Raw genomic sequence first — 138,753 nt, 5'->3', positions numbered from 1 at the left:
TACAGGCGTGAGCCACCATGCCCGGCTTGTCCTGCCTTTTACAGATGAGGTGGGCACAGAATTCCAGACTGCACTTCTCTCAGTAATTTGAAGTCATGCTCCATCTTCGGATTTTTGTTGTCCCAGTTGTGAAGCCAGTTCTCTGTCCAATTGCTTTTTGGAGAGACTTTTTTTTTTTTTTTTTTTTTTTTTTGAGACCAAGTCTCGCTCTGTCGCCCAGGCTGGAGTGCAGTGGCGCGATCTCGGCTCACTGCAAGCTCCACCTCCCAGGTTCACGCCATTCTCCTGCCTCAGCCTCCCGAGTAGCTGGGACTACAGGTGCCCGCCACCTCGCCCGGCTAGTGTTTTGCATTTTTTCTTTTTTTTAGTAGAGACGGGGTTTCACCGTGTTAGCCAGGATGGTCTCGATCCCCTGACCTCGTGATCTGCCCGCCTCGGCCTCCCAAAGTGCTGGGATTACAGGCTTGAGCCACTGCGTCCAGCCTTGGAGAGATGTTTTAATCTCTTTGTGTTGCTGTTAGGATCTTCCCTGAGTCTGATATGTTCTGTGGTTTGACTATGATTACTTTAGTTACGAATTTAGGTTTGTGTATCATGCTTTGGACTCAATGGTTTCCTGAATCTTAGAATTTCAAGATTTTCAGGTCAGGTGCAGTGGCTCGTGCCTGTAATCCCAGCTACTTGGGAAGCTGAGACATGAGAATCGCTTGAACCAGGAGGCGGAGGTTGTAGTGAGCAGAGATCTCGCCATTGCACTCCAGCCTGGGCAACAAAAGGGAAACTCCATCAAAATGGAAAACAAAAAACACTTAGATTCTCATTAATTTTGGAAAATTCTGGCCACGATCTCTTTGCATGTGGCTGCCCCCCAGTTCTCACTTTCTGGTTTGTGTTAGATACTTGCTGGCATGTTGAGCCCTCTTACTGTCTTGTGTCAACCACACACACACACACACACACACACACAGAGCACAGAGTCAGCCCTCCATATCCTCAAGGGATTGCTTCCAGGATTCCCCTCAGATACCAAAATCTGAGGATGCTCAGGTCTTTTATATAAAATGGTGCAATATTTGCATATATCCTATGCACATCATCTTTAAATCATCTGTAGATTACCTAATACGATGTAGATGCTACGTAGTCATTATACTGTATTATTTAAGGAATAATGACAAGAAAAAAGAAAACCTGTACATGTCCGGCACAGACACAATTGTTTTTCCAATATTTTCAATCCACTGTTGGTTGAATCCATGGATACAGAACCCATGGATATGGAGGGTCGACTGTAAATACATATATGTCTCATTAGCTGTGCTATGTCCTGGGTAACTGCCTCAGACAGCTCTCTTCTAGTGCATTAATTCTCTTCAGCTATGTCTCATTTGTATTTTAACACCCTCCGACCAAGTTGTTCTTTTGAGACAGTGTTTCGCTGTGTCGCTCAGGCAAGAGTACAATGGTGCCATTTTGACTCACTGTGAGCTCCATCTCCCAGGTTCAAGCGAATCCCCTGCTCCAGCTTCCTGAGTAGCTGGGATTACAGGTGTGTGCCACTATGCCTAGCGAATTTTTTTGTAGTTTTAGTAGAGACCAGGTTTCACCATGTTGGCCAGGCTGGTCTCAAACTCCTGACCTCAAATGATCTGCCCGCCTTGGCCTCCCAAAGTGCTGGGATTATAGGCATGAGTCATCGTGCCCGGCCCCAAGTTGCTAACTTCTATGACTAGATTTTTAATCGATAATATTTTTTTCTTCCACATTTGCATTGTCATTTTTGGGGGGTGTTTTTTGGTTTATTTTAGAGACAAGGTCTCACTGTTGCCCAGGCTGGCCTTAAACTCCTGTGCTCAAGTAATCCTCTAGCCTCAGCCTCCCGAGTAGTTGGGACTATAGGTGCACGCTACCATGCCCAGCTTTGCATTGTCTTAAAAACAAAACAAAACAAAACAAAACAAAACTACGAAGAAAAAAAGCCGGGGTCGGTGGCTCAGGCCTGTAATCCCAGCACTTTGGGAGGCCGAGGCGGATCATTTGAGGTCGGGAGTTTGAGACCAGCTTGACCTACATAGTAAAACCCCGTCTCTACTAAAATACAAAAATTAGCTGGGCATGGTGGTGGGCACCTGTAATCCCAGCTACTCTTGAGGCTGAGACAGGGGAATCGCTTGAATCCAGGAGGCGGAGGTTGCGGTAAGCCGAGATCCTGCCACTGCACTCCAGCCTGGGCGACAGAGCAAGACTCCATCTCAAAAAAAAAAAAGAACTACAAAAAGTAGATTAAGAACTACAAAAAGGGCTGGGCACTCTGGCTTATGCACTTTGGGAGGCCAAGGTGGGAGGATCACTTGAGCCCTGGAGTTTCAAGCTGCAGTGAGCCATGACCATGCCACTGCCCTTTGGCCTGGGCAACAGAGTGAGACCCTGTTAAAAACAAAACAAAACAAAAAAAAAACACCTACAGAAAGCATAAAGAAAGAATAAAGAACAAGCCACTAAGCAATACCAAGCTTAAGGAAATTGCCAACACAGCAGAGGCCCCAGTCGTACCCTCTTCCTGTTTTTGCCTTCAGAGATAAACAGGGATGTCAATTTTTTCAAATTCTCAAGCATCTCGCTAGACTTTTGCTGGATATACATAGATCCTTAAGCATGCCAAATATTATTTCCATATTTTATACTAGATTACTGCACACTTTCTTTTGTAAACATTTTTCCCGCTCAATGTTGTTTCAGGTGTGTTCTGAACCGTATCACTGCTCTAGCTGAATCCATTTTCACTGCTGTAATCTCTTGTGTGGATGGACTACGATGGTCCCTTTTCCTATTGAAGGACTTCTGGTTGCTTTCCAATTTCTTGCTATCATGAACTATGCTGCTCTAAGTGTAACTGTACACCTGATATTTCTCTACATATTTGGCATGGACTTCTCAAGGCTTTTCTCAACTAGAGTTCTGCAAGAGAATTCTGGCATAAAGATGATTTTGGGGAGGATGTTCTCAACTTTCCCACAGTCAGTACATAGCTAGCACATTCTAGATGTTTAGGAGGCGGGGCGAGGTGGCTCAAGCCTGTAATCCCAGCACTTTGGGAGGCTGAGACAGGATGATGGCTCGAGTCCAGGAGTTGGAGACCAGTGTGGACAAAATCATGAGACCCCATCTCTATCAAAAATATGAAAAATTGGCCCAGCGTGGTGGCATGCGCTTATAGTCCTAGCTCCTCAAGAGGCTGAGGCAGGAGGATTGGATGAGCCTGGCAGCTCAAAGCTGCAGTGAGCCGCGATCATGCCACTGTACTCTAGCCTGGGTAACATAGGAAGACCCTGTCTCAAAAAGATAAAAAAAATTTTTGGGGGGGCCAACCTGATGCAAATAGCATCTAACTGTGGTCTCGGTTTACATGTATGTATTTCCTGAATACCTACATGATGGAATGTTTGCCTTTTTTTTTTTTTTTTTTTTTGGAGACGGAGTCTCGCTCTGTCGCCCAGGCTGGAGTGCAGTGGCTGGATCTCAGCTCACTGCAAGCTCCGCCTCCCGGGTCTACGCCATTCTCCTGCCTCAGCCTCCCGAGTAGTTGGGACTACAGGCGCCCGCCACCTCGCCCGGCTAGTTTTTTGTATTTTTTAGTAGAGACGGGGTTTCACTGTATTAGCCAGGATGGTCTCGATCTCCTGACCTCGTGATCCGCCCGTCTCGGCCTCCCAAAGTGCTGGGATTACAGGCTTGAGCCACCGCGCCCGGCCCTTTTTTTTTTTGAGATGCAGTCTTGCTCCGTTGCCCAGGCTGGAGTGCAGTGGTACAATCTCGGCTCACTGCAACCTCTGCCTCCTGGGGTTCAAATGATTCTCGTGCCTCAGTCTCCCAAGTAGCTGGGATTACAGGCGCCCGCCACCATGCCAGGCTAATTTTGGTAATTTTAGTAGAGATGGGGTCTCGCCATGTTGGCAAGGTTGGTCTTGAACTCCTAACCTCAGGTGACCCACCCATCTCGGCCTCCCAAAGTGCTGGGATTACAGGCATGAGCCACTGCGCTAGGCCTGTATTTTTGTTGTTTTTTGAGACAGAGTCTCGCTCTGTTGCTCAGGCTGGAGTGCAGTAACGCAATCTCAGCTCATTGCAACCACCACCTCCTGGGTTCAAGCCATTCTCCTGCCTCAGCATCCTGAGTAGCTGGGATTACAGGCGTGCACCACCACGCCTGGCTCATTCTTGTATTTTTAGTAGAGACGGGACTTCACCACGCTGGCCTCAAACTCCTGACCTCCAGTGATTGGCCCGCCTCGGCTTCCCAAACTATTGGGCTTACAGGCGTGAGCCACCACACCTGGCCGAACGTTTGCCATTTGTATTTCATCTTCTTCATACTGTTTGTTCACACACTGCCCATCTTGTTAGGTTCTCTTTTTCTGATTTGTAGACATTATAACCCGCATGCAAATTATTTGCCTTGTTGGATGTTGTAACAGCTCTGTCTTAACAGCATTTTGTTCTTTTCTATTCAAAGTCTCTGTGCCTTTAAGCACCTGGAGCAGACTGAATGCTGAGTGTATTTGTTTACATGCCTGAGAATCTTCGAAGTTCGTGAGGATCTGATCCCGCTGTTTAGTTTGCTTTCACGCCCGTGTTTTGTAATTTTCAGGATGTGCCCTCATGTTTAGGGTGGATTGTGTGCGAGGATCTTCCGTAACAAGGGATGAAGTTAGGTCCCTCCAGGGAGGTTTTGTGTCACAGACATCTTGGCTTGGTTGTCTCCAAACCATATTGGTATTACAAGTGTTGGGTCTAAATGAGTGGTGACGTTTTCTCCTGCGGATCTCAGGCAGAGAGAGGACACAGTGCTTACTCTCGGGTTGGAGGGCAAATGTTTTTTCTAGTCCATCTTTTTACTGTGAGTATCAGGACCCTTGAGGATCCCAGCTTCACGTAGGAGTCACCTCCGTTGCATTTCACCATCTTCCCGAGGCCCAAAGTCCTATCTGCCACCTGGCCCCCAAACCTAACCTAAACCCTGCAGTTTCCAAGAGCAACTCCGGTGTGAGCCCATGGTGACTTCCACGTCTACTTCCTTCGTGTTGGGCTCCTGCGGATCTCCTCGCTTTTTTATGGGCACGGCTAGGCGCGTCTGCTTTATTTCCTGCATTTCTACTGTCTGTAGTGGAGGGTTTGCAGGTCTTATCTGGTAAGTTGCTGGAAACTGAAGTCTCTCTTCTGTCCTGTGGACCAGCCCTCTCCTGTCCCTGCAGTGTCCCAGCATGGGGGCTCTGCAGGGTGGGGGACGGTGACAGCCCACACTGGAGCTCGGCCCCGGGGGTGGCAGCACGGATGGCAATGGGGTCAGCCCCAGGGTTTCCTGGAGGGGCCATCAGGGCTGGCTGCCGACATGGGTGTGGAGAGCGAGGGGAGGGGCCCCAGGGAGGCCCCAGGGCTTTGGTCTGAGGCCTGGGCTGGGGCAGCATCACTGACTGAGATGGGGAAGACCTACGTGGGCAGAAGGCTCTACTCAGGCCATTAGGTCGGATGCCCACTAGACACCTGAGGATGAGCTCAGCAAGACAGGAGAGGGACGGGGAGAAGGCAGGCAAGAGGCTGCTGGCCAGGCAGGACCATCAGCACCAGTCCGGGAGGGAGCCAAGGACAGGTGGCACTTCCTATGTGCTGTTTCCCCCATGGACCAGGTAGCAGTTCACAGAAGCACCTGGGGCCTTGTTAATGTTTTCTGGGACCCTGGCCCCAGAGCCTCCACTTTGGTGGGTCAGGGCTGGCCCATGAACCTGCATTTCTAGCTGGGACACAGGGGCTGCTGCTGTGGACACAAGGACCACGCTCTGAGTCGGCCATTAGTCTGGGGAGAGGTGGGGACAAGCTGTTGGCCATCTGAGGGTGGAGCAGATTGGATGAGAGGAGAAGACGCTATCTCCGTGGCCTCATCTGTGTGGCCCGGAAGTGGTGGCCCACGGTCCAGCGCCGCAGCTGCCTCTTCCCGCAGCTGCTTTTCCTGTGTTTCAGCTGGGGAAGCGGAGGGAGCTGGTGACACCTCGTGGGGCCACAGGGAAGGCCGGCGATGAAACCAGGCAAGCCCTGCAGCTGCCTGTGGTCACGCAGGAGGGGTCGGGACCACGCCGCATCAGAGGAAGGCTGTGGAGTATTCAATGAATGGAATTTAATGTAACTATGACGTGAACACACACAGGGTAGGGAGGGCGGGTGACCAAGCGCAGACGTGGGTGACACGTGGCCCCGCTCTCTGGACCCTCAGTGGGAAAAAGTCTGAGGCCGGCGTCTCTCACCGATCCCTACCTCCCCTGGTGGGTCAATACTGATCCGGCTGAGTGACAGCGTCTTGTGACCTAGCGAGGCCTGCGAGTCCAGGCAGCAGGCAGACGCTGCAGTGGCTCCCGAGAGCGCCAGGTGCCGGCCCCAATGTGTAAACGGCCCGCTGCGGGCGCTGCCGGGGAGGAAGACAAGAGGGGTGAGGGCTCGTCCTCACTAAGTGCTGCCTGAGTGCCGGAGGACGTGGGTGGGACATAGGGACAGTGAGGGTAACACAAACAGCAACGAACGCACAAAGACAAGTTCCAGGAACACCCATAAACCCATAACATTCAACAAAATGGCAACAAAATGACGCCCCTGCTGGCCCGGCGAGGCTGGTGCTTCCTTCGTGGCAGATGCCAACTGCAGCTGGCTGGCTGGCAAGCATTGGCCAAGCTTTTTGGTACCTGGGAGCTCAACAGCATAAAAGGCTGTAACCTCAAAAGGGAAAATTTTCACATCCTTCCCCTGAAACTGACTTCAGGGGCAAAGAGACGAGCCTTCTCAAGACCAGCCTCTTCTGGGAAAGGGGCTTCTAAGACGACTGTCAGCGGCAGAGCAGGTGGCCTGGGGAAGGCAGGGGTCCCTGGGCGGAGGCTGGGAGGGTGGCCAGAGACCAGGGAGGGCCCCTCCATCTGGCAGGCTTGGCAGGTGTGTCCCAGGAGCCCCAAGGCCGGGGCATTGGCCGCGACAGCCCCTCACTGGGTCCGGAGCTGGTAATCTAGGAGACAGGAGGGAGGCGTCATGCTGGGCTCTGCACCCTCCCGGCTTTCAAGACCCGACCCAATGGCTCCACCCTGGGGGTAGCCACAGAGGACCCCTCAGCACAACCCCACCCCACAGGTGGGGCCTCACTCACCTCCGTTCTGCGTGATATAACGCACCCACGGCAGGGCCTGGTACCCACTCTTCTCAATGATCTTCAGGTAGCGCACCTGGGGCACAGGTAGCAGGGCCCTGAGCACCGCAGGCTCCTGCCCTGTTGGTCCCCCCTTAATCATTCCTGCTGGGGCAGCCTGGGGTTGGCAGGGGAGGCCATGACAAGCGGATGAGTACAGGCCTCAGGGGGGTGAAAGGGATCTGTCTGGACCATGCAAAGGTGTGGGAGGGCAGAGCCGCCTCTGGAAGCGCTGAGGAGCCAGGGTGTGGCTTGCAGACACGGCCTTGGTGGCCTGCTGGGGGCGCCTGGCCAGAAGGCCCCTGGCTCTCTGGGAGCCTCTCCTCCCTCTGTGGGCTCCTGAGGGGGTGCCAGGGAAAAGTGTGGGAGCCTCTCCTCCCTCTGTGGGCTTCTGAGGGGGTGCCAGGGAAAAGAGGTCCCACGGGGCATGAGTATGGATGGCAGAGCCTCAAACGCTAGTTTTGGGGCAGAATGATCTCTAAGCTTTGAGCTCAGGGGTCAGGGCTGAGCAGAGGCAGCCTGGCCTTTCCCCGTCTGTGGTGAGGCAGAGGCAGAGGCCCGTAGCACTGCAGGGTCCTGATTCCAGCTGACCGACACCCCTTCCCAAGCTGGCTGCGTTGATGTGTCCCCTGCGGCCTGTGTCCCTGCTCTGGGCCCAGCCGCCTGGGCCTTGCGTACCTGGATGCCGGAGGTAGTGAAGTACGGGATCTCGAACTTGACGCTGATCGGGGGCTTGCCCTCCTTGTCCTCAGCCTCCACGCTGGGCAGGCCGAAGTGGGCCCGCATCAGGTACTCCTTGCCGCCCTGGGGAGCAGACGGGGGAGGCGCTCAGGCCCAGGCCCTGCCCCAGCTTAGCCAACAGCTCTGGCCCTAGTGGCGATGGGCAAAGACTGACCACTCACCCCAGTCCAGGGAGCAGAGCATGAGCCCCTGTGCTGGGGAACCAAAGCTTGGCCCTGTGCTGCCCCAGGCTGGTAAGGACAGCCTCTGCTCTGGGGTGTCCAGCTGCCCCATGAGGACACCTAGGCACCCAGAGCTGAGCTCAACAAGCCGCCAGCCCCAGTCACCAAGCCCCTGCCAGTGTGGCCTGCAGTGGCCCAGCACCCCCCACTCCAGCTCCCTGAATGCACTTTCCTCCAAGGCTGGCGAACCACACAGACCGGCCATGGGAAGGAAGAGCGTGTAATGACCGTGGCAGGTGAGGGCTGCCGGGGACAGAGGCCACACGCCCAGTCTCAGGACAGCATGTGAAAGAAAATAGAGTGTCCAGGTGAGAACCATGACCAGGGAGAGGCGACAAAAGGAAGAAACCAAGGAGCGTGCACTGAGTGACGGGTCAGCCCTGGGTCCTGCTCCTGAGGGTGAGCAGGGGCGGCTCTGGCTCCGACTGGAACCGGAGTCCTGGGTGGCCTTTACCCTCTCCCTGCCTTGAGGAACAACAGGTCGCAGCCTGGTCGCCCCCAGTGCCTGGTCTCACCCTGAGCAGTCGGGGGCACGATCTCAGCTCTGGCCACGCCTGGAACCCCACAGTCTGTGCTCCCCAGGGCTCAGGCCGAGGTTCAGGGGGAGCTGCTGCCAACTAGAGCTGTTTCCACCTCAGAGCAGGGGCCGCCCCATGCACCTGGGGCAGGGCCAAGTGGTCCATCTCTGCCTACTGCCACAAGGGCAGTGTGACAGTGAGAACTCTGCCTGACTTGGTGACATGTGCTGAGTACAGACTCCGGGAGGATGACGGGGGGATGATGCAACATCAGCAACTGGTGAAGCAGGCAGTGAGGGAACAAACCTGCTCGGTGACTAGCCTGTGTCCCAAACACTCAGCCTGACCCCAAATCTGAACCTTAGCAAAGACCAAAGTGAAAACACAAGCCAAAGAAAAGGCAGGGAAGCAGACCCTCCCCAGGGGCCATGGAGGCCTGCATGCCCAGCCTGTGTTGTCGTGTTGAGCCGAATGGGTTTAATTCTGCTCTCGATGAGCTGTAGGCTGGCGCCAGCTCACACACCAAAACCGACTCGACGCCACAAAGGCACAGTGAGAAGGGCTCCCTGGGTAGGAAGAACAGGCATTGACAGGCGTGCTGCCAAAGGCAGACAAAAGAGGACAGGGCTGCCATCATCACAAGGGAGAATGACAGGCGAACAGGACAGGCCACAATCCTAGAGGCTGCCGTCCCAATAGTCACAGGTACCCACGCACCAAGTAACGTGGCAGCAACTTCTATGAAGCGGGTGCTATGGGAGATGCAGAGAGAGCCAGGAGAAGGCCCGGACGCAAGGCCCGGCCCAGCTCTCCATCCAGGTGGACAGTGTCATGGTGCCATGGCCACCCATGGGCACACATCAAATTCTCTACCCTGGTAACAAACGGCAGTAGGGACAGGACAGAGAAACACTGCGTTTAAAAGCAAACAGCCTACACTCTGGCACTTCCACAAAAAATTGAAAATAGAATTACCTCATGATCCAGCAATTCCACTTCTGGGGATACACCCAAAACAAATGAAAATGGGTCTTGAAGAGATGTGTGTGCACCCACGTTCACAGCGGCATTATTCACAATAGGCCGGGCGTGGTGGCTCACGCCTGTCATCCCTGCACTTTGGGAGGCCAAAGCAGGCAGATCACCTGAGGTCAGGAGTTTGAGACCAGCCTGAGCAACGCAGTGAAACCCTGCTTCTACTAAAAATACACACATTAGCCGGGTGTGGTGGCGTGTGCCTGTATACTTGGGAGGCTGAGGCAGGAGAATCGCTTGAACCTGGGAGGTGGAGGTTGCAGTAAGCCGAGATCGTGCCTCTGCACTCCAGCTTGGGCAACAGAGCGAGACTTCTTCTCAGAAAAAGAAAAAACAAACAAAAAAAACCTTTTAGTATGCAGCAATCTAAGAAAGAGGGAAGGGTATCTATTTATCTAATCTATCAATCATCTACCTCTCTGTATTTCTTAAAATTTATTTCCTGCACTTTTGTCTTTAGGGTGTGTTACTTGAAGTAATGTGTATCTGTAGCTGTCATCAACTTGATATGCTGATGAATTAATTTTGCTTTTCATTTTTAGGAATTACCTTTTTTTCCATTTTGATTTAATTTTGTTTTATATGCTTGGAAAGCACTGACAGGTATACCTTGAGATATTGCAGTTTGGACACTGCCATAAAGCACATAGCACAGTTAGGCAAGTCACACACATTTTTTGGTTTCCCAGTGCATATAAAAGTTATGTTTACTGGCCGGGCTCGGGGGCTCACGCCTGCAATCCCAGCACTTTGGGAGGTTGAGGCAGGTGGATCACAAGGTCAGGAGTTCGTGATCAGCCTGGCCAATATGGTGAAACCCCATGTCTACTAAAAATACAAAAATTAGCCAGGCGGCCGGGCGCAGTGGCTCACGCCTGTAATCCCAGCACTTTGGGAGGCTGAGACAGGCGGATCACGAGGTCAGGAGATCAAGACCATCCTGGTTAACATGGTAAAACCCCGCCTCTACTAAAAATACAAAAATTAGCCGGGCGTGGTGGCAGACGCCTGTAGTCCCAGCTACACGGGAGGCTGAGGCAGGAGAATGGCGTGAACCCGGGAGGCAGAGCTTGCAGTGAGTGGAGATCACGCCACTGCACTCCAGCCTGGACAACAGAGAGACTCCGTCTCAAAAAAAAAAAAAAAAAAAAAAATTAGCCAGGCATGGTGGTGCATGCCTGTAATCCCAGCTGCTCGGGAGGCTGAGGCAGGAGAATCGCTTGAACCTGGGAAGTGGAGGCTGCAGTGAGCCGAGATTGTGCCACTGCACTCCAGCCTGGGTGACAGAGCAAGACTGTCTTCAAAAAACAAAAAAGCTTACTGTATAATGTAGTCTGAATAATGTGCAACAGTATTATGTCTAAGAGAATGTACATACCTTAGTTAAAACATACTTTATTGCTAAAGAGTGACAACACAGAGACGCGAAGTGAGCACGTGCTGTTGGGATAATGGCGCCAACAGACTTGCTCAACATAGGGTTGCCACATACCTTCCATTTGTTTAAAAACTGAAACAAAAATAAAACTGCAGTATCTGGGAAACACAATAAAATGAGGTGTGCCCGTGCATGGCTTCGAAGTCAAATCTACACAAGCACGGTCCACGCTGGCCTGTGCCTCGGCCTTTAGCCCTGTCCCTTCCTCCTCCGTCTACAGCTCACCATGCTGTTTATTTGATGAGGTATTCTCCCATTGTGTTTTAAATGACAAACACTATTTTCAACAGTGGAATTGCAGGAAAAGAAGAGATAATCCAGCAATCAGGGATGGTCACCACCCCTCCATGGAATATTCCACAGCTCCCAAAGCCGACCGCCAAGAAGACAGTGAACACCAGAAGGAAAACGCTCGGCCGCAGCGCCGCGTGGAAGGGCAGGCGCCGAGTTGGCTCTACTTACGTATAATGAGGAAGACCAAAATACGCAGAAAGAAAGGTGAGAAGGAGACGCGCAGAAAGGCTGCCGGGAGTATTAGGTGGTGGGGTAATGGGCTTTTCTCTCTCCTTCCTCTACTGTCTGCATTTTATGTCATGTGATTAGATTGAGGCCGGGAGGGAAAGTGCCATCATGAAATTCAAGGCGCTTGAATTGCAGCATTTCCAGCTTAACTCAGCTGGGGCTGCAGCCGGAGAGACGGGAGAACATGGAAAGTAGCGCCTGCCCTGAGCCCGCCTGGCGGAGCAGGTCAGTGCCAACCAGCTTGGCTCCAGAGCCACGCCCGGGCCTAGCCTCTCTGTGCACTGCGTACACCCAGCAAGCCCAGACTCAAGCCCTCAGAATCCTTAACACGGTGCCGGGGAAGTCATGCCGGTGCAGAGCTGGCCCAGGACATGGGCGGCTGGTGCAGGGCTCGGGAGGCTGTGCTGCTCTGGCCTACAGGCAGCCATGCCCCTTGATGGCAGGCAAGGCTGAGCCTGCACGGAAAGGGCCTGCACCTGCCGGAGTGGACGGGGCTCCTCCAGGGCCTGCATGGACAGGAGCCCCATCTCACATCAGTACTCGGGGGCAGCACAGAGAGGGAGAGGGCACTGCCCTGAGGTTGAAGACAGAGGCTGGTTCACAAACAAGAGGAAAGCAGAAAGGGGCCCAGGGGCCAAGTCAGCCTTTGACTCCTCCCGCTTTCCCTCCAGTCCTTGGCTCTCCGTCCACCCTTTCAGAAGTCCCAGGTGTGGGGGACACGGTGGCCACGGTCACCCCATCTCGAGGTGCAGGGGTCCTGCGGCACCCAGGCTGCCTTGCAGGGGGCATGTGGATGTCTGGATGGAGTGCTCACCGGGAAGGACTTGATGGACCACACGATCTCGCTGTTCTCGGGGACCCACTTGACGCTCCCCACCGTCGTCTTGAACTTGGGTGAGTCGGCATCATTGGGCACGGGAATGTGGATCTCCACGTTGTTGGCTGTTGACCGCCGCTTGAACTGGCTTTTGGCCTGCAGGCCAGGCCGATGTGGCCCAGGGTTATGGAGGCCAAAGTGAGCTAGCCCAGCCCCTCCAGGCCACATGTCCCTCAGCCTGGCCTGGGGAATCCTCCCTAGCCCCACTTCTCCAGGCACTACTCCTACCCTTGAGACTCTCCCAAGGCCTAATTTCAGGCGTTTCATCTTTGTCCTCCTGTCTGCTCAGCTTCCAAGGCTCCCCATCCCTCCCTCTGCCCTGCCCTCCTAGGACAATGTCTGTGTCCCAGGGTCAGGCTGCGCTGGACAGGGTCACTGAGGGGCAGAGGTGCTCCACTGGGGGCAATACCTCTGGGAGTGTCCTGGATGCCTAGTTACAGGCCCCTCCCCACAAGTGGCACCATCTAGGAGCAGGCCCCAGGCGTTGTCTCCTCAGTGTCAGGCCACGCCTGCATCTGAGGCCACAGCGAGGGTGCATGGATGGCAGCCCTACGGCACCCCCAGCCCTCGGTCAGGCCCCCAGGACGGGCCAGAGACACCAGAAGGCCCTCAGTGGGTGGCCTCGGGCCCCCGCACCTTGATCATGTACTCGATGCGGCTGTGGGAGTGCTTCTCAATCACCGACTCGATCCATATCAAAGGCTTGACCTGCCGAGGAGGGCAGAGAGGGTGCTCACACCTGGCCGTGTTTGACAAAGGCCCATTTCAGAGAGGAAACCAAGGCCCAGGGCAAGGGGCCATCTGCCCAGCTGTTGGCCCAGGGCCCTGTGGGGAGTGCATGGCCAGCGTCAGGGAGGGTCAGGGCAGACAGGCCGAGGCAGCAGGGAGCTACTAGGGAGGCCTCGGTGCAAATGCAGAAAACATGCGCAGGGCCTGCTCTAGGGGGCTGCCTAGGAAAGAGGTGTGGTGGCCAAAGGGGTCTGTGCCCCTCAGAAAGCTCGGAGTCCCAGGTCCTCAGACTCCATCTCTGCGGAGCCAGGCAGCTCATGGAGCATGGGGTGGGGCCAGCCCTGGCGCCTGCCTGGGCTTCACCTCCTGGAGGTGAAGGGGAGGAGGCGGCCACCAACAGCCCAGCCCCGGGGCGGCGCACTCACGTGGGTGTTGAGGCGGTAGGACATGAGCTCGAACTCGCCGTCGGGCGGGATGAAGGAGATGGTGCGGTCGTTCTCGAAGCGTGATAGCCGCACACACTGGTGGAACTTCACATCCTCCAGCTCCACGGATTTGCTTTTGCCGCCTGGGGTCAGGGGTGAGGGTAGAACAGACCTGGGCCCTCCGGGTCACTCTCTCAGCAGTACTCCTACCCCCTGGGACCCACCCCAGCAGAGCAGGGCCCCCAGTCCACGCAGTAACAGCAGCCTGGGCCACAAACACCAAGGGGGCTGGGTCCCAAGACAACTGCCCCGTCACTCCTCATACTCCTGGGGTCCCGGGGGGCAGGGCTGGTGGGTCTGGTTCATGCTGAGTCTCCAGCGGCCACCCCAGGGCCCAGCCAGAGGACCTGCTCAGGACACGTTCACTGAATGATTGATCGATGGACTCGGCTGGGGGATAGCTCGGGGCTCCCCAAGGGCTCAGGCCCCGGCATCCACGGGGTCCTGGGTCTTCCTCGGTTTCCCACCTCACTGAGGGCTATGTGGGTGGGGCCTTGCCCAGCCCCAGGCGGGGAGCTGCCCTCATGGGCTGATGCCCAAGAAGCCCTCACTGGGCCAGGAACGGGGGCATGCCTAGCCACTGCACCCTCTTCCAGTGGCCTGTGACAGCTGAGAGGCGGGAGGCACAGTTTGCAAACCCAGGCCCTGAGCCCCTCTGAGCCCCTCTGACCCCTGCCGTGGGAAGTGTTACAGACCAGCGGCAGGAGCGAGAATCACCGTGTGTGGCCTTCACACAGCCCACACCTAGGGCCCAAGGTGAAGGGAGAACCTGGCCTGGGAGGGAGCGAGCAAGGCCTCAGCCTGAGCTCCAGCGGCCTGGGCAGTGCAGGGCAGGGTGCAAGACCTGGCATGTGAGGCCAGGTGATGGGGGCCTCCCAGCTGGACTGGAGGATTTCACTCCCCTGCGCCTTCTATGTCCCGGGATGGATGAATACTCTACACAGCTGTCTCAAGCAGCGTGAAATGCTGCTAAACCAAGTGCTTGAAACTAGCTTGTTCCTCCGCCTGGCCCAACCCTGCCCTGGGCTGTAATGTGCGTGCCCGGTGAAGCCGTCCTCATGGGCAGGGCCCTTGGCACAGGTACTCACGGCCCGTGTTGTCGAAGAGGACCTTGTCATTGAGGCCCAAGCGCAGCTCGGGCATGCCCGAGAGGAAGACCCGCATCTTGATGGAGCCCACGATCTCGCTGCGCAGGACGTTGCCATTGGCGCTGACCTGGGGGGGGTGGTGTGGGCGTGAGGGGAGGTCTGCAACTCACCAGCCACTGCCTCCTACCACGTCATGTGACCCTCTGGCCACCCCACTCTCAACGCCCTTCTCACCTCCAAGCCCATCTCTCTCCTGGGTATCCCCTGAGCTGGGGGAGTCCCAACTGTGGCTCAGGCCTACCCCCAACCCAAACCAACCCATGCCTGGCTGAGGGTCCCCAGGCTCACCCACCCCCTATTCCAGCCTTAACGCTGGGGCCCTGTGGACATGAGGTGGACACTGTGGGTCCTGCCCTCTAGGCCTCAGGCCACAATGGGGCTTGGTGATGCGTGCCTGGAGCCCCCTCTGAGAGTTCTCTCTCAGGCACCAGTCCCTCCCTCCTGAGAGCCCCCTGAATGCCCCGGGCCGACCTGGCAGCTGGTCCCTGTGCTGAATCAGCCTCGAGAGGCCATGAGCTCGGCTGGCCCCAAGCCAGGACCTTATGGTCCCTGCTCACCCAGTGGGCTGGGCTGGGGTCTCTTGGACCAGGCCAGACTTGCTTTTCTTGAATGCTGTTTCTCCTCTTGGCCTCCTGGGGAGGCCACCGGCCCCTCCACCCCAGGGCTTATGAGAGATGGCACTTCCTGGGTCCTGACCCCTTCCTGCTTCCCAGGGCCACCCTGAAGTGTGATAACACTTGATCCAAAATAATCAACTTAAATCCAGTCACAGTGGCTGACACTGACAGCATTTCCACCACGCCAGGCATCGCTCCACACACGCCTCGACAACCTCTGGGGAAGGGACCGTGCGGAGATGACCTGAGGGGCTGTAACCCACTGCGCATGCCGAGATGCATCTGAAAGTGCAATTAAAAATCCACACCAGGGCGATGGTCCTGCATCTCCTAGCCTGTCCTGAGGGAGCCAAGATGCTGGAGCATCTCTTCTTGCATCCATTTTAGAAGTCAGGAAACAGGCACAGATCGGAGGCCCCGTGCTGAGGGCACAGAGTGACAGGCAGAAAAATCGCAGGGGCTGCAGCCCTGGCCACCACTGCATACTGCCATGCTGCATGAGGCCATGCCCAGCATCTTGGGCACACCAGCAAGTGGGCCAAAGGCCACCGACTTGGACACCTGGGGCCAGACGCTGGCTCCAGCCAGGCTAACATGGTGCAGGGCCTGTGTTTCCTGTCTGCAGAGTGGCAGGAGAGTCTGTGCAGTTTTCTGCATGATGTCCAAAAAGCACTGGGTAGACAAACAGACCCTCACCAGCTTGCCCCCTCTGAGAGAATCGGGAAAACTGAGGGGCCAAGCAAATGACAGCCTGGGGAGGGGCAGGGAACTGGACATGGCCCCAAGGGCTCTGGTTCTGTCACCTCCCCAGCCTCACCTCCTGGTGCTGTCCTGTCCTCATCTCACAAGCAGCTCCCTGATCCCATGGTGCACAACAGCTTCCCTGCGACTGCCTGCTTATCTGTCTCTGTCTCCCTGCTGCGGGAAGCCACGTGCGGCTGTGCGCTGCCATGTCCAGCACTGGAAACAGCGTGTGTGGCAGCAGGTGCTCAGTGGACACGCGGAGGCTCAGGAGCTCGGGACCCTCACCGGCCGGGGTTCCAGGAGCCCAAGCATTGGGATTTCGCCTGCCTCCTTCTCGGAGTGCCCTCTTCTCAACTGTGACAGCCCCTAATTCCCTTTGGGTGCTGCCTCCTCCTGAGGGAGTCGGGATTGTCCCGGCAGCCAGCTGTAACTAAACACATGAGGTCACGAATGCCGTGAAGGCAGGCCCAGGGAGTGGAGCTGAAAAGCCGCTCAGTCCATGAGGCTGATCTCAGCCCTGTGGGCAGCAATCGGGACCTTCTCAGCTGAGGTGTGACAAGCCACCCAGAACCGGTGCACTTCCCAGAGTGGGTGCTGAAGGGATGCTTGCTGAGGGCCCGGCTGTGTAAGTACGAGGCTCCACTCACATGATCGCAACTGGAGGCAAATGTTGACCCAGCTGCCAGCTCTGCAAGCCACTTAGGAAGGCGGCATTCTGACAGCTGCCTTTGTGCTGCCCCGTGTGGGGTGGAGCCACATGCAGCAGCGCACTGTGGCAGGGACCCCTGCAGCCCCAGCGCTTCCCTGCTCGGCTCTCTCTAAGCTGTCCCCTGGGACTTGCCTTTGCACCCCAGGGCACCCAGATTTGGGCTCAATAAACCATCAGTCAAGGGTCCCCAGGGGAGAGGGGAACGTGGTTAGCAAGGCCACTGTCCCGTCCCATGGCTTAGAAAGTAAGAAAGCGAAGAGGTCTGCATGGAGCGCGCTGGAAGTCTTTCCGGGCAGCACTCTCCTTGGCAATTCCGTGTCTGGAGCCTCCGCCCTCCAGAAATCCCGGCCCAGGTCGCGGAGACACCCAAGTGCACACGTCTGGAGCTGAGCAAGTGTGCCCAATGCTGCACTGCCTGTGGCCGTCAGAAACGGGCACCCGAGTGACCTGCATGACTGGATCGGCTGAGCCCATCACAGTCCACCCACACTGCAGGGATGAGGCCAGAGTGAACATAAAAGCGAGCGGCTGGCGAGGTGGGTCGGCTGGTGCCCCTTCCCCTGCCACTGACTACAGCTCTGAAACCTGGGCAGGCGGCTTGGCAGTTGCTGGAACACGGAGGACAGCGGCAGGTGGACCAGGGAAGAGCCCCGAACGCAGTGTCCCCACCACCCCCATGAGAAAGTGCAGCAGCAGTCTGGAAGCAGAAGTGTGCACCACAGAGCACATGAGAGCCCAGTGGAGCCTCCAGGCCTGGCTCTGGGGCCAGAAGAGGAACTCCTGACTCTCCTGGAAAACACGGAAGTCCCCCGTCTCCCTGGTTCCTCGTGTCCCAGGCCCCGTGGTGCCAGCTACTGTTCCGAGGGGGTGGGGCAACCGCTGTCCTTTTCTCACTCTGTCCTCTCTCCATGTGGGCTGGGAAGTGGGCCCAATGGCAGATGTGTGCAACAGAGTAAACCGCAAGGTATCAGAAAAGTACTGGGTAGACGGCACAGAGCCAGAAGCTCAGGAAAGTCACCCCATGAAGTGCTTTATGTCTCCAGAACTCTCTAGAATCGAGCATGTGTGAATCCTGTGCGTATACCACACTCTGACTTACCAAAGACTTTGAGAACTGAACTAACTACCCCAGTTCCAGACTGGCCACTGGGCAGTGCACACCCACGAGATTTGACCTGGAAATTTGACTGGGGCTTTAAGAACTGACGTGATGTTCATGGTCTACAGGTTGGGGGTTGGAACGTGTGGCCTAAAAGTAAGATTGGCTGTTGGCTAAAACAAAAATATCAATATTTCCCATATAGCTTAAGTAAGGCCTAGAATATCACCACATAATTCTCAAAAAGTCCAGGATGCAATCCAAAATTACTCAGCATACAAACAACCACAAAAATGTCAACTTGTCTAGAAACCCAATCAACCACTGTCAACACTTCGCAGATGTTGGGATTATCTGATGACTTTAAATGGCTATTTTTAAAACTGCAAATGCTTGCAACAAATGTTAAAATAGAAAGTCTCAGCAAAGAAACAGCTCATAAAGAAGAATCAACCAGGAGTTTGAGACCAGCCTGGGCAACATGGCAAGTCCTGGTCTCTACAAAATACAAAATAAAAAGAATTAGTCAGGCATGGTGGTGCATGCCTGTGGTCTCAGCTACTCAGCACACTCAGATGGGAAGATCACTTGAGCACAGGAGGTTGAGGCTGTAGTGAGCTATAACTGCACCACTATACTCCAGCCTGGGCAACAGAGTAAGACCCTATCTCAAAAAAAAAAAAAAAAAAAAAAAAAGAGAGAGAGAGAGAGAAGAATCAAATGGAGAAATTTTAGAACTAAAAAATATAATAACTGAAATAAACAACTTGCTCGATGGACTTAATAGCAGAATGGAGGCCAGGTACAGTGGCTCATGCCTGTAACCTCAGCACTTTGGGAGACGAGGTGGGAAGATAATTTGCCCCAGGAGTTTGAGATCAGCCAGGGCAACACAGCAAGACCCTCATCTCTACAAATTTTTTTTTTTAATTAGCCAGGCTTGGTGGCACACACCTGTAGTCCCAGCTACTCAGGAGGCTGAAGCAGAAGGATCACTTGAGCCTGGAGGTTGGGGCTACAGTGAACCATGCTTGCTCCATGGCTCTCCAGCCTGAATGACAGAGTGAGACCCTATCTCGGAAAAAAAAAAAAAAGCAGAATGGAGACAAATAAGAAAGGGACAATGGACCTATGAACTTAAAGACAGATCAATGTAAATTGTCCAATCTAACAGAGAGAAGAAAAGATAGAATAAAATAAGCAGCCTCGGGGACACATGAGACAATAACCAAAGGTCTTTCATGTCACTGGCGTCCTGAAGGAAGAGTCAAATGACAAAAACATATCTGGGGGCCAGGTGCGGTGGCTCATGCCTGTAATCCCAGCACTTTGGGAGGCCAAAGCATGTGGATCTCCTGAGGTTGGGAGCTCGAGACCAGCCTGATCAACATAGAGAAACCCCATCTCTACTAAAAATACAAAATTAGCCAGGTGTGGTGGCACATGCCTGTAATCCCAGCTACTCAGGAGGCTGAGGCAGGAGAATTACTTTGTAGAAAGCAAAAAAGTTCCTTTTCAAAGTTGCCCTTCTTATTAAAGAATAAATCGTAAGTGTTAGAAATAATGTACATTCTATGTCCTTGTACTTTAACCAAAATATTTGTTTTAGACATAAGAGGTGTTAGATATAAGGGAATGAGTACATTCTATGTCCCTGTACTTTAACCAAGATATTTGTTTTTGATGTGAGAGATGTTAGATACAAGAGAATGAGTACATTCTATATCCTTGTACTGTAAGCAAGATATTTGTTTTTGACGTAAGAGATGTTAGATACAAGGGAATGAGCACATTCTATGTCCTTGTACTTTAACCAAGATAATTGTTTTTGACGTAAGAGATGTTAGATACAAGGGAATAAGCACATTCTATGTCCTTGTACTTTAACCAAAATATTTGTTTCAGACATAAGGATGTTAGATGTAAGGGAATGAGTACATTCTATGTCCTTGCACTTTAACCAAGATATTTATTTTAGATGTACAGGATGTTAGATATAAGGGAATGAGTCAACTTCCTCTTTTTCCTTTGTTCTCCCTTGCCTTTACCTATTTAGGAAAGTTTTAAGTTATTAGGCAGTCAGGTTTAGCTTAGATTGTGAGGTCTGGCTCCAGCCAATGGAGATAGGACACAGCAGCAGGGACAAGCTGCATAAGGGATAAAAATGGCTTCCCTCCTTTGTTCAGGTGTGCTCTCGCCATTGTTCCATCTGCAAGGAGCACCCTTTCTGCAGAAGGTAAATTTGCCTTGCTGAGAAAACTTTTTGTCTGAATGCTGATCTTTCCTTGCAGTACTGAGGAACAAGCATTCTGTTTCTGAATAAACATTTTACTTCTAACAGCTTAAACCTAGGAGGCAGAGGTTGCAGTGAGATGAGATTGTGCCACTGCACTCCAGGCTGGGCAACAAGAATGAAACTCTGTCTCAAAAAAACAACACAAAACAAAAAAACAAAAAACCATATTTGAGGAAACAATGATGGAAAAATTCCCAATTTGATGAAAGACATAAACTTACAGATCCAAGAAGCTGAACAAATCCCAGACAGTAGAAACACAAAGATATGCACACCTCATCTAACTGCTGAAACTAAAGGCAAAGAAAAATCTGGAAAGCAGCCAGAGGACAATAACACATCACTTATATGGGAATAAAGATTTGGGGGACTGTGGATTTCTCACCAGAAATGATGGATGCCAGAAGGAAGTGACATCACATATTGAAGTGCTAAACAAAAACCGTCAATTCATAAGTCCATATCCAGTGAAAACAGCCTTCAGGGATAAAGGTAAAATATAAAGACATTCTTAAAGGAAAACCAAGGGAATCTGTAGCCAGTAGACCTCTTCTACAAGAATGGCTTTTTAAAAAAACCTTTTTAGGGCTGGGTACAGTGGCTCACGCCTGTAATCCCAGCACTTTGGGAGGCTGGGGTGAGCAGATCACTTGAGGTCAGGAGTTTGTGACCAGCCCAGCCAACAAGGTGAAATCCTGTCTCTACTAAAAATACAAAAACTACCTGGGCATGGTGGTGCATGCCTGTAATCTTATCTACATGGGAGGCTGAGGCTGGAGAATCGCTTGAACCTGGGAGGCAGAGGTTGTGGTGAGCTGAAATTGCGCCACTGCGCTCCAGCCTGGGTGACAGAGAGAGACTGTATCAAAAACAAAAACAAAAACTAGCTGGGCATGGAGGCACATGGCTATAGTTCCAGTTACTCGGGAGGCTGAGGCGGGATGATCACTTGAGCAGGATGATCACTTGAGTCAAAGTGTAGTGAGCTGTGATCACGCTACTGCCCTCCAGTCTGGGCAACAGAGCAAAACCCCGTCTCAAAAAAAAAAAACTTTTTTTTTGAAATTCATGGTTAAAAGCATTTTGTAAAATAAATCTCCAGGCTTGGATAGTTTCAGTGGTGAATTCTAACAAATGTTTAAATAATTAACATGGATTCTATAAAATGTCTTCCAGAAAAAAGAAGAGGAAAAAACACTTCCTCCATTACCTTGATACCAAAACCAGATAAAAACATTACAAAAAAGAGAAAATTACAAACCAGTATCTCTTATGAGTGTAGAATCACCTGAGGTAAGGAGTTCGACACCAGCCTGGCCAACATGGTGTAACCCCATATCTACTAAAAATATAAAAATTAGCTGGGCATGGTGGTGGGTACCTGTAATCCCAGCTACTCAAGAGGCTAAGGCAGGAGAATAGTTTGAGCTGGGAAGGCAGAGGTTGCAGTGAACAGAGATCATGCCATTGCACTCCAGCCTGGGTGACAGGGCAAGACTCCATCTCAAAAACAAAACAAAACAAAACAAAACAAAATAAAAAAGGCCGGGTGCACTGGCTCACGCCTGTAATCCCAGCACTTTAGGAGCCCAAGGCAGGTGGATCACGAGGTCAAGAGATGGAGACCATCCTGGCTAACACAGTGAAACCCTGGCTCTACTAAAAATACAAAAACAAAATTAGCCAGGCATGGTGGCACATGCCTGTAGTCCCAGCTACTAGGGAGACTGAGGCAGGAGAATCACTTGAACCTGGGAGGCAGAGGTTGCAGTGAGCTGAGATCATGCCATTGCGCTCCAGCCTGGGCTATGCAGCAAGACTCTATCTCAAAAAAAAAAAAAAAGAAAGAAAGAAAGAAAAGGCCATTACCAGCCACTACAAAAACACACTTAAGTATACAGACAAGTGACACTATAGAGCAACCACACAAACAAGTCAGCATAATGAACAGCTAACAACACAATGACAGGATCAAATACACACATATCAATACCAACCTTGAATGTAAATGGGCTAAACGCCCCAATTGAAAGGCACAGAGTGGCAAGAGCTGGATAAAGAAGTAAGACCAAATGATATGCTGCCTTTAAGACACCCATCTTGGCTGGGTGCAGTGGCTCATGCCTGTAATATCCCAGCACTTTGGGAGGCCGAGGCAGGTGGATCACTTGAGGTCAGGAGTTCGAGACCAGCATGGCCAACATGGTGAAACCCCATCTCTACTAAAAATACAAAACTTAGCCAGGTGTGGTGGCGCATGCCTGTAATCCCAACTACTCAGGAGGCTGAGGCAGGAGAATTGCTTGAATCTGGGGGGCAGAGGTTGCAGTGAGCCGAGATTGCACCACTGCACTCCAGCCTGGGCAACACAGCAAGACTCTGCCTCGAGAGAAAAAAAAAAAAAAAAAAGGCCCATCTCAGGTGCAATAACCCTCATAGACTCAAAATGGAGAAAAGTCTACCAAGCAAATAGAAAACAGACAAAAGCAGAGTAGCAATCTTAATTTCAGACAAAACAGACTTTAAGCCAACAAAGATAGAAAAAAGACAGAGAAGGGCATTGCATAATAAGGGATTCAATTCAACAAGATCTAACTATCCTAAATAAATATGCAGCCAACAGGAGCACCCAGATTCATAAAGCAAGTTCTTAGAGACCTACAAGGAGACTCAGACTCCCACACAATAACAATGGGAGACTTCAACACCCCACTGACAGTATTAGACAGATCAGTGAGGCAGAAAATTAACAAAGATATCCAGGACCTTAACTCAGCACTGGATCAACTGAACCTGACAGATGTCTACAGAACTCTCCACCCAAAAACAAGAGAATATATCTGATCTGTACATGGCATATACTCTAAAAACAACCACACAATTGGACATAAAACAATCCTCAGCAAATGCAAAAGAACCAAAAGCATACCAGCCACTCTCTCAGACCACAAATCAATAAAAATAGAATTCAAAACTAAGAAAATCGCTCAAAGCCATACAATTACATGGAAATTAAACAACCTGCTCCCGAATGACTTTTGGGTAAATAATGAAATTAAGGCAGATGTCAAGAAATTATTTGAAACGAATGAGAACAAAGATACAACAGACCAGAATCTCTGGGACACAGCTAAGGCAGTGTTAAGAGAAATTTACAGCACTACATGCCCACATCAAAAAGTTGGAAAGATCTCAAATTAACAACCTAACATCACAACTAAAAGAACTCATGAAGCAAAAGCCTCCACCTCTAAAGCTAGCAGAAGACAAGAAATAACCAAAATCACAGCTGAACTGAAGAAGACTGAGACACAAAAACACCATTCAAAACATCAACTAAGCCAGGAGCTGGTGTTTTAAAAGAATGAATAAGATACACAGGCTGTTAGTTAGACTAATAACAAAAAAAAATCAAATAAATACAATTAGAAACGAAAAAGGGGATATTACCATTGATCCTGCAGAAATACAAATAACCCTCAGAGACTATTATTAACACTTCTATGCACACTAACTAGAAAATCTAGAAGAAATGGATAATTTCCTGGACACATATACCCTTTCAAGATGGAACCAGGGAGAAACTGAATCTCTGAACAGACCAATAATGAGCTCCCAAATTGAATCAGTAATAAATAGCCTACCCACCAAAACAAGCCCTGGACCAGATGGATTCACAGCTGAATTCTATCAGATGTACAAAGAAGAGCTGGTACCATTCCTACTGAAATGATTCCGAAAAAATTGAGGAGGAGGGACTCCTTCCCAACTCATTCTGTGAGGCCAGCATCATCCTGATATCAAAATCTGGCAGAGATACAACAACAAAAAAACTTCAGGCCAATATCCTTTATGAACATTGATGCAAAAATCCTCAACAAAATACTAGCAAACTGAATCTAGCAGTACATCAAAAAGCTAATCCACCACAAACAAGAAGGCTTTTATCCCTGGGATTCAAGGTTGGTTCAATATATGCAAATCAATAAACATGATTCATCACATAAACTGAACTACAGGCAGAAACTACATGATCATCTCAATAGATGCAGAAGAGGCTTTTGATAAAATTCAACATCTCTTCATGTTAAAAACTCTCAACAAACTACGGTTTTTTGGGTTTTTGTTTTTTTTTTTGGAGACAGGGTCTTGCTCTGTCGCCCAGGCTGGAGTGCAGTGGCACAATCTGGACTCACTGCAACCTCCGCCTCTGGGGCTCAAGTGATCCTCTCCCACCTCAGCCACCCGAGTAGCTGGGATCACAGGCACACATCACCACAGCTGGCTAATTTTCCTATTTTTAGTATAGCGTGAGCTACCATGCCCAGCCAACGAACTAGGTTTTGAAGGAACATACCTAAAATAATAAGAGCCATCTACGACAAATCCACAGCCAACATCATACTGAATGGGCAAAAGCTGGAAGCATTCCCCCTGAAAAGCAGCATAAGACAAAGATGCCCTCTCTCACCACTCGTATTCAATATAGTATTGGGGGCCGAGCATGGTGGCTGACTCCTGTAATCCCAACACTTTGGGAGGATGAGGCAGGCAGATCACCTGAGGTCAGGAGTTCGATACCACCCTGGCCAACATGGTAAAACCCTGTTTCTACTAAAAATACAAAAATTAGCCGGGCACAGTGGCATGCGCCTGTAATCCCAGCTACCTGGGAGGCTGAGGCTGGAGAATCACTTGAACCCGGGAGGCGGAGGTTGCACTGAGCCAAGATCATGCAACTTGTACTACAGCCTGGGCTACAAAGTGAGACTCTGGCTAAAACAAACAAACAAACAAACAAACAAACAAACAAAAAACACTACTAAGAGAATAAAAAGAGAAGCTACAGACTGGGAGAAAATACTTGCAAATCACCTATCTGACAGAGGACTTCTATCTGGACATACATAGAATTGTCAAGGCTCAACTATACAAAAATAACCCAATTTTAAAATGCTAAAAAGATGCACAGAGACACTTCTCCAAAGAGGATATACAGATGACAAAGAAACATGTAAAGCAATGCTCAACATTATTAGCCATTAAGAAAATGCAACAGGCCAGGCGCAGTAGCTCACACCTGTAATCCCAGCACTTTGGGAGGCAGAGGCAGGTGGATCATCTGAGGTCAGGAGTTCGAGACCAGCCTGGCCAACATGGTGAAACCCTGTCTCTAGTAAAAATACAAAAATTAGCCGGGCCTGGTGGTGGGCGCCTGTAATCCCAGCTACTCGGGAGGCTGAGGCAGGAGAATCGCTTGAGCCTGGGAGGCAGAGGTTGCAGTGAGTGGAGATAGCGGCATTGCACTGCAGCCTGGGCGACAACAGCGAGACTGCATCTCAAAAAAAAAAAACAAAAAAAAACCACCCAACTATGCTGAGATACTACTATATACCTATTAGGATGACAAAAATAAAACTACTGACCAAGGATGTGGGGTCATCACAACCCTCATCTGCTGCTGGTGAGAATGCAAAACGGCAATGGTTTGGCAGTTTCTTATAAAGGTAAACATACACTTACCGTGTGACCCAGCCATCCCACTCCTGGGTATTTACCCTAGAGAGATGAAAACTTATGTCCACACATAAACCTGGACACGACATGTTTCTAGCAACTCTATTGACAATTGCCAAAGATTGGAAAACCACCCAAATGTCCTTCTGTGGTTCAGAACAGAAAATAAATATAAATAAATATAAAAGGGAACAGACTTTTGATACACAAAACAATTGGATTTGGATGAATTGCCAAGAATTAGAAGGAGTTAAAGAAGCCAGACTCGAGAGCTCATGACTGTATGACGCCATTCATATGACAATCTCAGAAAGACAGCTACAGTGACATATGATGCTGTTCATGTGACAATCACAACACGATGAAGACTCCAGTGACGGAAAATAGATCGATGGTGGCCAGGAAATGGGCAAGAGGGGAGGGTGGAGCTACGAAGCGGCAACATGAGGACGTTTTGAGGTTCTGTGTCTTGGGTGTGGTGATGGGTACACAAATCTGCACAAGCGCCAAAATTCATTTTCAAAATGTCAACTTTCCTCATAATTAAAAAAACTAAAAAAAAAACAACAACAAATATATACAAAACAGTAACACTGAACGCAAAATCAAAACCCAAACGACAACAAAAAAATAAGTTACAGGAGAACCACATCTTATGATCTCAGGTTTATAGAAAAACCAACATACTTGTTTCTGTCTATCTACAGAATGAGGCCCGAGAGGCTGGCGGTGAATAAATCCTAATCTTTCTGATTATAGGAGCCCTTTGGTTTCTTTTTTTTTTTTCTTTTTTCTGTACATGGTGACTGATAAGAGTCCTTCACTTTCTAACCTCATATCCTGCTTCTAATTTTTAAAAATAATGTGCATGTATGGATTCTCAGTCAGCATAAATGCTAATAAAGATAAAACAAGCTTTAGCCGAGCATGGTGGTGGGCGCCTGTAATCCCGGCTACTCAGGAGGCTGAGGCAGGAGAATCGCCTGAACCTGGGAGGCGGAGGTTGCAGTGAGCCGAGACTGCACCACTGCACTCCAGCCTGGGCAACAGAATGAGACTCGGTCTCAAAAAAAAGACAAGACAAACTCACATTTCAATGAGTGGCCCAAACGGAATCCTGCTATCTGTTACCACACAGAATGGCTCTTGGGGCTTTGCCAGTTTAAAAATGCTGTGTTTATTTCTATCGTGGAGGAGATAAAATCCTACAGAAGAAGGAAAGAAAGGAGGCCTACCAAGAGGTTGACAGACTCGATGACATCCAGGAACACCTCATTCTTCCGATACTTGATGCCTTCGGACCGCCAGGACACCGCGTTGGTGACGGTGGCTGGGGGCCGTGGGGCCCCTGTTTCCAGCTTGTGGCCTTCCTGAGTGATGTACCTGTGGGGCCACATGCTCAGAGTGAAGCAGGTGGCACCTGCACCAACGCCACAGCTTCTGGCCCTGATATTTCGGCAGGGTCAGGGCGGGTGCAGGGCAGGTTCTGGCCACCTTGAAAACAGCCCCTGGATTTCAGCAGCTCCAGAAAAGGCAGCCTGTGGTTTCACGTGGGGCTGCTTCATTCAGGAAGATCTTCACAATTTCCAAAACCCAATACACTCAAGTTATAGAGTCTAAAGTGCTCATTTGCGGGGGCCAAGAAGACCATGTTGGGGAGGAAAATAAGAACTGGGTGGAGCTGCTTCCCGTCCCCGCTGAGCATGCGGATGGAATTGCCGCCTCGGAGCGTAACCTGGTGACCCCATCCCGCTGAGGGAGCAGCAGGTGCAGTGGTTAGGAACACAGGCTTCTCGGGGAGTCTGTTTGCTTGACCCCCTGTAAAACGGGGAGACGGTAAATGGGGAGGCTATGAATCGAGTGAATGTGAAGTGCTGGGGCCTGGCCCCCAGGAAGCACTTAATTCACGTTGCTTACTATCTGAAGGGCAGGATTCCAAAGAGGGGAGATTTCGATCAAGTCTCATTTTATGACAGTAAAAACAAAGGAGCTACCTTAGTAGCAAGGGACTGAGGGCATCTGTGCGGATGGAGAGTAAAGATGAGGAGCAGGAAAAGCACTGTTATGTGGGGGTGTAGAGGAGGAAACGAATTAAAACCACTAAGCAACTTAGTAAAAACCCGAATACGGCTGGAGGTGGAAGGCGGGTGGGGGACAATACAAACACAAATTTGCCCCTTCTGTTTCCACACCTGATGACATCAATATCATGACACTGCCCAGGCCTTGCCCCAGGCCCCACCCTTGCCCACTCACTCCTGCAGGATCTTGCTGTCGGTGGTCTGGGGGTAGCCGAAGTCCATGAGCTCATCCAGCAGCTCGTAGATGATGACAAAGTTGTCCCGGATGCTCTCCTCCTCCAGCTCCTTGAAGTACTCGGAAAACACCTGTGGCGGTGAGGGAGGGAGGGAGGGAGGGAGGGAGGGAGGGAGGGACGAGAGGCAGATCGTTGAGCAGACAGATGAGGAATGAATGAACGCTTGCACACATTCATTTGCCCACTAAGTCCTACCAACAGCCCACTTCCCAGGCTCAGTGGCGTGCTACAGGCCCTGGACCCAGGTAATGGGGCAGGAGGACAGCAGTGGTTGGCTGTGGGGTGGGACCAGTCTGGAGCTGCTACAGATGTCCCCGTTCTCTTCCCTGCCCAGACACCCCCAGGCAGGGAGCCCCTCCTGAGCAACTGTAACTGTCATCCCTTCCTGAGTCTGGAGTGACTCAGGCGAGGACCTGATGAGCTACCATCTTCCCCATTTCAATGGAAAGCTCAGAAGGTTAAGGAAGGGACGCCAAAGAAGAGGGGCTGTTAGAAGCACATTTGCAGGCACGAATGCTGAAGGAAGGGGCGTCACTAAAGCAGAAAGGAACTGCCCAACCCTTGGGTGAGGACCTTCCCCTTCCCTCATCCCCCATCCTCTGATCTGCTGACCCCGTGCGCTTTAGGACTGTGATCGCCCGGCCCCTGCTTGGAAATCACAGGTGTCATAGCCAGGCCCAGCCCCGCCTGTGACAGCACCACGGGTCCAGTGAAGGCAGCCCTTGGCCTGCACGCGGGGCCTTCCCAGATGACCCTCAGCTCCTTCCCCAAGCCCTCACCGCCCAGGCTTGCCCCTGTTCCCCAACATTCTGCACAGGCGGCATCAGTGAGGGATGAAAGCTTTCCCAGGCCCAGCACAGGCCTCCTGGGTCCTATTCCCCACTTTCTTGAGCCCCAGAGCCCGCCCCGGCCAGGCTCATCCTCTCCAGGAAGCCAGCAGCAGCCTCCTCACTGGCTTCCAGGCTGCCTTCAAGTCCTCCTTCTGCTCAGCAGCCAGAGAGGCTGCTTTAGATCAAACCATGTCTCGTCAGTCTCCTGCTTAAAGCCCTCCACCACCTTTCATCAGAAGTGGAACAAAATCCACACTCCTGTATAACCTGCCCTCTTCCCAGCTGACCTCAGCTTTATACTCTGCCAAAGGCATGCCGGCCTCCCTGGCCGCACCACACACACACCTGTCCCAGGACCTTTGCCCTGGCTGCTGTCTGCATCTCACTGGCAGCCTGGGCCTGGCGTGTCAGCTCTCTCCAAGGTGGGCCTCGGGCATCTGTGCCTTGAGAGCCCCCTGGGACATTCTAAGCTGGCTCAGCTCTGCAGCTCTGCTGGTTATTCCAGCCCCATCAGCTGGTCACCCCATATCCTTCCAAAGCTGGCTGGGGGACTTGCTTGTCCCTTCCAGGGTCAGGGCACCACTGCTCAGCCCCACCTTTTCCTGTTCACTTTCCTTTCTTCCCCGGGGTCAGGGAGCAACACGAGCTACAGAATTCCACAGGCATGGCGGCGGGGTTTGGGGCTCCCCTTTGCCACTTCCTGGGGTTCCAGCCCCAGCACTCTCTAGGGAGGCCACGGCTGTCTCTAAGGTGGCCGGGTATGGGGAGGTCCACAAGCAGAGCCAAGACAGCTGCCACTCAAGCCCACAGCCCCGCTGAGCGAGACTCACCTGCACCACCTTATAGAGGAAGGAGAAGACCAGCGACACGCACGCATTCTTCTTGGATGTGGCAACCACTGCACGGTGGTCACAGTTAAGGAGCATTCAGAGGCTGGGGCTGCTGCCTGGAAGATCCCGGTTCATGGAGGGACCCTCTAACCCTCACAACCCTCAGAGCCTTCCCTACCCCCACTCCCAGCCGTTTACCTGGCCCATGGTCGGCTACCAAGCTCCTGGTCCAAGCTACACCTGGGACACAGGAGTCACCAGAAGGACATGCTCCCAGGCCCCAGGGAGCACTCACCGACATAGAGAATCACAGGGATGGCAGGTGGCACAGGGCACCTGTCCCAGTGGCTGGGTGAGGAGTTGCCCTGAGCAGGGAGGGAGTGAGGCTCATTCCAGGAGCAGAAAGCAGGACACACTGGCCCTGCTCCTCCAAAGCCGACACCTCGTCATGACCCTGATGAGGTCCAGGGTCCCCTGGCCAGACTCTGCGGCAAGTAGCCAGGGCCAATTCTGGCTTCAGCCCTTCCTGTCTTTGGTAACACAAGCCTTGGCCCATGAAATAAATCTTTCTAGAGAAACCTCAATATTTCTCTCCTGTGTAATGGGGGCCTGTGAATGAACTCACCAAGGCAATGTACGTGAGATGTCTGGCACAGATGCTCCCTTCTGCCACGGCAGCCAGCCCCTGCCGCCCAGGGTCAGTGTGTGCTGGGCGCTTCCTGTTCCTTTTTCCCTAATGGGCCCCAAGAGAAGGCTGGTTCTTCCTCTGTAGGCCCACGCACTGCACCCCGGACATCCCTGTTCACAGCATGTCTGTGCCGCCTGGCTTGTCTGCCCAGCGGTGAGCTCTAGGAGGGAGGGCGGGGGCTGCATCCTCTCTTCCCGCCTCACCCCAGCACAGCACAGGGCCCCAGGAAAGGGACGCTGGCCCAGTCAAACGAGCGCTGGCCTCCCTCCTGCTGCCTGGCAATGTGCCCTCCCCAGATGCTTTATAAGCAGGGGCAGGGGTGCCTCTCAGCTTCATGGGTGCCATTCAGCCACGGCCTTGCTGAGAACTGTCCCGGCTGGGGGTGAAAGGATGTCCACTCAGCCAGAGGGGTGAGCCCAGGTGTGAAATGTGGGGGCCCAACCAGAAACTGATCTGATGGCTCCTGCTGAGCTCGGACCACAGCCACCTCACCCTCCTGTCAATACCTGGGCGGCTTCAGAGGACTGTCAGCTCCCTGGGTTAAAAGCCACCTAAGATCATCTTCAGAGCTATTCTCAGGGCCTTCCAGAACCAGGTGAAATACACACAGAGGCGCACCACAGGGAGCCGTGGACCAGCACAGCCCACATGGGAATGTGCACACGAGTCACCAAGAACAGATCTTCCTACAATGCAGATTCTGACAGGGCAGGGCTGGGTGGAGCCCGGGATTCTGCATTTCCAAAGGGCTCCCAGGGGATGTTCTGGCCCATTGGCCACACTGTACTACTGGCAAGGCCCCAAGTGTCTCCAAGAACACAGGAAAGGGCAGAGAGCCCATGTCTGCTGGGAGCAATGTGCACAAGTCAGCTCAACTGACCCGAATGGTCCTGCAGCGAGGGGTCGTTGTTCCCACCAAACTGTGGGAAGGTGAGGGATTCGCCTCCAGCCCCATGGCTGCTGGAGCTGGGGCTCAAACCAGGCTGTGGCTGCAAAGCAGGCCCTTCCGCAGTAGTGTGGGTACTGAGATGGGCCTGCAGGTCTGCCCAAAGCCGTGGGGTGGCCAGTTAGACCTCCTGGATAGAAACTGGCTTGGCCAAGTCTCCCCATGGGCCCAAGGACAGGAAGGGTGGGGGACTCTGAGATCTGGGTGGGGCTGTGAGAAGTCTCTCCCCTTCTCTGTACCCTACCACCCCTCCGTGGTCCAGGCCACTTCCCCTCCCACCTGCACGATGGCCCCAGCCTACTCCTCACCTACCCATGTCCTCTCCTGTCCCCACAGTCTTGCCCCACTCAGCAGCCAGAAACCTCCAGAAGATGCACATCTAAAAGCCTCCAAAGACTTTCTGTCACATTTCAGATGATGTTCTTTGAGACCCCAGACCCCGCTGACCACTCCGGCCTCACTGCTGCCACACGCCCCCTCTCGAGGGCTCCAGCCACCCCGATTGCAGCTGCTGGAATGAGCCTTTCCCTTGCAGAGCCTTCACCCACGCCTAGTGCCTGCCTGCCCCTCCAGCTGGCAGACGCCAGGCCTCCCTGCAGGCTTCCTCCAGGGTGTCACTTCCCTTCCTGGGCCCCTGGGCCAAAGAAGTTCAAGTCACACCTGCTCCTCTCCCCGCACCCATCACGCGTGTCATCGTGCATTCTCTGCCTGTCTCTGCAGGCAGCAGGGAGCTCCGGGAGGGCTTGGCTGTATCCAATGCTCCCGCTGTGCACAAACCAGTCCCGGCTGAAGGCGTGTGGACGTGCACACACACCAACACCCACACAGGAGTCTCCTGGGAGCCGCCCCAGTAAAGGGATACGATACAGGTTGTTGTGTTTGATCCACATGAAACGGACCCCTCCGTGGGCCAGGATGGGCGACAGCATCCCCTCCTCCTCCTTCTCCATCAGGATGGGCATGAAGTGCTCCACCTCCGACATGTCCACGTCGCCACGGTAGTTCCGGCAGATGAGCACCTGGGGTGGGGAAGGAAGAGGAATGATGCTTGCATTTTCAATTCTACAATCCAGGGGCTTGGGGCAGGGGGTGAGATGCACCAGCCTGCTTCCCTCTGGGGACTCCGGTCATGGCCCCTATCCGCAAAAGAGCAGGACTCGAGGCCGTGCTGATCTCCATCCCCCAGGGAATTCCTGGAGAAGAGCATCTCCCAGTGTGAACGTCCACAGGGGCCACTGCAGTTCTTTGCAGGGTGAGGGTAGAGGGGAACTCTGCGGCAAAGGTCCAGGACCGAATCATTCAGAGACATCAGGTTAAGTAATGCCTCACAAGCTCTCAACGCAGACCTTCTCAGAGCCTTTGCCGGGCCAACGCACCCTGCTCTCCCGCCTGTGTCAGGGCGCCCACTCCCGCTGAAGATTCGTATTGACTGAAGTCCACCGGTGGCCTGAAGAGGAGAAGCCCTCTTGCTGGTCTCTCTCTTTCATAGCCTGTGGGTCGGGATATACAGCACCCAGAAACCCTGTCCACTGCTGAGAGGAAAGGAAAATGGGACAGCTACTTTGGTGCAGTCTGGTAGTTTCTCAAAAAGTGAAACCCAGTGTTACTATCCGATCCAGTCATTCCTCTCTCTGGTATTTACCCAAGAGAAATGAAACCACATGTCTGCACAAAGACTAGCACAAGAATGTTAACAGCAGCTTTAACTGAAACAGACCCAGACTAGAAACAATGCCAATGTCCTTCAGCAGGTGAACTAGAAACAAACTGTCCGTGCACACCATGAGAAGCACGCCTCGGCAACGAAAGGGCTCGGACTCCCGATACGCGGGCGCATCAGAATCACTGTGCTGGCTGAGAGAAACCAGACAGACGAGCGCTCATCCTGTATGACCGCACGTGTATAAAAGCCCAGAAAATGGTGATGAAAAACACATCGGTGGCTGCGTAGGGATGGGGCTGGACAGCAAAAGGGCGTGAGGAAGCTTTCGGGGGCGATGGAATGTGTGGTTATGGCTTCCCACATGACTGAGCTCATCAAATTGCACACTTTAGATAAGTGCAGGCTATTAGTGCAAATTACATCTCATTAAAGAAAAAAAGGAGGTCGGAAGTTTTGCTAGCCTGGGCACGGCTGCGGTTGGAGATGCTGCTTGGAGCAGCTGCAGCTCTTGGGGCCTGCAGGACAGCCAGCTGCAGGACTCGGCAACGCGCTGAGAAGGCCATTGCGGTGCTGACCATCCTGGGAACCAACTGCCTCAGAACTTGGCATTTCATTACACGCTGACTTTATTCTCTTAAGGAGAGACTGGGGGTGGTGGAGGGTGGCACCTTCCTTTCCTAGTGTCTCATTCGTGGCCTGTGGGACTGATTGGAGGGAGGCAGGTGATGACGTGTTGAGGGACCAGCCCCTTCCCCTGCTGTCACTCTTGACCCCCCCAGGTCCTTCCTCACAAAGGGTGGCAGGGCTCTTCCCACACAGAGGCCAGATGGGGTCTCTCTCCCACTGTTGAACTGCCACCTACCCCAGCCTCCCCGGCACTGAGAACAAAGCCCAAGTCCGTCCCCGTGGCTCCCAAGGACCGGCGTGGTCTGGCTCCTCACAGTCTCTGACGCCTCTCTGCCTGCGCTGCCCTGGTCCATTCCCCTCCAGCCGGGCCCCTTAGCTGGTCTCTGAGTGATCCACATCTGTTCCCACCTTGGGCCTTTGCCCTGATCTGGCTCTTCTCACTTCCCAAGGCTCAGCTCAAATGATACCTCCTCTAAGGGTCCTCCCAGCTGGGCGCAGTGGCTCACGCCTGTAATCCCAGCACTTTGGGAGGCCGAGGCGGGCGGATCATGAGGTCAGGAGTTTGAGACCAGCCTGACCAATATGGTGAAACTCCATCTCTATTAAAAATACAAAATTAGCCAGGCATGGCGGTGCATGACTGTAACCCCAGCTACTTAGGAGGCTAAGGCAGGAGAATCACTTGAACCCAGGAGGCAGAGGGTGCAGTGAGCCGAGGTTGTGCCATTGCACTCCAGCCTGCATGATAGAACATAACTCTGTCTCAAAAAAAAAAAAAAAAAAAAAAAAGAAGTCCTTCCTGCTTGCTCTGGCTGAGATCATGTCCCATCCCTCTGCACCCTGACCCCTGCTTTATCCCTATCACCTGCTGCGTTATACATTTATCTGTATCCTCGTCTATTGTCTGACATCCCCTGAGAACAGCGATGACTCCTGTCTCATTCACAGCTGTGTTCCAGCACCCAGAACGGGGCCTGGCCCATAGTAGGTGCTCAGTAAACATTTGTGGAGTGAATATGGGGGTGAGGAGAAAAAGGAAGCGAGGATAATGTCCAGGTCTCCAGTGCAGGTGGCTGAATGGGTGATGGCATCACTGAGATGGAGAGAGAGCAGGTACAGGGAATGCATTCAGAGAAATGCTGAATTTGTGGTGATGGCGGGACCTCCCTAGTGTCCCAGAGGCCAGTGGATCTCCAGAGAAGTGCTGTGGACAAAGTCGAGAGTCACCGGCCCATGGACATGAGTCAAAGCCCACCTGGGAAGAGTGACAGCATGGGGAGGCACACGTAGGCCTGAGCCACTCCACAGCCCTGAGGAGGGCAGAAAGGGAGGAGAGCAGGCGGTGCGAGAAACAGGAGGAAACCCCCGAGCGCAGCCTCCCGGAAGCGGAAGGGAGCGCTGAAGAGGAGGTGGTTAGTGGTGGTTAGTGGTGTAAGAAGCCAGCTAGATAAAGCGGAGAAGCTTCCTACTAGGAGAGCTTCCTTCCAGCCCAGTGTGGCCACGCCAGTGTCCTCGGTGACCAGACACGTGGCCACGAATTTCTCAGTGTGCTTTATTTTTGATGAAATGCAGTCGGCTCACGAGGCCGACTTTGGAAACAGGAGGTCCGTGGATTGTGGAATAAGAAAGGGCATCATGGTTGCAGAGGGAGGGAGGGAAGCCCATGGCTGCCTTGGGGAGCTTTCTGAAAGGCAGGTCTGATCATGCCTCTCTGGGCTATGGTCTCCTCACGGTGGCTCCTTGTTGGAAATGAAGTGGTCCCCTTGGTCCCTCTCTCCCATCTCAGCATTAGCCAGGACTTCTGGCTCAGCGGCCCCAGCAGGCTGCCCCTTGCAATACCTCTTTTCCACCAGATCGTGCCTGATCACCTTCCAAACCCACTTCCGGCGTTGCCCTCTTCCAGGGAGCCTTTCATAACCACCTCCACCTTCCACTGGCTAAAGACGAGGTTGAGCAACTGCAGGACTTGGGACCTTGTTCCTGCCCCTGTGGCTGCCTGGATCCAACTGTGTGGTAATGTCTCTGCTTCTAGAGGACTCCCCTGCTAGACCGAGAGGCCTGGGAAAGCTAACATGGACCATGGGTGGTGCTGAGCCTGTCTCACACATCTGCTCGGCAAATCTGCACAATAACTCCATGAAAGCCTCTTTTGACCAGTGAGGAAAGCGAGGCTCAGAGAGAAGGTGCCTGTCCCAGGTCACACAGCTGAGCAGCAGAGATGGGTTTTGAGCTCAGCCCTAACACCACAGCCACGGTGCCAATGGACACCCTATGCCTGGCACAGGACAGGGTGCATCCTAGGTGCTCATGAAATGTTTGCTGAAGGAATAAGCCAGCCAAGACAGGCAGCCCGCTGGCACCTCTGGGGAGGCAGTGGCCAGTGCGGAAGCAAGACTCATGTCACCAGGACTCAGGGTACACTGCACACACCCAGCCCCTGGCGTGATCTAAGACGGGTGTCTTCCCTGCTTCCAAGAAGGCGGGGGAAGGAAACCCAGCACTGGATCTCACCAGTTATTGGCTTTGGTTGGCTTCCAGGGCAGGCACCCACTCAAGGGACTTCAGGAAAGTGTGGGGGTGGGGTGGGACAGGAAGGGGCAGCCACTTCACCTCTTCACTCTCAGCTGCTTTAGGGCTCACCCCTGCCCGCCTCACCTAGGACCTGACACCCACGTTTGTTTCTCTCACTGACCAATGTTGGGTTTAACATTGTTGGACCGGTGCTTGTTGCTTCCACATGCAACAGGCCAGGCAGCCACTTGCCTTGTACCTGGGATGGACTTGGGAGAAGGCAGAGGACCATTTCTAAAAGGCGGGGACAATCCCTTCTTTCAGTTTTCTCAGATCCTCTGGGGAAGATGCCCGGGTTCTAGTCTATGTCCAGCTCCCTGGTATCTCAGGTCCATTTGTCACCCCTCCTTAGGAAAACCCTCTCTCATCCTCTGGCTGAGGCTGACCGTCTGTATAACACATCCGCCCCACCCCCCCACTGCAACTGACATTTATTTGTGTTTTTGGAGATCGGTATCCATCTCCCCAATCAGCCTGTGAACGTCATAAGAACACAGATTGTTGAGCCCTGGCACAGTGACTCACGCCTGTAATCCTAGCACTTTGGGAGGCTGAGACAGCTGGATCACTTGAGGTCAAGAGTTCGAGACCAGCCTGGTCAACATGGTGAAACCCTGTCTCTACTAAAAATACAAAATTTAGCTGGGCGTGGTGGCAGGTGCCTGTAATGCCAGCTACTTGGGAGGCTGAGGCAGGAGAATTGCTTGAACCCAGGAGGCAGAGGTTGCAGTGAGTGGAGATCGCACCACTGCACTCCAGACTGGACGACTGAGCATGACACTATCTCAAAAAGAAAAAAAAAAAAGCAGGATTGTTTTTTGCTAAACACAAATCGACCCCAGGCTTACTATCCTGCCTGGCATTAGTAGGTGCTCCCCAGATATCAGCTAAATAAACAAATGCTTCTGGATCGGACTCCTAGACTTCCTACTTCTCTGTGACCATTGTGACCTTGGTCAGGTTACTTCACCTCTCCGTGCCTCAGTTTCTCCCTCTATAAAACGGTACTCGTGATCACCATCCACTCACCTAACCCTTGTAACTCACTATCGCAATGAACGTGGAGAAATTCCTCCTGAGAGAAAGTGCACGATAAACAGAAGCTGCAACGCCCTGAGAGGGCGGGACTGGCTGGAGAGCACCCAGTCCCCGCCACGCCTCGCCACCCCCGGCCAAGGGTCGCGCAGCCCCTGGACACCCTGCCTGGCTCCAAGGCCGGCTGCGGCCCCGCTTCTGGGTCCTCCACCGAGCCCAGAGCCTCTGGCCCGGGTGCCTGGGAGCAGAGGGCGGTGCAGTCGGTTACCTGGCAACGCGGTGGCTGCAGCCCACCGCGTTACCTAGCAACAGGGCGTGGATTACCCACTTACGACCCCCGCCCGGTTACCCAGAAATAGGGTGGGGCTCTCAGGTGAGGTCTACCGGCCTCTTTGCCTCACACCAGGGTGGGGCTCATAAGCCGGTTACCTAGCAACAGGGTGGGTCCCCGCGGGCGGAGGCCCCCGCCGGTTGCCTGGCAACAGGGAGGGTGGGGAGCCTTCATTACCTTGCCCTTCAGGTCCAGCACGTAGACGGCGCTAGCGGACATGGTGGCTGCAGGAGGCCTCGGCAGCGGCAGCGACGGTGGGGACTGCCAGGCGTTGAGCAAGGCCGGGCGCCGCCCGCGACAGCTCACCTCCACTTCCGGTTCGGGGAGCCGCGCGGGGACCGTTATGTCCGGTCCGGGAGGAGCTGCCAGGAATGCGCAGGCGCAGGACGGACTCTGCGCAGGCGCATTACGTTGTATGTGACCATGTTTCTTGCTCCCGCCTGAAGCCTCCCGGAAGTAAGGCCCTGGGAGGCGGGGCCGACCAAATCAGGGCACCCACTGGCCGCTGCCAGGCTGAGCTATGGAGCCAGAGCAGCTGAAAACCGCCTCCCGTCGGCCGAGTTAGGCGAGAGAGCCTGGTGGTGAAACCGACCTGGGACCCAGCCCTATGGAGCTCACAGTCTAGTGGGGAAGTCTATGAAACAAGTGTACAGTCACCAATTGTGATAAGCTCAAAAGGGAGAGGTAAGGCCGTGGTTACTTGGAAAGAGGTCAAACTTTCTGAATGGCAATCAGACCTTATCAACAGTCACCACCTGTCATTGTCAACTTTTATCAGTGAATGAGCATGCCTGTTTATTGCCTGGAATGTTAAGAAAACCAGTCTCACTGAACCTTGACCCAGCATACCGTGTTTCATTTCTGCAAAGTTAGTAGTCGGTAATGCAACTGGTGGCCCTTGATTAATCCATTGAATCATATCTAATTTGCTTTTATGAAATCTTGGGCTTTGGAGAAATACCTGCATTCTGTTCCAGTTAGCCATCACAGTACCCTGGGGATCCCAACCCTGCAATATCAGAGTGGTTTACCCAGGATGCCTGCCTCTCACATCTTTTATTTTCCCTCCTATCTCCGTTTTGGCGTTTGGAGAGATGATTTTTGCAACTCGGTAATTATATAGTCTTTGCTTAGGATAGAAATGTGACCGAACCTCTAGAAAAGCAAACTAGAATGTTTGAGGACTACTAAGTGATCCTGGGCTGGAAGGATTCTTGCACAAGGCACAGAGCAAGCAGCCAAGAGAGGCTTTTTGCTTTTTTTTTTTTTTTTTTTTGAGATGGAGTCTCACTCTGTCACTCAGGCTGGAGTGCAGTGGCACGATCTCGGCTCACTGCAACCTCTGCCTCGCGGGTTCAAGCAATTCTCCTGCCTCTCAGCCTCCCAAGTGGTTGTGATTATAGGCACATGCCACCACGCCCGGCTAATTTTTGTCTTTTTAGTAGAGACGGGGTTTCACTATGTTGGCCAGGCTGGTCTCAAACTCCTGACCTCAGGTGATCCACCCACCTCGGCCTCCCAAAGTGCTGGGATTACAAGGGTTAAGTTAAACATTAAAAGACGAGAGAGCCAGTGCCCTTGTACAAAGGCTGGGATGTAACAAAAGCCCACCCAGAATTGTGCCTAGGCTTTTCCTGGGCCTTGGAGCATGACAAGATAACGAAGGAATTCTTAGCAGGACGCTTTTAGGATTAAACAAACTTTATTGGAGGTCTGAAGAAGCTCCTCAGGGCTCCACAAACAAGTTTACTGGGGTTTGAAGGAACTCCCCCAAACCTCCATGATTTAGCAGGAGACAAGATAAGGGTAATCACCCCAGCACCTGGACTCCACTTAGATTAAGTAAATTTACTGAGGTTCGAGGAAGGTCTTCAGGACTCAGATCTTAGTTATAGGTTAAAAGACTATAATAACTTACTTCTGTCTTTAAATGAATGCACACTTACACGTAGACCTATAGCTTAGAAGGTATATGAGCTCTGGAAGACTTTGGAATCTTGAGTTGGTCTGGTAATATTTTCTCCAGGCCTTCTCCCTGTAACCAGTTACAGAAATAAAAACTCTTCCTAGTTCATCTGTGTCTCATTATTGGGCTGTGAGAAATAGAAGTCCAACCCTCAATTTGGTCTGGGAACAGGTTAGGAGTGGGGGTCTCAAAAGCATCCCCAACACAGCAGACACAATAAGAACCACTGAGGCCTGAAATCCATGTATAGATTCTGTTTTAATTGGTCTGGGCCGGGGTTTGGTTATTGAGATTTTTCTTTTCTTTCTTTTTATTTTTTAATTTTGAGACAGAGTCTCACTCTGTCACCAGGCTGGCGTGCAGTGACATGATCTCGGCTTACTGCAACCTCTGCCTCCCAGGTTCAAGCGATTCTCCTGCCTCAGCCTCCCGAGTAGCTGCTGGGACTACAAGCGCCTACCACGCCCAGCTAATTTTTGTACTTTTAGTAGAGACAGGATTTCACCATGTTGGCCAGGATGGTCTTGATCTCTTGACCTTGTGATCTGCCTGCCTCAGCCTCCCAAAGTGCTGGGATTACAGGTGGAAGGCACCGTGCTTGGCCTTCTTTTCTCTTTTCTGTTCTGTTGTGTTTTTTTTTTTTTTTTTTTTGAGGCAGGGTCTTTCTGTCACCAGGCTGGAGTGCACTGGCACAATCTCGGCTCACTGCAACCTCCTCATCCTTGGCTCAAGCAATTCTCAGCTGGGACTACAGATGCGTGCCATCAAGGCCAGCTAATTTTGCTTTTTTTTTTTTTTTTTTTTGAAACAGGGTCTCGCTCTGTCACCCAGGCTGGAGTGCAGTGGCACAATCTCAGCAGTTCATTGCAACCTCTGCCTCCTGGATTCAAGCGATCCTCCCACCTCAGCCTCCTGAGTAGCTGGGACTACAGATGTGTGCCACCAGGCCCGGATCATTTTTTTGTAATTTTTAGTAAAGTTGGGGTTTCACCATGTTGGCCAGGCTTAATTTTGCAATTTTTGTACAGATGGGGTTTCCCCATGTTGCCCAGACTGGTCTCAAACACCTCAGATCAAGTGATCTGCTTGCCTTGGCCTCCCAAAGTGCTGGGATTAAAGGCGTGAGCCACTGCACCTGGCCTGGTTATTGGAATTTTTTCCAAGCTCCCCAGATGATACTAATAGGAAACAAAATTTGAGAAACCCTGGTGTATCACAATAGGTGTTGTCTTTCTTTTTAATATGGAGTCTCACTGTTGTCCAGGCTGGAGTGCAGTGACATGGTCTCAGTTCACTGCAGCCTCCTCCTCCCAGGCTCAAGTGATTCCCCTGCCTCAGCCTCCAGAGTAGCTGGGATTACAGGTGCCCACCACCACGCCTGGCTAATTTGTGTATTTTTACTAGAGACAGGGTCTCACCATGTTGGCCAGGCTGGTCTCGACCTCCTGACCTCAGGTGATCTGCCTGCCTCGGCCTCCCAAAGTGCTGGGATTATAGGCATGAGCCACCACGCCCAGCCCACAATAGGTATGGTCTTTTCTGAGATATTGCAGAGGTCAAATTAAGTTTGAATGTCAGAGTTGAAATTGAGATGTGATCTGAATAACCTCCATAAGTGGAGCAAAGGGGGTTAGTAGTTTTTGTGTAAAGAGTGCTTACTGTGATGGCACTCTTGACATTTGAGTCTTTGTTTCCTCAAAAGATTCATCCAATCCCTTCCAGCCCCCTTGACACTGATTTTAAAAATCTAAAGAAAATGCCTAGGGCAAGCCTGGAAGGAAACACTCTGCAATGAAAGGGGTCACCTCTCTTAGGTGGTTTTTCTTTTTGCCTTATAGTTTTTGGCATTCCCTGTTTTTCCTCAGCAAATGTGTATAGTTTTGTGCTTTAAAAAAGGTATGTTCAGTTTGGGAGGCTGAGGCGGGCAGATCATGAGGTCAGGAGTTCGAGACTAGCCGGGCCAATATAGTGAAACCCTGTCTCTACTGAAAAAAAAAAAAGAAAAAAATACAAAAATTAGCCAGGCATGGTGGTGCAGGCCTGTAGTCCCAGCTACTTGGGGAGGCTGAGGCAGGGGAATTGCTTCAGCTCCGGAGGCGGAGGTTGTGGTGAGCCAAGATTGCACCACCGCACTCCAGCCTGGACAACAGAGTGAGACTCAGTCTCAAAAAAAAAAAAAAAAAAAAATGTTGCTTGGTGCTATGACTTACTCTTGTAATTCCAGTACTTTGGGAGGCAGAGACAAGAGGGTCACTTGAGCCAGGAGTTTCAGACTAGCCTAGGGAACATGATGAAACCCCATCTCTATAAAAAATACAAAAATTAGCTGAGCGTGGTGGTACGCACGTGTAGTCCCAGCTACTTGGGAGGCTGAAACAGCAGAATCACTTGAACCTGGGAGATTGTCAAGGCTGCAGTGAGCTATGGTGGTATCACTGTACTCCAGCCTGGGCAACAGAGTAAGATCTCTAAAACATTACAATAAATTGGGCAAAATATGAGACTAGGTCCAATAGGGTTTGTTACATGTCGTGTCTATTTCTGTTCGTGTCTTGCTGAACAGACCCTGATGTTCTTCCTTAGCAGTAGAAAGTCACAGTTGTGGCCGGGCTGGTGGCTTATGCCCACAATCCCAAGACTTTGGGAGGCCAAGGCAGGAGGATCACTTGAGGTTGAGGCCAGTAGTTTGAGACTTGGGCAACATAGGGAGACCCTGCCTCGACAAAGAAATAAATAAATCAGCAGGGTATGGTGATGTGCACTTGTGATCCCAGCTAGTCAGGAGGTTGAGGTGGGAGGATCACTTGAGCCTGAGAGGTCAAAGCTGCAGTGAGCCGTGATCACACCACTGCACTCCAGCCTGGGCAACAGAATGAGACTGCATCTCAAAAAAAAAAAAAAAAAAAAAAAAAAGTCATAGTCCTGACATCTCATCAGATTCCTTCTAGAGCTTAATCAGTGGGCAATTAGTATCAAAAGCCTCTTTTGGCTGGGCACGGTGGTTCACGCCTCTAATCCCAGCACTTTGGGAGGCCGAGGCAGGTGGATCACCTGAGGTCAGGAGTTTGAGACTAGCCTGGCCAACATACTGAAACCCTGTCTCTACTAGAAATACAAAAATTAGCTGGGCGTGGTAGCACGTACCTGTAATCCCAGCTACTCTGGAGTCTGAGAGGCAGGAGAACTGCTTCAATCTGGGAGGCAGAGGTTGCAGTGAGCCGAGATCACACCACTGCACTCCAGCCTGGGCGACAAGAGCGAAGAGCCATCTCCAAAAAAAAAAAAAAAAAAAAAAAAAAAATTAACCAGTCAGTCAGTACTGAAACAGTCGTTTCGGAGGCTGGAGGCCTGCATTAGTGAGATCTGGCCTACCACAACACCCCCAACACACAATAAGAATCTCTGTTCTCCAGGCTGGCTTTGAACTCCTGGGCTCAGGCAACCCTCCGGCCTCAGCCTCCTGAGCGGCTGGGATTACATCTGCGTGCGTACCACTGTGCCTGGCACCAGGCCTTGGCGGTTTTTAATGCTCCCCAGATGATTGTAAATGTAAATTTGAGGACAGCGGTGGTGGACTGTGAGGGTATTGGATCCCGGTAAACCACACCACCTAGTGTTCACACTCTAGAGTTCCCTGCCAGACTCCGGGTTTGGCTACGTGGCTTGTTTTGGCCACTGAAATAGGCTATGTAGGCTGGGCGTGGTGGCTGATGTCTGTAATCCCAGCACTTTGGGAGGCCGAGGCAGGGGGACTCACTTGAGGTCAGGAGTTCGAGACCAGCCTGGCCAACATGGTAAAACCCTGTCTTTACTAACATACAAAAATTAGCCGGGTGTGGTGTTGGGTGCCTGCAATTCCAGCTACTCAGGAGGCTGAGGCAGGAGAGTCACTTGAACGGGGAGGCGGAGGTTGCAATGAGTTGAGATCACACCACTGCACTCCAGCCTGGGCAACACAGTGAGGCTGTCTCAAAACAAATAAATAAAAATAAAAAAAAATAATAAAGCAATAGGCTATGTGGGGGGAGATCCTGGAGGGTGAGACGCCACCCTGGACTTTCTGGCCCCAGGAAAGCCAACGCAACTAAACGAGTGAACTGAACCACACTTCATGCAACAGAATCCTCTAGCCAAGCAAGTCAACCCAGAGTTGTGATAATAAATAAATTTTTGGCCAGGCACAGTGGCTCATGCCTATAATCCCAGCACTTTGGGAGGCTGAGGCGAGTGGATCACGAGGTCAAGAGATCGAAATCATCCTGGTCAAAATGGTGAAACCCCATTGCTATTAAAAGTACAAAAATTAGGTGGCGTGCACCTGTAATCTCAGCTGCTTGGGAGGCTGAGGCAGGAGAATCGCTTGAACCTGGGAGGTGGAGGTTGCAGTGAGCCAAGACTGCATCATTGCACTGCAGCCTGGGCAACAGAGCCAGACTCCATCTCAAAAAAATAAAATAAAATAAAATAATAAATTTTTGTTGTTTTAAGCCACTGCCTTTTGGAGCCATTTGTTCTGCAGGGAAAGAACTGAAATGACTACCTTTCCACTATACTAATAAAGGATTTCCACCACAGTAGTACAGAATGCAGACTCCTGCTGCTGGCTTGTGGATGGAAAAGGTCTGAAACTGTCTTTCCACCAGGCCATGCAAGAATCACTGGCAAAAGCCGCTGCTAATGAGAGTATGTCATCTCTCTTAGGTGTGAACCACAGGCAGGAACAGATGTGCCATCGAAATTTTTCCAACTGAGTTGCCGTTCTCCAGTATGCATATTTTTCTATGCCGCAAATCCAAAAGACATTTTGGTAACAATTAAACAGCCTATAAGAGGACATTCAGCACTTTGGGAGGCTGAGGCGGGCAGATCACTTGAGGTCAGGAGTTCGAGACCAACCTGGCCAATATGAAGAAACCCCGTTTCTACTAAAAATACAATAATTAGCCAGGCATGGTCGCGGTCGCCTGTAGTCCCAGCTACTTGGGAGCCTGAGGCAGGAGAATCACTTGAACCTGGTAAGTAGAGGTTGCAGTGAACCGAGATTATGCCACTGCACTCCAGCCTGGGCGAGAGTGAGACTCTGAAAAAAAAAAAAGACGACGACACTCAGACTTACAACTGGCTTTTGCTTTATTGTGTAATTTACACAGGACAACCCCAAACTCCACACTTGGTTTTTCTCTTCTGCCTTCATTATTCTTTCAGTATCTATGTTGACAGAGATCGTTTCTCCCAACAGCATATGTGGTTTGATCCTCAACCAAGACGCATAGGCCCTACAAGATCCCAGCCCTCCAACACGAACACCTGGGCCCTCCCATTTGACTGCAGCCTTGCCTGTTTGTACTGGGGCTCTGCCCTGGTCCTGTCACCCCTGAGGCGTCCGTAGGGCAGGAATGCCAAACAGGATCCGTGTGATTTACTCTGAGTAAATACAAGAGGCTGCTAGCAGCCCCCGGCTGAGGATTGAGAGGCAGGCTATGTCTGGGTTTCATTTCAGAGAACACTGTGATGCATTAGCAACGTCTGCTACGGAAACACCCATTAGAAGTACCTGGAAGGAGGGTTTTGGGAAACGGACTCAGAAAGGAACAAGGTGTGTCCGTTCCATTCTTGCCTTAGGTGGCTGTTCTGCTGCCCAGGCTGCACTGTCTCAGTGGCCAGGTGGCTGAGGAGGAAGTCTGAAGGCCACAGAGTCGCAAGTAACTTCCCTGGGGCCTGCGGGGGACAGCATGGGCCCGAAGCTAGAGGAAGCTTGGAAGGGCGCCCACGCTGGGCCCTGTGGGGCTCTGCACACTGCAGGCCACCATGGCGCTAGCTCTTTATCCTCTGGAGTCTGTCTCATCCCGGAGAAGACAGCTGGCTGGCCTCACAGCGTTAGATGAAACTCAGGGGTGAAAACATTTTTACGTGGCACGGACACACAATGGGCTTTACCTCTGGATACACTTAGAAACTTTCCATCCAAACGAAAAGGGTGTATCTTCTGTACGTTGCCAAGAAGCCTAAACTGAGTACAAGGACAATCTTACTTTAATCAAGTTCCAGAATGAGGGTACACAGCTTCGGAAAGCAGTCTGTAGCAGAAGATGCAAGGGCGTGTGTAAAGCCATGTTTCTAGAATATACCAAAGGAAACACACCCAACCCCAGGGTGGCCTTTTGCGAATCCTCGATGCTGCTCCATACCGGGGCAGGTGGCTACTTCGTCCAGCTGACTTTGGGAATGTCATAATGCTCCGTGAGTGTGTCCAGGTGTCTGTTGAAGTCCTGGGAAGGTGGAGTAGAAGGCTGGTGTCAGCGCAGACACAAGGTGGGTGCTGGGGGAAATGGCACTGCCAAGCCCTACCTCTCCCACATCCTCTCTCTCCTGAGCCCCGTCCTCTCAAACTCACCCTGCCGGGTTTTACAGACTCCTGAACCCTGGGCTCCCCTTTGAAGAACCCTGGGGAAGTGTCACTTCTGTTAGGTAAACTTCCCTTCTCGTCAACATGCCAATGGCTCCCTCTGCCAGGCTGTTAGCCTCTGGGCCCAGCTGGGACCCTGAATGGCTCAGTCTCCCCGACTGGACACGGCAACTCACCTCCACTCTTTGCTTGTGGGTTTTGGATGCTTTCTTTAGGATCCTTTCCATTTGCTGGAGACAGAAAAGACACGGAGGTGAGTTTACAGGCTCAACACAGCCCAGGCCGACATGGGATGGAAGATGGAGCCCCAGCCAGCCTGGCTCCCACGTTTAGAACAGCTGGAGGTTTCAGGCTGTATGCCTTGTTCCCCTCCCTCAACTCCAACCAGGCTGGTCCAACAGGGAACCCAGGTCAGTTGCCAGCTTCGTGAGTGGCAGGAAATGAACCAGCAATGCCTGAGCGTGTACCCATGAGCAGCCTCTGCTGGGAGCTGTTGGCATGCTTCCTGCATCCCAAGGTGGCTATTAGCACTGCCAGTTTGGAGGAGAACAAAGTCCTAGAGCAGGTTTGAGGAATGAGGAGAAAGAGAGGGGTAAAGGGCCCGACACAGAGCAGGTACTCAAGTGACACTTCCCATCCTGATGTTAGGGCTACAAGACTAGGATCACCGTCCCTAGGGTTATTCTGAAATATGCCTCCTGCACCATGACCTGCTCTGATCCTCACTTCAAACACTCAACGACAGCTGCAAACGTCAGTATTTTGTAGCAGCTTGGAGTGTGGGCTGGGCGCAGTGGCTCATGCCTGTAATCCCAGCACTTTGGGAGGCTAAGGAAGGAGGACCGCTTGAGCTTAGGAGTTTTAAGACTAGCCTGGGCAATATAAGGAGACCCCAACTCTACAAAAAATCAGCTGATTGTGGTGGTACGCGCCTATGGCCCCAGCTACTCGAAAGGCTGGGGTGAGAGGACTGCTTGACCCAGGAGGTTGAGGCTGCAGTGAGCTATGATCACACCAATGCACTCCAGCCTGGGCGACAGAGTGAGAGAAACCCTGTCCAAAAAAAAAAAAAAAGAGTTGGGAGTGTGGGATATAAAGCCAGACAGATCTGAGGCCATACCTGGCTCTAGGCTTCTGGCTGGGTGACTGTGGCCCACTCTCTGGTGGCCCCTATGAACCGTGCTGCCTATGATTCATCCCTCGTGCAGTCCCTGTGCCACGCTGACTCTGACCTGGCCATGGACTCAGTTAACTCAAAGGAACGCAGTACCAGTTCTGGGTCCATGCATAAGACCTGGCAGCGTTAGCTTTGTGCCCTTGGAAGCCAGTTGCTGTGTAGGAAGTCTGATGGCCCTGCTGGAAAGAAAGGACCTGGAGGATGAGATGACATGAAGAGGCCACGAAAGAAGCACTGACAGGTGGGGCACGGCAGCTCACGTCTGTAATGCCAGCACTTTGGGAGGCCGAGGCGGGAGGATCACTTGAGGTCAGGAGTTCTAGACCAGCCTGGTCAACATGGTAAAACCCCGTCTCTACTAAAATACAAAAATTAGTTGGGTTTGGTGGCGCGTCCCTGTAGTCCTGGCTATTTGGGAGGCTGAGTCAGGAGAATAGCTTGAACCTGGGATGTGGAGGTTGCAGTGAGCTGAGATAGTGCCATTGCACTCCAGCCTGGAACCTGGGCGACAGAACAAGACTCTTTCTCAAAAAAAAAAAAAAAAAAAAAAAAAACCACTGAGGCACCAGCTATATGGCGGCAAAGCCATCTTAGATGCTCCAGCCCAGATGCACCTTCAAAGACTCCAGGCCCAGCTGCCATCTGACCGCACCAGACTCCAAGTGAGGTCAGACCCTGCTGAGCCCAGTCAACCCAGAGCATCATGAGATATTATTGGTAGGGGCCACCTGGCTGCTCCTCTCTGTCCCCTCTCTTCTCCTTCATTCCCTCCTCACCTCCTTCTGTGTCCACTCAGCCCTCACCTGGCTGATTCTCCCTCTAAGGCAAGCACCCTGCTCATCTCTGTCCCTCTACCTGCTGCTGCGAGCCCAGCCGAAGCCTGTGTCTCCTCGTGAGAAGCCACACTGACTGGTCCAGCTGCCACACAATGCCAGACACCTGGCTGGACTCTGCCCACAGGCGTGACATCCTGCTAATATTTTAGTTTTTGCAGATACAGGGTATCGCTATGTTGCCCAGGCTAGTCTCGAACTCCTGGGCTCAAGCGATCTTCCCACATCGGCCTCCCAAAATGTTGGGATTACAGGCATGAGCCACCATGCCTGGCTGACTCCACTTGGATTTCTACTGGGGCACTGCATTTACCTTCTTTAAAACTATAGCTTTGGTTTCCCCTCCCTCGACTCCCACCCCAGAAAACTTGCTTTATCTGCAATCCTTCCCACCCCAGTAAACAGCACCTTCATTCAGCAAACTGCCCAGCCCAAAGTCTTGGTCATCCTTGACTCTTCTTTCTTTCCCAGCTTACATCCAACCCAACAGCTAACCCTGAATTCATCCCTGAAAACCTATTCCAAACCTGTTACCTTCCACTGACTCCATCACGACTGCTCTACTCTGAACTCCCATGATTAGTCTCTTGATAGCTGCATAAGTCTTTCATTCTGGCTCCAGCAATAAAATCTCAGCCCTGCCTCTGACTACAGCCTCAGGGTTAGAAAGGACAGAAATGCATTCACTTGGTCAGGCATGGCGGCTCATGCCTGCAATCCCAGCACTTTGGGAAGCCGAGGCCGGCGAATCACTTGAGGTCAGGAGAGCGAGACCAGCCTGGCCAACATGGTGAAGCCCCATCTCTACTAAAAATACAAAAATTAGCCGGGCATGGTGACGGGCACCTGTAGTCCCAGCTACTTGGGAGGCTAAGGCAGGAGAATCGCTTGAACTCAGGAGGCAGAGACTGCAGTGAGCCGAGATCACACCTCTGTACTCCAGCCTGGGCAACAGAGCAAGGCTTTGTTTCAAAAAATTTTAAAAAGGCCAGGCATGGTGGCTCACGCTTGTAATCCCAGCACTTTGGGAGGCCGAGGCAGGCGGATCACCTGAGGTCAGGGGTTCAAAAACAGCCTGGCTAACATGGTGAAACCCTGTCTCTACTAAAAACACACAAAAATTAGCCGGGCGTGGTGGCAGGCGCCTGTAATCCCAGCTGAGGCAGGAGAGCTTGAACCCAGGAGGCAGAGGTTGCAGTGAGCCGAGATCGAGCCACTGCATTCCAGCCTGGGTGACAGAGCCAGACTCAGTCCCGCTGAGATGGAGTCTCACTCTGTTGCCAGCCTGGAGTGCAGTGACGTGATCTCAGCTCACTGCAACCTCTGCCTCCCAGGTACTGGTTCAAGCAATTCTTCTGCCTCAGCCTCCTCCCAAGTAGCTGGGATTAGAGGCGTGTGCCACCATGTCCGGCTAATTTTTGTATTTTCAGTAGAGACAGGGTTTCACCATGTTGGCCAGGCTGGTCTTGAACTCCTGACTTCGTGATCCGGCCACCTGATTTGTTAAATCCTTACCACAACCCTGTGAGGTAGACTTTACTGCTACTTTAACTAAACGGTAACTGGCTTGCCCAGAGTTACACCACTAATTCGTGGTAGAGGCAGAGTCAAACTCAGGTCTGTCTGGCCAGAGGTAGTACACCCATGTGTTTTCTGTATGCCTGAATAAGACCTGGGAGTAAGGAGTTAATTGTCCCCAATGTCCATTTTCCCCAGTGTCACCGTACAGAATCACCTAGACCAGGGTTAAGGTTTCTCAGCCTCAGTGCTACTGATATTTGGAGCCGGATCATTCTTTGCTTCAGCGGGCTGTCCTGTGTGTTACAGGGTGTGAAGGATCATCTCTGGCCTCTAGCCACTGTTGCCAGTAGTCCCCACCCCAACCCAGTTGAGAACCAACAATGTCTCCAGACATTGCCACGTGTGCTTAGCGGTGGGGGTTTGTGGGGTGGAGACTATTCCCAGTTGAGAATCACTGACCTGCACTGATTATTCTGTCTCCCTAGCATAATGGACCCACTTTATCTATCTTACTATTAACTCTTCTGTTCTCCACTGCACACATTTATTGTGTTTAATATCAAGAAGCAATCATTTATTGGAGCCTTAAATACAATACAAACAAAGTCGTCATGGGCATGGCCATTCAACATCAACAGCTGAGACTGGGTGTGGTGGCTCACACCTGTAATCCCAGCACTTTGGGAGGCTGAGGCCGGTGGATCACTTGAGATCATAAGTCCGAGATCAGCCTGGCCAACATGGTGAAACCGCGACTCTACTAAAAATACCAAAATTAGCCGGGTGTGGTGGTGGGCGCCTGCAATCCCAGCTACTCGGGAGGCTGAGGCAGGAGAATTGCTTGAACCCGGGAGGCAGAGGCTGCAGTGCTCTGACTCCACCAAAAATAAATAAAAAAATATAAACAACATGTTTGAATCTGCCCAAGTTGTCTTGGAAACAAACTTTGTGGTGACTTCGAGCGGTGAGCATGGCCATTTAATATCAAGAGCTGGCATCCACTGAGCATTTACGCACTGCCTTTTACTTTCATGACTTCCTCCCGAATTCCCAACCCTCTTAGAATAAATTACTACCCTGACTCCTACAGAGAAGTAAACTGAGGCACGGAAATAAGAAAGTCAGTGGCCTAGTGTCGCAGGGCAAATGAGCCACAGCACTGGAATCCAAACCCGGGTCTCCAGCTCTGGCCTCCTTTTTTTTTTTTTTTTTTTGAGATGGAGTCTCGCTCTGTCGCCCAGGCTGGAGTGCAGTGGCCGGATCTCAGCTCACTGCAAGCTCCGCCTCCCGGGTTCGGGCCATTCTCCTGTCTCAGCCTCCTGAGTAGCTGGGACTACAGGCGCCCGCCACCTCGCCCGGCTAGTTTTTTGTATTTTTTAGTAGAGACGGGGTTTCACCGTGTTAGCCAGGATGGTCTCGATCTCCTGACCTAGTGATCCGCCCGTCTCGGCCTCCCAAAGTGCTGGGATTACAGGCTTGAGCCACCGCGCCCGGCCTCCTTTCAACGCCAGTTCTAGCTCTCCCCTCTGCTGCCCACTAGGGTCAGCGGGGTCTTCTCATCCTTGGCGCTCCCCCGGCAGAGGGCGACTCTTCTCTCACTCACGCACAGCATCATCTCCCCGTAATTAAGGTCTCCTCTGACCGCTCCCCTGCTCTCCGAGCGCCCCAGCCCTGACCCCAATTTCGAGTCTCCCGGCGCCGGGTGTCCCTGCCCTCCTCGCCGCCTTCTGCTTTTGCTCACCCGCTTCTCCTGCATTTTCTCGAAGGCCGCCTGGGCCGGGGTCCGCTTGTCCAGGCCGCGCCGCTTCTCCTCCTCGTTCTTTTTGCTCGTTCCCATTGCTTCCAGGAGTTTCGCTTTGTCTTTGTCCTTCTTTTTCTTCTTCCTGGAAAAAGACACGAGGAGGGGGCGGGTCAGAGGGTCAGGACCATGGGTCCAGATAAAAGGTCTAAGGGGAGTGAAGACGGAATCCCGCGGGCCTTCGGGCCTCACCGCTTGGTCACTCCCAGCTCTGCGACGCCTTTCAGCTTCAGGGGTCCCTTTTGGACCTGCTCGTAGGCCTCCATAACACTCTCCAGTGGCTCGGCAGATGTACTGCCACACTTCCTGTTTGCAAACACTATTTCCTCCTGAATGCCCGCCTCACTTCTCTTTGATTGGCTGAGCTACAAGGTGAGCATGCGCTCTTAGTTCTGGAGCTGGGCCACACTTCCGGATACTGGGCGGGACAGAGAGCCAAGCGAGGGAGTGCCCTTCGCATCCTGTCTGCTGCCACACTTCCGTAATTGGCGCCCACTTCCGGTCTTCAGTTCTTCAGACAGGGTGATGGAAACCCAACCCCTTTTTGAGGGTTTTGCACACTTTTGGGTGACCTATTCTCTCTCCTTGATTTTTTTTTTTTTTCATTTTTAGAGACATGGTCTTGGTCTGTTGCCTAGGCTGGAGTGGAGTGGCGCGATCGTAGCTTACTGCAGCCTTGAACTCCTAGGCTCAAGAGATCCTCCCACCTCAGCCTCCTCAGTAGCTGGGACTACAGACCGGCGCCACTGAGCGCGGCTAATATTTTCATTTAAGTTTTTTTTGGTCGAGATTGGATCTCGCTATGTTGTCCAGGCTGGGCTCGAACTTCTGGGTTCAAGCAATCCTCCGGCTTCAGCCTTCCAAAGCACAGGGTCACAGGCCTGAGCCACGAGCGCCGCCCCCGTTCTCTTTTATTGCCATATTCTGAGCGTTCAATGGATAGCTGGGCCTAATTTTGTAAACCTAATCAGTATCCATTAATTTTTCAGCTTTAGGTAAATGACAATATTATGTGACAAGGTTGGTGGTATGTTAAAACAATTAAAAATCTATTTTATGCTGGGCGCAGTGGCTCACACTTGTAATCTCAGCACTTTTTGAGGCCGAGGTGGGCGGATCACGAGGTCAGGAGATCGAGACCATTCTGGCTAACAGCGCGAAACCCCGTCTCTATTAAAAATACAAAAAATTGGCTGGGTGTGGTGGCATGCGCCTGTAGTCCCAGCTACTTGGGAGGCTGAGGCAGGAGAATCGCTTGAACCCGGGAGGCGGAGGTTGCAGTGAGCTGAAATCACACCACTGCACTCCAGCCTGGCCAATAGACTCCATCTCAAAAACAAAACAAAACAACAACAAAACAAACACAAATGTATATATATTTAAATCAGCACTTTGGGAGACCAAGGTAGGCTGTTCACATGAGGTCAGGAGTTTGAGACCAGCTTGGCCAACATGGCGAAATCCTGTCTCTACTAAAAAAACAAAAACAAACAAAAACCCAAAATTAGCTAGGCATGGTAACATGGGCCTGTAGTTCCAGCTACTTGGTAGGCTGAGGCAGGAGAATCACTTGAACCCAGGAGGCAGAGGTTGCAGTGAGCCAGAATCTCACCACTGCACTCCAGCCTGGTCAACAGACAAAGACTCCATTTCAGAAAACAAAAAAGAAACAAACGAAAAAACCCACAAAACAACAAATCAATAGAGAATAGGGTATTGCTGTGTTGTCCAGGTTGGTCTCAAACTCCTGTCCTCAAGCGGTCCGGCTGAAGCACTAGAATTACAGGTGTGAGCCACCACCCCTGGCCCTTTCTTTCTTTTCATCCTTTCAGCATTGTGCAGTTTTCTTACATAGGATGTGTACATGCCTATATCTTTTTGTTTGTTTGTTTGTTTTTTGAGACAGAGTCTCACTCTGTTGCCCAGACTGGAATGCAGTGGCACGATTTCGGCTCACTGCAACTTCCACCTCCCAGGTTCAAGAGATTCTCCTGCTTCAGCCTCCTGAGTAGTTGGGATTACAGGCGCCCACCACCATGCCCCGCTAATTTTTGTATTTTTAGTAGAGACGAGGTTTTGCCATGTTATCCAGGCTGGTTTCGAACTGCTGACCTCAGGTGATCCCCCTGCCTCAGCCTCCTAAAGTGCTGGGATTACAGGCGTGAGCCACCGCTCCCGACCCTTGCATATATCTTTTTAATGTCAGCAGAGGACTATGGGAATTTTTGGTTTCTTCTCTATTTCCCTCTGTATCAAAAACCTAGTTTAAAAAAAAAAAAAAACTGTTATGAGAAAAATTTAAAAAGACTGTGCCTACCAAGTGTCTGTGAAGATGTGTTGAAACTGGAACTCAAACGTGCTGCTGTTGTGAATGTTAAAAGGCATAAACAGTTTAGAAATCAGTCTGACAGTTCTTTAAAAGATTAAGTATTCACTTATACTATGACAAAAGAATTAGATTCCTAGGTTTTAACCCAAATGAAATGAAAGTATAGACATGTATACACTTGTGTACATGAATGTTCACTGAAGATTTATTTGTAATAGCCAACAAATTAGAAACAGCCCTAATACTGCCCTAGATAAATGAACACAATCCGTGCCCACAAATCTTGGCTGACTTTTGCAACCAATGGAATTGCTAGGTCCAAGGTTATGCACATTTGCACGTTTTATTTCTCATAGATTTTGTCCAAATTGTGCCAGGGTGGTGTTTTTGTTTTGTTTTGTTTTTTGTTTGTTTGTTTGTTTTGTTTTAACTGGGGGCTGGGAGGGGGAAGAGGCGAAGGAGGTGGAGAAGAAAGAAGCAAACGTCCCCAAATCTACCGGATACAAGAAAAAGGAGGGCACAGGGGCTGCCTTTCTCAGTCCTACCTGCAGGGGGCAGCAATCCTCTGCCTAATTCTCCGTCCACAACTGGAAACGACTGTGCAGAGGGGCTTCTGGTACCAGCGGATGGGGTTGCTAGCACTTTTGTGTCAAAAGAAAGGCGATCTTTTGGCCGGGCGCGGTGGCTCACACCTCCTATCCCAGCACTTTGGGAGGCCGAGGCGGGCGGATCACGAGGTCAGGAGATCGAAACCATCCTGGCCAACATGGTGAAACTCTGTCTCTACTAAAAATTTAAAAATTAGCTGGGCGTGGTGGGGCAAGCCTGTAGTCCCAGCTACTCAGGAGGCTGAGGCGGAGAGTCACTTGAACCCGGGAGGCGGAGGTTGCAGTGAGCGGAGATTGTGCCTCTGCACTCCGGCCTGGTGACAGAGCAAGATTCCGTCTCAAAAAAAAAAAAAAAAAAAGAGAAAAAAAGAAAGGAAGGAAGGAAGGAAAGAAAGAAAGAAAGATTAGCTGGATGTGGTGGGGCACACTTGTGGTCTCAGCTCCTTGGGAGGCTAAGGCAGGAGGATCACTTGAGCCTGGGTATGCGTGTTCGAGGGTGCAGTGATCTAGGATCCTGATTGATGCACTCTAGCTTGGGCAATTAGAGCAAGACCCTAGCTCAAAAAAAAAAAAAGGAAAATAAAATGATTATGTTGAGTCTTGAATACAAATTAAAAAAACAACTACAAAAAAAGAAAAAGAAATAGTAATAGTAATGTGCCAATGTTAAATTCCTAGTAGTGCTAAATGTGCTGTGGTTATGTAAGATGTTAACATTAGAGCCAGGCTCAGTGGCTCACACCTGTAATCCCAGCGCTTTGGGAGGCCGAGGCAGGTGGATCATCTGAAGTCAGGAGTTTGAGACTAGCCTGGCCAACATGGTGAAACTGCGTCTCTACTGCAAATGCAGAAATTAGCTGGGCGTGGTGGTGTACACCTGTAGCCCCAGCTACTGGGGAGGCTGAGGCAGGAGAATCGCTTGAACCCAGGAGGCAGAGGTTACAGTGAGCCGAGATTTTGCCATTTGCCATTTCACTCCAGCGTGGGTGACACAGTGAGACTCCATTTCCAAAGACAAACAAACAAACAAACAAACCAAACAACAACAAAAAAACCATTGGAGGAAGCAGGTCACAAGGGTTATGGGAGCTGTCTGTATCATCCTTGCAATTTAATTTAATTTAATTTAATTCAATTTAATTTAATTAATTTGTTGAGACAGAGACTCACTCTGTCACCCAGGCTGGAGTGCAGTGGCGCGATCTTGGCTCACTGCAACCTCCACCCTCCAGGTTCAAGCAATTCTCCTGCCTCAGCCTCTCCAGTAGCTGGGATTACAGGTGTGTGCCACCACATCCGACTAATTTTTTTTTTTTTTTTTTTTTTTTTTGAGACGGAGTCTTGCTCTGTCATCCAGGCTGGAGTACAGTGGCCTGATCTCGACTCACTACAACCTCTGCTTCCCAGGTTCAAGCGATTCTCCTGCCTCAGCCTCCCAAGTAGCTGGGACTACAGGCAGATGCCACCACACCTGGCTAATTGTTTGTATTTTTAGTAGAAACAGAGTTTCTCCATGTTGACCAGGCTGGTCTCGAACTCCTGACCTCAAGCGATCTGCCCACCTTCGCCTCCCAAAGTGCCTGGATTACAGGCGTGAGCCACTGCGCCTGGCCCATCTTTGCAATTTTAATGTAAATTTAAAATTATTTCAAAACTGAAAGTTTATTAGGAAAAGGAAGAGGCTGGGTGTGGTGGCTCATGCTTGTAATCCCAGCACCTTGGGAGGCTGAGGCAGGTGGTTCCCCTGAGGTCAGGAGTTCGAGAACAGCCTGGCCAACAAGGCGAAACTCCTTGTCTATTGAATATACAAAAATCAGCCAGGCATGGTGGTGGGCGCCTGTATTCCCAGCTACTTGGGAGGCTGAGGCAGGAGAATCACTGGAACCCGGTAGGCGGAGATTGCAGTGAGCCGAGGTCACACGACTGTACTCTAGCGTGGGTGACAGAGCAAGACTCCATCTCCAAAAAAAAAAAAAAAAAAAAAAAGGGAAAAGAAAGAATCTGTAAAGGAATTAAGTGAGGGTGGGGCTTGACTTTCTAGCCAGCTTTGCAATAATGTCAGGCTCACTGAGTGAGCTCCCACTTCAGGAATGTAGCTAAGCGCATGGGATTCCACACCCCGATTCCTCACATCCTAGGGGATTTTCTTCCTAGCCACCGCCTCCATTCTGTGAGTTTTGAAGCGGATGCTTTTAATGACTGCGCATGTATAGGGAATGATAATGCTCCAACAGCGCTTTCGAGATGCATCTTGATTTTGAGGGTATTAAAATGTGGAACAAAATGTGTATGTTTAAATGGAGAGGAAGTAATTTTTTAAAAAATTACACTTTTAATTTGAAATAACTGAAGGCTCACATGCAGTTTTAAGAAATAAACAGAGGCCAGGCATGGTGGCTCATGCCTGTAATCCCAGCACTTTGGGAGGCCGAGGCGGGCGGATCACAAGGTCAGAAGATGGAGACCATCCTGGCTAACATGGTGAAACCCTGTCTCTACTAAAAATAGAAACAATTAGACGGGCGTGGTGGCGGGCGCCTGTAGTCCCAACTACTCGGGAGGCTGAGGCAGGAGAATGGCGTGAACCCGGGAGGCGGAGCTTGCAGTGAGCCGAGATCGTACCACTGCACTCCAGCCTGGGCTACAGAGCAAGACTCCATCTCAAAAAAAAAAAAAAAAAAAAAAAGAAAAAAAAGAAAGAAAGAAAAAAAATAAGTAAACAGAGGCCAGGCATGGTGGCTCACGCCTGTAATCCCAGCACTTTGGGAGACGGAAGCAGGCAGATCACTTGAGCCAAGGAGTTCAACACCAGCCTGGGCAACATGTTGAAACCCTGTCTCCTCCCAAAATACAAAATATAAAAATTAGCCAGGTGTGGGGTGGCAGGTGCTTGTAGTCCTAGCTACTCAAGAGGCTGAGGCGGGAGGATTGCTTCAGCCAGGGAGTTTGGGGTTGTAGTGAGCTATGATCGCACCACTGCACTCCAGCCTGGGCAACAGAGTGAGACTGGGTTTCTAAAAAAAAACAAAAATTCCTCTTGTTGCTCTTTTGTAGCCATACACACTTGTCCCCTCACCCCCATTCCTGCACAGCTGACAACCAGGGATCTGGTCTCTATTTCTCTGATGTTGTCATTCATTTTAAGAATGTGATATAGCCGGGCGCGGTGGCTCACGCCTGTAATCCCAGCACTTTGGGAGGCCGAGGTGGGCAGATCACGAGGTCAGGAAATCGAGACCATCCTGGCTAACACACTGAAACCCTGTCTCTACTAAGAAAATTACAAAACAAACAAACAAACAAACAACAACAAAAAAAAACCAGCCGGGCGTGGTGGCGGGTGCCTGTAGTCCCAGCTACTCGGGAGGCTGAGGCAGGAGAATGGCGTGAGCCTGGGAGGCAGAGCTTGCCGTGAGCGGAGATAGCACCACTACACTCCAGCCTGGGCGACAGAGCAAGATTCCATCTCAAAAAAAAAAAAAAAAAGAAAAAAGAAAAAAGAATGTGATATAAATGGAATCATACAATATGTAACCTGCTAGGATTGGTTTGTTTTCCACTCAACATAATTCCCTAGAGGTTCATCCAAGTCGTGAATATTTATCTTTTCTATTCCCCAGTAGTTTTCTATGGTATGGACGTATCCGTTCGCTTAACCATTCACATGTGGGTGTTTCCAGTTTTGGGTTATTATGATAAAACATCTGTTACAGATTTTTATGTGAACATAAGTTTCCATTCCTTTGGAATTGCCCAAAAGTGTAATTACTGGATGATATGGTAGCTGCATATTTAAACTACATTAACAAAAAAATTGTAGTAAAGGCTGGGTGTGGAGGCTCATGCCTGTAATCCCAACACTTTGGGAAGCTGAACAAACAAATAATGGTAAAGGCTGGGCCAGGTGGCTCATGCCTGTAATCCCAGCACTTTGGGAAGCCAAGGGGGGGTGGATCACCTGAGGTCAGGAGTTCAAGACCAGCCTGATCAACATGGTGAAACCCCGTCTCTACTAAAAATATAAAAATTAGCCGAGTGTGGTGGCAGGCACCTGTAATCTCAGCTACTCAGGAGGCTGAGGCAGGAAAATCCCTTGAACCTGGGAGGGGGAGGTTTGCAGTGAGCTGAGATTGCGCTATTGCACTCTAGCCTGGGTGACAAGAGTGAAACTCCATCTTAAACAAACAAAAAACCCAAAGACATTGTGGTAAGAACACAACATGTGATTTGCCTTCTTCTTCCTCTTCTTTTTTTTTTAGAGACAGGGTCTGTTGCCCAGGTTGAAGTACAGTGGCACAATCACGACCCACTGCAGCCTCAACCTCCTGGGCTCAAGCAATCCTCCCACCTCAGCCTCCCGATAGCTGGTACCACAGAGCATGCCGCCACATCCGGCTAGTTTTTGTATTTTTTGTAGAGACGAAGTTTCACCATGTTGCCCAGCCTGGTCTTGAACTCCTGAGGTCAAGCGATCTACCTGCCTTGGCTTCCCAAAGTGCTAGGAATACAGGCGTGAGCTACTGTGCCCGGCCGATCATTTTAATTTTTTTTTTTTGAAACTTCATTCCGTTTTCCATAGCAGCTACACTGCTTTGCATTCCCACCAACGGTATGCAAGGGTTCCAATTTCTCCACACCTCTGACAACACTTGTTGTCTTTTTGTTGTTGTTATTGTTTTGGGTTTTTTTTGAGACAGAGTCTCACTCCGTCGCCCAGGCTGGAGTGCAGTGGCACTGTGGGGAAAAGAAAGAGAGATCAGACTGTTCCTGTGTCTAAGTAGAAAGAAGTAGACATAAGAGACTCCATTTTGTTCTGTACTAAAATAAATTCTTCTGCCTTGAGATGCTGTTAATCTGTAACCCTAGCCCCAACCCTGTGCTTGCAGAGACATGTGCTGTGTTGACTCAAGGTTTAATGGATTTAGGGCTATGCAGGATGTGCTTTGTTAAAAAAGTGCTTAAAGGCAGTATGCTTGGTAAAAGTCATCGCCATTCTCTAATCTCGAGTACCCAGGGACACAATGCACTGTGGAGGGCCGCAGGGACACAATGCACTGTGGAGGGCCGCAGGGACCTCTGCCCAGGAAAGCCAGGTATTGTCCAAGTTTTCTCCCCATGTGATAGTCTGAGACACAGCCTCATGGGAAGGGAAAGACTTGACTGTCCCCCAGCCCGACACCCGTAAAGGGTCTGTGCTGAGGAGGATTAGTGAAAGAGGAAGGCCTCTCTGCAGTTGAGATAAGAGGAAGGCATCTGTCTCCTGCTCGTCCCTGGGAATAGGACGTCTCCGCGTAAAACCCGATTGTATGTTCTTTTTTTTTTTTTTTTTTTTGAGACGGAGTCTGGCTCTGTCGCCCAGGCTGGAGTGCAGTGGCCGGATCTCAGCTCACTGCAAGCTCCGCCTCCTGGGTTTACGCCATTCTCCTGCCTCAGCTTCCCGAGTAGCTGGGACTACAGGCGCCCGCCACCGCGCCTGGAGAGTTTTTTGGTATTTTTTAGTAGAGACGGGGTTTCGCCGTGTTAGCCAGGATGGTCTCGATCTCCTGACCTCGTGATCCGCCCATCTTGGCCTCCCAAAGTGCTGGGATTACAGGCTTGAGCCACCGCGCCGGGCCCCGATTGTATGTTCTATTTACTGAGATAGGAGAAAACTGCCTTATGGCTGGAGGTGAGACATGCTGGTGGCAATACTGCTTTTTAATGCACCGAGATGTTTGTGTAAAGTCAAACATAAATGTGGCCTACGTGCACATCAAGGCACAGCACCTTTCCTTAAACCTATTTATGACACAGAGATCTTTGCTCACATGTTTTCCTGCTGACCCTCTCCCCACCATTACCCTATAGTCCTGCCACATCCCCCTCTCCGAGATGGTAGAGATAGTGATCAATAAATACTGAGGGAACTCAGAGACCAGTGCCGGCGCGGGTCCTCTGTATACTGAGCGCCGGTCCCCTGGGCCCACTGTTCTTTCTCTATACTTTGTTTCTGTCTCTTATTTCTTTTCTCAGTCTCTCGTCCCACCTGACGAGAAACACCCACAGGTTGTGGAGGGGCTAGCCCCCTTCAGGCGCGATTTGGCTCACCGCAACGTCTGCCTCCCAGGTTCAAGCCATTCTCCTGCCTCAGCCTCTTGAGTAGCTGGAACTCGAGGCATGTGCCACCAGGCCCAGCTAATTTTTTGTATTTTTAGTAGAGATGGGGTTTCACGGTGTTAGCCAGGATGGTCTTGAACTCCTGACCTCGTGATCCGCCTGCCTTGGCCTCCCAGAGTGCTGGGATTACAGGCGTGAGCCACTGCACCTGGCCTGTTGATGTTTTTAATCACCATCTTGACAGTTGTGAGGTGATATCTCATTGTGGGCTTGATTTGCATTTCCCTGATGGTTAGTGACGTGCAGTATTCTTCTTATTACAATCCTATGTTCTATATCCTATATTGCAAGGGGTATTGTTGCCGATGGTTTATTGTAATGAAGGTGGAATTGATCCATACAAAGATAAAATTAATTTTTCTTTTTTGAGACAGATTTTTGCTTTGTGGCCCAGGCTGGAATTCGGTGGCACTATCTCAGCTCACTGCAACCTCTGCTTCATGGGTTCAAGTGATTCTCCTGCCTCAGCCTCCCAAGTAGCTGGGACTACAGGCACCCGCCACCATGCCCGTCTTATTTATATATTTTTAGTAGAGACAGGAGTTCTCCATGTTAGACAGGCTGGTCTTGAACTCCTGACCTCAGGTGATCCACCCACCTTGGACTCCCAAAATGCTGGGATTACAGGCATGAGCCACCTCACCTGGCCAAAATTAATTTTTCTATGCCAGGCTGGGTGTGCTGACTCACACCTGGCCTGGTGTGCAATCCGAGCACTTTGGGAGGCTGAGGCAAGAGGATCACTTGAGCCCAAAAGTTTGAGAACAGCTTGAGCAATATATTGAGAACTCATCTTTACAAAAAATACCAAAAATTAGCCGGTGTGGTGGCACATACCTGTGGTCCCAGCTACTCGAGAGGGTGACGTGGGAGGATCGGTTGAGCCCAGTAGTTTGAGATGAGTCTGAACAACATGGTGAGACCCCGTCTCTACAAAAAATTAAAAAATTAGCCAGGTGTGGTGGTGTGCACGTTTCATGTAAATAGAATCACACTATATGGGACCGTTGATATCTAGCTTCTTTCACTCAACGTAACGGTTTTGTTTTCTTCTTTTCTCTTTTTTACAAAAGTTACCTTGATCAGCATAATGTTTTTATTTGGGTTATTTGTCTTTCTATTTTTGAGATTTACTAAGAGTTCTTAGTTTTTATTGTGGGTTTTGTTTTTTGTTTTTTGTGTTTTTTTTGAGAAAGTCTTGCTCTTATTGCCCAGGCTGGAGTGCAATGGCACGATCTCAGCTTACTGCAACCTCCCCATCCTGGGTTCAAGCGATTCTCCTGTCTCAGCCTCCCAAGTAGCTGAGATTACAGGCGCCCACCACCACATCCAGCTAATTTTTTGTATTTTTAGTAGAGACAGGGTCTCACTAGGTTGGCCAGGCTGGTCTCGAACTCCTGACCTCAGGTGATCCACTCACCTCGTTCTCCCAAAGTGCTGGGATTACAGGCGTGAGCCACTGTGCCTGGCCCCAAGAGTTCTTTATATATTCTGAATAGTAGTTCCTTATGAGATATATGATTTGCAAATACAGTTAGCCCTTCATATCCAGTTTCCTTACCCATGGATTCAATAAACCACAGAGTGAAAATACCTGGAACGAATCAAATAAAAAGAATACAACAATAAAAAGAATACAAATAAAAATGTATAACAACTATTTATATAGCATTTATATTTCATTAGATATTGTAAGTAATTTAGAGATAATTTAAAGTATATGGAGGGCTGGGCATGGTGGCTCATGTAATTCCAGCACTTTGAGAGGCCAAGGTAGGCAGATTACTTGAGGTCAGGAGTTTGTGACCAGCCCGGCCAACATGGCAAAACCCCATCTCTACTAAAAATACAAAAATTAGGGACGTGGTGGTGTGCACCTATAATCCCAGCTACTACGGAGGCTGAGGCAGGAGAATTGCTTGAACCCAGGAGGCAGAGGTTGCAGTGAACCAAGATTGCACCACTGCACTCCAGCCTGGGTGACAGAGCGAGACCCTGTCTCAAAAAAATAAAATATAAATAAATAAATAAATAAAGTGCATGGAGGATGTGCATAGGCCATATGCAAATATGCCATTTTATATAAATGACTTGAGCATCTGAGCATTTATCCCATTCTGTGGGCATGACAGGTTTTTGTGTGAACCAGTTTAAATTTTTTTTTTACATTATACTTTATTAATTAATTTATTATTATTTTTTGAGACGGAGTTTTGCTCTGTTGCCCAGGCTGGAGGCTGGAGTGCAACAACACGATCACAGCTCACTGCAACCTCCGCCTCCCAGGTTCAAGCCATTTTCCTGCCTCAGGTTCCCGAGTAGCTGGGATTACAGGCATGAGCCACCATGCCCAGCTAATTTTTTTTGTATTTTCAGTAGAGAAGGGGTTTCACCATGTTGGCCAGACTGGTCTCGAACTCCTGACCTCAAGTGATCCACCTGCCTTAGCCTCCCAAAGTGCTCGGATTGCAGTTGCGAGCCACTGCACCCAGCCTATACTTTATTTTTTAGAGCAGTCTTAGGTTCACAGCAAAATTGATCAGAAGGTAGAGAGATTTCCCGTACACCTGCTGCTTTCATACTTGTATAGCTTCCCCTACAATCAACATCCCCCAGGCGCAAGTGCATGACAGTAGCTAGTCTGTTACAATTGATGAACTGACACTGATACATCATTATCACCCACAGTGGATAGTGGATAGTTTACATTAGGGGTCACTCTCAGTTGAACATAGGTTTTTATTTCCTTTGGGTAAACAACCAGGAGTCTTTTTTTTGAGACAGGATCTCACTCTGTTTCCCAGGCTGGAGAGGAGTGCAGTGGATTGATCATAGCTCCCTGCATCCTCGACCTCCCTAGCTCAAGCAATCCTCCCAAGTAGCTGGATGCCACCATGCCTGGCTAATTTTTGTATTTTTTGTAGAGATGGGGCTTCACAATGTTGCCTAGGCTCGTCTCCAACTCCTGGGCTAAAGCGATCCTCTTGCCTTGTGCTCCCAAAGTGCTGGGATTACAGGCATGAGCCACCATACCAGGCCCTGAGTCTTGTGGTAAGGTTAAGTTTAATTCTATTTAAAAAGCCCAACCAACCTATTTTCCAGAGTGTCTATACCATTTTGCATCACCATCAGCAATGTATGAGCGTTCCAGTTGCTCCATACCCTCACCAACACTTGATATTGTTTATTTTTTAAAAGTCATTCTTGAATGGCTGGGCATGGTGGTTCATGCTTGTAATCCCAGCACTTTGGGAGGCCAAGGCGGGAGGATCATGAGGTCAGGAGATCAAGACCATCCTGGCTAACACGGTGCAACCCCATCTCTACTAAAAATACAAAAAAATTAGCCAGGTTTGGTGGCAGGTGCCTGTAGTCCCAGCTACTTGGGAGGCTGAGGCAAGAGAATGGCGTGAACCCAGGAGGTGGAGCTTGCAGTAAGCCAAGATTGCGCCACTGCACTCCAGCCTGGGTGACAGAGCAAAACTTGGTCTCAAAAACACACACACACACACACACACACAAACAAAACAAACAAACAAACAAAAAATTAGCTTGGCATGGTTGTGCACACCTGTGGTCCCAGGTACCTGGGATGCTGAGGCAGGAGAATCGCTTGAGCCCAGGAGGCAGAGATTGCAGTGAGCCAAGATCATGCCACTGCACTCTAACCTGGGCAAGAGTGAGACTCTATCTCAAAAAAATAAAACATCATAAAATAATAATAATAACATCAATGCGCACCCCAGAACTTCATCTAGCTTGTTCATGTTCCCAGTGCAGTGATGCAATCACGGCTCACTACAGCCTCAAACTCCTGGGCTCAAGCAATCCTCCCACCTCAGCCTCCCGAGTAGCTGGGACCACAGGCATGAACCAACACGTCCAGCTAATTTTTGTATTTTTAGTAGAGACAGGGCCTTGCCATGCTGCTTAAGCTGATCTTGAACTCCTGGCGTCAAGCGAACCTCATGCTTTGCCTCCAAAAGTGCTGGGATTGCAGGTATGAGCCACCTCACCCAACCAAAACCGAATTTTTTTTTTGAGATGGAGTCTCGCTCTGTCGCCCAGGCTGGAGTGCAATGGTGTGATCTCGGCTCACTGCAACCTCTGCCTCCTGCGTTTTCAAGCAATTCTCCTGCCTCAGCCTCTGGAGTAGCTGGGATTACAGGCATGCACCACAAGAGCAGGTTAATTTTTATAGTTTTAGCAGAGACGGGGTTTTGCCATGTTGGCCAGGCTGGTCTTGAACTCCTGACCTCAGGTGATCCACCTGCTTCGGCCTCCCAAAGTGCTGGGATTACAGGTATGAGCCAATTCACCCAGCCAAAATCTTTTTTTTTTTTTTAAATCTCAGATCCTGAGAATGACCATATGAGGTAGGTATAATGTAATTTTCATCTCATGAATGAGGTTCAGAGAAGTCAGGTGACTTGCCCAGGGCCACACAGCTAGTGGGCAGAGAGCTGGAATTTGAGCTGGCGTGTGCCCATAGCCCTTCCGTATACCCTCCCTGTCTTTTGAGTGTGCCCCGTAACCCCAGCCTCACCTGGTGGTGGCAGATGTGGCCTCCCCACTGAGGGCTTCTCTGTGATGTCCCACAGCCCTCATCCTCACCCATGGACACATTCAGGCTGTTGTCCAGAGAGCCTGGCTGTAATTTGAGTCTCACCAAGCAGGGGGTGACGGTGTGGGTGGGCGGGTGACAGCCAGGGCAGGGAGATTTGCCCAGACACTGGTACACAACAGCCTGGCAACCCGTGTGGCCCCGAGGAAGCTGGGAGCCTTCAGCGTGCATCCCCGAGTCTGGGCTGTGGTTCACACCATGGGCAACAAGCAGACAGTCTTCACACACGAGCAGCTGGAAGCGTATCAGGTAGAGGGGTCAGGAGGGGTCCTCAGTGGGTTTGACAGCTTTGGTTCCGTGGTCTGGGAAGTGGGAACAGAATCCCTTCATCCGGGTGTACCGTCTGCCTGGGTTCCTGGTTCGTTCGGCTCTGTGTGTGGCAGCATTGGGCCATCTGTGTGAGTGTGGGGTGGAGGGAGGAGGCCGTGGGAGGAGGCCCCAGAGGCAGGGTTTGGGTTAAGACAACACCTCTCTCCACAGGACTGCACGTTTTTCACAAGGAAGGAGATCATGAGGTCAGTCCAGGGAGGTGGAGAGAAAAGATCTGGAAAAACAACTTTCTATTCATTGCTGGAGGATATTTGCAATTTGGGGTGTGTGTGTGTGTGTGTGTATGGTCCTTCTTCCCTTCTTCCCTTCCTCCCTTCTTCCCTTCCTCCCTTCCTCCTTTCCCCCCTCCTCCCTTCCTCCCTTTCTCCCTTTCTCTCTTTCTCCCTTTCTTTCCTCTTTCGTTCCCCTCCCTCCCTCCCTCCCTCCCTCCCTTCCTTCTTTTCTTTTTTGAGATAGGTCTCTATTGCCTAGGCTGGAGTGCAGTGGTGCAATCGCGGCTCATTGCAGCCTCGATCTCCGAAGATCAGGTGATCCTGCCACCTCAGCCTCTCGAGTAGCTGGGACCACTGGTGCGAGCCGCCATGTGCACCTCATTTTTGTATTTTTTCGTAGAGATGGGAGTCTCACTACGTTGCCCAGGCTGTTCTTAAACCCCTGGGCTCAAGCAATCCACCTGCCTCAGCCTTCCAAAGTGCTGGAATTACAGGTGTGAGCCACCATGCCCAACTGGTATTTCCAATTTGATGGGACTCAAATGGGGAAGGGGGGCAGGTGTGGTCAGTGCATGGAGGCAGAGATGGAAAAGCTGAGAAGTCACATCTTGTCATATTGTCCCAGTCTGTAGGCTGATGAGCTTGGGCTTTCTCCCAAGGGTGGCAGGGAGCCATGGAGCATGCATGAGCAGGGCAGAGAGCATCAGCTTGTTAGAAAGAGTCTCCTGAGGCTGGGCACGGTGGCTCACGCCTGTAATCCCAGTACTTTGGGAGGACAAGGCAGGTGGATCACCTGAGGTCAGGAGTTTAAGATCAGCCTGGCCAACACGGTGAAACCCCGTCTCTACTAATAATACAAAAATCAGCTGGGCGTGGTGGTGGGCGCCTGTAATCCCCGCTACTCGGGAGGCTGAGGCAGGAGAATTGCTTGAACCTGGGAGGCGGAGGTTGCAGTGAGCCGAGATCACGCCACTGCACTCCAGCCTGGGTGACAGAACGAGACTGCGTCTCAAAAAAACAAAATGAAAGATAAAGATTCTCCTGAGACTGGGACTTGAGGCTGGGAGCCCAGGTGCAAAGTCCAGAGCCCACTACGGGTTGCGGGCTTGGCATTAAGGTGAGGGTATGGGGAGGTGGCCCAAGGCTGCTGCATGTCCCTGGTGTGACCGAGCACGATGGGCACAGATGAGAATCCCATATCATCACTCAGCCTGTGGGGCCATTGTCCAGGGGCCCCGGCCCATGAACTTGGAGCTGTGAAACCCAAGCTGGCCAGGGTTCGGCTGCAGTGTGATCGGGGCCGAGGCCCCAATTGTGTAGTAACAGGACATCCATTATTGATGGCCACACCTTTTACTCGTGAGCCCCATTGTCTGGGTGAGGACAGCTTGCAGGGTCACCTTGGCCATCATGATCAAATTACCGATGGGGAAACTGAGGCTCAGACAGGGTAGGGCTGACCCCAGGCTGAAGGGTAGATGCACAGAGCCCCAAGGCGGTTGAAGGCTGACATTTCGTCTGTCCCAAACTTCTTGCTTATCAGATAGAATAACCAAGGCACAGAGCGGGAGAGGAACTTGCTCAGAGCCATACAGAAACCTAAACCCAGGATATTCCCTGAGGGGACCCCGACAGGGAACTGAGTGGTCAGGAGGGAAGTTCTAGGTCTCCCCACCCTACCTTCATTGAGTTCCTAGTCATCATATGACCCAGGGACTCGTGTCTCTCTCAGAGAGAGTCCCTAGCAGCTTGGGAACCTCAGACCCACCAAGGATGGTCTCTGCAAGGCTGCTGCTCAGCATGCCCTAATGAAGGTATGGTGTCACCAGGTGAGGGCATCTGAGTGGAGAACTGGCCTTACAATCTAGATAGTGTGTGTGATATTCAGTTATTTGCAAAATGCCTTTTGTCTGCCCTTTAGAAAAACATGAATATTAGCTGTGTGCCTCTGCTCTGACCCGTTTGAGGAAACCGTCCCCCCCCTTTTTTTTTTTTTTTTTTTTTTTGAGATGGAGTCTCATTCTTGTTGCCCAAGCTGGAGTGCAGTGGCATGATCTCGGCTCACTGCAACCTCCTCCTCCCGGGTTCAAGTGATTCTCCTGCCTCAGCCTCCCAAGTAACTGGGATTACAGGTGCCTGCCGCCATGCCCAGCTACTTTTTTGTATTTTTAGTAGAGATGGGGCTTCACCATGTTGGCCAGGCTGGTCTCGAATTCCTGACCTCTGATGATCCGCCCACTTCAGCCTCCCAAAGTGCTGGGATTATAGGTGTGAACCACGGCACCCAGCCCCTTCCTCCCATTATGAGGAGAGGAACGGAATGTATGAAAGTGAAGGTATCTTTGGAGGCAGGGTCTTGCTGATAACATGACGATATCCAGAGATGTGTGGATTATAGAGGATTCTCTGAATGCTTGCTGTGATCTGGCCATAAGCACCCTCCCTTCTCCCAACTCCATCTGCCTTATAAACTCCTACTCATGCTTCAAAGCCCAGCACCAATGTCCCTTTTCCAGGAACCCCCTTTTCCCTAGCTTGCTTTCCCCAGTCCAGTCTCCCTTTGTCCTGTGGCCCTCTCTGCACCTTGGCCCTGCCCCCAGGGAGGTAGGGGTGCCTGTGTCGGGCTCTGTATGCTTGAGGTCCAGGCCCAGGGCTGAAGGTTCTTGGGGACACAGTATCCCTCGGTGTGCAGTGAGCAGCTGTGAATGTGAAAGAGAAGGGACTTGGCCGGGCGCGGTAGCTCACGCCTGTAACCCCAGCACTTTGGGAGGCCGAGGCAGGTGGATCATCTGAGGTCAGGAGTTTGAGACCAGCCCGACTAACATGGTGAAACACTGTTTCTACTAAAAATACAAAAAAATTAGCTGGGCGTGGCGGGGTGTGCCTGCAATCCCAGCTACTCAGGAGGCTGAGGCAGGAGAATTGCTTGAACCTGGGAGGCAGAGGTTACAGTGAGCTGAGATTGTGCCACTGCACTCCAGCCTGGGCGACAGACCGAGACTCCGTCTCAAAAAACAAAGAAGGGACAAGCCTCTTGCCTGCTCCCTGCTCCCAGCCTTTCCCAGCTTTTTCCTCCCCACATCAGGCTCTTCTATCGCTACCAGGACCTGGCCCCGCAGCTCGTGCCCCTCGACTATACCACCTGCCCCGACGTGAAGGTGCCCTACGAGCTCATTGGCAGCATGCCCGAGCTGAAGGTACACCCAGACCATGGGACAGACAGGGGAAAAAATAGTAGAGATGTCTCTCGTTGCATTCCTCCGAGGTCGGTGCTGCGGTTATCCCCATTTTACAGATAAGAAAACTGAGCCTCAGAGAAGTTAAGACACTTGTTCATGGTCACACAGCTACAATGTCACAGAGACAGGGTTAAAACTCAGAGTTGGCTGGCGTGGTGGCTCAAGCCTGTAATCCCAGCACTTTGGGAAGCCGAGGCGAGTGGACCACCTGAGGTCAGGAGTTCGAGACCAGCCTGGCCAACATGGTGAAACCCTGTCTCTACTAAAAATACAAAAATTAGCTGGACGTGGTAGCACATGCCTGTAATCTCAGCTACTAGAGAGACTGAGGCAGGAGAATTGCTTGAACTCAGGAGGTGGAGGTTGTAGTGAGCAGAGATCTAGCCACAGTACTCCAGCCTGGGCGACAGAGTGAGACTCTGTCTCAAAAAACTCAGAATTGGGAGAATGAAATGAGATAATACAGGTAACAAACTCAGTACAGGGTGTGTTTTGTGTTAAGTACTCAGAGAACGTTAGTTCTTCTTGTAATAGGAGCTGCTAAATGCAGATTTTTTTCAGCAGGATGTTTGACACATGGTTTGTGCATCCAAGGGGAACTTGTGGGTTGAGTAACTGACTGTGAGTAGGGCTGATTTTATTGCAAGTGACAAAAACCTTATTTGAGAGGGACAGAATGGATTGGATCAGAATGGATTGCCCCTGAACAACAACAAAAAAATCCAGAGGCAGGGACAGTGTCAGGTATGGCTGGACTGTCATACCTGACAGGTATGACAGGTATGGCTGGAACCAGGGCCTCTGATGATGTGCTCAGGAATCTCCCCCCATCTCTCGGCTCCTTCCAGGAAGAGGTTTCAGTCTAAGGCAGCCTCTCCTCTTGAGGTTGTGAAAGGACCTCTCAGCCACTCAGCTTTAGCTTCTGTGAGCTTTGCAAGCAGCAGTAATGAGGTCCTCTCCCTCCCAATTTTTTAGAAAAATGTCCCAGGGCAGTCTCTGATTGGCTAGCTTGAGTCACATGCCCATCCCAGAGCCAATCACTGTTGCCAGGTGAATGGAACTCTCTGATTGGCCTTGCCTGGGTCACATGGCTGCTCCAAGAGCTGGAAGTGGGGTCAAGGTTGCTCTGACCACAGCGGCAGAGGGTGGAGTTGTCCAAAGTCCTGTCCAGGGACCATGGAAGGGAGTGGGTCTCGATGGAGAATACTTGGAGACTCCCAGAAAGTGGGTGCTCAGAGTGAGACCACATGGACCCCCAGAGATCCTGGGGGTCGGAGGGTGGCCTCCCAGCTTCCTTTCTCTCCCCAGGACAACCCGTTCCGCCAGAGGATTGCCCAGGTCTTCTCCGAGGATGGGGATGGCCACATGACCCTGGATAACTTTTTGGACATGTTTTCTGTGATGAGTGAAATGGCTCCCCGCGACCTCAAGGCTTACTATGCTTTTAAAATTTATGGTGTGTGCATGGCCCTGGGGTTGGGGAGCATGGGGATGGGATGGGGAGTGGGAACTGGGTGGGTGGCACCCACATCACAAATGTCTCCCCAGAGGTTTTGAGGCCCTGCGTGACCCTGTCCTCTACCCCACTCCAATGCCTCCCCAGCTCATTTATTTGCTAACTCTATTCCAGCCCACACGGGCCTTGTTGTTCGCCTCTGGGCCTTTGCCTCTGCTGAACCCTCTGCCTAGAACACTTTTCACCTGGCTCCTTATTTACTTATTTTTATTTATTTATTTTTTTTTGAGATGGAATTTCGCTCTTTTTGCCCAGGCGAGAGTGCAGTGACTCAATCTTGACTCACTGCAACCTCCGCCTCCGAGGTTTGAGTGATTCTCCTGCCTCAGCCTTCTGAGTAGCTGGGATTACAGGCACATGCCATCACACCCGGCTAATTTTTGTATTTTTAGCAGAGATGGGGTTTCGCCGTGTTGGCCAGGCTGGTCTCGAACTCTTGACCTCGGGTGATCCGCCCGCCGTGGCCTCCTAAAGTGCTGGGATTACAGGCATGAGCCACCGCGTCCAGATCCCCTGGCTGATTCTTATCCTTGAAGTCTAGGTTGAAAGTAGGCCTCTCCCCATTCATCCCCCTATCCCACCATCCTATTTCTCTTCTAGCACCAGGCAATGCTGCTTAATTTCTTGTTCCTTGACCTGTTCACTTCTTATTGACTTTGTCCCTGAGAAGACTCAAAGGTACTGACAGTATCTATTTTGCTCACCATCTGTCTTCTGAGCCTGGCTCAGTAAATATTTGTTGAATGACTGAATGAAAGAAAAACAGTTATCTTAGTGCCTGGCACCTTGTGTGCACTCAATAAATACTTGGTTTTTTGTTTCGTTTGTTTTGTTTTTTGCTTTTGTTTTTTTGAGACAAAGTCTTGCTCTGTCCCCCAGACTGGAGTGCAGTGACGCGATCTCAGCTTACTGCAACCTCCGTCTTCTGGGTTCAAGCAATTCTCCTGCTTCAGCCTCCTGAGTAGCTGAGATTGATTACAGGCGCCTGCCACCATGCCTAATTTTTTGTATTTTTAGTAGAGATGGGGTTTCACCATGTTGGCCAGACTGGTCTCGAACTCCTGACCTCAGGTGACCCACCCGCCTCAGCCTCCCAAAGTGCTGGGATTACATCTCTACTAATTTTTTTGTATTTTTGTATTTTTTGTATTTTTAGTAGAGATGGGGTTTACCATGTTGGCCAGGCTGGTCTTGAACTCCTGACCTCAAGTGATCCACCCACCCCAGCTTCCCAAAGTGGCAGGCTTACAGGCATGAGCCACCGTGCCCTGCCACCATAATACTTTTTTTTTTTTTTTTTTGAGGCGGAGTCTCACTCAGTCACCCAGGCAGGAGTGCAGTGGCCGGATCTCAGCTCACTGCAAGCTCCGCCTCCCGGGTTCGCACCATTCTCCTGCCTCAGCCTCCCGAGTAGCTGAGACTACAGGCGCCCGCCACCTCGCCCGGCTAGTTTTTTGTCTTTTTTTAAGTAGAGATGGGGTTTCACTGTGTTCGCCAGGATGGTCTCGATCTCCTGACGTCGTGATCTGCCCGTCTCGGCCTCCCAAAGTGCTGGGATTGAGCCACCGCGCCCAGCCCATAATACTTTTTGAGTGAGTACATGAAAAATAGTTATCATGTTGCCCAACACGTAGTAGGTGCTCAATAAATACTTGTTGCATGAATGAATGAATGAATGAATGAATGAATGAATGAATGAATGAAAAAGTTATCAGAGTGCCTGGCACACAATAGACACTCAATAAATACTTGTTGAGTGAGTGAAGGAATGGAAAACAGTTATCATGGTGCTCGATACATAGTAGGTGTTCAATAAATACTTGAATAAATGAATGAAAGAGCTCTTACAGTGTCTGGCACATAGTAGGCACTCAATAACTATTTTTATTTATTTATTTATTTTTTACTGAGACAGAGTCTCGCTCTTGTCGCCCAGGCTGGAGTGCAATGGCACGATCTCAGATCACTGCAACCTCCGCCTCCCAGGTTCAAGCGATTCTCCTGCCTCAGCCTACCTAGTAGCTGGGATTACAGGCACCCACACCACGCCCTGCTAATTTTTGTACTTTTAGTAGAGATGGGGTTTCACCATGTTGGCCAGGCTGGCCTGGAACTCCTGACCTCAGGTGATCCACCCATCTCAACCTCCCAAAGTGCTGGGATTACAGGCATGAGCAACTGCGCCAGGCCGATAACTATTTTTCGAATGAGCAAATGAAAAATTATTATCACAGTGCCAGGACACAGTAGGTACTCAATAAATACTTGTTAAGTGAGTGAATGAATGAAAATTGCACTCAATAAATACTTGTTGAGTGAGTGAATGAATGAAAGTCAGTTACTGTGATGCCTGACACATAGCGGATGCTCAATAAATACTTGTATGAGTGAATAAAAAAGTTATTATAGTGCCTAGCACCCAGCAGGCACTCAATACTTGTAAAAATGAATGAATCAGGCAGGGTGCAGTGGCTCCCACCTGTAACCCCAGCACTTTGGGAGGCTGAGGTGGGTGGATCACCTGAGGTCAGGAATTTGAGACCAGCCTGGCCAACAAGGGGAATCCCCTCTCTATTAAAAATACAAAATTTAGCCGGGTGTGGTGGCAGGCACCTGTAATCCCAGTTACTTGGGAGGCTGAGGCAGGAGAATTGTTTGAACCCGGGAGGTGGAGGTTGCTGAGCCGAGATTGCGCCACTGCACTCCAGCCTGGGCAACAGAGCGAGACTCCATCTCAAAGAAAAAAAAAAAAGAAAGAATGAAAAAGTTGTCACATAAGTACTTGTTGAATGAATGAATGAACTCCCAGCAAGTCCCTGCCCAATTTTAAGGAAAGTTCCAGATTTTACAACAAGGTCTTGGGTGCCCTCCCAGGGCCTCAGTTCCTCTTTTTTTTTTTTTTTTTTGAGACGGAGTTTCACTCTTGCTGCCCAGGCTGGAATACAGTGGTGAGATATAGGCTCACTGCAACCTCCACCTCCCGGGCTCAAGTGATTCTTCTGCCTCAGCCTCCTGAGTAGCTGGGATTACAGGTGCATGTCACCACACCTGGGTAATTTTTGTATTTTTAGTAGAGACGGGGTTTCACCATATTGGCCAGGCTGGTCTCGAACTCCTGACCTCAGGTGTTCTCGCCTCAGCCTCTCAAAGTGCTGAGATTACAGGTGTGAGCCACCGTGCCCGACCTTGTAACATAGGCACAGTATGTGCCCACAGCCGGCCCAGCCCACCTGCCACCTGCTGTCACTCCCCATCCATCCTGCTCTGCAGATTTTAACGACGACGACTACATTTGTGCCTGGGACCTAGAGCAGACGGTGACCAAACTGACTCGGGGGGAGCTGAGCGCCGAGGAGGTGAGCCTGGTGTGTGAGAAGGTGCTGGATGAGGCTGATGGAGACCATGATGGTCGGCTGTCCCTGGAAGACTTCCGGAACATGATCCTCCGGGCACCAGACTTCCTCAGGTGATGCTCTCCACCACCACCCACAGTCCATTTGCACATCTGAAGGGGCTCTTATGGAGACGGTTCACAGACTCTGTTTCCGAAAATTCCTCTATGCATTCTTTTGTGACCTTGGGGAACTTTCTCAATTTCCCTGGTCTCAGTCCCTGCATCTGTAAAATGGGGATAATTAGGGACCCCCTGGGCACCTCCTGCGGGTGGATACACCTCTTTCAGCAAGCAGAATGTGGCTGGACTTCAGCCCTTATTGCCTCAACAGTTTGCAGTGAACAGACTGTGCAACTGTACTTGGCAGCCTTTGGGGAAAATCAGCCCCCACTGCAGGGCAAAGTATGGCCAATAGGCCAATCTGACCCAAAGCCTGGTTTTGTACCTCCTGTGAGCTAAGGATGGCTTTTAGATTTTCAAAAGATTGAAAAACAATAAAAGAATAATAATATTCCAACCAGGTGGGGTGGTTCATGCCTTTAATCCCAGCACTTTGGGAAGCTAAGTGGGGAGGACCTCTTGAGCCCAGGAGCTTGAGACCAACCTGGGGAACATAAGGAGAGTCTATATCTACAAATAAATAAATAAATAGCCAGGTGTGGTGGTGCATGCCTGTAGTCCCAGCTACTTGGGAGGCTGAGGTGGGAGGATTGCTTGAGCCGAAGAGGTGAAGCCGCAGTGAGCTCTGATTGTGCCATGCACTCCAGCCTGGGTCACAGAGTGAGATTCTGTCTCAAAAATAAATACATTTAAATTTTTTTTAAAAAATTAAAAAAAGATTATTCCATGACACATGACAGTGATACGAAATTCAAATTTCTGTGTCCATCAATAAAGTTTTTTTTTTTTCTTTTGAGACGGAGTCTCGTTTTGTAGCCCAGGCTGGAGTGCAGTGGTGCAATCTCGGCTCACTGCAAGCTCCGCCTCCTGGGTTCATGCCATTCTGCTGCCTCAGCCTCCCGAGTAACTGGGACTACAGGCGCCCGCCACCACGCCCGGCTAATTTATTTTTGTATTTTTAGTAGAGATGGGGTTTCACCGTGTTAGCCAGCATGGCCTCAATCTCCTGACCTCGTGATCTGCCTGCCTCCGCCTCCCAAAGTGCTGGGATTACAGGCGTGAACCACCTTGCCTGGCCCATCAATAAAGTTTTATTGGCACACAGCCACACCCGTTTGTGTACATTTTGTCTGTGGCTGCTTGTGTGCTTCAACAACAGAGTTGCGTCATGGTGTAAAGTTGAAAACATCAACTATTTGGCCATTCACAGAAAAAGGTTTGCTGAACCCCAAATTAATATATGGAGAAAATTCAGCACAGCTCCTGGCACACAATAGGTGTTTAATAAATTGCTGTTGCTGCTACTATTATTTTATAATTTTAAAATTTCACTTTATTTTTTATTTTTTGAATTGACAAATAATGATTGTACATATTCATGGGGTACACAGTGATGTTCCTTTTTGTTTGTTTTGTTTGTTTTGAGATGGAGTCTTGCTCTGTTGCCCAGGCTAGAGTGCAGTGGTGCGATCTCAGCTCACTACAACCTCCGCCTCCGGGGTTCAAGTGATTCTCCTGCCTCGGCCTCCCGAGTAGCTGGGATTACAGGCATGTGACACCACACCCAGCTAATTTTTGTATTTTTAGTAGAGACAGGGTTTTGTCATATTGGCCAGGCTGGTCTTGAACTCCTGACCTCAAGTGATCCACCCACTCTGGCCTCCCGGACTGCTGGGAGTACAAACATGAGCCACCTTGCCCGGCCTGTTTGTTTTGAGACAGGGTCTCACTCTGTGACCCAGACTGCAGTGCATGGTGCAGTCGGCTCACTGCAGATTCCAACTCCTAGGCTCAAGAGATCCTCCCACCTCAGCTTCCCAAGTAGCTGGGACTACAGGGCCGAGCCCAGTGGCTCACACCTGTAATCCCAGCATTTTAGGAGGCTGAGGCAGTAGTCTCTACTAAAAATACAAAAATTAGCCTGGGCACGCTGGGGCACACCTCTAGTCCCAGCTACTTGGGTGGCTGAGGCAGGAGAATCACTTCAACCCAAACCTGGGAGGTGGAGGTTGCAGTGAGCCAAGATTGCGCCACTGTACTCCAGCTTGAGCAAGACTCTGTCTCAAAAAAAAAAAAAAAAAAAAAAGTAGCTGGTACTACAGGTACGTGCCACTGTGCCTGGCTAATTTTGTTTATTTAATTAATTAATTAATTAATTTTTTTTTTTTTGAGACAGAGTCTCGCTCTGTCACCCAGGATGGAGTACAGTGGCGCTATCTTGGCTCACAGCAACCTCCACCTCCCAGGTTCAAGCAATTCTCCCTGCCTCAGCCTCCTGAGTATCTGGGATTACAGGCGTCCACCACCAGCCTGGTTAATTCTTGTGTTTTTTAGTAGAGATGGGGTTTCGTCATGTTGGCCAGGCTGATCTTGAACTCCTGACCTCAGGTGATCTGCCCACCTCGGCCTCCCAAAGTGCTGAGATTACAGGTGTGAGCCATCATGATCGGCCTGTTTTTGTTTTTATCTATAACCTGAGACGGTGCTGAAAATGTTGAGATAGGGTCTCACTCTGTTGCCCAGGCTGGAGTGCAGTGGCACAATCACAGCTCACTGCAGCCTCTACCTCTTGGGCTCAAGAGCAATCCTCCCAACTCAGCCTCTGGAGTAGCTTGGACTACAGGCACACACCACCATGCCTAGCTAATTAAAAACCTTTTTTTTTTTTTTTTGTGGAGACAAGGTCTTGCTTTGTTGCCCAGGCTGTTCTCAAACTCCTGGCCTCAACTGATCCTCCTGCCTTGGCCTCCCAAAGTCCTGAGATTACAGGGGTGAGTCACTGCGCCAGGCCACATAATGGCTTCGATACATATAATGTATGATGAACAGATCAGGGTCATTAGCATATCCACCATCTCAAATGTGTATTATTTCTTTGCGTTGAGAACATTCAGTATCCTCCTTCTAGCTATTTGAAACTTTATATCATATGGCAGGGTGTGGTGGTTCATGCCTGTAATCCTAGCACTTTGGGAGGCTAAGGTGGGTGGATCGCTTGAGTACAGGAGTTTAAGACCAGCCTGGACAACATGGTGAAACCCCATCTCTACAAAGAAACAACAACAAAAATTAGCTGTCAATGGTGGTGCACGCCTGTGGTCCCAACTACTCGGGAGGCTGACGTGGGAGAATCGCCTGAGCCCAAGGAGGTGGAGGCTGCAGTGAGCAGTGATTGAAGCGCTGCACTCCAGCCTGGGAGACAGAGTGAGATCCTGTCTCAAAAAATTTTTAAAAGGCCAGGCATGGTGACTCATGTAATTCCAGCACTTTGGGAGGCCAAAACGGGCGGATCACCTGACGTCAGGAGTTTGAGGCCAGCCTGGCGAACGTGGTGAAACCCCGTCTCTACTAAAAATACAAAAATTAGCCAGGCGTGGTGGCGGGTGCCTATAATCCCAGCTACTTGGGAGGCTGAGGCAGAAGAATCGCTTGAACCCTGGGCATTGGAGGTGGCAGTGAGCCGAGATCACACCACTGTACTCCAGCCTGGGTGACACAGTGAGACTATCTCCCCACCCACCACCCCAAAAGAAAATTTTTAAAAAAAGGAAAATAAAAAAAGAAAAAGAAAAAAGGCTGGGCACAGTGGCTCACACCTGTAATCCCAACACTTTGGGAGGCCGAGGTGGGCAGATCACTTGAGATCAGGAGTTCAAGACCAGCCTGGCCAACATGGTGAAACCCCGTCTCTACTGAAAATAGAAAAAGTAACTGGGCATGGTGGCATGCACCTATAATCCCAGCTACCCGGGAGGCTGAGGCACGAGAATCACTTGAATCCAGGAGGCAGAGGTTGCAGTGAGCCGAGATCACACCACTGCACTCCAGCTTGGGCAACAGAGCGAGACCCCCGTCTCAAAAACAACAACAAAAAATTAAAAAAGTAAAGGCACGTGCTCTCAACCCCTGTGGGGGTCCCCCGGCCTAGGGTTGTTGGAGAGGTCCACACGGCATCCTTCCTGCCTGTCCCAGGGAATTGCCGTGAGCGTGTTGAGGGGGAGGAGGAAAAGAGATTGTCCACTCCCTGAAGGCATTGACTCTTTTTCTCTCTACACACAGCACCTTCCACATCCGAATCTGATGGCACCACAGAGAAGCCGGGCTATAGGAGAACGGGGTGACCCCTCACCCACTGTGGACTCTGGTTTCTAAGAATAAACACAAGTCGCTGAGTCACACCTGCTGGGAGGACACATTTTTCCACCTTAAAACTGGAAGACGGGAGGGAGGCAGTCTAGAATCTTATCTTTGACTTTGCTGTGTGACCCTGAGTATGGCCACACCCTCTCTGAGCCACGATCTCCCTGTTTGTGCAAGGAAGCGGTGACTCCTAGATCATCCTCACTGTGAAGGCTGGACATGCTTTGTTATGGGTGTCCGTGGTGGGGATGAGGTGGGGAGATCGGGCCCATGCTGTCCTACCCCAGGGTTCCCACCCCGAAAGCCAAACCTCACCCTTGACTGCCCTGAGTCATCAAAGGGACTGACACTTTTACTCCCGGGCTGATTCATTAGAGCTGCCAAGAGAAGACCTCTGATTGGGAGGGATGGGAATGTCATTCACTGAGGTGGCTACTGCACTTTACAGTTTATGATGCATCTGTCCCCTAACGTGATTTTGACCCCCCCATGACATCCCTGCAGGGTTGGCTGAGGATCACGCCCTCATTTGGAGGCAGCAGAATGACTTGCTTAAGGCCACCCCACAAGTCATTTGCAGGGTCGGGCTTGAACTCAGGTATACCTCATACCGGATCCCAGATGTCTGAACCTTGTACATTTGGGGAACCCCACACCCCCTCCACCTCAGGTTGCCCCAGGGCCTCCATCTATGCCCCAGTCAGTCCAAGGAGTAGTTACTCCTGCAACCAAGACCAGCCCCTGGGGACCTTCCCAGACACCTCCATTGTACGGTATGTCATGTCTAGAGAGCTCACTCCCATCCTAAACCCCTAATAAATTAAGCAGCTGCTGGACCGGGCACGGTGGCTCAAGCCTGTAACCCCAGCATTTGGGGAGGCCGAGGCGGGCAGATTGTCTGAGCCCAGGAATTCGAGACCAGCCTTGGCAACATGGTGAAGTCCCGTCTCTAGCAAAAATACAAACATTAGCTGGGTGTGGTGGTGCACGCCTGTAGTCCCAGCTATTTGGGAGGCTGAGGTGGAAGGATCGCTTGAGCCCAGGAGAGGGAAGTTGTAGTGACTGGAGATCGTGCTACTGCACTCCAGCCTGGGCAATAGAGCGAGACTCTGCAAAAAAAAAAAAAAAAAAAAAAAAAAATGGAGCCAGGCACAGTGGCTCATGCCTGTAATCCCAGCACTTTGGGAGGCTGAGATGGGCAGAGCCCCTGAGCCCGGGATTTGAGACCAGCCTGGGCAGCATGGTGAAACCCTGTCTCTACCAAAAATACAAAAATTAACTGGATGTGGTAGTGCATGCCTGTAGTCCCAACTACTCAGGAGGCTGAGGCAGGAGAATCGATTGAACCAGGAGGCAGAGGTTGCAGTGAACCGAGATCAAACCACTGCACTTCAGCCTGGGCGACAGACTAAGACTCTGTCTCAAAAAAAAAAAAAAAAAAAAGAAAAAAGAAAAAGAAAGAAAAAAGAAAAACACCTACTGTGCACCAAAGCCCCAGGTTTTACATGCATTCTGCTGGTTCATCCTGAAGAGGGACTGCTCTTCTCATTTTCCAAGTAAGAAAGTAGGCCCAGAGATGTATAGACTTGCCAAAGGTCACACAGCCCCACAACCTAGGATTCCCTCCACCATCATGGCCCTGTGACGCCTCCTCCGTCCCCAGCCTTTTTTTTTTTTTTTTTTTTTTTTGAGATAGAGTCTCGCTCTGTCACCCAGGCTGGAGTGCAGTGGCTTGGTCTTGGCTCACTGCAACCTCTGCCTCCCAGGTTCAAGCTATTCTCCTGCCTCAGCCTCCTTAGTAGTTGGGATTACAGGCGTGAGCCACCACACCTGGCTAATTTCTGTAGTTTTTAGTAGAGATGGGGTTTCACCATGTTGGCCAGGCTGGTCTTGAACTCCTGACCTCAGGTGATCCACCTGCCTTGGCCTCCCAAAGTGCTGGGATTACAGGCATGAGCCACTGCACCCGGCCAATTTTTTTTTCTTTTCTTTTCTTTTTTGAGACAAGGTCTCTCTCTGTTGCTCAGGTTGAAGTGGGGTGATCATGACTCACTGCAGCCTTGAACTCCTGGGCTCAGATGATCCTCCCGTCTCAGCCTCCCAAATAGCTGGGACTACAGGCGTGTGCCACTACACTTGGCTAATTTTTTGAATTTTTGTAGATATGAGGCCTTGCCATGTTGCCCAGCCTGGTCTTGAAATCCTGGGCTTGAGCGATACTCCCACCTCAGCCTCTTGAAGTGCTGGGATTACAGGCATGAGCCACCACACATGGCTGCCTCTTCCCTTTTTTTTTTTTTTTTTGAGACAGAGTCTTCGTTCTGTCACCCAGGCTGGAGTGCAGTGGTGCAATCTTGGCTCACTGCAAGCTCCGCCTCCCGAGTTCATGCTATTCTCCTGCCTTAGCCTCCTGAGTAGCTGGGACTACAGGCGCCCGCCACCACGCCTGGCTAATTTTTTGTATTTTTAGTAGAGACGGGGTTTCACTGTGTTAGCCAGGATGGTCTCGATCTCCTGACCTTGTGTTCTGCCCGCCTCGGCCTCCCAAAGTGCTGGGATTACAGGTGTGAGCCACCACACCTGGTTGCCTCTTCCCTTTTTAAAGGTAAGAGGCTCATGTGCTTCTCCTGAAACCAACACTGATGATGTCCAAGCACCTACTGCACACCAAGCCCTCAACACATCTCGTCTCCTTCATCTGTATGAAAACCCCAGGAGGAAAGCATGAACCACCACGGGTGCCACTGGGGACACACTCGGAGTTGAGCCTGGACGCAGCTCCGGTTGGTGAGAGACCCCGCAGCGTGCTTTTATTTTTTGTATTTCATTTTTATTTATTTATTTATTTTTTGAGATGGAGTCTCACCCTGTCATCCAGGCTGCACTGCAGTGATGCGATCTTGGCTCACTGCAACCTCTGCCTCCTGGGTTCAAGCGATTCTCCTGCCTCAGGCTCCCAACTAGCTGGGATTATAGGCATGTGCCATCATGTCCAGGTAATTTTTGAATTTTTTAATATAGACGGGGTTTCACCATGTTGGCCAGGCTGGTCTCGAACTCCTGGCCTCAAGCAATCTGCCTGCCTTGGCCCCTCAAAGTGCTGGGACTACAGGCATGAGCCACTGCGCCCGGCCAGAAGTGTGCTTTTAGACAACGGAACAAACAGATGCTGTGGGAAAAGGGCTCGGATTCACCTGGCTTCAAATCCTGGTGCTGACCGCCATAGCTCTGTGGCCTTGGTCACGCCTCTTATCCTCTCGGAACCTCAGTCTCTTCTTCAAAACATGGAGGGTGACGCTACCTGAGGGGCTTGCTCTCAGGCGTCAAATAATGAATAGAGGGTCTGGCACGGGCGCTGATGCACAGGAGGCGCCCCGAACCATCAGCGTCACTCTGATGATTATTGCTAAAATAACCAGCTCGCCCCACGGGTCACTGCAGGAACAGACCCCAAAAACATCTTCGTTCCGTTTCCCGGGTTCCCAAAGACTCCCGGATGCCATGGTGTGGGGCCATGGAAGAAACGTTAGGACATTCAGGAGTGTGGCAGCCCCCGGTAGCAAGAGGACAGAGCCAGGGTGGACCTGTTCTCTAGCAGTACCCAGGGGCAAACGGTGGCGGTTGTTGGTACTCCTCCGGGAGCTGGTCGTTCTCAGGCTCTGCCAAGCCCTGGTGTTCTGGTGTGGACTCCTGGGAGGACAGAGCTCTCATTACCATTTGGTGCCAACTCCTGTCCCCCGGGGTCACCTCATTGTAGCTGGCCGACCTCTCGGCCTTCCTGGTAGGGATCTTTCTGTCTTTTGGTGCCTGGGGCTGTGAGGGGCTTTTGAGAGATGTGACCACACAGGGATCCGTGTGGACTCTGTCCCCCGAAGTGGGATCCCCTGAGTGATCTTCGCTGCCTTTTCCGGTCCCAGGGCCTGAGATCACCGTGGATCTCCGGACATCTAAGAGTGACGGCAGGCTCACAGTGACGAGGTGGCTTTTCAGCTGCTGCCGGACCCTCTGGCCTCTCTGGGGGAGCATTTTGAGGCTCCTCCAGAGTTTCTGGCGGGTCTCTCCAAGAGGGGTTTTTGGGGGGCAGGAGGAAGTGGCTTCCTCGGTGGTTACTCTGTTCATCTCTGATGACGGCTTCCTTTCCTTTGATTGGTGACGCAGGACTGGCTTTGGGGAGGCCTGAAAACAAGACTGGGTGAGGCCTGGGGCAGCTCGCCCACCAAAGTACTGCATCTGTCCCAGAAATTGGAGCCTGGGTTCCACCCAGACACCCTGGGGCTGAGAAACGTCCCCGTGTGAACCCCCAAACCGGATCCCATGCCCTGTCTTTCTTATCTCAGTAAATGGCTTCACTATCTCCCCCAGGGGCTGGCAAACTTGTTCTTCTTCTTTTTTTTTTTTTTTTTTGAGATGGAGTTTCACTGTGTCGCCCAGTCTGGAGTGCAGTGGTGCAATCTCAGCTCACTGCAACCTCCACCTCCTGGGTTCAAGCGATTCTCCTGCCTCCCAAGTAGCTGGGACTACAAGTACACCACCACGCCTGGCTAATTTTTGTATTTTTAGTAGAGACATGGTTTCACTATGTTGGCCCCGGTAGTCTTGAACTCCTGATCTCAGGTGATCCACCCACCTCGGCCTCCCAAAGTGCTGGGATTACAGGCATGAGCCAACACGCCTGGCCTGGCAAACTTCCCTTACAAACAGTCAGAGAGTAAATATTTCAGCTTTGCAGGCTGTACCATCTGTCTCAATTACTTAGCTCTGCTGTTGTAGGGGATGCCAGAGATCACACGTCAACCAATGAGCGTGCCTGGCTTCTAATATAGCTTTATTTATAAACATGGAAATGTGAATTTTATCTGATTTTCAGAGGTTATGAAATAACTATCTCTACAAAAATGTGGGGCCAGATGTGATAGCTCACACCTATAATCCCAGTGCTTTGGGAGGCTGAGGCAGGAGGATTGCTTGAGGCCAGGAGTTTGAGACCAGCCTGGGCAGTGTAGTGAGACCCCGTCTCTCCAAATTTTTGTTGTTTTTGACAGGGTCTTGCTCTGTCACTCAGGCTGGAGTGCAGTGGTGCAATCATGGCTTACTGTAGCCTTGACCTCCCAGGGTCCAGCAATCCTCCCACCTCAGCCTCCAGAGTAGCTGACTACAGGCATGCGCCACCATGCCTGGCTAATTTTTTAATTTTTTGTGGAGACACGGTCTTGCTATGTTGCCCACGCTGGTCTCAAAGTCCTGGCCTCAAGCAATCCTCTTGCCTCATCCTCCCAAAGCACTGGGATTACAGGTGTGAGCCATTGTGCAGACCAAATATCCATGTTTCTTTCCACACCTGGGCTCTCATTTTCATCCCTCCCACCTTGACACTGTCCCCCATCCCCACCTCACTTCCTCCTCCTTTCCATCTCCACCAGTAGCCCGGAAAGCCCCTTCTGCAGCCAGTAGCCACAGGAAACATTTAAAACCACCAGTCCCGGCCAGGTGTGGTGGCTCACGCCTATAATCCCAGCACTTTGGGAGGCCGAGGTGGGCAGATCGTGAGGTCAGGGGTTTGAGACCAGTCTGGCCAACATGGTGAAACCCTGTCTCTACTAAAAATACAAAAACTAGCATGCACCTGTAGTCCCAGCTACTCGGGAGGCTGAGGCGGGAGAATCGCTTGAACCCAGGAGGCGGAGTCTAGACTGTGCCCCATCGCACTCTAGCCTGGTCGACAAAGCAAGACTCCGTCTCAAAAAAAAAAAAAAGTCCTCCCATGCGTACAGTCTCCTACGGCTCCTCCCTGGTGCAACTGGAATAGAATCCCAGCTCCTCCCCTTGGCCCCAAGGCCCTGCACTATTGGCTCCTGCTGACCCTGGGGCTTCAGCTTCTGATAGTCTCTCACTAACCCCACTCCATCTATATGCTGGCTTTTGTTGTTCTGTTTTCCAAACACAACAAGCCCCAAGGCTTTTGCAAGTGCCATTCCCTCTGCCTGGAATATCCTCCCTGTGTCTGTGTGTATGACTGGCTCCTCCTCACCTTGCAGATCTCAGCTATATGCCACCTCCTCTAGGAAGCCTTCCCTGACTGCCTTCCCCCACTTGCACCCCCCACCTCCACTGATGTCCATCGCACCAGCCTGTTTCATTTGTACCACTGTCATAACTTCCCCTGCTGGGCAGGGGGCTTGGAGAGCACTTAGGCTTCCACCTAGGGGTGCCTAAAGGTCTCCCAAACCCCAAGATGCTGTGATACATTCATTCATCCACTCCACAGATTCCTTAGTTAAGCACCTTCAATATGGCAGGTCCTCACAGAGGGGTGGGAGAAGCAAAGGCAAACAAGCCAGATGGAGTTTCCAGTCTCTCAGAGCTCACAGTCTGATGGAGGAGGCAGCCAGGGAGCATGAAAACCCACAAGTAAATAGGATTTGGGAGAACATTTTTGGGAAGTCTGCTGCACTGAATAAACAGGGTAATGTGAAGGAGAATGCAGGTGTTGCTGTAGGTCTGGAGCCTGGGGAAGGAGGCACTTGAAGGAGAAATGAATGAAGACATGGGAAATCTAGGGGCAGGGCACATAGTTTGTGCAAAGGACCTGAAGTGGGACCGGCACATGCAGAGACCCCGAGGTTTGCTTGGTGTGTCTGAACAACAGACGGTATGGCAGCGGGGCTGGCACTGGGTAGGTGATGGGCAGAAAGAGGAACTGAGATTTTAGTTTGAATTTTAATCTCTGTGTTGGAAAATCACTGGAAAGGTTTAAAGCACCAAGCTGTAGGATCTCCTTCTCATTCTAGAAGGAGCGTCCTCTGGCAGCTGTTGACGGCCTCTGCTCCTGCCCCTCAGCCAGGTGGGAGGTGCCTGCCTCCTGTCATATACATACCTCCTCAGGTGCAGACACCGGGCAGGCAGCTGCCTCCGCCACTGCGTTGGAGTAGAGGAAGAGATCCTCGTAATCCACGTTTGCCGGATCCTTCTGCAGGACGGAAGGGGCCTGCAGCTCAGCACTAGGGAGGGGGAAAGGTCCAGCACGGACCCTGGAAGGCAGGTCTCAGGGACCATCCCTCCAATAGCAGTTTCTTAGTACCTAGGCCACGCCCACTAAGCTTTATAAGAAAATATGCCCCACCCACAGCCATTTCTTAGGGGTTGGGACACACCCACTGAGCCTTCTAAAGAAAGATGCCCCGCCCATAGCAGTTTCTTGGGAGCTAGGCCACACCCACTGAGCCTTCTAAGGAAAGATGCCCCACCCACCACACTTTCTTGGGAGCTAGGCCAGGCCCACTGAGCCCTATAAGGAAAGATGTCCTGCCCATAACAGTTTATTGGGAGCTAGGCCACACCCACTGAGCCTTCTAAGGAAAGATACCCCTGCCACAGCAGTTTCTTAGGGGCTAGGCCACGCCCACTGGGTCCTCTAAGGAAACATGCCCTGCCCACAGCAGTTTATTGGGAGCCAGGCCACTCACTGAGCCTTTTAAGGAAAGATGCTCCACTCACGACAGTTTATTGGGAGCCAGGCCACTCACTGTGCCTTTTAAGGAAAGATGCTCCACCCACAACAGTTTATTGGGAGCCAGGCCACACCCACTGAGCCTTTTAAGGAAAGATGCTCCACCCACAGCAGTTTATTGGGAGCCAAGCCACGCCCACTGAGCCTTCTAAGGAAAGTGTACTGGGAGCCAGGCCACGCCCACTGAGCCTTCTAAGGAAAGATGCCATTCCTTCAGGTGAGCCAAGATGATACCTGGCACATGAACCCTTATAAAAAATCAGCCTGTTGACATGTGCCTGGAGGGCGGAGCCATGGGGAAGCAGGAACCACAAGGGAGACGGCTGGTGGGGGGCAGAGGGACTACGAGGGGCGGGGCCGGAGGGGCCAAGGACCATGAGAGTGACAGAATCAATAGAAGCTGATGGGGGCGTGGGAAACAAAGGGGTCTGGGGGGCTTGGCCCCAAGGAGATGGCTGTGAACCTTGTGGGCCCCCGCCCTCACCTGCCTGCAGGGCTGTGTCAGCAGCTCCCTGCGCGGCTCAATTGGATTCTGCTGGTGGAAGGTGACCAGGGCGTCCAGTGAGGTGTGGGCCACCTTCTCCCCGGGGATTATGAAAGTTCCATCATCCAAGAGCTTCACCATGAAATGGCAGCAGCTGCTTTGGGCTCTGCGGAGACACTGAGGGGGCTGGGACATCCTGCTCCCTCTCATCCCTGCCCCAAGTCCCCCCCCCAGCCCTTGGGCTGGCAGCGTCACTGCTACAGCCGGACTACCCCAGGTTCCCATGCAGGCTTCTTCACTGACTAGCCATGCAACACCCAGCAGGTTACTAACCTCGCTGTGCCTCAGTTTCCCCCATTTATAACACAGGAGTACAAAGGCTGACCTCAGATAAAACATGCTACTACAGACAAAAGCTTCACTTATTGCCTGGCTAGGGGTAAGTGATCAATAGAAATGATAATGAAAGCTGGGCATGGTGGCTCACGCCTGTAATCCCAGCACTTTGGGAGGCTGAGGCAGGCGGATTACTCGAGGCCGGGAGTTGCAGTCCAGCCTGGCCAACATGGTGAAACCTTGTCTCTCCTAAAAATACAAAAATTAGCCAGGTGTGGTGGCATGTTACAGGCCAAGAAAATGGGGGTCGTGACCAACTCAGTATACCACTGGAGGCTATGTGAGTAAACGGAAAACTGTTCTTATGAAAGCAGGATGTTGGAAAACTGACAACTGTGTTTGCTGCCAGAAGGAGTGCTGAGGGCAATCACGCCCCAAGCACAGTGTTCCTTGTGGTTAACTATAGGCACGTCTGAAGCCTGTTGTACAAAGAAAGCAATTATGTGTACCTGTGAAAAATCAAGCAGCTGACCAACTGTTACCTCTCCCTTCCTGCTCTTTCTATCTAATAAATACGAAGGGCTGTGGAAGCTCAAAGCTGCCTTTGCTCACTAGAAGCAAAGAGCCCCCGACCCCTACTTTTAAAACAGATTTTTTGTCTTTGTCTTAATTTCTACGTCTGCCTCCTTCATTCCCTCCCATAGGAACCGACAGCAACAGTGGCAGGTGCCTGTAATCCCAGCTACTGGGGAGGCTGAAGCAGGGGAATCGCTTGAACCCAGGAGGTGGAAGTTGCAGTGAGCCGAGATCATGCCACTGCACTCCAGCCTGGGTGACAGCGCGAGACTCTGTCTCAAAAAGAAAAGCAAAAAGAAAGCCCCAACCTAAGGCTGTGTGCCTGGCACACAGCAAGTGCTGAATAAATGCTTAGTTAACCAATGAATGTATATTAATGGCTCTCTATGTGCTGACTGTATCTCAGTTAATCCTCACATGAACACTCTGAATTAAAGTGTGACACTCCTTTACTGAAGGCATAGAGAGGTTGAGTAACTTGTCTAAGGTCACAGAGCATGTAATGGCAGAGCTGAGCCTTGGATAAGTTTTTCCCACCGTGGATGACTCTAATTGAGCCATTGGGTTTTTCTTCCTTTGGCCTGGAATCCTCTGGATTTGTTTGGCTTTCAGGTCTTAAGGAGCTGGGCTTCCCTGGGTTTCCCTAACACACAGTCAGGGAATCACTAATTAGATTGTGAGGGGTGGAGGGAGAGAAGCTGCCAATCTTAGGTCCCCAGCAGCTCCCGTTCTCAGACCCACGGCCTCAGTTACTGCTGCTTTCTGAGAAGCTATGACATGAAGCACCCCTTGCCCCCTCCAAGGAAACCCCAGAGCCCACCTGCCCCTGCCCTGGCCCCCGGCCCAGGCCTTACTTGTAGGAAAGTGTGTAGCCCACGTGGCTGTGACTGACCCTGATGAGAAAGGATCCCAGCGGCTGTGACTCCAGCAAGTCCTCAGCATCCCTGGAAGGGCACACACAGAAAGGAAATGACACACACACAGAAAGGAAATGACACAGTCCAGCCGCCCCGCGTACCAGTTAAACTCCGGGGGCCATGGGATCATTCATGCAGAAGGCTGGTAGTTTTCATTTTCCTTTTTTTCTTTTCTTTTTTTTTTCAGACAGTCTCGCTCTGTCGCCCAGGCTGGAGTGCCGTGGCGCGATCTCGGCTCACTGCAAGCTCCACCTCCCGGGTTCACGCCATTCTCCTGCCTCAGCCTCCCGAGTAGCTGGGACTACAGGTGCCCGCCACCACGCCCGGCTAATTTTTTTGTATATTTTAGTAGAGGTGGGGTTTCACCGTGTTAGCCAGGACGGCCTCAATCTCCTGATCTCGTGATCCGCCCGTCACGGCCTCCCAAAGTGCTGGGATTATAGGTGCAAGCCACTGTGCGCGGCCTCTTTTTTTCCCTTTTTTTTTTTTTTGAGACAGAGTCTCGCTCTGTTGCCCAGGCCGAGTGCAATGGTGCGATCTCAGCTTGCTGCAGCCTCAACCTCCTAGGTTCAAGTGATTCTTCTTGCCTTAGCCTCCCAAGTAGCTGGGATTACAGGCACCCGCCACCATGCCCGGCTATTTTTTGTATTTTTAGTAGAGACAGGGTTTCACCATGTTGGCCAGGCTGGTCTCAAACCCCTGTCCTTAAGTGACCCACCTGCCTCAGCCTCCCAAAGTGCTGGGATTACAGGCATGAGCCACCACGCCCGGCCTGTTTTCTAAATGAACAAACACCCCAAACCCATCGGGTTTTTTTGTTTGTTTGTTTGTTTGTTTTTCAGTTGTTGCACACCTTGGGCTATTCAGGGATTAGGGATGTTCCCCCTGAGGAACTAGGAGGCATCTGATGACCTTGATCTCAGGCCAGACCTCCTCCCATCTCCCACAGCCCCATCCCAATGCCTAGAATCCCCCGATTAAGGCACCTTTGGGTGGATCAAGGTGTCACAAGTAACAAAGAAGGACTCATATACTCAGATGCATTCGAGTGCAAAACCCAGCTCTACTGTCCATCAGCTGTGTGACCTCAGGCAATCGTCTCTCTGTCAGCTTCCTCAAGGGGAAAGTAAACGCCACTTCCAAGGCTGCTGTGAGAAGAGAAAGAACTTGCAACATAAGCATGACAGTTGCTACCTGGTAAGTGCTCCCAAAATGTTTGCTGTTATTATTATTATTATTCTCTTTCTCTTTTTTTTTTTTTTTTTTTTTTTTGAGACGGAGTCTCGCTCTGTCGCCCAGGCTGGAGTGCAGTGGCTGGATCTCAGCTCACTGCAAGCTCCGCCTCCCGGGTTTACACCATTCTCCTGCCTCAGCCTCCCGAGTAGCTGGGACTACAGGCGCCCGCCACCACGCCGAGCTAGTTTTTTTTTTTTTGTATTTTTTTTAGTAGAGACGGGGTTTCACCGTGTTAGCCAGGATGGTCTCGATCTCCTGACCTCGTGATCCGCCCGTCTCGGCCTCCCAAAGTGCTGGGATTACAGGCTTGAGCCACTGCGCCCAGCCTTTTTTTTTTTTTTTTTTTTTTTTTGAGACGGAGTTTTGCTTTTGTTGCCCAGGCTGGAGTGCAATGATGCGATCTTGGCTCACTGGAACCTGTGCCTCTCTGGTTCAAGCTATTCTCCTGCCTCAGCCTCCCAAGTAACTGGGATTACAAGTACCCGCAACCACGCCCAGCTAATTTTTTGTATTTTTAGTAGAGACGGGGTTTCACCATGTTGGCCAGGCTGGTCTCGAATTCCTGACCTCTGGTGATTCACCCGCCTCGGCCTCCCAAAGTGCTGGGATTACAGGAGTGAGCCACTGCACCCGGTCTATTTTCTAGATTATTACCATTATTATCTGGAGTTCACAGAGAGGAAGGCGGCCTTCCGTGGGACAAGCTGGTCCTGCACTATTCAATACAGAGGTCACTGGCCTTTTGTACTGATTTCCAAAACAGCACAAAAAAGGAATATATACTGTTTGATGAACCGTTTTTTGTTTTTGAGACAGGGTCTTGCTCTATCACTCAGGCTGGAATGCAGAGGTGCAATCATAGCTCACTGAAACCTTGATTTCCTGGGCTCAAGAGATCCTCTCACCTCAGCCTCCTCAGTACACAGAACCACAGGCATATGCCACACACCCGGCTAACTTTTTTTAATTTTTTTTTTTTTTTTTTTTTTTGAGTTGGAGTCTCGCTCTGTCACCCAGGCTGGAGTGCATGGCACGATCTCGGCTTACTGCAGCCTCTGCCTCCAGGGTCCCAGCAAGTCTCCTGCCTCAGCCACCTGAATAGCTGGGAAGCTGGGATTACAGGAACGCGTCACCATGCACAGTTAATTTTTTTTTTTTTCTTTTTTGAGACGTAGTTTCGCTCTTGTTGCTCAGGCTGCAGTGCAATGGCTCCATCTCAGCTCACTGCAACCTCCACCTCCTGGATTCAAGTGATTCTCCTGCCTCAGCCTCCCGAGTAGCTGGGATTACAGACATGCACCACCATGCTTGGCTAATTTTGTATTTTTAGTAGACACAAACTTTCACCATGTTGTCCAGGCTGGTCTTGAACTCCTGACCTCAGGTGGTCTGCCCGCCTCAGCCTCCCAAAGTGCTGGAATTACAAGTATGAGCCACCGCGCCCGGCCTAAAAATTCCTTTTAGAGATGGAGTCTCACTATGTTGTCCAGACCAGCCTTGAACTCCTGGGCTCAAGCGATCCTTCTGCCTCAGCATTCCGAGTAGCTGGGATTAAAGGTAAGTGCCACTGCACCCAGCTGCTTCTTTTAATATAGCTACTAAATTTTTTAAAAAATTGCAGTGTGCAACCCATGTTATATTTTTGTTAGACAGCAAGGCCCAGAGCTCAGAAACCATCACCAACACTACTTCCTCTCTGTGGCCTTCACAGAATTTTCTCAAGTTCCTGCATGCAGAGGGTGGCAATAAATATTTGTTCCTCCATTTAGTTAGAGCCGGGCACACATCCTCAGAGCTCACAGTCTGAGGTAGAAACGGCACATTAGGGCCAGACACAGTGGCTCACGCCTGTAATCCCGGCACTTTGGGAGGCCGAGGCAGGCGGATCACTTGAGGTCAGGAGTTCGAGACTAGCCTGGCCACCATGGTGAAACCCTGTCTCTACTAAAAATACACATATTAGCCGGGCGTGGTGGTGCATGCCTGTAGTCCCAGCTACTCATGAGGCAGGAGGATTGCTTGAACCCAGGAGGTGGAGGCTGCAGTGAGCTGAGATCGCGCCACTGCGCTCCAGCCTGGGCAACCGGAGCAGAACTCTATCAAAAAAAAAAAGAAAGAAAGAAAAAAAAAAAAAAAAAGAAAGGGCACATTGGTTGTACCCTCATGGGTTGAGAGCAGCTGCTTGGGGTATTGTGTTCAGAAAAATTCTAGCCAGGCGCGGTGGCTCACGCCTGTAACCCCAGCATTTTGGGAGGCCGAGGCGGGTGGATCACTTGAGGCCAGGAGTTTGAGACCAGCCTGGCCAACATGGTGAAACCCTGTCTCTACTATAAACACAAAAATTAGCCAGGCTTGGTGGCACGTGCCTGTAATCCCAGCTACTCGGGAGGTTGAGGTGGAAGAATCGCTTGAACCCGGGAGGCAGAGGTTGCAGTGAGCCAAGATTGCGCCTCTGCACTCCAGCCTAGGTGACGGAGTGAGGCTGTGTCTCAAAAAGAAAGAAAGAAAGATTCTGAGGCTGTATCCTGCCTGGCCTGGGCGAGGTGTGGGGTGCCGCCAGGTCCCTGGCAGTGCTGGCCTGTTGGCCACTTGTATAGAGAAAGCTGAGAGAGAGAGCAAGTAACTTGCCCCAGGTCACACAGTGAGCCCACACAGGTGGCAGGATTCAAGCCTGGGAGCCTGGAGCTCATTTTACACTCTTGCCACACTGAGCTGAGCCAAGTCCAGAATTCTGCAGTTAAAAGCTGCCCAGGGTAGGGACAGACAAGGAAAGAGTGGGGAGGGCAGGGTGGAGGGTGTGGGTGTGTCCTCACTCTCTTGAGATTGCACCATGGAACCACTCGGGGACCCCGTCTTGGGCCAGCTGGCCCACCTGGGTGTGCACGAACCAGTCCAGCCGTGGGGGTAGCAGTGGGGGCGGCTTCCTGGCCTCTGTCATAGCTTCCTGGGGTTGGGGGAAGGTCACCTGGGTAGAGAAGGGAGGGAAGACAAGAATCAAGCTGATGCACCTCTTTTTTTTTTTTTTTTTTTTTTTGAGACGGAGTCTCGCTCTGTCGCCCAGGCTGGAGTGCAGTGGCCGGATCTCAGCTCACTGCACGCTCCGCCTCCCGGGTTCACGCCATTCTCCTGCCTCAGCCTCCCGAGTAGTTGGGACTACAAGCGCCCGCCACCGCGCCCGGCTAGTTTTTTTGTATTTTTTAGTAGAGACGGGGTTTCACCGTGTTAGCCAGGATGGTCTCGATCTCCTGACCTCGTGATCCGCCCGTCTCGGCCTCCCAAAGTGCTGGGATTACAGGCTTGAGCCACCGCGCCCGGCCGCTGATGCACCTCTTATCTTTGCTCTGTTCTTGAAGCTTATGGTACCTCCTCCTTTGAGAAGTTCTGCAGGGTGGACAGAGCAATGGACTTAAAACTGGCTTGTGGCCAGGTGTGATGGCTCACATGGGTAATCCTAGCACTTTGGGAGGCCAAGGTGAGAGGATGGCTTGAGCCCAGGAGTTCCAGACCAGCCTGGGCAACATAGTGAGACCCCCATCTCTACAAAAAATTTTACAATTTGGCCAGGTGCAGTGGCTCACGCCTGTAATCTCAGCACTTTGGGAAGCCAAGGTGGGTGGATCATCCACCTGAGGTCAGGAGTTTGAGACCATGCCTGGCCAACATGGTGAAATCCATCTCTACTAAAAATACAAAAATTAGCTGGGCGTGGTGGTGGGCACCTGTAATCCCAGCTACTCCAAAGGCTGAGGCAGGAGAATCGCTTGAACCTGGTGGGGCAGAGGTTGCAGTGAGCCAAGATGGCGCCACTGTACTCCAGCCTGGACGACAGAGTGAGACTCCATCTCAAAAAAATAAATAAGTAAATACATAAATAAAATAAATTTAAAAATTAGCTGGGTGCGGTGGTGCATGCCTGTAGTCCCAGCTACTCGGGAGGCTGAGGTGGGAGGATCCCTTAAGCTCGGAAGGATGTGGCTGCAGTGAGCCGTGGTTGTGCCACTGCACTCCAGTCTGGGGAACAGAGCAAGACCACGTTTCAAAAACAACAAAAAAACTGGCTTGTGTGGCTAGGCGTGGTGGCTCACACCTGTAATCCTAGCACTTTGGGAGACCGAGGCAGGTGGATCACCTGAGGTCAGGAGTTCAAGACCAGCCTGGGCCACGTGGTGAAACCCTGTCATTACAAAAATGCAAAAATGAGCTGGGCACAGCGGCACGTGCCTATAATCCCAACTACTTGGGAGGCTGAGGCACGAGAATCACTTGAACCCAGGAGACAGAGGCTGCAGTGAGCCGAGACTGCACCACTGCACTCCAACCTGGGCAACAGAGTGAGACTCCGTCTCAAAAAAACAAAAAAACAAAAAAGCTGGCTTGTGTTTTTTGGGCACCTACTATGTGCCTGATAGATTTTACACATTCATTCATTGGCTCATCCTCAAAGTCCTTCAAGGACTTTTCCTTTTATTCTGCTTATGCCATTGTGTTTTTTTCTCTTTTTTTTGAGATAGGGTCTCACTCTGTCACCCAGGCTGGAATGCAGTGGCTCCATCTTGGCTTACTGCAGCCTCGACTTTCTTCCCTCAAGTGATTCTCCCACCTCAGTCCCTCAAGTAGCTGGGACCACAGGCATGTGCCACCATGCCTGGCTAATTTTTGTATTTTTGTAGAGATGGGGTTTCACCTTCCTGCCCACATTGGTCTCAAACTCCTGGACTCAAACAGTCCGCCTGTGTCAGTCTTCCAAAGTGCTAGGATTACAGGCATGAGCCATTGTGCCTAGGCTCTTATGCCATTCTTGCAAGGACTAGAAAGTTCCTTTTATAAATAAATATTTTAAAAATTTAAGAGTAGAGTATTTAGAGCTGGGCGTGGTGGTTCACGCCTGTAATCCCAGCACTTTGGGAGGCTGAGGCAGGTGGATCACCTGAGGTCAGGGATTCGAGACCTGGCCAACATGGTGAACCCCCGTCTCTATAAAAATTAGCCAGACGTGATGGTGGGTGCCTGTAATCCCAGCTACTCAGGAGGTTGAGGCAGGAGAATCGCTAGAACCCAGGAGGCGGAGGTTGCAGTGAGCCGAGATCACGCCATTGCACTCCAGCCTGAGGGACAGAGTGAGACACTGTCTCAAAAAAAAAGAAAAAAAGAATAGAATATTTAAATATTAAGTAAATATCAATGCCCCCAGAGGAATGAGGAAATGGCAAAATGGCAAGTGAATGAAAGAAACAGCTGACCCATTGGTGGTGGCTCTCTCTCTCTCTCTCTCTCTCTCTCTTTCTCTCTCTCTCTCAGGGTTTCCCTCTGTTCCCGAGGCTAGAGTGTGCAATGCCGCCATCACAGCTCACACTCACTGCAGCCTCAACCTCTCAGGTTCAAGCAATCCTCCCACCTCAACCTCCCAAGTAGTTGGGACTACAGGCATGCATTATCATGCCTGGCTAATTTCGAAAATTTTTTTTGTAGGGACAGGGTCTTGCTCTGTTGTCCAGGCTGGCCTCGAACTCCTGGGCTCAAGCAGTTCTAACACCTCAGCCTCCCAACATACTGGGATTACAGGCACCAGCCACCGTGCCTGGCTGCCTTGGTTTCATTAAACACCAGAGAAATGTGGCTTCAGACAGTCATTTCTGCCACCAACGTCAGCACACATTGTAGCCACTCATGGCACACCTACGATATGTCAGATGCATCATTAATTCACATACTTGACAATTTTAAGCATGCAGTACCACAGGACTTTGTGTACCAATGACAGAGCTGGAGAAAGAAAGCAGCACCGTTTTGCAAAACAGTATTAAGTGAGTATAAAACGAGCCAAAGGATTGTATCTTGCTAGATAGTTCCTTTGGGACCCCTCTTGCTCATGCTTAATTCTTTTTCTTTTTTTGAGATGGAGTCTCGCTCTGTCGCCCAGGCTGGAGTGCAGCAGCGCCATCTCAACTCACTGCAACTTCCGCCTCCCAGGTTCAAGTGATTCTCCTGCCTTAGCCTCTTGAATAGCTGGGATTACAGACATGTGCCACCACGCCTGGCTCGTTTTTGTATTTTTAGCAGAGATGGAGTTTCACCATGTTGGCCAGGCTGGTCTCCAACTCCCGACCTCAAGTGATCCACCCGCCTTGGCCTCCCAAAGTGCTGGGATTACAGGTGTGAGCCACTGCGCCCGGCTGCTCACCCTAAATTCTGTCCTTAAACTGGAGCTCACTCCCTCCACCCATTGGCCCCATCTAATGTTTCAATATCTCAAAAGATCTTTTTACTGGGCTGTTTCTATGAGGAGGCAGGGCCCGTTGACCAATGGCAATCAATATTGACTTTCTCCAACTGGATGTCAAGTATAACCTCTGGGATATGGCCGGAAGGAATTCTGGGGCAACCAAAATTAAGCAACTGTATTAAGAAATGTTTAATAAAGCAGGGTGACAAAGCGATTAAGAGCCTGGAATTGGAGGTTGGGTGCAGTGACTAACACCTGCAATGCTGGCACTGTTGGAGCCTGAGGCAGGTGGATCACCTAAGGCCAGGAGTTTGAGACCAGCCTGGCCAACATGGTGAAACCCCATCTCTAATAAAAATATAAACATTATCTGGGCAAGGTGGCTCACGCCTGTAATCCCAGCTACTATGGAGGCTGAGGCAGGAGAATTGCATGAACCTGGGAGGCGGAGGTTGCAGTGAGCTGAGATCGAGCCACTGCACTCCAGCCTGGGCAACAGAGCAAGACTCCATCTCTAAATAAATAAATAAATAAATAATAAAAATACAAAAATTACGGTGGCGTGTGCCTGCAGTCTCAGCTACTTGGGAGGCTGAGGCAGGAGAGTCACTTGAACCCGGGAGGCAGAGGTTGCAAGTGAGCCGAGATCGCACCACTGCACTCCAGCCTGAGCAACACAGCGAAACTCCGTCTCACACACACAAAAAATAAAAACCCAAAAAACCCCATCACCACCACCAACAAAAAAAGAGCCTGAGCCGGGCGCGGTGGCTCACGCCTGTAATCCCAGCATTTTGGGAGGCCGAGGCGGGCGGATCACGAGCTCAGGAGATCAAGACCATCCTAGGTAACACGGTGAAACCCTGTCTCTACTAAAAATAAAAAAAATTAGAGGGGCGTGATGGCGGGTGCCTGTAGTCCCAGCTACTAGGGAGGCTGAGGCAGGAGAATGGAGTGAACCCAGGAGGCGGAGCTTGCAGTGAGCCGAGATGGAGCCACTGCACTCCAGCTTGGGCGACAGAGCAAGACTCCGTCTCAAAAAAAAAAAAAAGCCTGGAATTCGGCCTGACTCAGATGGCCTGGGTTCAAACCCTAGCTCCCCCACTTAGCCGCTGTGTGACCTCAGATAATTCACTTAACCGCTCTCTGTGACTGTATTTCTGTCTTTAATTTGGGGATAATGATATTTACCTAGGAAAGTTTAGCTGGCACTGTATATATATAGAGAGAGATATATAATATTCATGAATCCAGTTGTGACCTAGCATGGGGTAATGTTTATAGGCTTATTCTTCTTCTTCTTTTTTTTTTTTTTTTACTTGGAAGAACTCCTATTTGTCCTTCAAAACCCAGTAAAAATGTCCCCTCCTCCAGGCAGCTTTCCTGCATCTCCCTCCAGACAAAGCCCTGGCACCCCTCTCTGTCCCCAACGTTCCCCTGCTGTTCCTCTCTCTGGTCCAGCCATGACTCCATGGAGCTAGAATGTCTTTATCTTGCTCTGTCTCCACCAGCCTGAGGGGTCTCCTAGGGATCAGGACTTAGGGCTAGGTTCTTGTGTTGTCGCTTTTTGCTCTGTGCTGGCCCGGTACAGAGGAGGGTGCAAGAGTCTTTGCTGATGAACAGATATCTAGTGATGAAAGACCTCATGCTCATATTCAAACTCCTGACCCTCGTCTGGGGGCCTCCTCTACTTCCTCGCTACCCACATTCCAGACCTAAAGACATCCTTGCTCTCTCTCTCGCCTCTCCACAGCTGTGCTCATGCGGTTGTCCTGCTAAGACCCCCCCTTTCCCCAACTCCAGCTCCATTTTCCAGTGGTCACCACACAAATACCCCCTCCTCCATGAAGCTCTCACCCATGCCACCCCGGGCCCCACCAGCCCTGTCCCTCCTTCTGGCCTAGCCCAGCTCCCATGCTCTGTCTCCTCAAGGGCTGAGAGGAGGGCTGAGGCTCTTGGATCACGTACCTGGGAAATCCGTGGACGGCCGCGGCCCTCGCTGTAGCTGTACCAGTGCCTGCAGGAGCCTGGGTTTCGATTCAAGGTCTGCACGTCAATGGGGCGGAGCTGGCTGCCCCGAGGCAGTTCCTGTTTCTTCAAGCAGGTGAGCCCTGGGGGTGGAACAAGGACAGGCCAAGTCACCCTGTCTGCAGTCCAGCAAAGCATCTGGTGCCACATGTGCAGACACAGCTTGCTCCTGCCTTGCCCCCAACAAGTTGTTATTGAGCACCTACTGTGTGCCGACTCTTTGGAGGACCCAGGGGTGACAAGGAGACAGGTGCAGGCCCCCCCCCCAACTCCTGGCATCTATAATCTATCAAGCAGTGAAGAGGAGTGAGACATCATTACAAAGGGGGAACAGAGGACGGGTGCAGTGGCTCACGCCTGCAATCCCAGCACTTTGACAGGCTGAGGCAGGCGGATCACTTGAGGTCAGGAGTTTGAGACCAGCCTGGCCAACATGGCAAAACCCTGTCTCTATTAAAATACAAAAATCAGCCAGGTGTGGTGGTGCGTGCGTGTAATCCCAGCTACTCAGGAGGCTGAGGCAAAAGAATCGCTTGAACCCGGGAGGCAGAAGTTGCAGTGAGCTGAGATCGTGCCATTGCGCTCCAGCCTGGGCAACAGAGTGAGACTCCTTCTCAAAACAAAAACAAAAGCAACAAACGGGGAACAGAGGCCAGGGGTGGTGGCTCATGCCTATAATCCCAGCACTTTGGGAGACTGAGGCGGGTGGATCATTTGAGGCCAGGAGTTTGAGAACAGCCTGGCCAACATGGTGAAACCCGGTCTCTACTAAAAATACAAAAATTAGGCGTGGTGGCGGGTGCCTGTAATCCCAGCTACTCAGGAGGCTGATACAAGAGAATCGCTTGGACCAGGGAGGCAGAGGCTGCAGTGAGCCGAGATCATGCCACTGCACTTTAGCCTGGGTGACAAAGGGAAACTCTGTCCCAAACAAACAAACAAACAAACAAACAAACAAAAACCAGCCAGGTGTGGTGGCTCATGCCTGTAATCCCAGCACTTAGGAAGGCCAAGGTGGGCGGATCACCTGAGGTCAGGAGTTCACGACCAGCCTGACCAACATGCAGAAACCCCGTCTCTATTAAAACTACAAAATTAGCTGGGCATGGTGGCACATGCCTGTAATCCCAGCTACTCGGGAGGCTGAGGCAGGAGAATTGCTTAAACCTGGAAGGCAAGGTTGCGGTAAGCCGAGATCAAGCCACTGCACTCCAGCCTGGGCAACAAGAGTGAAACTCCGTCTCAAACCAAACTAAACCAAACAAACGAAAAAAACAAAAACAAAAAACAAAACACCCCAAACAAACAAAAAAACCCCAAAGGGGAAACAGGAAGCGGGAAGAGCAGTTGCACAAAGCCCCAGAGGTGGCCTAACTGACCTGGAGGAAGGGGAATGTGAGGGTAAGTAGGAATCACCTTGATCTGGGGAGTGTGTGGTGAAGAAAGAGTGTATTTTTTTTAGAGATGGGGTCTTGCTATGTTGCCCAGGCTGGGGGAGGGAAGAGCAGGCACAAAGGCCTAGAAACTGAACTGAGCCTGGACAGGCTGGGGTCTCATGGCACGCTTAGGTCCACACCAGGACTTCCTCCATTACAAAATATTTAAAAATATTTTTATTAATTGACTAACTTATTTTAGAGACAGGGTTTCACTCTGTCACCCAGGCTGGAGTGCAGTGGTGTGGTCACAGCTCACTGCAGCCTTGAACTCCTGGACTCAAGTGATCCTCCCGCCTCAGCCTCCCAAGTAGCTGGGACTACAGGCATGCACCACCACACCTGGCTCATTAAAAAAATATTTTTTTAGAGATGGGGTCTTGCTGTGTTGCCCAGGCTGGTCTCAAACTCCTGGGGCTCAAGCGATCTGCCCAGCTTGGTTCAAGTGATTCTCCTGCCTCAGCCTCCCGAGTAGCTGGGATTACAGGTGCCCACCAACACGCCTGGCTAATTTTTGTATTTTTAGTAGAGAAAAGATTTCACTATGTTGGCCAGTCTGGTCTCAAACTCCTGACCTCAGGTGATCCACCCGCCTCAGCCTCCCTAAGTGCTGGGATTACAGGTGTGGGCCGTCGTGCCAGCTTAAAATCCTATTTTATAATTGCGTGGGCATTAAGACCAATGCGGTCCAGGCTGGATTCCTTATTGTATATTTATTATTAGGATGTTCGGTTTTCTTTCTTCTGATTTGAAATAAGCTGAAGCTCTTTGGGAAGTCCTACACAGCACTTGGGTGCTGGGTGCAGGCCCTGTATGCTTAACAGATTGGCCAGCCCTGGCCTTGTGCTCGCACGCCAGGCAGACAAGCAAAACTACTTCCTCCTCTCCTTTCAGGCAGAAAGGGCGCAGATCCTGCTGGGGCCTCCCCAGGGGCCTATTGCCCTGGCCCAGCTGGGGCTAGATAACCCCAGGCTTACCCTGGGTGCCTCTCCCATCCCCCTGCTCTTCCTCGGCAGCAGCACCTTGTCTGCCCTCTGTGGTCAACAAGGTCTAAGCAGGAGACACATGGAGCCCTGCTTCTCACTCACCTGCTGTGTGTCCTCAGGTGAGTTGCTCAGCCTCTCTGAGCCTCAGTTCTGCATGTGTGCAATGGGCATAATAGCCCTCCTTAATCATGTGAAGATGATAGGAGAGGCAACCCTCCAGCACAGCGCATGGAGATGAGTTGGGAGTGAGAGAATCAGGACTCTCTGTTGTGACTTAATTCAAGCAAGGCCTTTGTGGGGAAGACTCTGGCTTGGGCCTCAGACCTCATGGGCTGAGCTGCCTTGGGCAACTCACTTCACCTCTCTGTGGTTAATCTCTTCTTCTTTTTCTTCTTCTTCTTCTTCTTCTTTTTTTTTTTTTTTGAGATAGGGTCCCCTCACTCTGTTGCCCAGGCTGGAGTGCAGTGGCGCAATCTCAGCTCACCACAACCTCTACTTCCTGGGCTCAAGCGATCCTCCCATCTCAGCCTCCTGAGTAGCTGGGACTACAGGCGCACCACCACCACACCTGGCTAATTTTCAGATTTTTGAAGAGATGGGATTTTGTCATGTTGCCAGGTTGGTCTCGTTCATGTGATCCTCCCGCCTCAGCCTCCCAAAGTGTTGGGATTACAGGCGTCAGCCGCTGCATCTGGCCTTTTCATTTTTGAGATGATGTCTTGTTCTACAGCCCCGGCTGGAGTGCAGTGGTACGATCTCGGCTCACTGCAACCTCCACCTCCCGGGTTCAAGCGATTCTCCTGCCTCAGTCTCCCGAGTAGCTGAGATTATAAGCGTGCACCAACACTCCTGGCTAATTTTTATATTTTTAGTAGAGGCAGGGTTCGCCATGTTGGCCAGGTTGGTCTTGAACTCCTGACCTCAAGTGGTCTGCCCACCTTGGCCTCCCAAAGTGCTGGGATTATAGGCCTGAAATATTTATTTATTTATATTTATATATATATATTTTTTTTTTTTGAGACAGGATCTTGCTTTGTTGCCCAGGCTGGAGTGCAGTGGTGCAATTACGGCTCACTGCAGCCTCAAACTCCTGGCCTCAAGTGATCCACCTGCCTGGACTTCCCAAAGTGCTGGCATTACAGGCATGAGCCACCACCGGGCCTGGCCTTCACTTCACTTCACTTCACTTCTCTGATCCTCCTGGGAAAGTCTGACCATCGGGATTTAGAGTTTCCAGGAAGATGGGGGTATGTTGGCCTAGCTCCAGCACAGACCCCTAAGACCTTACCACAAACGGCCCAACCTCGCTTCCCCTGACCTGCTTGGGTGATGTGGTCTCCCACAGACTAACGTTTTCCTTTCAGATGTCGCAACAGAATCACCCCCACACCCCTCAGTGTCCGCAGGCCTCGGCCAGCAAACGGACATGCGGGCCCCGGAGGAAGGAAGGGTGTGGAGGGGAAAACGAAGGTGCCCTGGTGGGGAGATAACGGGGCTAGAGTGCCAAGGCGGCCTCTCTCTGATAATCAAGTTCTCCAGGGAGACAGATCTGGGCTTCTCAGCAGAGGCCGCAGCTGGTAAGTGGCCATTCGCAGACTCACGTGGGGTGGCTCTTGGGGGAGGTGGCCGCAATGCCATCTCAGTGCTGGGAAAATGCTGGACCCATACGTGTCAGGGAGTGGGAATCCCTTAGGCTCTACCAACACTGGGCTTGATGCAATTCTTCTTAGAGACAGGGTCTCACTCTGTCGCCCAGGCTGAAGTGTACTGTGCCGTCATAGCTCACTACAACCTCAAACTCCTGGGCTCAAGCGATCCTCCCGCCTCAGCCTCCCAAGTAGCTGCAATCACAGGTTCACACCACCATGCCCGGCTAATTTTTCAATTTTTATTTTGTAGAGACATGGTCTTGCTGTGTTGCCCAGGATGGTCTAGAATACCTGGGCTCAAGCAATCCTCACACCCCGGCCTCCCAGTGTTGGGATTACAGGCATGAGCCACTGTGCCCAGCCCTGGGCTTGATGTAATTTTATGGTTTTAGCTTCCTACAATGCTTTCATTCTATTCATTTATTGATCTCACAAACACTGACTGAGCCCCAGCTCTGGATGGGCACCATGCTAGATGCTGAGGATGAAGCAGAAGGCAAGATCGGAGCCGGGCGCGGTGGCTCAAGCCTGTAATCCCAGCACTTTGGGAGGCCGAGGCGGGCGGATCACAAGGTCAGGAGATCGAGACCACAGTGAAACCCTGTCTCTACTAAAAATACAAAAAATTAGCCGGGCGCGGTGGCGGGCGCCTGTAGTCCTAGCTACTCAGGAGGCTGAGGCAGGAGAATGGCGGGAACCCGGGAGGCGGAGCTTGCAGTGAGCCGAGATCGCGCCACTGCACTCCAGCCTGGGCAATAGCGTGAGACTCCGTCTCAAAAAAAAAAAAAAAAAAGAAGGCAAGATCGGGCCGGGTGCAGTGGCTCATGCCTGTAATCCCAGCTCTTTGGGGGGCCAAGGTGGGCAAATCACCTGAGGTCAGGAGTTCAAGACCAGCCTGGCCAAGATGGGGAAACCCCATCTATACTAAAAATACAAAATTTAGCCGGACGTGGTGGCTCATGCCTATAATCCTAGATACTTAGGAGGCTGAGACAGGAAAATTGCTTGAACCGGGAGGGGGAGGTTGCAGTGAGCTGAGATCATGCCGCTGCACTGCAGCCTGAGCCACAGAGTGAGACTGTGTCTCAAAAAAAAAAAAAAAAAAAAAAAAAAGGCAAGATCGGCGTGGTTCCCACCCTTCTAGGGCCCACAGTCCCTGTGGAGACAGATGTTGAACAAGTTCACATGCAGGACCGTCAGGCAGAAAAGAAAACAGCAAGGCTAGGCTGGGTTCAGTGGCTCAAACCTGCAATCCCAGCACTTTGGGAGGCCGAGGCTGGCAGATCATGAGGTCAAGGGATCGAGACCAGCCTGGCCAACATGGTGAAACCCCGTCTCTACTAAAATACAAAAATTAACTGGGCGTGGTGGCGCATGCCTGTAGTCCCAGCTACTCGGGAGGCTGAGGCAGGAGAATGGCGTGACCCCAGGAGGCAGAGGTTGCAGTGAGCTGAGACTTTGCCACTGTACTCCAGCCTGGGCGACAGAGCGAGACTCCATCTCAAACAAATGAGCAAACAAAAAACAGCAAGGGCAAAGGCCCTGTGGTAGGAATGAACTTGGCACGTCTGAGGCACAGAGGATGACAGCTAAGGTGTCCAAATGGTGGAAACAACTCAAATGTCCATCAATGAATGAACGGATAAACAAAACATGGTTCATCATCCACACCATGGAATATGATTCAGTCACAAAAAGGAAGGAAGCACTGCTCCATGCTACAAGGTGGATGAGCCCCAAAAACATGATGCTGAGTGAGAGAAGCCAGACACAAAGGCCACCTAGTGCATGATTCCATTGATATGAAATGTCCAGAACTGGCTAGATATGGTGGCTCACACCTGTAATTCTAGCACTTTGGGAGGCCAAGGTGGGAGAATCACCTTAAGTCAGGAGTTTGAGACTAGCCTGGCCAACATGGTGAAACTCCGTCTCTACTAAAAGTACAAAAATTAGCCAGGCGTGGTGGCGGGACCTGTAATCCCAGCTACTCGGGAGGCTGAGGCATGAGAATTGCTTGAACCCAGGAGGCAGAAGTTGCAGTGTGTCAAGATTGCACCACTGCACTTTTCTTGGGGAACAAGGTGAACAATGGTGGTCATTGGTCATAGTAATAACAGGGTGGGTGTGGTGGCTCACACCTGTAATCCCAATACTTTGGGAGGCTGAGGTGGGAGGATCACTTGAGGCCAGTTCAAGACCAGCCTGGGTAGTGAGACACCATCTCTACCAAAAAGTAAAACAATTAGTTGAGTGTGGTGGTATGCACCTATAGTACCAGCTACTTAGGAGGCTAAGGCAGGAGGATCGCTTGAGCCTGGGAGGTTGAGGCTGCAGTGAGCCATGATCCCACCACTGCACTCCAGCCTGGGCAACAGAGCAAGACCCTGTTTCTTTTTCTTTTCTTTTTTTTTTTTTTTTTTGAGATAGAGTCTCGCTCTATTGCCCAGGCTGGAATGCAGTGGCACGATCTAGGCTCACTGCAACCTCCGCCTCCCCGGTTCAAGTGATTTCTGGCTATTTTTTGTATGTTTAGTAGAGACGGGGTTTCACCATGTTGGCCAGGCTGGTCTCGAACTCCCGACCTCAAGTGATCCGCCCACCTCAGCCTCCCAAAGGGCTGGGATTACAGGCATGAGCCACCGTGCCCGGCCGGAAGACCCTGTTTCAAAATAATAATGATAATAACTTTGATAATAAAAACTTGAAAATAATAATAATGATGATGATGATGGCAGTGATGAGGATAGTGATAATTCTGATATCAGCCTATTCTGTCTCTGTGCTCATTATGACCTATGCCTCCTCTGGGATCCACCATCTCCCTGGCTCTTCATAGCCATCCTATGAGGTAGAAACTATGATCACCCCTATTTTGCAAGAGAGGAAACTGAGGTTCAGTTGGTGAGGGTATGTGCCCAAGGTTGTGCCATTGAAATGACCTCATCTGGGGTAGATACCCGAGATTTGTCATCTCACGGCCACGGAGAACAAAGATGTGGACACACAAGAATGAGGTTAGCAGCAAAGTTTAACAGACGGAAAGAAAGAGAAGATGCTCCCTTCTGCAGAGAGAGGTCCTGAAAAAATGCATTGACGGATACACAGTGAAATGCAGGGGGCTTTATAGATGCCTGGTGAGGCGGCGGTGTTTGATCTACATAGGGTGTGAAAGATTGGTTGGACTAGGTGTTCCACTTGCATAGGGTGCGAAAACCTGGTTAGGACTAGGAGTGCCATTTGCATCGGGTGTGAATTTCTGGCCACCCCTACCCTAATCTTTTATCATGCAAGCGGGTCCTCTACTTGAGCTGTGGCCATGTTGCCCATCCCTTTACTGTATGCATGGTAATACAGAAAATAAAGGGAAGATGGAGTCTCCATGTTGGACTTGCCTGGCTCCCAGGCAGCTCTTCTCTGTTGACGCAACTGCTGGCATCACCCCCGTGCAAGCTTGCAGCTCGCTTATCTGTTTGCAGCTCGATTTCTCAGACTGCTCTTTGTTAGAAAAAAGAATTTCTCGGGCTGCTTTTCGTTAGAAAAGAAATTCCGCCAGGGACTCTGGTGCCCTCACTATCTGCCTAAATAATTTCTTTCTAGCTCCTGTATCACCGTGGGCCTTGAGTGATGCTGGGATTTGGGCCCAGGCAGCTCCCTTTTATCCGTGACCCATTAAGGCCTCAGAAGAAAGCCAGGCAGGATCTGCTATTCATTGCCATTGACTGTCACTGTTTCCGAATTTTGCAGTTTTGGGCAGAAACTGCAAAGTTTTGTGGAAAGAATGCAAGTTTTCCAAAGTGGCTGTTTATCAAGCATCCCTGGCAGGGGGCGACTTCGAGTTTTACTCTCAGGATTCAGGGTCCTCCTGAGTGGGTGCTCGGAAGTTCAAGGATACAGACGACAGAGATGTTGATGGCAGCTAAGCCAGGGAAAACCAGGGCAGTCCTCTAGCCTGGTCAGGTGGGAAGGGAGTTTGTGGCTGGGGGTTCCCAAACCCATTGAGTTTGCAATGCCTGCCTTCTCCTCAGTGGAATTTGGGGGTTGCCTGGGGAGCTGCCCCTAGGCTGCAGAGGCTGCAGGATCAACCCTGGAAGCTGGTTTCTTTGAGGGAAGAGGATGTCAGCTCCCTTGTGCTCACCCCAGAGGCATGTGGCGTCCTTCATTAATTCAATGGGTTCAGGCCACACGCAAGCACACCACAGAAGTCCCTGTCCTCATGGAGCTTCTGGGCTGAGTGGGGACAGGGTTGGCAATGAAGAGGAGCTAGGAAAAGAGAAGGGCATGACTGGGAGAGGCCTCTGCAGAGATAGCCCTGGATAATCATGACATGATGGATGAGTGGGCTTTGCACATTTCAGGAGACTGCAAGACTAGGGTGTGACAAGTGCAAAGGCCCTGGGGCCTTCTCAGTGATGAGTATGGAGTGAAGGAGTAATGAAGGAGAGGACTGGAGTGGAGTGAGTCAGGGAGGGCGGCCAGAGAAAGAGGAAGGGCTGGGCGGGGCCGTGGCTGCAGCGTGTAGAGGCTTGTGCCCCACGGTGAGGGGCGTAAGTTGTATCCCTAAGCCCAAGGAAGACCTGGGGAGGGTTTTTTTTTTTTTTTTGAGAAAGGGTCTTGCTCTATCACCCAGGCTGGAATGTAGTGGTGTGGTCATAGCTCACTGCAACCTCCAACTCCTGGGCTCAAGTGATCCTCCCTCCTCAGCCTCCTGAGTAGCTGGGACTACAGGTACACGCCACCATACTTACCATGTTTTGAGATGATGTCTTGCTCTGTCTCCCAGGTTGGAGTGCAGTGGTGCGACCTCGGCTTACTGCAACCTCTGCCTCCCAGGTTCAAGTGATTCTGCCTCAGCCTCCTGAGTAGTTGGAACTACAGGCGTGTGCAACCACGCCTGGCTAATTTTTGTATTTTTAGTAAAGATGGGGTTTCGCCATATTGGCCAGGCTGGTCTCGAACTCCTGACCTCAGGTGAACCACCTGCCTCAGCCTCCCAAAGTGCTGGGATGAGATGTGAGCCACTGCACCCGGCCAATTTTTGTAATCTTTTTTTTTTTAGTGATGGGGTCTCACTATGTTGCCCAGGCTGGTCTTGAACTTGAACTGGCCTCAAGCTATTCCCCTGCCTCGGCCTCTCAAGGCACTGGGATTATAGGCATAAGCCACACACCCGAACCCCTGGGGGGAGCTTTAAACAAGGAGGTGACACTGATGTCAGTTTCATAAGGACACTCTGAAAATAGTTTGAAAGACAGAGGGGAGGACCGGAAACCCATGAGGAAGTGGTCGCAGAGGTCCAGGTGGTCATGGCTACAATTCAGGAGGGGTCAGCTGTGGGCACGGTGGGGAAGGCAGGGATGGAGTCCAGGGTCAGGGCTGTGTTACACTTACAGTGCTGATGAGACATTCAAATTGGAATACAGAGTGGCGGGTGAAACCCAGACTTGAGTCTGGCTTGGATTTGCAGCTTGGAAGTCACTGGCCTCCCTAAAGGCATAGTGTGTGCAGAAAAGAACGAACAGATCTGAGGCTGCTCCCTGAGAAGGGCCTGCTGGTTGGGCCTGTAGCTGGTAAAGTTCCCTACAGATATAAAACTTCCCTACATGCGTGGCTCATGACGGGTGCCTATACTTTCTGTACAAACGATTTATGCTAAACCCCTGCTTTCTTTGTAGGAGTCTGGAATCCTGGTAAGTGCCAGGTAGAGGGTTCCTGTGTGACTGGCCCCATGAACACATGGGCACAGAACTGCCAACCAGCTTTCACAAGAGACACGTTACACACCTGTTACAACTCGTTGGGGGAGTTAAGCATGGGGTGTGTGACCCCACTGTGAGAGGATTCTGGAAGTTTGTCTGGTTGCCTCTAGACTTCACTCTGCCTGCCTTTTCCCTTTGCTGATTTTGCTGTGATCTTGGCTGTGAGTACAGCTCTCTGCCAAGTCCTAGGGAATGGCTGGACCTGGGGGTGGTCTTGGGAAGGACCCTGGGTAGAGTGGAAGGAACGCCCTGGAAAGCCAGCCAGGAGAGGGCCCCTGGAAGGACCTACCAGGGAGGCGGGAGGGACACAGTGGCCAAGCCGTGTGCCAGAAGCCAGGTGACGCAGGTTCTTGCGGGGGATGGGGTGCTCATGGGAGCTGAGGGGTGCAGAAGCAAGGACTCAGTGTGGCCAGATGGGTACCACTGGGGACCAAGGCAAGACAGTCTCGATGGCATGGTGGGGCTGATGTTGGCTGAGCAGGTCAAGCAGAGGAGTAAAACAGCAGGGAGAGACCCCTTTCCACTTTCCTGCAAAGGAGGGCTGGAGGTAGGGCTGTGGCTGCAGGTGGGAAGGGCTGGGTTTCTTTTTTTTTTTTTTTGAGACAGGTTGTTACTCTGTAACTCAGGCTAGAGAGCAGCGGTGCAATCTCAGCTCACTGCCGCCTCAACCTCCTGGCTCAAGTGATCCTCCTGCCTCAGCCTCCAGAGTAGCTGGGACCACAGGTATACGTGCCACCATGCCTGGCTAATTTATTTTATTTTGTATTTTTAGTAGAGATGGGGTTTCACCATGTTGGCCAGGCTGGTCTCGAACTCCTGAGCTCAAGTGATCTGCCCGCCTTGGCCTCCCAGAGTGCTGGGATGACAGGTGTGAGCCACTGCACCAAGCCAGGAGGCTTCTTTTCCCAATTTAGTCTTTTGATGACAGGTGGCATCTCCTCTGAGGTGGCCGCTCGATGGGGTAACCCGTGGGCTCTACCATCTTGTCCAGACCCACCCCCAGGGCCTGGTCATGTCTGTGTGGCCTACAGGGAAAATGTGGACATAAAAATCCTTGGACTTTAAGATGAGCTTTGTTTGTTTTCCTTAAGTGCATTTATCGATGTAAACAGAGCATGTTAGAGATTCCCGGGGAGAGCAGACTATTGCTGATATGTTGGTTTTAATTCAAAAGAAATGATGATGCCAATGGTTTGGATCGACAGCAGCTTAAGGAGGAAAAAAAAAAAGAAAGAAAGAAAAAAAGAAAAGGCTCCCGGTGACACCCCTCTGGCTAGGTTGACCTGGTCCCAGTCGCAGTCTCTATGGGACAGCAAAGCTGTCAAAACAGAACCCAATGATGACGGCTGAAAATCAATCCAGACTGCTGTGCGGTCAGCCTGCCGCCGTGGAATGCCTCGTGTCTTGGCCATGTCCAGCCGGGGGTACGACACGCTTGTTCCCGATCACCCAGGTCTGCCACTGGAAGTCAAAGACTGAATTGCTTCATGGCACTACAGATCTGGAAAAATAAAAATCTCAGCTAGAAAGAACGTCCGATTTGGAGACAGTGGGAGGACACGAAGGAGTGGGGGGCCATTTTGGTGCTGAGAGGAGGGTGCCCCGACTTCAGGAGGGCCATGTGACGGCTGTGGTTGTGTTTTCGGGGTCACTTGTAGCACACACAGCGTCCCTTTGATGCTCGCTGGGGACCGCAGATGGGCCTGCGGACCTAAGCCCTGGTTGTGGACCGGAGAGGCTGCTCCAGGCTTCTTTCCTTCTCAACGCTTTACACAGGATTTCCTTCATTTGTGCTTTCCTTTGGTTTAACAGTTAACAAAGAAGAGTGAGGGGGCAAAATGGTTTGTCACTTGTCCAAAACAGAGAAGAGGTGGAAGTGGGCGCCAGATCTCCTGGGTGATGCTTCCCGGGCCTGGCGATCGGTTGCCTTGCTCAGGGTTTGGGACCTGTTGCTCCTGGAACCACCGCTGACCTCCTGGGACCTCGCTTCCATAGTGGGGGATGTGAACGAGCCTCCTGGTGGAGCTTTGTGTTGCAGTGAGGCCACAAAGCAAAGGCCCAGAGGCAGAGGCCTGACACTGGCTACGGTCGACAGTCGCACCTTGACTCCCTCTCTCTCTCTGGATGTACGACGTGTGGGTGGGCCCGTTCAGCAGACGTTACAGGAAAAATAGCAAATTTTTAACTTATTCCATCTCCAAAGTTGAAAAAGATCAGACAGTTACTAAAATAAACAATTTCTCAATTGCATTTTGGTGGCCGCGGGGCCCGGTGGCCACGGCGTGGGTGGGGCATTGGAGGTGGGAGGGCCCCGGCTGAGTGAGGGGCTCACTCAGAACAGGCACAGTCAGCTGGGCCGAGCAAGGCTCAGAGTAAGGCGGTGTTCCTCACAGAAGAACACATCGGAAAAAGCTGCTCCTCTTCTGCTGGTCCGGTGTGATTTTGACTCCCTGGTTGCTCCCCTGGGGGCTGTTGCCTTCCTGAAATCACAAGAGGTTTTCCGAGGTTATCACTGAGCAGCGCTATGTCTCACAATCAAGCAACCATCCATCTAACCATCTATCCAACCATCCATCCAACCAACCAACCAAACCAACGAAACCAACCAACCAACCAGCCATCCAACCATCCAACCATCCCTGCATCATCTGCCAGGTCATCCATCCGTTCCCATTCCAACCATCCAACCATCCAACCAGCCATCCAACCATCCATGCATCATCTGCCAGGTCATCCATCCGTTCCCATTCCAACCATCCAACCAGCCATCCAACCATCCATCCATCATCTGCCAGGTCATCCATCCGTTCCCATTCCAACCATCCAACCATCCAACCAGCCATCCAACCATCCATCCATCATCTGCCAGGTCATCCATCCGTTCCCATTCCAACCATCGAACCAACCAACCCGCCATCCAACCATCCAAACATCATCTGCCAGGTCATCCATCCATTCCCATTCCAACCATCCAACCAACCAACCAGCCATCAAACCATCCATCCATCATCTTCCAGTCCATCCAGCTGTCCCCTTCCAACCATCCAACTAACCAATCAACCATCCATCTATACCCTTTCAACCATCCATCCATCCACTCACCCATTCCCTTCCATCTATCCACCTGCTTCCAACCAACAAACCAATCCACCAACCATCCATCCCTTCCAAGAACCATCCACTTATCCATCCCTTTCCAACCACCCATCTCCTTCCAACCATCCATCCCCTTCCAACCAACCAACCAACCAACCATCCATGCCCTTCTAACCACCTCATCCAACCAACCAACCATCCATCCATCCCTTTCCAACCATCCATCCACCCATCCATCTCCTTCCCCATCCACCCTCTTCCAACTAACCATCTCCTTCTAACCACCCCTTCCAACCAATCAACCATCCATCCATCCCCTTCCAAGCAACCACCTCCTTCCAACCAACCATTCGTCCATCCCCTTCCAACTAACCAACAAACCAATCATCTATCTATCCAACCATCTCCTTCCAACAAATCAACCATTGATTTATCCCCTTTCAACCAACCATCCATCCATAATCTACCCATCTATCCAATTCTCTTACAACTGATAATTTGTTTTTCAAAAACAGATCTATTTTCCATCTGCTATCTACCACCCCTTCCAATCAGTCTCTCACTTATCCACCCACCCCATCATACCCTTCCCAGCACTTTGGGAGGCCGAGGCAGAAGAACTGCTTGAGCCCAGGAGTTTGAGACCAGCCTGGGTAACAAGTGAGATCCTGCCTCTTAAAAAAGAAAAAAAATGGCCAGGCGGGGTGGCTCATGCCTGTAATCCCAACACTCTGGGAGGCCGAGGCAGGCGGATCACTGAGGTCAGGAGTTCAAGACCAGCCTGATCAACATGGTGAAGCCTCGTCTCTACTAAAAATACAAAAATTAGCCGGGCATGGTGGCATGTGCCTGTAATCCCAAGTACTCGGAAGGCTGAGTCAGAAGAATTGCTTGAACTTGGGAGGCAGACGTTGCAGTGAGCAGGGATTGCACCATTGCACTCTAGCCTGGGCAACACAGCGAGACTCTGTCTCAAAAAAAAAAAAAGGAAAAAACATTAGCCAGGCATGGTGGCACGTGCTTATAGCCCCAGCTACTTGGGAGACCGAGGTGGGACGATTTCTTGAGCCCAGGAGTTGAAGGCTGTGGTGAGCTGTGATGGTGCCATTGCACTCCAGCCTAGGTGGCAGAGTGAGACTCTTAAAAAAAAAAAAATCACTTTTTTAACTAATAAAAAATTAAAAGAAAAAAGAATCAAACCTTGACCGCTATACTGAAGAAAAAAATTACAAGAAAATCCCAAACTGTTGTTGGTCAGTGCATTGGTTTCCATGAGCTGTTTCCCATTTTGATTTAATGGCCAAAGAGTTGCTATTAAATCAATCGCGTGCCTCATTGTTCAACTCACCACATCTTAGAATTATAAAACAGATTTGCTTACATCAGATGTAAACTACTTGAATGGCATTTTGTATTTTACGTGCATTCTTGAGTGACGAGACTTAACCCACAAATAGAGTGCTGTGTGCTCCTCGACTGGACAACCAATGTAACATGGCCGGGAAAGGGCAGTTGCTGGCATCAGGGTGAGGGAAGAAGGGTCGTGACGGTGTTTAGGCACTAAATGCCCCCAAAGTACGGGGAAGTGATTTGATTCCGTCAAGAAAGCGCCATTGATACTGAGCGCAGTGGACTAGGAAATCACTAGCATGGTAATCATAAAAAAGCAAGACACGAATGAGAGGGTGGATGGGGAGGGATTCACGCAGACTTCCCTGGAGGCCTCAGAGAACCCTGGGACACAATGAAGGTCACAGAGCTGTCACAACTTGTAGCATCTGCGGCTGGGGTGGGGCGGAGGCAGGTTCTCGATCTGCCATGCTTATGAAGACGGTGAGCCACTAGTTATCAGACACTAGCCCTGGCCCTGCCCAAGTGACCTAGGAAGCTTTTCTCCGAGGCGTGGCTCTCTGTCCTTGCACACCGTGTTGTCTTTCTGGCCCTCATCTTAAGTGGAATGCAAAGGGCCGTGTGCCCCCTGCTAGCCTGGGGACTCACCGGGCATGGCCTTGTCTGCTTGGGTAGTGTCCCCAGGCCGGCACTGCCTGGTGCTGATGTCCCAGCCACACCTGCAAACTTCCCCCTTTCCCAGCAATGTCCCATGGGGTCTGGCTGGGCCCTAAAAAGCAGGATCTAGGGCGCGTCATGTCACTGCTGCTAACGACAATGGCTGGATCCCAGAGATCTACTCGGGGATCTGGGAAGGACGCACACTCACCAATTTTTTGTCCATTTTTGCTTTGATGTCTCTGGCCAGAGTGAAAAATGCCTGTGGAATAAGCACACTGTGAGTCCTCGGGATGGCAGGACCCCGAGTCCTTAGCCGTCTGTGTAGAGCAGATGTGGCAGGACAGCTTCCCAGGCGTGGGCCTCCCATTTGGCCCTTTGATGCCCGCCTCTGGCAGTGGGTTCCGCTGGCCTGTCCGGCCCCAGCTCCTGTCCTTCCCCGGCTCCTTCTGCCTCCCAACCACCCTTACTCTCTGATGCCAACTCTCCGATGCCAACTCTCACTTCTGCAGAGCACCTTAGCATTGACAGGACTTACCCATGTGCCACCTCCCCTAAGCCCTGTGAGATGGGGCGACACTCAGTTGGCCAGAGAGGAAACTGAGGCTCAGAGAGGACAAGTGACTTGTCCAAAGGCACCCAGCAGTTAACCGATCGATCCAGAAGAATCTAGAAGGAGTGCCCAGTTCTTCGTCTCTGACTCCTAGGTTCTGTCAGCTCTGGCCTCCCTTCTAATGGTCAGGGAAAAAGGCAAGCAGCTCTGTGGCCAAACAAGCTTCGCTCGGAGGCCCTGCCTGGCAGGGCTGGGCGCGGGAGCAGGTTCATCCCCCAGCACAGCCAAGGCTTGAGCTGCTGTCACAGTCTTGAGGAGGGGACATACAGAGACAGCGGGAGGCTAATCCCAACATACATCCCCATGACGTGGGAGGTTCTGGAGAGGAGAGCGGCTTGGGGTACAGAGGAAGGCCCAGGGGAGGCTGAAGGTGTTCTTGGGGAGGGGCCCCCTGGGCCGGGCCCTGACTAGAAAAGGGAACCTGGCAGGCAGAAAACGGGGCACACAGGAGGGGAACGCAGTGAAGTATTGGAGAAGGGAGCAGCCCAGGTGGCCTGGGAGGGAGGAGGGGGTGGGCAAGGCCTGAGTCCTGGGTGGCAAACACCAGCAGTAGCCGGCAAGGGAGGACCTTCCGTGCCAGGCGAGGAGTCTAGCTTTTGTCTTCACGTCAGCACAGAGACTTTAGGTCAGGAGTGACGTGGAAGATCTGCTTTGGAAACATGACTAGGATGGGGAAACATCACAGGGTCAGCTGCAGGGCTGGGGTCACCCCGTGGAGAGGGGAGGGCGGCATGGGCCCAGGTCCCATCAGGGCTCCCTGCTGCGTCTGGGCTTTTGACCGGGACCTCTCCACAATAAGTGGTGTGGCTGAGAGTGTAAACACAGGGCTGGGTCTCTCTGAGCCTCAGCATCCTCACCTGTAAAACCATGCCTGTTCTCCAGGGCTGCCCAGAAGCCCGTGAGATGCATCCTAGGTGCCCTGTGTGGGGCCTGCCCGTGCTGATGGCACCACATTCCCACGGGCTGCCTGTGCCTGGCACATGGCATTGCCCAGGAAATGTCCCTCAGAGGACTGACTGGCAGCCCTGAGCCCGAGGCTGGTCCCTCTGGCAGGACCTCCTCGGAGGACGCCAGCTCCCCCTTCAGCTTGAAGGAGCCGATCCTGCAGGCCCCATGTCTCCCAGCAGGGCCCAGGACTCACATTTTCCACGTTGATGTTGGCCTTCGCGCTGGTCTCCATGAACTTGATTCCATAGTCGAGGGCCAGCTGTGAGAGAGGGAGGCACACGCGTGAGCTCACCAGCTGCCGGGCGCATCTGAGCTTGCCCAAAACAGGGGCTGAAGGCGGGGCTGGCGCCAAGAGGGAGCAGCAACGGGACTGGGGCTGTGGCAGTGACTTCCTGGGTCGCTCCCTTGATTCTATAGTGGGGAGCCCATTGTGAATGCCCCTCCACAGTGCCGCGCAGGGCATGGAGTGCTGGGGATGGCAGCTGAGACGGGAGGGGGGCAGGGGCCTGCTGGGATCAAACCATGGCTCCATTCCCCACTCCTGTGGTCTTAAAAGCCTGGAGTGGGACCATGGTAGGTTTTGATGAGCTGCCCGCAGAGCGCACCCAAGAAGCCCTGGCTGGGTGTGTGCTTCTGCCATCCCACGGCACGTGCCCCACTGGGGTGACCAACTTATCCCAAGCCCCTGGGGCAGAGAGGGACAGGGGAAGGCACCGGGGAAGGCCTCTGCACAAGAACCCCAAGACCCCGAGGCCCTCTGCCCCTTGTGCCACCATGCCCACCTTTTCTCCCCGTTCCTTGGAAACTTGTCTCTTGTCATTCACATCACACTTGTTCCCGAGTATCATCTTTTCGACGTCTGCAGAGGCGTGCTGAGAGGGAGGGGGCAGATGGGGGATCAGACTGGATGACACAGGCTAGGTGCCTTTGCCAACACACAGCCTGTCCCCAGAAATCAGAGCAGTGGGGTCAGGACTGCTAGGTACAGCCTGGCGTAAGGGACAAGCTGAAGCTCAGAGAGGCTGAGCAGCTGGCCCCAAGTCACAGTCAATGCCAGGGCCGGGGCCAGAGTTCTAGCTGCTACTCTGAGCAAATGTACATTTTCTGAAATGCTTTCTGGCAGCTTCTATGGCTATATCAATCAGGCCCCCGCACCTGGGCTGCTGGGCGGGTCTAGCCTATGGGAGGTGAGTGAGGCTGAGATATTTACCCCTGACTTTTGCTTTCCTCCCTCCCTCCCCAGCTCCTCTGCAAGAGGCCCCAGCTGTCGTCCTGGGACCTTCTGCTCTGACATTTTTTTGTTGTTGTTTTGAGATGGAGTCTTGTTCTGTCTCCCAGGCTGGAGTATAGTGGCATGATCTTGGCTCACTGCAACCTCCGCCTCCAGGTTCAAGCGATCCTTAACCTCCCGAATAGCTGAGCTTACAGGCATCTGCCACCATTCCAGGCTAATTTTTTCTATTTTTAGTAGAGACAGAGTTTTACCATGTTAGCCAGGCTGGTCTCGAACTTCTGACCTCAGGTGATCCACCCACCTTGGCCTCCCAAAGTGCTGGCATTACAGGCGTGAGCCACCACGCCTGGCCCTGACATTTCAACTCTCTCTTTTTGGGCTCCAGAAACAGGCCGTGCTTGAGGTGGCCGCAGGCATTTCACCACACTGTGTGGTGCTGCCCTAACTCTGCCCTCATACCCAAAGGTGGCTCCTTCGTCAAGCCTCCCTGGGTCCCCATGGAGCAGACCACACTTCCTGGAGGACAGGGACACTGGAAACTGCTGTCTTCCTCCACCAGCTCAGACTTGGTCTCTGGAACGTACTGCGCCACTCCCTGCCTTACTTCCCATGAACCAGAAGGTGGCTCCTGCCCGCTGGCCAGAAACAGAGACCTTTCACAAAGACCAGGCTCCCCTCTCCACAGATGAAGACAGCTTCCCCAGCTGGGGCGCAGCCCTCTCAGGCTCACTGGGGAGGTGAGCCCAATGCAATGACTCATAAATGAGGGGGTGGCCTCTCGGCCTGGCCTGGGAGGTCCATGAGTCCTGGGTGGACAGTGATACGCCCTTTTGCTGTGGCTTTATAGATGGGAAAAGTTCTCTGGCTGTGCCTCAGACCTGAAGCCCCACCTGGTTAGTTATCAAAAGCTGCAGGTGCCGGCAGCCGGGAAGGCTTTGGGGGTGAGGTCAGCTCTTTGGGGAGCAGGAAGATGAAGATGCTGGCTTTGGGAGGGGAGGAGGGGTTGGCCTCCTTCTCACCCCTCTATGGTTCAAAGTCTGAACACAGGTCGTTTGCACCAGGTCACACCCTGCTCCGATATAGCTCAAAGTACAACTGACGCCTGCTCACCACACCCTCCAACTACAAGGGTCACACCTGTGCTAGACCCTTCCTTCTCTAGAAAGCACCCAACACTCATGGTGACCACAAGCTTGGATATCCTTTCTCTTATGACCATGACACCGGCCAGATCCAACAGCCCAGCTGGAGGGGTGGGATCCAAGGGGCTCTGGGTGGGGCCAGGCCAGTGTGTGGTCCCTGGGGTCGGCTGCCTGCATCTCAGTCCCTGCTCCCACCGTGTCCCTGACTAGGAGGCTGTTGGCAAGTGGCCTGTCTGTGTCTCTGCACCTTGGCCTTCTCATGGGTAAACCAGAGGGCTCTGGGACAAGGACTGAAGCAGGGACAGTGGGAGGTGCTGGCGGGCCTCACCTCCTCAATGTTGCGAATCCAGTTCCGGATGTTGTCGAAGGACTTCTCGTTGGTGATGTCGTACACCAGCATGATGCCCTGAGCGGGGAGAGGAGACACAGGTGCCTGATGGGCTGCAGGCTCTGGAAGGGAGGCCGCGGCGGCACCAGAGAACAGTGGTGGGGAGCCCAGCACCCACTACACAGCCAGGCCCATTAGCTGCCACCCTCCCCACCACTGTGGAGCCCTGGAAACCAGCCCCCTCCTCTCCATCCCTGTGGCCTTTCTGCTGGGTTCTGGCACCAGCCTTGTCCTGCCCCCTGGGCCACTGAAGTGACCCTTCTGCCTCACAGGCCAGCCGCTGCCACGCCCTCGCTGACAAGCCCGGCTGGCTCCCCTCATGGCCCACGGGGCGGTGCAGCCTGATGCTGGGAGCTGCTCCACAGGCCCACTGCCAGCAGTGCTCCCCTCACACTGACCCTCCCCTGCAATCGGCCTCCTCTTCACCCCTTGCTCGCCCCACGCTCTGCCTGAGCCACCTCTCAGGCACAACTGAGCCCAGGGAGTCCTGACCTGACATCCACGCAACTTCCAGTGACCCCACCACAGAGGGAACCAGCTGTGTGAAGATGGAGCCGGGAGCGCCGAGGCCCTTCCAGTTCCCTAACCTAGATGTGAGCAACTGGGAGACGGCCCGTGGGTCCTGAAAGAGCTTCGGGGCAGCCCCGCCTCAGCCTGGGTCCACAGCCACACCACTGCTGTGGACAAGGGCAAACATGCCCATGCAATGCAAGGGGAAACTGAGGCACAGAGAAGTGACCTTTAAGATTCAAGCCTGGGGGGCCTAACTCCAAAAGCACTGATGACACCTATCCTCTCAGCAATGTCCCTGGGCCTTTTTCAGCCCCAGAACCCACATGCAGGAGCCACCCTCTGACGGTCTGTGTGTGGTTCTCGATGTCCTTGTGAAGTGCCCACAGTGGGCCAGCCTGCAGTGCCATCACAAGTTCCCCTTGGTTGCCGGGCATCCTGGGCTCCAAGGCATGTGGCCTGCTCACGTCCAGGCCTGGCTTTCTTCCTTCCTCCTCGTACCTGCTCCCCAGGCCCAGCTCTGCATCTGTGGCACCTCCGAGGGCACTGATGACTTCTGCTGCTGGCCAAGTTGTCTGAGGCCAACCAAGTTTGCAGAATAAGGACACAGGCCATGTGGTAATGGTGAGACAGGTGTGGGTGCAAGAGTGTGGGACAAAATCACACAGATGGGGCAGGAAAGTCACTGCAACCCCAAATCCCTCCGGGAATTCGGGGACATGAATACTGGCCTCACAGTCAGCCGCAACCATGGCAAAGAAACTCAAGGCTGCAGTGGCCCATGACGTCTGCCATGTCCCAGCTACGGTGGGCACAACCTGTGACTGTGACATGGTCAGGGACCAGGAGCATGGGGCCTTTCATCCAGGGACCAGACCCTCTGAAGGCCCAGGATTCCTGCCTTCACCACTAAGTTGTGACATGTGCCCAAGACTCAAATTCCTGGATTTGTACCTATTTCAGGGAGCTGAGGGGAGAGAACCTGGACGTTAGTGGGGCAGTGGGTAGAGCTCTCTCTTAGAATCAAGCAGAAGCACCTGGAAAACACTGAGCCAGCCATCCTATTCCAGGTTCTCCTGGAAACAGCCCTCAGGGCTCCAAGTGACTATGTTCCAGGCCCCCGTCTGGGCAAACCTCACAATGGGTCTCTAGGCATCCAATGCTTCCCAAACTTGGGATTTTGAGGCCCAAGGGTCTAGGAGCATGCTGACAGAGATGAGGACACAGCGGCAATGGTGGCGCTGTCCCATATGACTGCTATTGGCTACACAAGGTGCTAGGGCACAAGAAACATAGCTGCTTTGACCCGAGGAGCTGGATTTTCAATGTTTTTTTTTTTTAATTAATTAATTAATTAAGTAGTTAAGTGACGGATTCTTGCTCTGTTGCCCAGACTGGAGTGCAGTGGTGCAACTTCAGCTCATCGCAACCTCCGGTTCCTGGGTTTAAGCGATTCTCCTGTCTCAGCCTCCTGAGTAGCGGGGATTACAGGCACCCGCCACCACACCCGGTTAATTTTTGTATTTTTAGTAGAGATGGAATGACACCATGTGGCCAGGCTGGTCTCCAACTCCTGACCTCAAGAGATCTACCTGCCTCGGCCTCCCAAAGTGCTGGGATTACAGGCATCAGCCACCGTGCCTGGCTGGATTTTCAATGTTAATTGGGTAAATTCAAATAGCCACATGCAGCCAGTGGTGGCATCTGTTCAGGTTAGCCTGGGTCTAGGAGGATGGAAAGCCACAGTTATCTTGGTGCTGGTTAAGGACGTGGGTGCTGGAGACAAACAGCCCAGCCCAGCCTAGCCATTTACCTGCTGAGTGAACTTCAGCAGGGAAGGCCACCGGGCCAAACCTCAGGTTCTTTGTTATAAAACAGGGATGACAATGGCGCCTGCGAAAAGGGGTTCACAGCCAAAATGCAATGACACAATCTGAGCTAAGACCTGGACCCACTGTCTGGTGCAGGGGAGGGCTTGGTCATCAGGACAGGGTGGAAGGTGGCTATTTTGGCTCAGAGAAGATCGGGACAGGCTCCAGGTCACACAGCTTTCTCCAGAGGCTGAAGCTCCCCAAGACCCCAGTGCCCTCAGGCCCTTGCCCACCCTCCACCGGAGCACTGTGAGGTGGGGGGGTGGGAAGAAATACATTAATTTTACTGAGGCACACTAAGGCTGCAACCCACACGAGTGGGTTTCCACGAGGTTTCAGATGCCGCGTGGGATGCTCTAAAATACATAATGCCTCCATTCATCTCCACCCTCCACAAGTCTTTACTGAGCAGGTTCCCCCAGGCCAGGCAGATGGCAGGGACCGTGATGTGGTGCTGCCCTCATCGAGGAAACAGGCAGTTGCCTGAGCAATTAAATGATGGGGTGTGCCAAGGAAAGAGTAGGGAGCAGAGGGACCTGGGAATGGGGAGAGACGGCCATTTATCCTCAGCACAGCCTGGGACACAGTGCTATGCTCTGTTCCATTTTCCAAGTCAGGAGATGGAGCTCAGTGGGCAAGCCAGGGTCTTAGGCCAGGTCCAGGGGCTCCACCTCCTGCTCCCTCCACCCCTGAATGCCCTGCCGTGTACACACAGGGCCCCGAGACAGGACCTCCTCCCATCCCTGGCCACCTTCTGCATCTAGTTAAGGCCTGGCCCAGAGAAAGTGCTTGAGAAATGTTTTGAGGGATGATGAGTGAGTCTTCCCGTCATGTCATCCCGCCTCAGGCCTGGGTGACAGATATAACAGCTGACAACCCAGGGCAGGTCAGTTCCTGGAATATCTTCAAGCTTTTGGTAGCAAATTCCATAGAGACAGATAGGAGTCATGTGACCACTCCTAAAAGTTGGGGCATGCCGGCTCCGACCGCACTGAGCTCACCTGGAAGAACCGGCTTCCTGTGTCTTCCTTCATTCCCATAGAATTATGTTTCCACTTTATTTAAACCCTGCATTGTCTCTGCAGCCAGAAGGCGAGGTATGTACATGGGGGTGGGCTGGGGCACAAGCCTCTTCCTGAGACTAACTTGGGACCAAGGAGCCCTGAGGAGTTGGGGCACAGGCTCCACAGAAACATCTAGGCTTCAGTAACCAATGCACAGTGACGCTCCCATGTTGACTTACACAAACAAACAAAAAATCCCTACCATTGCGCCCCTGTAGTAGGCCGTTGTGATCGTCCGAAACCGTTCCTGACCAGCCGTGTCCCTAAACATGAAGAGAAGGGATATGAGCAACATTAAAGGAAAATAACTGTCCCCAGTAGGAGACAAAGAGCATCTCCCTGGGATGCCTGGCTTTCTCACGGGTCATCCGCTGTGACACCTTCTTCTGCTGAGGCAACACCTTCTAATCTCCCTGTTATTACAGGGAATGACACTGTGGCCTGGAGGGGTTAAGGTCATTTGATGTGGCAGAGCCATAATGGGATCCCTGACCCATGCATCTTCTCTTCTGCACCTTTGCTTCTAGGGAATTCTCCCTGGAGTTTCTGGTTCACAGAAGAGCCAGTCATGTGGCTCAGGAACATAGCTCTTGCTGTTGGGGGTGGCTGGGACTCCGGAAAAGCTTTCAGGCCTGCCATCTTGGTTTGAATGGTGGGGAAAGTCCCTCCTCATCTGCATGACAAGGAACACAGGGCCTACTGCCCAGGAGGTGATGCCTGGGTAAGACGCACCCATGCCCAGTCCAGCTCCTGGCTTGAAGGGTACTTAGTGTTTGGTTCAAAGGTAAACTAACTGGCCAGGCGCAGTGGCTCGCATCTGTAATCTGAGCACTTTGGGAAGCCAAGGCGGGTGGACCACCTGAGGTCAGGAGTTCAAGACTAGCCTGCCAACATGGTGAAACCCTGTCCTTACTAAAAATACAAAAATTAGCCAGGTGTGGTGACACATGCCTGTAATCCCAGCTACCTGGGAGGCTGAGGCAGGAGAACCGCTGGAACCCGGGAGGCGGAGGCTGCAGTTAGCTGAGATTGCACCACTGCACTCCAGCCCGGGTGACAGAGCAAGACTCCATCTCAAAAAAAAATGGTAATCTAACTGGCCTGGTGCAGTGGCTTACACCTATAATCCCAGCACTTTAAGTGGCCGAGGCGGGTGGATCACTTCAGGCCAGGAGTTCGAGACCAGCCTGATCAACACAGTCAAACCTCATCTCTACTAAAAATACAAAAATTAGGCGGGCATGATGGCGCAGATCTGTAGTCCCAGCTACTTAGGAGGCTGAGACACAAGAATCGCTTTAACCTGGGAGGTGGAGGTTGCAGTGACCTGAGATTGTGCCACTGCACTCCAGCATGGGTGACAGAGTAAGACTGTCTTACTCTGCACCACTGCAGAAAGAAAGAAAAAAAAAAAAAAAAAAAGCCAGGCATGGCCTTACTCATGAGTCTTACTCATGACAGAATAAGACTGTCTTACTCTGCACCACTGAGAAAAAAAAAAAAAAAAAAAAAGCCAGGCATGATGGCTCATTCCTATAATCTCCGTACTTTGGGAGGCTGAGGCCAGCGGATCACCTGAGGTCAGGAGTTTGAGATCAGTCTGACCAACACAGTGAAACCCTGTCTGACCACCACGGTGAAACCCTGTCTTACTAAAAATACAAAAATTAGCCGGGCATGGTGACAGGTGCCTGTAATCCCAGCTACTCGGGAGGCTGAGGCACAAGAATTGCTTGAACCAAGCAAGTGGAGGTTGCAGTGAGCTGAGATCATGCCACTGCACTCCAGCCTGGGTGACAGAGTGAGACTTTGTCTCAAAAAAAAAAAAAAAAAAAAATTAAAGGTGACCTAACTGATTGGCGGCAGAGCCAGGGCAAGACTCAGGTCTTTTGTCTCCAAGCCCAGGGTTCCTCCCACAGCTCTGCAGGGACCCAGAGGGCTCTGTATGTCTAGATTGTGCAGAAACACCTTGCTTGGAGCTAAGCTGACTTTCTGACACCAGCCACAGAAGACATGAGTAGTTAAGAACAGTCATTTTTGCCGGGTGTGGTGGCTCACGCCTGTAATCCCAGCACTTTTGGAGGCCGAGGTGGGTGGATCACCTGAGGTCAGGGGTTCGAAGTCAACCTGGCCAACATGGCGAAACCCCATCTCTACTAAAAATACAAAATTAGCCAGGTGTGGCGGGCGCCTGTAATCCCAGCTACTTGGGAGGCTGAGGCAGAAGAATTGCTTGAACCCGGGAGGCAGAGGTTGCAGTGAACTGAAATTGTGCCACTGCACTCCAGCCTGGGCAACAGGAGCAAAACTCCATCTCAAAAAAAAAAAAAAAAAAAACCAGTCATTTTTTTCTTAACCACAGTCCTTAGAAGAGTTTTGAGTCACTAACCTCACCACGATTGCTAAAAGCAGAAGCAGGAAGGCAGGAGGAAAGTGAAACTTCTGCCTGCCAGTGCAGCGTCACTTTGGACTTGGGAACAAAGGGTGACGTGGCACCAATGTGCCAGAAGTGGAGAAACTTCCAAGGCTTGGAACTTACAAGGCGGCCAGAGCTTAACTTACTACCAAAGTCTGTAGGATGGACTGTGCGTTAAACCTACCCCAGACTGCCGAAGTCAGATTAAGAGGTGAACAGTAGGGCTGGGCGTGGTGGCTCACGCCTGTAATCCCAGCACTTTCAGAGTACGAGGCAGGTGGATCACCTGAGGTTGGGAGTTTGAGACCAGCCTGACCAACATGGAGAAACCCCATCTCTACTAAAATTACAAAATTAGTCAGGCGTGGTGGCGCATGCCTGTAATCCTAGCTACTAGGGAGGCTGAGGCAGGAGAATCGCTTGCACCTGGGAGGCGGAGGTTGCAGTGAGACAAGATCACACCACTGTACTCCAGCCTGGGTGACAAGAGCGAAACTCCATCTCAAAAAAAAAAAAAAAAAAAAAGAGATGAATAGCACCTGGAGCCAAGGGTACCCGTGGGGCTCCCTGAAACTGGCAAGTGGGGGTGACGGGTCACACTTTGAGACTTGAGGGAGGACGGCTTCACGGCCCGTCTCCTGGCACACTGCTCCCACTCAAAGGCACTTGCCTGGTTTGGGTGACAGGGAAATTGCACTATGCTCTTAGATGTGACTTCTCTTTGTTTTGCTCAGGGCCAGTGACTCTATGCAAGTGGCATGTGTGCAGGGCAGGACCCCACCATACCCGCCACCTGAACTCAGTCTCAGCAAACTAGTCAGGCCAGCAAGGGCGACTTGGAGTCTCCCCACTTCTCTAATTGTATGTGCACGGGAAGTCACCCTTAGTTCTCAGGAATGGAAACACGTCTCACCAGGGGGCCCGGACTTGGCTTAATTTCGGTTCGGGGTTTCGGTCTGTATGCTAGGAAGGGAGGCCAGGCCTGCCCCAGGAGAGAAAAGAGGAAGTGAAGTTGGACCTTTATGCTTCTGAGTGGGTTAGGAGGCTGAAAAGGAAACTGTCAGCTGGGGCATCTCGCAGTCCCTGCAGGCGTCACCAGCACCTGGCACCGAGAGGGCTCTCTCCCTGTTCAACAGAAGCAGCCCGCTCTGAAGCTCAGACCCAGATGGTGCCCATGGCAGAACACTGAGCTAGCCGGGGCTGGGCAGCTCTGTGCCTATGATGCTATAGGCCCTGGCGCCCTGCAGCCAGCAGAGCACAGCTCTCTGGGCTGAGTATAAAACTCCAGGAGCTTCTGGAGAAAGCCCCATGTGCCAGGACTGGGCACCAAGAGACAGAGGCCAAGGTCACAGGGAGGGCAGAGGGAGAACGCCAAGGGCTTCTGGCTTGAAGCCATTGCCAGGTGGAGAGAATGACAGAGAACAATGACTCTTACCATATCTGCAGTTTAATTCTCTTGCCATCGAGCTCTATGGTCCTAATTTTAAAGTCAATTCCTGAAAGAAAAGGAAAAAAGGCGCATCACTGTCAGCCCATTTCCCAAGCTGTGTCTGAGCTGGGCGCCACCAACCTGTGCACGTGACAGTTGTCGTGGCTTATGGAGACCCTGCCTGGCACTGGGCATGCAGGATGTCGGAATATCCAGATTTGGAAACACTTGGAGATACTTCCCCTCTCCAAGGGCCGATGGGAGCAGTGCAGAGCAAACCCAGGGGGCATGGGTGGCAAAGCCTTGCTCTTGTCCCTTGCTGCCAGCTGACCCCGCCTCCCTGGCCCAGGCAGTTGTACAGAGTGGGTCTCAGCAGAGCCCTCTGCAGGCCTGAGTCCCTCGCTCCCCACCACCCTGCAGCTGACCCCCAAGCACACAGGGCCTTGGGTCCCACGATGCGTCCATGCACATGGTCAGTTTCTCTCTTGCCCCCAGCTTTTGTACACGCTGTTCCTTTTCTGCAGGTGGTCTGTGTCCCACCTGCCCATCACCTGGGCAAAATTCCCCTCCTTTAAGGCCTCCTTGAAGATCACCTCCTAACAAGCCTTCCTGACCCCATCCTCCTTGTCTCTCACCTCCTGCTTTCATCCCCTTTCCCCATGGTGACCTTGCAGCCACCTTGATGTTCCCCAGGCTCCCACTGTTCCCCCTCAGTCCCCTCCCTAGCCTTCAAAAATACAGCCCTAACCACGTTACACAGCTAACCTCTGCTCCAAACTTTCTTTCTTTCTTCTTTTTTTTGAGACGGAGTCTCGCTCTGTCACCCAGGCCAGAGTGCAGTGGCACGATCTCGGCTCACTGCAGCCTCCGTCTTCCGGGTTCAAGTGATTCTCCTGCCTCAGCCTCCCGAGTAGCTGGGACTACAGGTGCCCACCACAATGCCCGGCCAAGTTTTGAATTTTTAGTAGAGATGGGGTTTCACCGTGTTGGCCAGGCTGGTCTCGAACTCCTGACCTCAAATGATTCGCCTGCCTCGGCCTCCCAAAGTGCTGGGATTACAGGCATCAGCCACCGCACCCGGCCCTCTGCTCCAAACTTTCTAGTGTGTCCACCAACAGATGAATGGATGAACAAAATGTGGTCCAACCATACAACGGAATACGACTCAGTCATAAAAAGGAACGGAGTACTCTCGATGCTACACAATGTGGATGAGCCTTGAAGATAGGATGCTGAGAGAAGCCAGACACTAAAGGTCACTTAGTATGAGATTCCATTAACAGACATGTCCAGAATAGGCTCATCCATAGGAACAGAAAGCTGATTAGCAGTTGTCTGGGGCTGGGGGAACATGGGGAAATTGGAAGGGTTGGTGTCTTTATTTTATTTTTTATTTTTTGAAACGGAGTTTCTCTGTCACCAGGCTGACGTGCAGTGATGCGATCTCGGCTCACTGCAACCTATGTCTCCCGGGTTCAAGTGATTCTCCTGCCTCAGCCTCCCAAGTAGCTGGGACTACAGGCATGAGCCACCATGCCCAGCTAATTTTTCTATTTTTAGTAGAGACAGGGTTTCACCATGTTGGCCAGGCTGTTCTCGATCTCTTGATCTCGTGATCTGCCCACCTTGGCCTTCCAAAGTACTGGGATTACAGGTGTGAGCCACTGTGACACCGTGCGTGTCTGGCCTTGGGTTGGTGTCTTTTTGGCATAATAAAAATGTTCCCAAATTGCCTGTGGTGATGGTTGTGGAACTCTGTGAATGGATCTAAAGCCACTGAATTGTACACTGCAAATGGGTGAACTGTATGTTAGTATGCGAATTCTACCTCATAAAGCGGGGTTTTTTTTTTTTTTTTTTTTTTTTAAGGCATCTTTCAGTGGTTTCCCTGCCCCACTTCCCTTGAATAAAGTGGAAACAGGTACCCGTGTGTGTCGAGGTCCTGCCTAATCTGGTCACCTCTCAGCACTCTGGCTCATGACCTGCTCGCTCCGGCCACACCATCCACACAGCGATTTCCCTCAACATTCCAAGCACGCTCCTGTCTGGGGGCTTTGATGTTTGCTCTTTCCTGCCCTGGAAAGTTCTTTCCTTCTGTAGCTACCTGGCTATCCCTTCGTTCAGGTTCCCATTCAAGTTCCCTCCGCAGGGGAGCCTTCCTGACCATCCTCATCCGTTCTCCCTTTACCTATTTGTTAACATAGCTGACATACATTTATGTATCTCCTGCATGGACCTGGGCATAATGCTTGCAGATCATACTGGCCCATGTGGATGAGAGAAACAGCCAGACCCAGCCTTTGCCACCAGGGGTTTGGTCAAATCCCTGCCGGAGAAGACTCGAGGCCCAGGCCTGGCTGGGCCTCTCTGAACCCAGGTTGGGAATGCTAATTCTGTCCAGTCAGCTTCAGCACTGGAATTTCGCCGTCTCAAACGTAAGCTCCCTGGGGGCAGGTATCTGACAAGTCTCATCCGCTGCTATTACCTCCAGTGACTGAACACACAGAGGCTGAATATGCATTTGCTAGAAGCTGGTACCCCAGTCCTGCAGGCACCTTAACTCACTTGTGTCCTCTCTGCAGCCCTCGTGCCAAAGCGGCTGCCTGGCCCACAGAAGGCACTGGCAAAATATGGCTGGATCAAAGAATTAAAGCGCAACAGGGTCTACGTGGTGTTGAGTGGTTCACAAAGCACTTTCTCAAATGTCAACCCTCTCACTGGAGGAATGAATGGACTCCTGAGGAGGCAGTGGCGCCGAGCCAGTCTGGTGAGAACCCATTCCAGGGAACTACAGGGCCAAGTTCACACCAGAAATAATCGATGGGACTTCTGAGAATAGGCTTTGATGAAATGGAACTTTTGGCAAAATGTTAAGGATTGAGTGGCAGAAAATGAACAGCCACTCAATCTTCGTCTATAAAGAAAAACCCAGAGGTGCCCGCAGCCAATATAGAATCACCTTTTTTTTTTTTTTTTTTTGGAGACAGAGTTTTGCTCTGTTGCCCAGGCTGGAGTGCAGTGGCACGATCTTGGCTCACTGCAACCTCTGCCTCCTGGATTCAAGCGATTCTCCTGCCTCAGTCTCCCGAGTACCTGGGAATACAGGCAAGCGCCACCACGTCTGGCTAATTTATGGAATCACCTTTAAGCATCAAGGTGATTCTGCTTCAGGACTAGACAGCCCAGTGTGCCTAGGCTTCCTAAAACATTCCCCACTTCCTGTCACGCGTGTACAGGGACACACAAAATCGAGGAGCACTGCTAGGCTGGCCAAGTTCCACAGCAGCACTCCGCCCTACACTCCTCTGGGTTTTATTAACATGCCAAATTTAATTACGAAGTGTAAACTTTATGAGGCCTAAGAATTATGAGGCCTGAACTTCAAGGTCATGGTGAATTAGAAATTCCTAGAAGAGGCCGGGCGCGGTGGCTCAAGCCTGTAATCCCAGCACTTTGGGAGGCCGAGACGGGCAGATCACGAGGTCAGGAGATCGAGACCATCCTGGCTAACACAGTGAAACCCCGTCTCTACTAAAAAATACAAAAAACTAGCCGGGCGAGGTGGCGGGCACCTGTAGTCCCAACTACTTGGGAGGCTGAGGCAGGAGAATGGCGTGAACCCGGGAGGCGGAGCTTGCAGTGAGCTGAGATCCGGCCACTGCACTCCAGCCCGGGCGGCAGAGACTCCGTCTCAAAAAAAAAAAAAAAAAAAAGAAATTCCTAGAAGACAGAAGGCTACAAATGGAAGGAGGGGAATGAAGGGGTGAGAGGGAGGGATCCTGGGGTCAGGTGCCACCTTCACCTTGCTAGGTAACTTTCACCAAGTCACATCCTCATCTGCAAATGGAAGACAGCCTCTTTAAAGCTCAAAGTAACTCTAAAGAGGGGGGGTCTGGGCTGGGCGCAGTGGCTCATGCTTGTAATGCCAGCACTTTGGGAGGCCAAGGTGGGCGGATCATGAGGTCAGGAGTTCGAGACCAGCCTGGCCAACGTGGTGAAACCCTGTCTCTACTAAAAAAAAAAAAAAAATACAAAAATTAGCTGGGCATGGTGGTGGGCACTTGTAATCCCAGGTACTCAGGAGGCTGAAACAGGAGAATTGCTGGAACCTGGGAGGCGGAGGTTGTAGCGAGCCGAGATTATGCCACTGCACTCCAGACTGGGTGACAGAGCGAGACTCCATCTCAAAAAAAAAGAGGGGGGGTTTGTGGGGAAGGTGCTGAGGCCGGGAAACTGGGATCTGAGTGAAGGCAAGCCACAGTCTGCCCACAGTTAACATAATTTCTTTCTTTCTTTCTTTTAAGATAGGGTCTCGCTCTGTTGCCCAGGCTGGAGTGCAGTGGCGCCATCACAGCTCACTGCACCTTGACCTCCTGGGCTCAATCAATCCTCCCATCTTGGCCTCCCAAGTGGCTGGGTCTATACGGGTAAGCCAGTATGCCCGGCTAATTTTATTTTATTTTTTATAGAGATGGGGTTTTGCTATGTTGCCCAGGCTGAATTAACGCCACTTCTTGATCGGTTGGGGCACAAGAGTTACCCTAAAGTTTGGCCTTGGAGTTGGGGAGGGGGAAGAATTCAGAACCATCTGTCTTCAGAGGCTGGATGCTGTCACTGCAGGAGCCATTCATTCATTTGCTTCTTCGAGATGGCCTCTGGTTACGGTGATAACCCCTTATTGTCTAATTCTAATCCTCAACCACCAGGGCACTAGCCCAGGAGACAGCGTCACTCCTGCTCTAAAGACAGCAGGGCTCAGAGAGGGGCAGTGTATGTTCAAGGGCAAACAGCAATTGGAAACCAGACGTAACGATTTCCAGTCAGTTCTCTCTACTTTACATCAGGCATATAACTGTTTTATAAAGCACAGCTATCCTGGGTGCAGTGGCTTATGCTTGTAATCCCAGCACTTCGGGAGGCCAAGGTAGGTGGATCACAAGGTCATGAGTTTGAGACCAGCCTGACCAACATAGTGAAACTCATATTTACTAAAAATACAAAAATTAGCTGGACGTGGTGGCGGGTGCCTATAGTCCCAGCTACTAGAGAGGCTGAGGCAGGAGAATTGCTTAAACCCGAGAGGCGGAGGTTGCAGTGACCCGAGATAGCACCACTGGATTCCAGCCTGGGCAAAACAGCTAGACTCCATCTCAAAAAATAAAATAAAATAAAATAAAATAAAATAGAATAAAATAAAATAAAATAAAAAAAGCACAGCTCCTGGAGGGGGGCAAGAATGGAATCAGCACATTATCGTGGGGTTCAGGGAGAAAACATGATTCTGTTGAAGTGACACAGTAAAGCAAAGGCCATTCCCTACGTTTTCGTGACTTGGAATAAACTCCTTAGTGACCGTTCCCCCATTTTCCCCATCCCTAGCAGGGCTACAGAGCTCCCAGGCCACTCAGACTGGTGTTACTCCCCGGTCTAACCTTTTCATTGTGGGCCAGGACTGCTTTTGTGGCACTGAGAGAGGTCAGTTCCACTTCTGCAGACGGCACAACTGAGATGCACCAAGCCAATTCTGTTCAACCACAATGTGGGCTGGCCCTACGGGAAAAGCTGTTCTAAAGTGACAACCGGAGTCTTGGGCCCTTTGATAGGGAAGTCAAGGCTGTCTGTGGCAGTGGCTGATTTAGTTGCTCGCTGAGGCTTTTATCTTGCATCTTCTTGCAGATGACAGGTTCCAGGGCAGGCAGTGCTGTCACTTGTCATTATTGTCATCCTGGAGCAGGATGAAATGTGGGCAGGGAAAAGGTCCTGACTCCTCTTATCATTCCTTCTAGAGGAAAATACACTTATGAGGGGAAGAATGGTCAGGGAGAGGGGTTCAACTTCTGAATGCTCCAGAGAAAAGAGCAGGAATGGTGTGGGTTACAGTTCCGGCTCCAAGGTGCATTAGCTGAGCTTGTCATCAGCTGGGAGTGTGAGGTGGCATCTCTCTAGGATAGCTAAGCCTCGAGTTTTGGGTTGAGACACAGCCAGGTTCAAATTCCATCAAATCCCATTCTCACCACCTGCAGACTGTGTGGCCTTGGGCAAGTTCCAGGCCCACCCTGAGCCTCAAATTCCTCATCTGTGAGACGGGCTCAAAACAGCACTTAACACCGAGAACTGGAGAGTGTGAAAATGCACGGGAAGCACTTGGCACATAGTAAATGCTCATTAAGGTGAGATGTTACCGTCTTTTTCCCATGGCCAATTCCCCATGACTCAGTTTCCACTTCTGTAAGGCAGGAGCCTCAAAAGAACCGCTTTGAGGGCTGCTGCTAGGACAGATCGAGAGGACGGGCGCGAAGACCCCAGCCCAGGACATAACACTCCCTAACGAGCGGGCTGAGGGTCGGAGCCTCAGTCTCCCCATCTGCAAAATGGGCACCTGGTCTCCCCCACCACGGCCCAGGAACCCCCGAACGGCGGTACAGGCGACTGCTCTTCTCCCCTTAGGCCCCCTCGACCCTCTCAGCGCCCTCGGCCAGTCCAGCCCGGTAGATCCCTCAGCCCCAGCCCCTCAGGGGCGCGCCCAGCCCGGGCCTCTGGCGCCCCCAGCCACTCCCCGGTCCCGCTACCTATGGTGGAGATAAAAGTGGAGTTGAAGGCGTCCTCGGAGAAGCGGAACAGGACACAGGTCTTCCCCACCCCCGAGTCCCCGATCAGCAGCAGCTTGAACAGGTAATCGTAGGTCTTCGCCATATTACACTCTCTCCCCGACGGGAAGTGCGGCCAGCGCCTCTCCACTGGCCACCAGCACCGTCCATCAGCGCCGAGCCCGCCCCTTATTGGCTCCAGGCCCGCTGCGCGTCACCGCGGCCGACGCCCGCCCCTGCGTCCCGCCAGTCGCGGGGAGACCTGGGGAGGGGGCGAATGGAGCGCGGAGCCGGAAGCAGCCCGAGCGCACCTCCCATTGGCCGGCACTAGGGAGAGGACGGGCTCTGATTGACCAGCAGTGAAGAGTCGTGGGGCTTCAAATGGGGACGAGGCGGGGGCGTGGCATTATGTGGCCCCCGCCTTCCACCCCCTACTCGGGCGGCCCGGCCCCGCCCCACTACAGGAGAGGGAACGCAGGGAGCGTCGCCAACGGCTCGCGCGCCGGCAGCCTGGGGGGCGGGGCTTGGGGTGCGTGCTCACGCGCGCCCGGAGTTCCGTTAGGCGACGGCAGAGGGCGCAATCCTGTACTTGGGGCGGGTATCTCTGGGTCCCGCCGTCACAACTCGCGCAGGCGCAATAGGCCCCGAGGCGAGCGCGGGAAACCATGGTAGCGCTCTCAACCTGATCTGCGGCCTCCGAGTCGGGGCAGCGGGGGCCGACGGAGGAAGGAGAGAGGAGACACTGTATACTCGAAAAGTGACCCGGGCCGGGCGCGGTGGCTGAAATCCCAGAACTTTGGGAGGCCTAGGCGCGTGGATCACGAGGTCAGGAGTTCAAGACCAGCCTGGCCAAGATGGTGAAACCCCATTTCTACTAAAAATACAAAAATTAGCCGGGCGTGGTGGTGGGCGCCTGTAATCCCAGCTACTTGGGAGGCTGAGGCAGAGAATTGCTTGAATCTGGGAGGCGGAGGTTGCAGTGAGCCGAGATCGCGCCTTTGCACTCAAGCCTGGGCGACAGAGCAAGACTCCATCTCAAAAATAAATAAATAAATAAAAGTGACTCAAGACGAGTTCCGAGGTCTGCGGCCTAGCGACCTGCTTACAGATACCCAAGGCCTCCGCCACCTGAGCGGCTTCACCGCCACAAGCTGTGCCCCGAAGCGCGCGCCGGCCTCCTCAGGGTCCGCCCTCGGCCGCTTTAGGAGTTGTCCGGGCCAGCCCGGGGGGTTTAGAACAGTGAGGATGCTTTAGAACAGTGAGGATGCTTGTTCCTATCTAGGGGCCAGGACTCTCAACACTGAAAAAACAGGCCGGGGCTGTGGCTGCCACCTGTGATCCCAGTGCTTTGGGAGGCCAGGAGTTTGAGGCTGCAGTAAGCGGTGATCGTCCCACTGCACTCCAGCATGGACGACAGAGCGAGAAGCCTCTCAAAAAAAGAAAAAGGCCGGGCGCGGTGGCTCACGCCTGTAATCTCAGCACTTTGGGAGGCCAAGGCGGTCGGATCACGAGGTCAGGAGATCGAGACCATCCTGGCTAACGGTGAAATCCCATCTCTACTAAAAATACAAAAAAGCCGGGTGTAGTGGCGGGTACCTGTAGTCCCAGCTACTCGGAAGGCTGAGGCAGGAGAATGGCGTGAACCCGGGAGGCGGAGCTTTCAGTGAGCCAAGATCGTGCCACTGCACTCCAGCCTGGGCAACAGAACAAAACTCCGTCTCAAAAAAATGAAAAAGAAAAAGAAAAGAAAAAGAGGAGAGATACATTAGGAAAATCGGGCTTGCAGCTGGGTGTGGTTGCTCAGGCCTGTAATCCCAGCACTTTGGGAGGCTGAGGCAGGAGGATTGTTTGAGCTCAGGAGGTCGAGACCAGCCTGGACAATATAGGGAGACCCCCATCTCTACAACAAATAAAATTAGCTGGGCGTGATTAGCACGCTTGTAATCCCAGCACTTTGGGAGGCTGAGGTGGAGGTTCACTGGAGGCCAGGAGGTGGAGACCAGCCTGGGCTAAACATAGCAAGACCCCCATCTCTGCAAAAAAAAAAAAAAAAGTTTTTTGGCCAGTCGAGGGGGTTCACACCTGTAATCCCAGCACTTTGGGAGGCCAAGGTGGGCAGATCACTTGAGGTCAGGAGTTCGAGACCAGCCTGGCCAACATGGTGAAACACCGTCTCTACTAAAAATTCAGAAACTAGGTGGATGTGGTCGTGCACACCTGTAGTCCCAGCTACTCCAGCGGCTGAGGCACAAGAATCGCTTGAATCCGGGAGGCAGAGGTTGTAGTGAGCCGAGATTATGTCACTGCATTCCAGTGTGGGTGACAGAGCAAGGCTCCGTCTCAAAAAAACAAAAAAAAATTTTTTTTAAATTATCCGGGTATGGTGGTATATGCTTGTAGTCCCAGCTACTCAGGAGGCTAAGGTGGGAGGATCCCTTGAGCCTAGGAGGTCAAGGCAGCAGTGAGCTGTGATCGCACCATTGCACTCTAGCCTGGGCGACGGAGCAAGACCCTGACATTTTTTTTTTTTTGAGATGGAGTCTCCCATGATCGCCAGGGCTGGAGTGCAATGGCGCGATCTCGGCTCACTGCAACCTCTGCCTCCCGGGTTCAGGCGATTCTCCTGCCTCAACCTCCCAAGTAGCTTGGATTCTAGGCACCCGCCACCGCGCCTGGCGTGGTGTATTTTTTTGTATTTTTGGTAGAGATGGGATTTCACTGTGTTGGCCAGGCTGGTCTCGAACTCCTGACCTCGTGATCTGCCTGCCTCCACCTCCCAAAGTACTGGGATTACAAGCGTTAGCCCCCCTGCCTGGCCCCTGACTCTTAAAATTTTAATCCCAGTACCAGCCCAGCAAAATGATGTTATTGGTTTTTTCTTGTTTGATGGTCAGAAAACTGAAGCCAGGAGGTTAAATGACTTTTTCCCCCTTCCCGCTTAAAAGTGGGAATTTGGTATCTGAACTCAGAATGCCAAGCTTCCCAGGCTGCAGTTTGATCACTAGGGCTCGCTGCTTCTTAGAGATGGTCCAGTCTGTTTTAGGTCACTCTGGGGCCTCCGGGGCCTTGAGGCTCACTTAATCTGTGGAAGGAGGGTCCAGCTTTTCCTCCTCCCTTCCACTTCAGCTCATTCTTCTGCTAATCTAGCTCTGGTTAAGAAAAGCTTCAACCAGAGACACTGACCACTTTACATGCCTCAGCCTCTGTGGTATTTAATATTCTTGACCACCTCTGAATATTCTTTTTTCTTGGTATTATCCTCATTTTATTTACTTATTTTTGAGACAGGGTCTTGTTCTGTGACCCAGGCTGGAGAGTGATGGTGTGATTTCATTCACTGCAACCTCCGCCTCCCAGGCTCAAGTGATTCTCCCACCTCAGCCTCCAGAGTAGCAGGAACCACTGGCATGCACCACCACGCATGGCTAATTTTTGTTTATTTTTTGTAGAGATGGGGTCTTGCTATGTTACCCAGGCTGGTCTGGAATTCCTGGGCTCAAGCCATCCTCTCACCTCAGCCTCCCAAGTAGCTGGGACTACATCTGCATGCTACCATGGCTGGCTAATTTTTTAATTTTTTGTAGAAATGGGGTCTCCCTATGTTGCTCAGGCTGGTCTCAAACTCCTGGGCTCAAGCGATCCTCCAGCCTCCACCTCCCAAAAAGCTGGGATCACAGGTATGAGCCACCATGCCTGGCCCTATACCATTTTTTTTTTTTTTTTTTGAGATGGAGTTTCACTCTTGTTGCCCAGGCTGGAGTGCAGTGGCGCAATCTCGGCTCACTGCAACCTCTGCCTCCCGGGTTCAAGCAATTCTCCTGTCTCAGCCTCCTGAGTAGCTGGGATTACAGGTGCCCGCCACCACGTCTGGCTGATTTTTGTAGTTTTAGTAGAGACATGGTTTCACCATGTTGGCCAGGCTGGTCTCGAACTCCTGACTTCAAGTGATCCACCTATCTCGGTGCTAGGATTACAGGCGTGAGCCACTGCACCTGGCCTTTTTTTTTCTTTTTTTCTTTTCTTTTTTTTTTTTTTTGAGACGGAGTCTCACTCTGCCACCCAGGCCGGAGTGCAGTGATGTGATCTCGGCTCACTGCAACCTCCGCCTCCTGAGTTCAAGCAATTCTCATGCCGTAGCCTCCCAAGTAGCTGGGACTACAGGTGCACGCCACCAAATGCCCAGCTAATTTTTGTATTTTTAGTAGAGACGGGGGTTCACCATGTTGGCCAGGCTGGTCTCCAACTCCTGACTTCAAGTGATCCCCCCAAAGTGCTGGGATCACAGGCATGAGCCACTGTGCCCGGCCCTGTCCCTATTTTATTTACTGGTTTCTTCTCCCTGCCACCTCTGCCTCTGCCTCCCCTTCTTTGGTTGTTTTTTTTTTTTTTTCTCAGACCCCATTGCAGTCTTTTTGTGGGGAGGTTCTGCTTGTCTCTCAGCGTTTGTGTTCCTTGTTGTTCTGTCTCTGTTCTCACTTTCTAGGGGCTCCTAATGTCTCCTAATGTCTCCATTCTGACCAGTCTTCGTTTTTCATCCTTAGCCCAGCCGTCTCTTCACGTCTACCTGCGTTCTGGACGTCTCCCTTTTGATTTGTGAGATACTCCTGGCTCAGCATGTTCACAACTGAACTCATCAGCTAATACCCAGACTGGCTTGTCCTGATTTTCCTTGGGAGTGAAACTTAAGCCATCTTTGACAGCTGCCTTTCATCTCTTATCTGTCACATTCTGGTTTTTAAGGAGGTTCTAAATAGCTCTTGAGGGCCCGCACGGTGGCTCACGCCTGTAATCCCAGTACTTGGGAGGCCAAGATGGGCGGATCACCTGAGGTTAGAAGTTTGAGACCAGCCTGGCTAACATGGTGAAACCCCGTTTCTACTAAAAATTCAAAAAATTAGCTAGGCATGGTGGGCACCTGTAATTCCAGCTACTCGGGGGGCTGAAGGCAGGAGAATGGCTTGAATCCGGGAGGCAGAGGTAGCAGTGAGCCGAGACTGTGCCACTGTGCTCCAGCCTGGGCGACAGAGCAAGACTCCCTCTCAAAAATAAAACATTAAAAAAAAAATAGCTCTTGAATTGCATTCTTCCATTTCCATTGCCACAGTGGAATCATTGCATTTCTCCACTGGTCTCCCTGAGCATTTTCTCTAATCCAGATTCCACCCTGCAGTGTGCTTATTCTAAAACACTTACTTTAGGCCAGGCATGATGGCTCATGCCTGTAATCCCAGCACTTTGGGAGGCTGAGGCAACCAGGTTACTTGAGGTCGGGCATTTGAGATCAGCCTGGGCAACATCGCAAAACCCTGTCTCTATTAAAAATACAAAAATTAGCTGGGCACACGTCTGTAGTCCCAGATGCTCGGGAGGCGGAGGTGGGAGGACTGCTTGAGCCCAGGAGGTTGAGGTTGCAGTGAGCCATGATCGTGCCACTGCCCTCCAGCCTGGGTGACAAGAGTGAAACCCTGTCTCAAAAAACAAAACAAAACTAAACTAAAAAACACACTTCCTTTGGTAACCATCCGTGGTCTCTGGGCAGGATAAAGTCCGAAATCTTCCTCTTAGCGTTTGATATCCCTCACAATCTGGTTCTAACCTCATGCTGTGTTCCAGCCGTACTTCATGGCATTAGGAAACTCCCCAAAAGTTGGAACAGGTCCGTTGAATAACCATTGAACACAGTGAAGTGTTAAGTGCTGAGGCCATATGCATGACTAAAACAGCATCCCGAGATGAGATTACAACCCAAGTGGGGAGGGAGGAGGGAGAAACAGACACACAAAGTGGGAACTGCGCTCAAGTCATGGCGGGCCCCTTATTGGAGGGGTTGACTTTATTCATTCACATTCCCTGTGCCGACCGTCTATATCAGCCCAGTGTCAGTTAAAGTTTGGATTGGTCAAAAGGAAATGCTTTAATTGTACACTTTTATTATAACTGTACATTTTCGATTATTTCTTTTTTATTTTATTTATTTATTTAGAGACGGAGTCTCTATCACCCAGGCTGGAGTGCAGTGGCGTGATCTCAGCTCACTGCAGCCTCCACCTCCCAGGTTCAAGTGATTCTCCTGCCTCAGCCTCCCGAGTAGCTGGGATTATAGGCACCCACTACCACACCCAGCTAATTTTTGTATTTTTAGTGGAGACAGGGTTTCACCATGTTGGCCAGGCTGGTCTCAAATTCCTGAATTCGTGATCTGCCTGCCTCGGCCTCTCAAAATGTTGGGATTACAGGTGTCAGCCACCTCGCCCAGCCAGTTGTTTACTTTTTATTAATTTATTTTTGGAGAATGGGGTCTTGATATATTTCCCAAGCAGGTCTCGAACTCCTGGCTGGGTTCAAGTTATCCTCCCCTGTCTCCACCTGCTTTTTTTTTTTTTTTTTTGAGACAGAGTTTTGTTCTTGTTGCCCAGGCTGGAGTGCAATGGTAGGATCTCGATTCACGGCAACCTCCGCCTCCCGGGTTCAAGCGATTCTCCTGCCTCAGCCTCCCGAGTAGCTAGGATTACAGCCATGCGCCACCACACCTGGCTAATTTTGGACTTTTAGTAGAGATGGGGTTTTTCCATATTGGTCAGACTGGTCTCGAACTCCCAACCTCAGGTGATCCGCCCGCCTCAGCCTCCCAAAGTGCTGGGATTACAGGCGTGAGCCACCATGCCTGGCCTGTTATTTTATTTTATTTTGCTTTATTTTTGAGACAGAGTCTTGATCTGTTGCCCAAGCTGGAGTGCAGTGGCGCAATCTTGGCTCACTGCCACCTCCACCTCCTGGGTTCAAGCGCTTCTCCTGTCTCAGACTCCCAAGTAGCTGGGATTACAGACATGTGCCACCACGCTGGGCTAATTTTTGTATTTTTAGTAGAGATGGGGTTTCACCATGTCGGCCAGGGTGGTCTCAAATTCCTGACCTCAGGTGATCTGCCCACCTTGGCTTCCCAAAGTGCTTGGATTACAAGTGTGAGCCACAGCACCTGGCTTGTTATTTTTTCAATAACAGAAAGTTGTCTGAAGACTCCATTAATGTTTTAAAGGCTTTCATTTCTCTTTCTGATTCTCTGCCTCCCCTCCTCAAAAGATCTTGAGGCAAAATACCAAAATTCAGGTAGTGAAACTGTAGTGGTCTTTGACACTCTGTTCTGAGTTCTCAGCTAAATTTTAAGATTACTCCCTTCAAATCACTTCTTCCCTCATATTCCATGGCAACGCGTACTGGATTATTGAAACCTTTTCCTAACTGGGCTTCCTGCCTTAGTCCACCCCAATGGTAGACCTTCTAGAAGATGAATGGTAAGTGGATTTTCCTAATGTAATGTATTGCTTGCCTTGTTGCCTCCAGTCTTTTTTTTTTTTTTTTTTTTTTTTAGATGGAGTCTCGCTCTGTCGCACAGGCTGGAGTACAGTGGCATGATCTCGGCTCACTGCAACCTCCACCTCCTGGGTTCAAGTGATTCTCCTGCCTCAGCCTCCCGAGTAGCTGGGATTACAGGTGTGTGCCCAGCTAATTTTTGTATTTTTAGTAGAGATAGGGTTTCAGCATGTTGCCCAGGGTGGTCTTGAACTCCTGAGCTCAAATGATCTGCCTGCCTCAGCCTCCCAAAGTGCTGGGAATACAGGTGTGAGCCACCATGCCTGGCTTCCTCCAGTCTTTAGTGGCTCTCTACTCCTGACTCAATTAGGTTCAGGCTCTCATCAGTGTGGGCTCAGCCTACCTTCGAGCTTTTCTGCTTCTGCTTTGCTTTATTTATTTACTTACTTTGAGACAGGGTCTTGCTCAGACAGTCCTCCAGGCTAGAATGCACTGGCCGATCATAGCTCACTGCATCCTTGGTCTCCTGGGCTCAAGCGATCCTTCTTCCTCAGCCTCTCGAGTAGCTGGGACTTATAGGCACGCGCCACCACACCCCACTAATTTGTGTGTGTTTGAGACAGAGTCCTGCTCTGTCACATGGGCTGGAGTGCAGTGGCGTGATCTCAGCTCACTGCAACCTCCGCCTCCCGCATAGCTGGGATTGTAAGTGTGCACCACCATGCCCAGCTCATTTTTGTTTTTAGCAGAGATGGGGTTTCACAATGTTGGCCAAGCTGGTCTTGAACTCCTGGCCCCAAGCAGTCCGCCTGCCTCAGCCTCCCAAAGTGCTGGGATTACAGGTGTAATTTGGCCACCACACCTGGCCAAATTTTTGT

The 138,753-nt window shown here is 51.5% G+C and overlaps 5 protein-coding genes and 3 long non-coding RNA genes across 29 annotated transcripts; 4 read left to right on the top strand and 4 right to left on the bottom strand.

The window, feature by feature from the left end:
* Nucleotides 1-6,154: 6,154 nt before the first annotated feature.
* AP1M1 (adaptor related protein complex 1 subunit mu 1) lies at nt 6,155-38,069 on the bottom strand. 4 transcript variants are annotated; one of them, XM_045381196.2, is made up of 13 exons: nt 37,931-38,069; nt 32,389-32,545; nt 29,893-29,960; nt 28,172-28,302; nt 27,151-27,298; nt 25,922-25,957; nt 14,874-15,000; nt 13,726-13,868; nt 13,208-13,279; nt 12,509-12,667; nt 7,898-8,023; nt 7,181-7,256; nt 6,155-7,042 (listed from the first exon to the last, which is right to left on the bottom strand). In XM_045381196.2, the coding sequence occupies exons 1-13, from the start codon at nt 37,970-37,972 to the stop codon at nt 7,020-7,022; spliced, it is 1,308 nt and encodes a 435-aa protein (XP_045237131.1). In that variant the 5' UTR covers nt 37,973-38,069; the 3' UTR covers nt 6,155-7,019. The 4 variants fall into 4 exon arrangements, with proteins under 4 accessions (XP_045237131.1, XP_005588379.1, XP_065390938.1 ...); XM_005588322.4 differs by lacking the exon at nt 25,922-25,957; XM_065534866.2 differs by lacking the exons at nt 32,389-32,545; nt 37,931-38,069 and adding an exon at nt 30,518-30,602 and having other exon boundaries at nt 29,893-30,008.
* A 157-nt stretch (nt 38,070-38,226) lies between these two features.
* Nucleotides 38,227-45,990, top strand: LOC135968394 (uncharacterized). Its single transcript, XR_010583142.2, has 2 exons — nt 38,227-38,437; nt 44,421-45,990. It is a non-coding gene; the product is annotated as an uncharacterized lncRNA (long non-coding RNA).
* On the bottom strand, nt 44,832-51,753 carry FAM32A (family with sequence similarity 32 member A). 3 transcript variants are annotated; one of them, XM_005588320.4, is made up of 4 exons: nt 51,647-51,753; nt 51,398-51,539; nt 46,302-46,355; nt 44,832-45,988 (listed from the first exon to the last, which is right to left on the bottom strand). In XM_005588320.4, the coding sequence occupies exons 1-4, from the start codon at nt 51,718-51,720 to the stop codon at nt 45,920-45,922; spliced, it is 339 nt and encodes a 112-aa protein (XP_005588377.1). In that variant the 5' UTR covers nt 51,721-51,753; the 3' UTR covers nt 44,832-45,919. The 3 variants fall into 3 exon arrangements, with proteins under 3 accessions (XP_005588377.1, XP_065390939.1, XP_073882350.1); XM_065534867.1 differs by lacking the exon at nt 46,302-46,355; XM_074026249.1 differs by lacking the exons at nt 44,832-45,988; nt 46,302-46,355 and adding an exon at nt 50,336-50,847 and having other exon boundaries at nt 51,152-51,539.
* Nucleotides 51,754-65,284: 13,531 nt separating this feature from the next.
* Nucleotides 65,285-78,160, top strand: CIB3 (calcium and integrin binding family member 3). Its single transcript, XM_015440711.3, has 6 exons — nt 65,285-65,420; nt 65,652-65,686; nt 68,799-68,910; nt 70,261-70,408; nt 73,739-73,934; nt 78,042-78,160. Exons 1-6 carry the CDS (start codon nt 65,370-65,372, stop codon nt 78,061-78,063), a joined length of 564 nt encoding a protein of 187 aa, XP_015296197.2. The 5' UTR covers nt 65,285-65,369; the 3' UTR covers nt 78,064-78,160.
* Nucleotides 78,161-81,116: 2,956 nt separating this feature from the next.
* On the bottom strand, nt 81,117-97,442 carry HSH2D (hematopoietic SH2 domain containing). 17 transcript variants are annotated; one of them, XM_074026240.1, is made up of 7 exons: nt 97,370-97,442; nt 91,992-92,143; nt 88,929-89,087; nt 87,880-87,969; nt 86,114-86,279; nt 84,997-85,089; nt 81,117-82,298 (listed from the first exon to the last, which is right to left on the bottom strand). In XM_074026240.1, the coding sequence occupies exons 5-7, from the start codon at nt 86,252-86,254 to the stop codon at nt 81,714-81,716; spliced, it is 819 nt and encodes a 272-aa protein (XP_073882341.1). In that variant the 5' UTR covers nt 86,255-86,279; nt 87,880-87,969; nt 88,929-89,087; nt 91,992-92,143; nt 97,370-97,442; the 3' UTR covers nt 81,117-81,713. The 17 variants fall into 17 exon arrangements, 16 of the variants coding, with proteins under 16 accessions (XP_073882341.1, XP_073882345.1, XP_073882346.1 ...); XM_074026244.1 differs by having other exon boundaries at nt 88,929-89,090; nt 92,051-92,143; XM_074026245.1 differs by having other exon boundaries at nt 92,051-92,143.
* On the top strand, nt 88,045-97,411 carry LOC141409217 (uncharacterized). Its single transcript, XR_012428516.1, has 2 exons — nt 88,045-89,139; nt 97,334-97,411. It is a non-coding gene; the product is annotated as an uncharacterized lncRNA (long non-coding RNA).
* A 1,332-nt stretch (nt 97,443-98,774) lies between the features above and the next one.
* LOC123570377 (uncharacterized) lies at nt 98,775-109,740 on the top strand. The gene is made up of 3 exons (XR_006694551.3): nt 98,775-98,830; nt 101,216-101,428; nt 107,176-109,740. It is a non-coding gene; the product is annotated as an uncharacterized lncRNA (long non-coding RNA).
* Nucleotides 108,405-130,689, bottom strand: RAB8A (RAB8A, member RAS oncogene family). The gene is made up of 8 exons (XM_015440167.4): nt 130,547-130,689; nt 123,984-124,044; nt 120,335-120,395; nt 116,628-116,705; nt 114,706-114,795; nt 114,117-114,182; nt 112,574-112,624; nt 108,405-109,739 (listed from the first exon to the last, which is right to left on the bottom strand). Exons 1-8 carry the CDS (start codon nt 130,668-130,670, stop codon nt 109,647-109,649), a joined length of 624 nt encoding a protein of 207 aa, XP_015295653.1. The 5' UTR covers nt 130,671-130,689; the 3' UTR covers nt 108,405-109,646.
* Nucleotides 130,690-138,753: the final 8,064 nt, after the last annotated feature.

This window comes from Macaca fascicularis, chromosome 19, assembly GCF_037993035.2.
Source record: "Macaca fascicularis isolate 582-1 chromosome 19, T2T-MFA8v1.1".
Taxonomy (NCBI): domain Eukaryota; kingdom Metazoa; phylum Chordata; class Mammalia; order Primates; family Cercopithecidae; genus Macaca; species Macaca fascicularis.
The sequence above is the reverse complement of the archived record's forward strand: the minus strand, read 5'-3'. Positions and strand labels throughout refer to the sequence as shown.

Excerpts from the sequence above, each read along its gene's own strand:
- AP1M1 (XM_045381196.2), bottom strand. The coding sequence starts at position 37,972 with ATGTCCGCTAGCGCCGTCTACGTGCTGGACCTGAAGGGCAAG. Across the intron at positions 32,546-37,930 it reads TGCTGGACCTGAAGGGCAAG|GTGCTCATCTGCCGGAACTA; the intron begins GTAATGAAGGCT and ends TCCCCACCCCAG. Across the intron at positions 13,869-14,873 it reads CCTCTTCGACAACACGGGCC|GCGGCAAAAGCAAATCCGTG; the intron begins GTGAGTACCTGT and ends CCCTGACCCCAG.
- FAM32A (XM_074026249.1), bottom strand. The coding sequence starts at position 51,720 with ATGGAGGCCTACGAGCAGGTCCAAAAGGGACCCCTGAAGCTGAAAGGC. Across the intron at positions 51,540-51,646 it reads GAGCTGGGAGTGACCAAGCG|GAAGAAGAAAAAGAAGGACA; the intron begins GTGAGGCCCGAA and ends GTCTTTTTCCAG.
- CIB3 (XM_015440711.3), top strand. The coding sequence starts at position 65,370 with ATGGGCAACAAGCAGACAGTCTTCACACACGAGCAGCTGGAAGCGTAT. Across the intron at positions 65,421-65,651 it reads AGCAGCTGGAAGCGTATCAG|GACTGCACGTTTTTCACAAG; the intron begins GTAGAGGGGTCA and ends CTCTCTCCACAG. Across the intron at positions 70,409-73,738 it reads CTATGCTTTTAAAATTTATG|ATTTTAACGACGACGACTAC; the intron begins GTGTGTGCATGG and ends CCTGCTCTGCAG.
- HSH2D (XM_074026237.1), bottom strand. The coding sequence starts at position 86,512 with ATGTTTTATCTGAGGTCAGCCTTTGTACTCCTGTGTTATAAATGGGGG. Across the intron at positions 85,090-86,113 it reads TGACACAGCCCTGCAGGCAG|AAGGATCCGGCAAACGTGGA; the intron begins GTGAGGGCGGGG and ends TCCGTCCTGCAG. Across the intron at positions 82,299-84,996 it reads CGGTGTCTGCACCTGAGGAG|GCCTCCCCAAAGCCAGTCCT; the intron begins GTATGTATATGA and ends TCTTGTTTTCAG.
- RAB8A (XM_015440167.4), bottom strand. The coding sequence starts at position 130,670 with ATGGCGAAGACCTACGATTACCTGTTCAAGCTGCTGCTGATCGGGGAC. Across the intron at positions 114,796-116,627 it reads GGATTCGCAACATTGAGGAG|CACGCCTCTGCAGACGTCGA; the intron begins GTGAGGCCCGCC and ends CCTCCCTCTCAG. Across the intron at positions 114,183-114,705 it reads CCAAGGAACGGGGAGAAAAG|CTGGCCCTCGACTATGGAAT; the intron begins GTGGGCATGGTG and ends CCTCTCTCACAG.